The 144,179-nt window shown below is 27.5% G+C and overlaps 2 protein-coding genes and 2 long non-coding RNA genes across 4 annotated transcripts; 2 read left to right on the top strand and 2 right to left on the bottom strand.

The window, feature by feature from the left end:
- Positions 1-6,567: 6,567 nt before the first annotated feature.
- LOC135922455 (uncharacterized) lies at positions 6,568-7,735 on the top strand. Its single transcript, XR_010570911.1, has 3 exons — positions 6,568-6,820; positions 7,129-7,276; positions 7,633-7,735. It is a non-coding gene; the product is annotated as an uncharacterized LOC135922455 (long non-coding RNA).
- Positions 7,736-8,435: 700 nt separating this feature from the next.
- Positions 8,436-9,328, bottom strand: LOC135922423 (uncharacterized). The gene is made up of 3 exons (XR_010570894.1): positions 9,166-9,328; positions 8,680-8,882; positions 8,436-8,591 (listed from the first exon to the last, which is right to left on the bottom strand). It is a non-coding gene; the product is annotated as an uncharacterized LOC135922423 (long non-coding RNA).
- A 41,567-nt stretch (positions 9,329-50,895) lies between these two features.
- LOC135926329 (uncharacterized) lies at positions 50,896-52,231 on the bottom strand. The gene is made up of 4 exons (XM_065462168.1): positions 52,133-52,231; positions 51,925-52,088; positions 51,394-51,621; positions 50,896-51,227 (listed from the first exon to the last, which is right to left on the bottom strand). The coding sequence occupies exons 1-4, from the start codon at positions 52,150-52,152 to the stop codon at positions 50,896-50,898; spliced, it is 744 nt and encodes a 247-aa protein (XP_065318240.1). The 5' UTR covers positions 52,153-52,231.
- Positions 52,232-52,536: 305 nt separating this feature from the next.
- Positions 52,537-138,062, top strand: LOC135931455 (kelch-like protein diablo). Its single transcript, XM_065468581.1, has 12 exons — positions 52,537-52,689; positions 52,729-52,959; positions 53,003-53,258; positions 53,303-53,424; positions 72,251-72,422; positions 72,606-72,752; positions 105,285-105,413; positions 106,900-107,076; positions 124,490-124,636; positions 125,107-125,278; positions 129,993-130,095; positions 137,854-138,062. Exons 1-12 carry the CDS (start codon positions 52,594-52,596, stop codon positions 137,899-137,901), a joined length of 1,800 nt encoding a protein of 599 aa, XP_065324653.1. The 5' UTR covers positions 52,537-52,593; the 3' UTR covers positions 137,902-138,062.
- The last annotated feature ends 6,117 nt before the right edge of the window (positions 138,063-144,179 follow it).

The raw sequence follows: 144,179 nt of genomic DNA, 5'->3' as shown, positions 1-144,179 counted from the left end.
ACCAAGCACAGCTTTTCACTCATTACACGTTTCACACTTATGCACTAACCCTACAATCTCCGCATTAATATTGGGCCACCATATATACTCTCTCACATCTTTCTTCATCTTACTCACCCCCTGATGCCCCATATGCAACATTTCCAATACAAACTCTCTCAAAGACATCGGTATGACCATCCGATACCCTCTTACTACATTCCCATCCACCAAACTTAACTCTTCCTTCAACAACTCATACCTCCTATCTCTTATATCCCATTCACGCTCCCCCTTTAAACTGCCACCACTCTACTTAATTCCATGTCCTGTTTCGTTGCCTCCACAAACTCACCCCACTTCACACAATCTTTCTCTCTTTTAACCCCTATTACATTTATCTTCTCCTCTCTACCGTCCCCATCTTCTACCATTGGCTCTCCCACACATAGTCTGGACATAACATCAGGCATAAAATTCTCCTTCCATTTCCTATACCGCAATTCCATGTTAAATGACCCAATTATAACAACCATTGCTGCAAACGTTCTGATAACAACAATTCCTTGTTGTCCTTCTTAATTAACCCTACCAATGGCTTATGATCAGTGTATGCTACAAAACTTCTGCCTATTAAATATTCTCTATATTTTACTAACCCTACCTTTAACGCTAATGCCTCTTTCTCTATGACGGAATAATTCCTTTCTGCTTTATTTAAAGCTCTTGAAAAATACAATATTGGCCGTTCCCTCCTTTCTATTATATGCAACAATCCCCCTCCAACCCCCTCGTTAGAAGCATCCGCAGATTCAAACTTACTATTCTTCTTAATTAACTCATACAATGGGATCGCCACCCTTGCAAAATCTTCAATAAAACGATGATGATAATTAATCATCCCCAGAAATGACTGCAACTATAATTTATTTTTCGGCATTCGCATCTTCAATATACTATCAACATTCTTATTCATGTGTCTAATTTCATATCCTCTTATATCATGTCCTAAATATTCTATCTCTTGTTCCAAAGATACTTTTCCTTACATTAGCTCTTAACCCTTTCTCTAAAATCCTTGCTAAAGCTATTCTCAATCTATTTTTATGTTCTTCCTTTGTCTTGCCCACTATCAACACATCATCTAAATAATAAAATATCCCTTAGATTCCAGCAAACAATTCCGACATGGCCTTCTGAAATACCTGGGCCGATAAACTTAATCCAAAAGGTAATCGCAAAAAATTAAATAACCCCTTCGGTGTATTAATCGTTAACTTATCACTCATTTCCTTATTCACCTTTAATTGTAAATAGGCATTACTAAAATCCACCTTTGAAAACCATCTAGCCTCTCCCAAACTAGCTAGGATTTCCTCCACCCTTGGCAAAAGATATCTCACCTCAACTAAACCCGGATTCAAAGTTATCCTAAAATCAGCACACAAACATAACTTACCATCTGCCTTACCAACAGGTACTAATGGAGTAGCCCACTCACTATGTATCACAGATATTATTATCCCTTCCTCTTTCCACCTATCAAACTCGTTATTAATCTCCTCGCGCCATTGGAAAGGAATTCTCCTTGAAGGTAAAAATCTAGGCTTGTAATCCTTCTTTATATTCATACTCACTTCAAAATCTTTCAAAGTCCCTAACCATTTCTCAAATATTATCTTATAATTCTCCAAAATCTCCTTTATTTCCCTCTCAAACATTGCATCCCCTTCTCTACTCTCCGGCCTTATATCATCCATCATCAATCCATTTCCCCCTTTATTCTGCATTACTTGAACCTCCTCTACCACCTCCTTCTTACTCATCTCTTTCTCAATCCTTTTAAATTCTCCCCACCAATTATGCAAGGGCCCTACCCACCATAAATCCCACCCCAAAATAATCTCCTCCAATTTATCTACTATACAAAATCGAATAACACTATTAACCCCTGGTATTTGCACTGTCAACTCTCCCCTACTGTCAACTGTCTTCCCATTCAATAGATACACCTTATCTGATTTCTCTAATTTCTTCTCCGGCCAATACTTCAACACCTCCCCTACCATTAAACTCACTGTCGCTCCAGTATCAATTAAAAATTCTATCTGTATCCCTTCCATGTTTAAAACCCCATGTGGGCATCTACTAACCTTCTCCCCAACCCCGGATTTTACATTTGACCCCTCCCCAAACACCCTTTCTGTCTCACCCACTCGACCCCTCTGTTTGGACTCCCCTTGTGGACTCAAAAATAGCCCTTGCAACTTACTCCCCCCAGTCAAACTACTAATGGACTTTAGACGCCGGACTATGCCCCTAGGACTCAATACTTTCTCCAAGACTTAGGACTCCTCAACAAGACTTAACTTCTCCCAACCCTTCCCCATTTTAACCCTCCTTCCTCCCTTACTTTCCGTGTCTCTATGGATTCTCATGATACCCCAAACATCCCCATCTACACAATAATCACCAATATCCCTTAAATACCCCCATATATATATATAACTAGAGACAAAATAATACCTATCTAACAATACATGTAAAATATTCCAATGAAAATTATACATATTATAAAAATTAATAAAATATAAAAATTTAATCAAAATCATCCTAAAAACACTACTCACATTATAATAAATTTATAAATATTAATATATATATATATATTTTCCAAATAATACTAATAATTTTATTATTAAATATCTATCTATATAAATTTAAACTATAAACCATTTAATCTACTCCTTTCCTTCAGTCATGTCCCTACCCTCTCATGAATTCCCGGGCAATCCTTAATCAAATGATCCTCCTTACCACACTTAAAACATCTTCTATACCCCTCCATATTTCTCACATCATCTACTAAATTGCATTCCCTCCTGATATGACCCTCTCTGCCACATCTAAAACAAAGTATTCCCTTTACTACCTTCCTTCCCAGAACCTCCATCTCTGCCCTTCTTTCCACCCGGGATCCTACATTATAATTCCCCTCACACTCTCCTTACACTTATTCTTCCCATCCAAAACCCCACTTAATACACTATTAAAATTATTACTAACACAATTATTGCTAATACATGTAACTGACTAACAGTATACTAGATAAATTTTGCCATTTCCAACCATATTACTATAAAGAAACTGAAAACTAAATTAAATATATATTAAAGTACTGATTTGATAATAACAAAATCCCTGTTAAAACTATCAATGTATAAATAATATAACACATTAATCTTAACAAATTAACCTAATTTAACCTGAATTCTTCTAAATATGCGCAAGGTCCCGGGTTTCGGCACCACTGTAAAGATTATATCAAATATAATTACGAATAAGAATATCTTGTATTTAATCTAATATTGTATCATTGTATCGTATCATACACTGGGGAGACATCCCACAATTAATTGGGCACTCCACCACCCTATAGAGGGCGTCTCCAGTGCAGTGAATTTGCATTCACTGTTGGCAGAAAATTTACCCTACTGTCTGGGCCCGTTTAATTTGAGTGGGATGACGGATACCACTCATGGATAAGCCAGGATCCACAAAGTTGACAGTAATTTACCCTACTGTCAGGGTCCCGTTTAATTTGAGTGGGAAGACAGGTACCACTCGTGGATAAGCCAGGATCCACAAAGTTGACAGTAATTTACCCTACTGTCAGGGTCCCGTTTAATTTGAGTGGGATGCGGGTACCACTCGTGGATAAGCCAGGATCCACAATGTAAATAATGTTTATTTATTATAAAAGATAAGATAGGAATATGTATTAGAAAAAAGGGGAGGGGGGGGGTGATTAAGGAGTAAAGAGGAAGAAGAATTAGTTTTTGTAATTTGTAATTTATTTATTTTTTTGTTTTGTTTTCTCTTTTTTTTAATTTATATTATTGGTAATAAGAGATTCTTGTGTTAAAATAATGTTAATATCATATTGATCAAGGAGCTTCCTAAGTATAGTTATTTTTGAAAGTAGGCCAGGAATGTTGTAGGAGTAGATTGTTAGATTTTTGGAAATTGACATAATATAAATTTTAAAGTAAATTGTAAGATAAATTTGAATTTTGAAATAGAAAAAAATGGGGAAAAAATAAGCTAACGATACTTGGAAAATTGAAAAAGCAAAAAGCAGACAAGAGAAATGATGAATAAGAAAATATCCATGAAATTAAGTTTTAAGAGAGGATTAAAGTTAAATTGTTTAAGAAAGAAGTTGTAATTATATTAAATGTTGATTTATATTATTTTGTTTAAATTAAGTTAATAAGATTAATATATAGAAAAAAATAAATTGTTAAAGGAAATAAATAATTGAAATAAAAGATAAATAAATGATTTATAATGGTACTTGATAAACTTTATAGTAGCTTAGGTAAAGAATTGAAGAAGATAAGAAAGAATTAAGTTATGATGAATTGATTGAGATAAATTAGTAAATAAAGAAGATAATTTATTTCTTTGAATCTAGAAAAAATAAAAAATTTAATGAATAAAAGTAATAACTTGACAGAGATATATTATGGGTTATGTATAATCATCAGCAATTAAAAAAAGAGTCTAATTACTCTCCCAAAACATCTACTATGCATTTGAAAGAATCTACTAGAGTTTTGATTCAGAAGAGTAGAAGTCATGCTTTTCATGTCATAAAAAATGTATGTAGTCGCAAAGTAAATATTTAAGGAATATAGTGTGCTTGAAAATGAAATTGTGAGTGATAGAAATATTTGTAGAATTGATAGATATCTATAAAATATAAAAGATTAAATAAAAAATAAATAGGCCTGGGAGTTCAAATAAAGATATGGTATCCATTATTTCTCGGAGGTGGCGATTTAACATCAGCCATATTCCCACAGACGAAAAATATAAAAAAATTCATTTTTAATATCTATAATCAAAATTTTATCATAAAATTTTATAATTCGTAGAAATTAGAACAAATTTTGATTATATTGAAGAAACTAAGTAAATGTCAATATACTGAACTTATCATTCATTTCACATAATGAATATCTTTCATGATAATTTTAAAAATCGAAAAGGTTTATCTTATAGAATATAATTTAATTATGTCCAATTTATAGTATCATCATATCATATTATACACTACCCCTTACATCCCACAATTAAGTGGGCACTCCACCACCCCATAGAGGGCATCTCCAGTGCAGTGAATTTGCATTCACTGTTTGGCAGAAAATTTACCCTACTGTCTGGGCCCTGTTTAATTTGAGTGGGATGACAGGTACCACTCGTGGATAAGCCAGGATCCACAAAGTTGACAGTAATTTACCCTACTGTCAGGGTCCCGTTTAATTTGAGTGGGATGACAGGTACCACTCGTGGATAAGCCAGGATCCACATTGTAAATAATGTTTATTTATCATAAAAGATAAGATAGGAATATGTATTAGAAAAAAGGGGAGGGGGAGGTGATTAAGGAGTAAAGAGGAAGAAGAATTAGTTTTTGTGATTTGTGATTTGTAATTTTTTTTTTTTTTTTTGTTTTCTCTTTTTTTTTTTTATATTATTGGTAATAAGAGATTCTTGTGTTAAAATAATGTTAATATCATATTGATCAAGGAGTTTCCTAAGTATAGTTGTTTTAGAAAGTAGGCCAGGAATGTTGTAGGAGTAGATTGTTAGATTTTTGAAAATTGACATAATATAAATTTTAAAGTAAATTGTAAGATAAATTTGAATTTTGAAATAGAAAAAAAATGGGGAAAAAATAAGCAGACGATACTTGGAAAATTGAAAAAGCAAAAAGCAGACAAGAGAAATGATGAATAATAAAATATCCATGAAATTGAGTTTTATGAGAGGATTAAAGTTAAATTTTGTTTAAGAAAGAAGTTGTAATTATATTAAATGTTGATTTATATTATTTTGTTTAAATTAAGTTAATTAGATTAATATATAGAAAAAATAAATTGTTAAAGGAAATAAATAATTGAAATAAAAGATAAATAAATGATTTATAATGGTACTTGCTAAACTTTATAGTAGCTTAGGTAAAGAATTGGAGAAGATAAGAAAGAATTAAGTTATGATGAATTGATTGAGATAAATTAGTAAATAAAGAAGAGAATTTATTTCTTTGAGTCTAGAAAAAATAAAAAAATTAATGAATAAAAGTAATAACTTGACAGAGATATATTATGTATAATCCTCAGCAATTAAAAAAGAGTCTCATTACTCTCCCAAACATCTTCCACGCATTTGAAAGAATTTACTAGAGTTTTGATTCAGAAGAGTAGAAGTCAGGCTTTTCATGTCATAAAAAATGTATATAGTCGCAAAGTAAATATTTAAGGAATATAGTGTGCTTGAAAATGAAATTGTGAGTGATAGAAGTATTTGTAGAATTGATAGATATCATTATTTCTTGGAGGTGGCGATTTAACATCAGCCATTTTCCCGCAGACGAAAAAAGTCCTTTTCAAAAAAAATATTTTTATTTAAAGCAAACATATTATGCCGATATAACTAAACTGAGAATTGACAGGTAAAAACTGAGAATCTGTATCATATCATATCATATTATACACTGGGGAGACATCCCACAATTAAGGCTGCTTTCATAGTGGAGACGGATCCGATTTTTACATCCGTTCCGTCAAAAGTCAATCTCATTAAAAATGATATATACGTTCATAGTGCGTCCGTTCCGATACCTTCCGTCTTGAAAACGGATCCGGCAAATTTTGAAGTCAAAACATTTTGACTTTTTGATCCGGAAAATTTTATAAAGCGTTATAACGTTACTTATAATTTTTTTATAGTTATAAATTATGGATAAATCTAGGTTTACAATTTGGTGAATCAGGTATTAAAACTTTATAAATATAACATAGAATTTTTTAAATAGTTAGGTGATGAGTTAAATTTTACTCTTCCATTTGTATTCTCTATTTATAACATACCTTGTTAAAAAACTAAGCTTATTTATCATAACTAAATAGAATTTTATTTTAATTCTAATATTCAAACATCATAATACATATATACATTAAACTAATAGAATTTTTTGAATTAATTATAATAGCAATTTATCATAACTATTCCATTTATCTTCTCTTTTACTCTACCTTGTTAAAAATAACTAAATATAATTTTTTATTTCTAATAATTTAGCTTGTTCATGTTAAAAATGAAAATTAATGTAGATTTAATTGAAGCTGTAAGAGGATCTAAATTTATATATGATAAATTTGATGAAAGTTACAAGGATTCACACAAAAAATCAGAATTTTGGATAAATTTAGACCTACAATTTGGTCAGGTATTAAAACTTTATAAATATAACATAAATTTTTTTGAATATATTTTATTAATTAAATTGAACACTTTCAATAATTATATATATATTTAGAATTGATCAAACAATATGATCATTCATTACCTCTGTTTTATATTTTTTAGGTGATGAGTTAAATTTATTGTATTAATATATCTCATCTAAGTATTAAGATAAAAAGATTAAGCTTACTATTTAATTCTTAAATTTGGTATTACAATGTTAATCAATATCTTTGAAAAATTATTTAGGAGCAAACTTAATTTTTTAAATTAAATTAAATACTATCAATAATTGAGCAAACAATATGATCATTCATTACCTCTGTTTTATATTTTTAGGTGATTTTGCTAAATTTATAGATGAAGAATTGTCATCTTTACCACAGGATCACAAAGATAAAGTGAAAATGAACATTATTCAAATGATTTTTTTATATAAAAGTCAGTTAAAAAAATAAATTATATATTTTTTAATATTTATATTTTTAAATAAATATATTATAATTTTTTTATTACAAAATAATAAATATTTGCTTTGTGCTTTTTAAACTTAGCCTGACCTATAATTATATCATTTTAAGTACCATATCAGGAAAGGTCTGATAAAAATAAATTTGATTAGTCAAGGCTCACTAAGTAGGCAAGATATTTACACTCAGGATCCTTTTCTTATATAAGCTTCTTTAAAAAAATGTCACATTCAAAAATCAGTAGTAATACAGACCTCAGTATCAATTTCTAATAAATCTTATTACCCATTCACCAAGTATTTAAATTTAATAAAATAGCTGATAATATTTATTTACATGTATAAATTTTTTTTAAGAATATATTAAACAAAAACATGGGAAATTGGTACAAAATAATTATTTTATGAACAAGTTCTTGTATTTTTATAAAAAGAAAATATATACCAAAAAAATATAAAGAAATTTAATACATATAAAATCAAAATATTGAAAAAATAAATATTAATTTAATATATTAGTTTGCCAGGGCAAATGCCTATTATTAAAATAATTGCTAAATAAGTTTCTTATATTTTTATTTTTATCAGAACTATTTTTAATACTCTGTTGGTTCCATAAAGGATAATTTGAACCAACAAGATCAAAATTTATTATATTTAAATTTTCTTTCATTTTGGCTTCCATAAGTGCCAACATCTATAACCATAAATTTGCCATTATGATCCACCAATGCTTGAAGGATTATTGAAAATCCATGCTTGTAATTATAAAATTGGGTTCCAGAATATGAAGACTTTTTTGTTTTACAATGTTTCCCATCAATGGCACCTTATAAAATATTAAAATAATAATATAGTATGAAATAATAAAATAAAAAATATAATTATCTTTTGTTTGATATAAATAAAATTTAAACCTATACAGTTTGGGAAGTTCCACCTTTCATCAAAGCCCTTAGCAACTTCCTCAAACATCTCCAATGTTGGGACCTTCATATGGATGGGTTGAATAATATCCCATATAGCTTTTGTATTTTCTCCTATTATTAGTTTTATAGTTGATACCCCAAGTTTATGAGAATATGACAAGGTGACATATGAATTCCCAGTTGCTAGGTATCTAGATCAAATGAAGTATCAAGAAATTAGCATAAAAATGATTTTTAAATGCCTAATTATTATAATTAACTCATTATTAAATGTTATATTAATTATTGTAAATATTCATTCTTATTATATGTAATATTAGGGTTATATCTCAATATTAATTATAAAATTAATTTAATATATATATATATAATAAACTAATTTTAATAAATTTATATAGTTTTCTTTTTTGTAATTTTATTTTTAATAAGATCTATTTTTTAAAGTGAAAATACTATATATAAAAATATACTCACTTTTTTCATACGCATGTAATTATAAAACTTGAGGTCATCTATAAGTAATTTTGGCAGCAAAGTAAAATATGCTCCCTCCTTCCTCCTTTTCGAATTAACTATATTTTTTTCTTTCTTGAATAAGAGATCATATATCATATATAATTTAAATAAAGAATATTGGTTCATTTTAAAAAATAAAATAATGTCTAATCTGTTTTAAGTTGAAACGTTAAAAAAAAATCACTATGAAAGCCTTGTCGGACGCCGTCAAATCAGATGTTTTGACGTGAAATCGGATCCGTCTCCACCAACGACATATAATAATACCTAGACTGACGATTCATTCATTAAAAGTGTACATCAATTCAAATCAGCTAGAGACGCCATCTTGGTTACTGTTATAAATATTAAAATTTTAAACGAGAGCCTAATTTTATATTATATCTGATGCAAACTTTATTAAAGAATTGCCTGATCATCGAGATAATAAGAAAGTAAGTTATCAATTTAATATTAGTTTTTAACATGAAAATAATTATTATAAAGGTTACCAAAATGGCGGGTCCAGCTGATTTGCTTTTAACGACGCTTAAAAATGCATTTTAATGAATGAATCGTCAGTCTAGGTATTATTATATGTCATTGGTCTCCACTATGAAAGCAGCCTAAGTGGGCATATAAACAAGATTCACATATATGTATTTCTATATAAAACTATATATCAATAATAATTGACAGTCCATCACTTCTTCAACGTCATCACGATACTTTACACGTTTATGGGCAAGCCGCACGTACTTGTATGCACAATAGTCCGAGGATTATCGTTAAAACGTATGTGGGCTGATTAAGAGGGAAAGGGCCAAATAAGACAGCCCACACCCATACCTACTGTCCTATTTGTATCTGATTATAAATGGATAGGGGAAGGCTAGTTTAAGTTAATGTTTATTTAAGAAAATATAATTATTAAATAAGAGAAAAAAAACCTGTACTCTTGAGATAGTCGAGGGGGGAGGGCTGTACTCTTGAGGTAGTTGAGGGGGAGGAAGGGTTAAGTGACGCATAGGGGATTTCATCTTAGGTACCTAGATTTTACCTTAAAGAAGCTTTTTAATAGATTTTTTATTGTTATTCAGTCCAGTGAACTGTTTCCAGTTTATGTTCAGGTCAGCAACATCTTTCAATACTCGGTGAAACCATAACGTCTTGTATCTACTGTAAGACTTACCTTTGCAGGCAAAGAGCCAAGTTAAAACATCGTGAACCAAATTACAGTTGGGATGTCTCAGAATGTGAGCTAAGAAATGAATTCGTTTTTTCTGTAGTGATTTGAAAAGGAGTATGTTTTGATTGTCTCCATAATCTTTCATTTGTTATTAGTCTGGGGTAGAAAACGCCGTTAATTATCCTTTAACACTTGTTGACAAACGTCTGACATTTATTATTTTACAATCGAATGGAATTCCAATGATGTTGTTCCTTTTATAGATCTCCTCCAAACCAATCCTGATATTTAGATCCCCCATCAAAATTATGTTATATCTTCTAGGTAAAGCATTAATTATATTCTTCAGATCGTCAAAAAAGAGTAATCTATCTCTCCTATTTGGAGGTGCGTAAATATTTACCAGTATTGTTGGCCTAAAATTTGTGTTATGTATAATAGCCCACATCTCTCTGAGATAGGAAATTTATTTATGTGGCTGTATATTTTCTTGTTTATCAAAAACCCAACGCCTGACCAACTATTTGAAGTAGTGCCAGAGCAGTATTAAATAAAGTGATTAAAAGTTGCAATGACGTCCCAGGGTCTGGGTCTCCTGTTGAGCAATTATATCAATTTTCTCGTCTGTCATTAGTCTAAGTTAAATGGCGAGTTTATTCCATAGGCCATTGATATTTAGGGAAGAAATAAATAGTTGTCCCTTGAGTTTGTGCATGAGCTTCACTTAATTGTGCTAGCTAGAAATTAAGGAGATTCTATGAAAATACAGGTGATGTTAAAATAGATTTTATTTAGTTTAATGTAAAAATTTGGAAATTTATAGAGAAATGAATTACATTAAAAGGAAAGCAAAAGTAATAATATATTAACCTCTATTCCGATGTGTTTTCTAGGATCAGGGTGAATATTTTATAGGGAATATAATTATCTAGAAGCATAGGATAGCTATACTTCAAGCTTAGAGAACATTGGGTCACATAGAAAAGCACCAATAAATAAAAGTAAAAATAAAAGGGAGTCGTCATATAGAACTAATAACAATTGAAAAACCAATAGATTCTGAGAAGACTGAGACTTTTAGAAAAAAATCAAGAGGACCAAACAGGGGAGAAAATACGAGGAATTACATTAAAAGGAAAGCAATAGTAATAATATATTAACCTCTACATAAAAAATATATTAACATTGACTTAATATTTTTCATTAGCTTTAAAATGTTGTTTGCCTTAATACCTTTATTTAATTTATTGGTTTTGATCTACAGAAAACAAGTATTCTACATATAACAAGTATATTTTGTTAATTTTAATACTTTTTATTAGTTTTTTAAAGTGTTTTAAATTTCTTATAATATGAATATTTTGTTATTATACATTATTACATAAATTACGTAGTAGTCCTTTTCCTAATATATTCATTAGTCTTCTACATATAACAAGTATATCTATATTATAATTTTCCAATGTCCTCACTACGTCATCGTGATGTCATGTCATCGCTACGTCATGTCATCGGTACGTATTTATTTTAATTTTTTTATTTGTTTATTTAAATTATTCAAACAGATGACTGGAATTGATGGTGTACAAATACTTAACATGGATGAAAAACAATATTCCCTCAAATTTGTAAATATGAATGTTTTTATTTCACTTATTCCTTTCTTTATTTTTTAGATTACCTTATCAATTTTCATCTCATATTATCAATTATACATTAATGAAATCTTTTTATACTCATATTTTTCTTTCATAACCAATAATTAAGAAGATAACCAAGTATATTCAAATATTAATATTCTTATCCTAACCTATTTATACTTAATAACATTACATTCATCATATTATTAACTTTTAGAATATCATAATAGGCTTGATAAGTCCCCCAAAAATTTTTTCCTGATAATAGCCAAACCTTATCAATTCCTTTAATTTAATTTTTATTATTTTTATAATATAATAATTTATACCTTCTTTTTTCGCCCCTTTTTTATCTAATTTTTTAATTATCTTACAATTAATTAACCTTAATCCCAAAAAAATTTTATGATGATAGCCCTCCAACTAATAGAAATATGCTAATTTTGACCCATCTACCGGTTTTACATTATTTTAATGTTTGTTTAATTTCAACAATAGTTTATTTATATTTTTGCCTGATTTCTAATAGGCTTGATAATTCCCCCAAAAATTTTTCCTGATGATAGCCTAACCTTATCAATTCCTTTAATTTAATTTTTATTATTTTAATAATATAATAATTTATACCTTCTTTTTTCTCCCCTATTTTAATCTTATTTTTTAATTACCTTACAATTAATTAACCTTATTCTTAATAACACTGAATTCATCATGTTATTTTTTAACTTTTAGAATATCATAATAGGCTTGATAAGTCCCCCCAAAATTTTTTTTGGTGATAGACCTCCAACTATTAGAAATATGCATCTAATTTTGACCCATCTACCGGTTTTACATTATTTTAATGTTTGTTTAATTTCAACAATAGTTTATTTATATCACATGGACAGCTATATGTGGCTATGTCTCGAGTTTGTTCTCCTCATAAATTAACCTGTTTATACGAATAAGAATGAACATTACTTAGTATGATATTATTTTATAATTTAAACAATTTAATATTATTTAAGCATCTTTTGTCGGGCCGCTCAATATGCCCTTTTATCTCTGATGAATATTTTGTCTAATTGAAAATTATACAAAGTACATTTTTAAAATTTAACTAAATTAATATAACAATTTTTAAGGATCCTACTTTTTTAAAAGCTTACCATTTTGTCTGATCCACCATTGCTCTATTATCCCTGTGAACCCTGTTTTTTCACATGGACAGCTATATGTGGCTATATCTCGAGTTTGTTCTCCTCATAAATTAAGATTATAACCAATGATAAAACAAGAACTACAACCAATGTGGTATATCATGAGGTTATATCCGATTAATCCCGGTTTATACGAATAAGAATGAACATTACTTAGTATGATATTATTTTATAATTTAAACAATTTTATATTATTTAAGCATCCTTTTGTCGGGCCGCTCAATATGCCCTTTTATCTCTGATAAATATTTTTTTTAAATTATACAAAGTACATTTTTAAAATTTAACTAAATTAATATAACAATTTTTAAGGATCCTACTTTTTTAAAAGCTTACCATTTTGTCTGATCCATCATTGCTCTATTATCCCTGTGAACCCTGTTTTTTCACATGGACAGCTATATGTGGCTATGTCTCGAGTTTGTTCTCCTCATAAATTAAAGATTATAACCAATGATAAAACAAAAACTACAACCAATATGGTATATCATGAGGTTATATCCGATTAATCCCGGTTTATACGAATAAGATTGAACATTATTTAGTATGATATTATTTTATAATTTAAACAATTTTATATTATTTAAGCATCTTTTATCGGGCCGCTCAATATGCCCTTTTATCTCTGATGAATATTTTGTCTAATTGAAAATTATACAAAGTACATTTTTAAAATTTAACTAAATTAATATAACAATTTTTAAGGATCCTACTTTTTTAAAAGCTTACCATTTTGTCTGATCCACCATTGCTCTATTATCCCTGTGAACCCTGTTTTTTCACATGGACAGCTATATGTGGCTATATCTCGAGTTTGTTCTCCTCATAAATTAAGATTATAACCAATGATAAAACAAGAACTACAACCAATGTGGTATATCATGAGGTTATATCCGATTAATCCCGGTTTATACGAATAAGAATGAAAATTATTTAGTATGATATTATTTTATAATTTAAACAATTTTATATTATTTAAGCATCCTTTTGTCAGGCTGCACAATATGCCCTTTTATCTCTGATGAATATTTTGCCTAATTGAAAATTATACAAAGTACATTTTTAAAATTTAACTAAATTAATATAACAATTTTTAAGGATCCTACTTTTTTAAAAGCTTACCATTTTGTCGGATCCACCATTGCTCTATTATCCCTGTTGATTATCTTGTATAACGCACAAAAAATATACATAGCACATTATTTTTATTTTAAATAATATCATATATGATTTTATATCTATTCCAAAAAATCTTCATTTTATTTCAATAATAATGTTTATTTATATTTTTGCCTGATTTCTTTATTTGTCTAGACTAATCCAACCTTAATCCCTCACATTGCCACAAAACTTAATGAATCTATTAAAGATAAGCTAAGAAAATAATGAGGAATAAACAAACGCCTTGCCAGTTCTAGAGTTACTGGTAGCCAAAATAATAAAAAACTACGTATGAAATTAACTCATTTATTTTTTTTATCTTATATTTTATATATATATAATTTGAATATAAGTTTATTAGTGTTTAATGGCACTTTTATTTAAATAGATAACATTTTTTTTTATTTAAAATAAAATATAGACAAATAATTTGAGAAATGCAAGACTTACATTAAATTTATCCGAAAAGCTATAATAACCCTATATAATAAACAAAAATTTATTTTTTATATATAATTATAATTGATCATATTACCACAAAGTATAAGAGTCGGTTATTTTAATTTTATTTGTCATGATTCTCTAATAAGTAATTTGCCCAGGCCTTCCTCTTAAACTTATTGGTAAATCATATAATTCTCCTTCATGTGATGATAAATCAATTAAAAATTTAACTATCTTCTAGGTGGGAAAAAATTTTCATAATTATATTGGATACGACTGGGTTTGGAACCTCAAAATTTATATTAGCTTGCACCTGACATGGGAATATCTTTAACAAATTAGGGTTGAGCTGGGCTGGATAAACATTTATAATTATATGCTTCCTAATATTGTGAGGGATCTGCCATGACATCTATCGTAAAAAATGAATAAAAATCTCATTCCCCGTCATTTTTGACGGGCTTTCTAATAGTTTTGTTAATCTTAATACTTTTATTAGTTTTTAACTTCATATAACAAGAATAAATCTTAATACTTTTTATTAGTTTTAAAGTGTTTTAAACTTCATTTTATGGTATGTGTTGACGCCTTCAGCAAATTTCCTATTATTAGGAGAATGAGAAACACAACTACGGAATCAACGATTAAAGAATTGATGAAAATAATAAGTTTATTTGGTATACCTAATAGAATAGTCAGTGATAATGGAACTAACTTTACCAGTAAATTATTCAAGAAATTTTGTGAAGATCACGAAATCGAACACTTGCTCACCGCACCTCACCACCAACAGTCCAATGGCCAATGTGAGCGTATGATTAGATCAATGAAAATGAATATGAAAAGGAATATGGAAAATAATAATAAAATAGACGTAGACATAGCTCTAGAAAAGTTTCTTTTTAATTATCGTAATACACCCAACGCAACGACCAACAAAATACCAAGCGAAGTAATGTTCTCCAGAATGATTAGGACAAAATGGGAGTTGATAAAACCTAGGGATGAAAGAGATCATATACTAAATCGCAAGATATCAATAGATAGGGATATAGAAATAGGAGACAGCATATGGTATAAAACTTTTAAAGATAATAATTGGGAAAAAGGTACAATAATGCGCAAAAACGGAAATTTGTTGTATGATATAGATACTGGGAACAAAATTATAAAAAGACACTTGGACCAAATAAAAAGAAGATCAACTAATGTAGAACTTTCTTCTAATGGTGCAACAGTTTTTAAAGCGAATGTTAATAATAATGCATCACCTTATACATTGAATTTTAGAAGGGGAGGTGATGAACCAAGAAACCAAAACGTACAAGTAAATGATCAGAATCGCAACGTTCAAAGACCAGTTAGAAATAGTGTGTTGCCTAGAAAATTTGAAAATTTTATAATGAATTAAATTTGATAATAAAATTTTTTTTTCTTTTCCTTATATTAAAACAAAATTAGTTTTTTGTGTGTGGAACTAAATAGATAAAACGTACAAAAGATCAACGAAGGGGTTAACGAGCAAGAATGACATACAACTAAATTATAGACAGAGGGCAAATAAAAAATAAAAAAAAAAGTGTGAAATGTTAAATAATATTAACTTTAAAAAATTATTTTTTTTTATCCTTAAGTCATTTATGGCGTAACTTAAATATTTCAAATGTAATAAAAATTGTTTCTTTCTTTTTGTTATAAACAACTTTTTTTATTTTAAATCAATTTGTTTATAAACTAATATTAAATTTTATATTTTATAAATCAATTTACTTAACAAACTAATGTTCAATTTTTTATTTTTAACTTTTTAAAAAAAGATCAATTTATGATAAATTACATTGTCAATATATATAGCAAACTATTTTTGAATATGTGATCATTATATTTTTTTTTAATTTAAATATCAATAAATTTTCTGCTTTTGATTTCTGCAACCTTTTCAAAGTCTTTAGTTTAAAAGAGAATGTAAAATATAAATAGTTTAAATAAACGATTTTTTATATACGCTGCCACCATAAAGTATCTTTGAAGATTAGTTTATATAAAAAATCGTTTATTTAAACTATTTATATTTTACATTCTCTTTTAAACTAAAGACTTTGAAAAGGTTGCAGAAATCAAAAGCAGAAAATTTATTGATATTTAAATTTAAAAAAAATATAATGATCACATATTCAAAAATAGTTTGCTATATATATTGACAATGTAATTTATCATAAATTGATCTTTTTTTAAAAAGTTAAAAATAAAAAATTGAACATTAGTTTGTTAAGTAAATTGATTTATAAAATATAAAATTTAATATTAGTTTATAAACAAATTGATTTAAAATAAAAAAAGTTGTTTATAACAAAAAGAAAGAAACAATTTTTATTACATTTGTAAGTTACGCCATAAATGACTTAAGGATAAAAAAAAATAATTTTTTAAAGTTAATATTATTTAACAAGTTTTAAAGTGTTTTAAACTTCATATAACAAGAAAATTTTGTCAATATACATTATTTCATTAATTACGTTGTAGTTCCTTGCCTTAATATATTCATTAGTTCTTTCTTTCAGCTTCACACAATAAGTTCATCTCGTTAGCATATATTATAACATAAATTATATTTTGACTTTTCTAGTCAAGTATATATTTATTACATCACATATATATATTAGTTAAAATTAGATATTTTTTTAGCTTATAAATGTATTTAGTTTCACATTGGTTAAATTTAGTCGAATTTAGATATTTTATTAGCTTTTAAATATTTTTAGCCTCACATAACAAATATATTAACGTTAGCATATTGTAACATTATACCACATTATTTATATATTCTACATGGCATATATGAATTTTGGTTTCTGACATCATATGTACATTATATTATATATATATTAGTTTATTTATATATTACATTATATATATTATTAGTTTGACTTTAAACATCATACTAGTAAAAGCCCGTCAAAAATAACGGGGAATGAGATTTTTATTCATTTTTTACGATAGATGTCATGCCAGGTTCAAGCTCACAATATTAGGAAGCATATAATTATTATAAAGTTTATCAAGCCCAGCTCAACTCTTAATAATTTGTAAAAGATATTCCCAAGTCAGGTGCAAGCTAATATTAATTTTGAGGTTCCAAGCCCAGTCCTACCCATTATAATTTTGAAAATTTTTTCCCGCCTCGGAGATAGTTAAATTTTTAATATCATCATATGAACGGGAAATATCTGATTTACCAATTAGTCTAATATGGATAAAAAACATGTAAATTCCGTATTAAGGGAAACTGGAAAGGCCTAAGCAACCACTTATTAGAGAATCATGACAAATAAAATAAAAATAACCGACTCTTATACTTTTTTGTAATATGTTCAATTAAAATTATATCTAAAAAATATGTTGTTTATTATATAGGGTTATTGTTTTTTTTTCAGATAAATTTAATGTATGTCTTGCATTTCTGAAATTATTTGTCAAAGAATTCGATAAGGGATATATATTTTTTTATGTTAAGTAAAAAAAAAATGCTGTCTATTTAAACTACAAAAATGCCATTAAACTCTAATGAAACTTATATGCAAATTATTTATTTATTTTTTAAGATATAATTTTTATTGACATATAAATTTAGGATAATTTTTTTAAAAAATAATGAGGATTATTAATTATGTATTTGATAAAATTAAGAGCAAATCCTTGTTGACATTTTAATTTTTGATGGAAAAAGCGACAAATAAATCTGGTCATCTGTAAAGTAAATAATTAATATATAATTTTATATCATTTAGGGTTGTAGATTAAAGTGATGATGGATTAACAGAGCAGTGTACAAAACACACTACGTTTGATAAAGATGATATGCCTATGCCTTGGGATACTGGTAAAAGAAGAACGCAAAACGATATTTCTGTCAAAGTCAGCATTGGTATCCCCCTCTAAAATAGAATCATGAACGACAATGTTAACTCAACCATAAAACGGTAAAAGTATTGTTATAAAGGCCACGACAGAACTACTGCATATATTTCCATTAATAAAGTTGATGAAATTGGCCGTACTGTACATCAAGTTTGAACACGCAAAACGATATTTCTGTCAATGTCAGAATTGGTATCCCCTTCTAAAATAGAATCATGAACGACAATGTTAACTTAACCATAAAATGGTCGTAAGTATTGTTTTAAAGGCCAGGACAGAACTACTGCATATTTTTCCATTAATAAAGTTGATGAAATTGGCCGTACTGTACATTCAAGTTTGAACATTATATTCATGAAAGTTTATCAGAGAATCGGATAAAGTAATATTTATATTAACTCCTAGTGAAGTGAATGATAATACAGAATTAAATGTTTATATTTGTTAAAAAATAGGCGGAGGCATAGGGATTGTGGTAGTGATGATAGTATAATTTGGAGAACTGGGTGAAAATAAAATAAACATAGATATAAAACATAAGATAAAAAAAAACTCCAGATGAGTTCATTTCAAGCGTAGTTCTTTATTATTTTGTCTACCAGTAACTCTAATGGGTAAGGCGTTTCTTTAATCGTCATTATTTTCTTTGCTTATCTTTAATAATAGATTCATCATGTTTTGTATGTAGCAATGTGAGGGATTAGGGTTAGCCTAGACAAATAAAGAAATCAGGCAATAATATAAATAAACTATTGTTGAAATTAAACAAACATTAAAATAATGTAAAACCAGTGGATGGGTCAATATTAGATGCATATTTATAGTAGTTGGAGGGCTATCATCAAAAAAAATTTTTGGGGGACTTATCAAGCCTATTATGATATTCTAAAAGTTAAAAAATAACATGATGCAAAAAGGGGGGGGGAAGAAGGTATAAATTATTATATTATAAAAATTAAATTAGAATTGATAAGGTTTTGAGAAATAGTGGTTAATAGATAATAAAGATAGAAAGAAAAGAATGAGATAATAAAATTTAGTGATAAATAAATTCATTAAGGGAGGGGAAAAAATAAAGAAAGAGTTATTTATAAGGATTGGAGATTATAAATAGGTTAGGATATAAATATTTAAATATTTGAATATACTTGGTTATCTTCTTAATTATTGGTTATGAAAGAAAAATATGAGTATAAATATTGTAATGTAAGTGCTGACAAAATTGTAACTATGTTCAAAATAAATATACAAGTTGAGTATCTTGTAGAGATTTCAATAATGTGTAATTGATAATATGAGATGAAAATTGATAAGGTAATCTAAAAAATAAAGAAAGGATTGTGAAATAAAAAATTTCATTCATATTTACAAAGTTGAGGGAATATTGTTTTTATCAATTCAAAGAAGATTTTTCAAATCTCTCAATCCATGTTAGGTATGTGTACACCATCAATTCTCGAAATTCCATTCATCTGTTTGTAAAAATAAATAAATAAAATCAACAAATAAAAATAAATAAGTACCGATGACATGACGTAGCGATGACATGACGTAGCGATGACATACGTCACGATGACCTAGTGAGGACATTGGAAAATTATAATATAGATGTATATTATATTATAGATATTAGGTTAATTTTTTTGAAAAATTGTAACTTTAATTATGTTTGGGTTTACTTTTAATTTCAGTTCTCCTAGATATTATATTACATTATATGTATATATTTAGTGTAATTTTAACTTTAGTTCTTCTAGATAAGTTTTTGAATATACCAACTCTAATAGGAACTCTTTCTCAAAAATTATTATTATATATAAATAATTACCAGTGTAGTGTATAACATATTTTCCCTTTTATTACTTTTGAGGTATTTATTTTATTTTAGAAGTAGTTTACCTATAGCTTAACTTTACATTAATAGTCATTTTGTTACTCTCCACTTTTTATTTTATGTTTTAATGCTTTTGGTTTAGATAATATTATTCTTTTTTTTAGCTGTATAGACAGTAGGAATATTATTTTAATAACTTATTATATAGTAAGCAATTTAGTATATAGGATTCTTCTAATTGTTAGTATCACCTTCTGACTTTATATCACCTTCTGACTTTATATCACCTTCTGACTTTATATCACCTTCTGACTTTATATCACCTTCTGACTTTATATCACCTTCTGACTTTATATCATCTTCTGACTTTATAGGCTATTGTTACTTGCAACTATTGTTGCATTTAAAAAATTATAAAAAAAGTAAAATTTTCATTTTTTAAAGAACGCATGTTGTTTTTTTTTACCATTAACAATATTTATTTATTTCAAAATAATTTTTTTTTTATTTATAAATAAATATATATTTTTTCATAAATAAAAATTATTTTATTAAAAATTAGCTCTCCATTTTTTTTATAATTAATTAAAGTCAATATTTTTTTATTAAATTTTCTTTTTTAAGCTATAATTTCGAATAATAGATAACAGCAGAAGAATTCCATGAAAATGACCAAAAAAACAACTCAAAACTTATCTTAATTCTTTTTATACTATAGGCATTACAATAAACTGGATAAATTGAGACTCTTCATAAGCAAATATTTTTATTAAGCTATAAATATGTTTTTTTCCTAATTAATTAAAATTTTCATGTTTAATCTAATTTTCACAATATATATTTAGTCTACACTAAAAATAGATAATAGCAGAAGAATTCCATGAAAATGACCAAATAAACAACTCAAAACTTAGATAAATAGATTATATCTTAATTCTTTTTATACTATAGGCATTACAATAAACTGGATAAATTGAGACTCTTCATAAGAATATTTTTATTAAACTATAAATTATAAATATGTTTTTTTTCTAATTAATTAAATTTTTCATGTTTAATCTAATTTTCACAATATATATATTTAGTCTACACTAAAAATAGATAACAGCAGAATAATTCCATGATAATGACCAAAAAAACAAAATAGATTATATCTTAATTCTTTTTATACTATAGGCATTACAATAAACTGGATAAATTGAGACTCTTCATAAGCAAATATTTTTATTAAGCTATAAATTATAAATATGTTTTTTTCCTAATTAATTAAATTTTTCATGTTTAATCTAATTTTCACAATATATATTTAGTCTACACTAAAAATAGATAATAGCAGAAGAATTCCATGAAAATGACCAAAAAAACAACTCAAAACTTAGATAAATAGATTATATCTTAATTCTTTTTATACTATAAGCATTACAATAAACTGGATAAATTGAGACTCTTTTTAAGCAAATATTTATTTCTTTTTCATAACATTTGTATTTTAAATATGATTACACTATTTAAATATATTATTATAATAAAAATAGATACAATTATAATAATTTTGAATGCAATTTGTGAAATGACAAGGTTTTAGGTAATTGTAATTGATCCTGTACTGTATGGGTAGTTCTATATTCTCTTTGGATAATTGTAGATTTTCTTTGGGTAGTTCTAGATTCTCTTTGGATAATTGTAGATTTTCTTGATTCGTGATATCCTGCATTATAGAAAGATCGATTTCATTATCTATTTCTTTATTTAAAGCTTTTTTTTTGTTAAAAATAGTGTACTGCATTTTTTTCTTTTTTTCTATTTATTTTTTCAGGCATTTTAAATTTTTAACTAATTCTAAGGAATTAGAAGATGATGGTAAACTATTAATATTCTCTTTGTTTTCCAATGAAGGGTTAATAAAAATTAAAACCTTTTGATTTGGATGGTCTGACTTTGCCCTCATAGCATTGGTAATAAAGTCGTTCGTACATTATTGTAGACTTAAGTATTGGGTCCTTCGAATTTTTAGAACGGTATATTGAATAATTTGTCGCATTAGAAATTTCGTATTTATTTAGCCATTCTTTTAAAATGAAGAATGACAAATATCTAACATTTACTACAAAAGGTATGTAATAATAATAAATAATATTTTTTACCTGCAAGAGTTGTATCTATCTCATAATTTCCAGTAGGGCTTGATTCGATCATAGGAGGGACTAATATAATAAAAAAAATATTTGGCTTAAAAAAATATATTTTTTACCTGCAATAGTATCTATTTCACAATTTCCAGTAGGGTTTAATTCGATCATATTTGACTTTAATTAATTATAAAAAAAAATGGAGAGCTAATTTTTAATAAAATAATTTTTATTTATGAAAAAAAATATATAAATAAATAAATATTGTTAATGGTAAAAAAAAAACAACATGCGTTCTTTAAAAAATGAAAATTTTACTTTTTTTATAATTTTTTAAATGCAACAATAGTTGCAAGTAACAATAGCCGACTTTATATCACCTTCTGACTTTATATCACCTTCTGACTTTATATCACCTTCTGACTTTATATCACCTTCTGACTTTATATCACCTTCTGACTTTATATCACCTTCTGACTTTATATCACCTTCTGACTTTATATCACCTTCTGACTTTATATCACCTTCTGACTTTATATCACCTTCTGACTTTATATCACCTTCTGACTTTATATCACCTTCTGACTTTATACCACCTTCTGATTTTATATTATTTGTCAATTCGAAATATAGTCAATAAATCGGTAATTAAATATCAATAAATAGGTAATTAATAAAATATAATTATATAAATATATAGATCTTTTTATTTTTTTATTATTTTGCCGCATGTTTTTCTTTCAAAATTTTTATTACTAAACATTTTTTAGGCGCCGTTTATTTATATTTGATTTATGTTTTCTGTTCATGAAATATACATTTTCTCTTCTTGTTTTATTCATGAATAATATATAATTTTCTTTTCTCTTTTTCTTCTTGTCTCATTATGTTCCTTCTCTTTTTTTGTTTCGCGAAATATTAATACTTTTTTTTTCTTGTCTCATTATGTTCCTTTTCTTGTTTCCGATTTTATTTTATCGAGAAATCTTTCATACTAGTTTCATAATCTAATTATAGATTTGTAGATTTTTAAATCATTTCTTTCCTTATAGAATTTATTTTTTGATTGATTAATAACAATTGTAGAAAATGTTTATTTTTTGATTAATAACAATTGTAGAAAGTTTTTGTCTTTATTTAATAGCAATTTATAATAATTATATAGTTTAGCTTCTCGCAGTCTAATTTTCTTTTAGGAAATCCCATCTAGAGTTTTTTTTCTCGTTATTACTTTTCCTTTCCTCACGTTTTTGTCTTTAATAAATAGTTATTTTGTTATTTTTATTTCATTTTTATACTTTAGCTCTGTTTCCATTAATTTTTTTAACTTAAATTAACCTAAAATGATATCATTTAAACTTAATACTTTTTCTCATATTTTCTGCTAAAATTTTAATTCGTGAATTTTTGTAATTATTATTTTTATCGCTACTTACCTAATATCTTGGATCCTAGCGAATACATAAGAACAGAGGTTAATATATTACTACTTTGCTTTCCTTTTAAAGTAATTCATTACGTATTTTTCTTCCCCTGCTTGGTCCTCTTAAATTTTTCTAAAAGGTCTATCTTCTCAGAATCTATTGATTTTTTTAATTGCTATTAGTTCTTATATGACGATTCACTTTGACTTTATTTTCTTTATTGGTGCTTATCTATGTGATCCAATTTCTCTAAGCTTGAAGTATAGCTATCCTATTCTAACCTCAAAGTATAGCTATCCTATTTGCTCCTTGACAATTTTATCCCCTATGAAATATTTACTCTGATCCTAGTGTATGCATCAGAATAGAGGTCAATATATTATTACTTTTGCTTTCCTTTTAATGTAATTCCTAGTATTTTTCTTCCCCTGTTTGGTCCCCTTAAATTTTCCTAAAAAATCTCTGTCTTCTCAGAATCTATTTTGTTATAAGTTCTATATGATGACTCTCTTTTGTCTTTATTTTTCTTTCTATGTGATCCAATGTTTCTCTAAGCTTGAAGTATAGCTATCCTATTTGCTCCTAGACAATTTTAACCCCTATAAAATATTTACTTTGATCCCAGCGAATACATCGGAATAGAGGTAAATATATTATTACTTTTGCTTTCCTTTTAATGTAATTCCTTTCGTATATTTCTTCCCCTGTTTGGTCCTCTTAAATTTTCCTAAAAAGTCTTTTTCTTCTCAGAATCTATTGGTTTTAATTGTTATTAGTTCTATATGATGACTCCCTTTTGTCTTTATTTTTCTTTACTGGTGCCTCTCTATGTGATACAATGTTCTCTAAGCTTGAAGTTTAGCTATTAGAGATCCGGGCCTAATTTTATTTAAAATAATCGGGTTCGAGCTGGGTCTAATATTTTTTAAAAAAATTTAAGCCGGGTCGGGTCGAACCTGGGAAATTTTTTTAAATATATCAAAATTTATTAATTTTATATTGAATTTTTTATGTAAAATAAAAATATTTTATTTTATTTATTGAAACTAAACGACTTATAACTAGGGTTGCCAGGTCAAAATTTTCAAATTGCGGGAGAAATTTGGTATTTTGCGGGGGAAATAAAAAATTTGCTAAAAAAGGCCCGCAATCCAGGCCGGGCCGGGATTTTGAATTGACTCAATTATCCGCCTATTATTTTTTATAATTAGTTTATATTAATACAAATTCGGTTACTATTTTTCAAAATAAAATAATATCTTGATTTATTAAAATATATTAATTTATAAAAAATAACCAACGATCCCTTTTAAATATAAAAGAATGTTAACAAGATAAAATTTTATAAAAAAACAAACGATTTTAATTTTACAATGTAAAAAATATATTTTATGCGAATGTCCCGCAAAACATCCGCAATTGGAAATCTACCTTGCGTATGTATAACATTATAGGGATAGGCGCTTAATTATCACGTATCACGTTTAAATACATAATAAGGTAATATTGTACTCATTTCAATGATAATTATTTTATTTATTATTGTTCAATCACATTATTATAATCAGTGCAGGAAAGTGTATCTACATCCATTGTAAAACAAAAATGTTCTCCAAAAATAAGAAATAATACAGATGCAACTACGGGCAGCAATTGTAATCACTTATTTTGTAGTACAACATTCACAGAGCTACTTATCATTACAATGTAGGTAGAATCTTTCCCCATAATATTTAAGGACTTAGAGATAAATGAAAACTTTACTTGTAGAACAAAAATGAGCAAGGATATCATCAATGTTTTAGAACCTCTATTTAGGAGGTCAATTCTTGACGATTTGAAAGATGGGCATACATATGCAATATTCTAGCAGATGCATGTAATAAGGGAAATATTAAAATATTTCTTTTGATCCTTTGCTATTTCAACAAAATAACAAAATTAAGGACGTTTCAAGAAAACTATTAAATTTTTTCCCCTCAAATAGTGAAAAATCCAAAGACATAGCTAACCATATAATGGTAAATATAGCAGATTCGGGATTACCAATAAATTACATGTCAACTTTCTGATCTGATAATGCCTCAGTGAATTTGGATAAAGCCAGAGTGTATTTACAGAATTGAGTCAGCACAATGTTGGTTGCGATATGTTCCTAATACCAGCCATCTATAGAATTTTAAAATTTTATAAATTTTTAAATATTTTTTAAATAAAGATCATAAAAGCTGTATTAACATTTTGAAAATTTTTTACAGTAATGAATGGCAGAGGTATATTTAGGTTCACATGTAGGAAATCTACTACATACTGTTAATGTGCAGTTGCAATCAGAAGAATCTTAACAAAGATTCACAAAATTAGCTGCAGATGTGTTAATCTTTACAGTTAAAAATTGACAATAAATTTTATGGCGCCATTGCTAAAACTATATTAAAATGTTCAAATATTTTAAAAATACCGATAGACTTTGATGTCTTGTTTGTGGATATTGTAATGTTCTCTATTTTTGATTTACAATGTAAAAAATATATTTATTTTATGCGAATGTATAAATAAAAAAATATGGAAAATTAATTATAATGTTAATTATATTTTATTTGAGATTTAAATAATGGAACTAAACGTTTACCGTCGTTATTGAGATATTTATAAAATTCCTGGCATGACATATTATAAATTTGTTTAACCATTAGCTCGGCCTCTAATATTGTTAAAGCAATCCGTTTTCCAGGCAGTCCTCATCAGGCTAAAAATGTGCTCGGATGAGGTATTAGAATGAGGTAAGGAGAAGACATACTCGCAATCTTTTTCCAAGCATGGGGATTTATTGTTATTAGAAAAAATTCTACCCGTTTTTCCTCTGCTTTAGACAATCTAACTTTAAGTATTCTGGCGAATCATAAAAAATAGAGAGAATTACAATCTCCTCAAACAAGACATCAATGTCTTTTAGTATTTTAAATATATTTATTAAATTACGAAAACCATCAATTGACGGTTTCTATTCCAAAGTCATAATATTTATACATTTGTAAATAGAATTATTAAAATCAAATTTTGATTGTAAATATTATAAAATTGTCTTTATAAAAATATCTACTTCATTTAAAAATGTATTAATTAGAGTATTATTTGAACATTTAATATTTTTAGCAATAGCGCCATAAAATTTATTATCAATTTTATTAATAAAGAATATTCTGATTGCAACTGAATATTAACTGCATGAAGTAGATTTCCTACATGTGAAACTAATCCCAAATATGATTCTGCCATTTCATAATTGAAAAAATTTTTCAAAATTTTAGGACAGCTTTTAAAATCTTTATTTAAAAAGTATTTTTTTAAGGGTTTGTAAAATTTTAAAGTTCTATCGATGGCAGGTATTAATGATAACCACCTGATAATGTCATATCGCAACAACTCACACCATTCCAAGTCAGACCACTACACCAACTCTTTTAATTCATTAACTCTTTTAGTTGATGAATTAAATTCGTTAAAACATCTCATCATAATTATTTCGACATCCACAGATAGTACATTCATTGCCTTCTTGCAAAAATCATGTAGTATATGGCATATAAAGTCAATTGGTATTAATTCATTACTGTGCTGCCTCAATTCGGTAAATACACTTTGGTTTTTGCCAAAATTTACAGAGGCATTATCAGCGCAGAAAGCTGACATGCAATTCATTGATAACCCTGAATCAGCTATATTTACATTATGTGGTTAGCTACATCGTTGGATTTTTTACTATCCGAGGAAATAAATTTAACAGTTTTATTGAAATGTTCTTATTCTTATTGAAGTAGCGAAGGATCGAGGGAGATGTTTTAATATTTCCCTTATTAGTTGCATCTGTTAGAATCGCATATGGATGCCCATCTTTCAAATCGTCTAGAATTGACCTCTAGGATTCAGGTACTAAAACACTTGTGATAGCCTTGCTCATTTTTGTTCTACCACAAGTAAGGTTTGCTCTTATATTGGAGTCGTTAAATATCATGGGAAAAAGATTCTACACAGATTGTGATGATATAGCTCTGTGAAAATTGAACTACATGATCGGTGTATACGATTTCCGAAACTGTAGTTGCATCTGTATTATTTATTATTTTTGGAGAATATTTTTGTATTGCAATCGATGTTGATATACTCCCCTGTACTGACTTATATGAATGAAATGATGTTGATTTATTATTGGATAAAAATAAAACAGGATAGAAAGAAATTTACAAACTAGACATGTTTTTCTATAAAAATAATCAATTACTGTCTCTCAAAATTATTATTTATATATTAAAATCGTTAAAATACTTTTAAAAAAAGTTGCGTTAAAAAATTGCGGTAGATTTTTGCGGGAGATTTCCAATTGCGGTAGTTTTGCGGGAGAGAGATGTCTGCGTGTAAACTAAAAAATTACGGGAGTCTCCCGATGATGGGGGGAGACATGGCAACCCTGCATATAACATATGTCTTTTATTGAGAAATTATAAAAATTAATTTCTATATTTAAATAATTTCGGGCCGGGCCAGGTCGGTAAATATTTTTTAAAAAAAATTTCGGGTTCGGGCTGGGCAGGCAAAACTTTTTAAAAAAATTTCGGGCCAGGCCGGGCTTGAAAAATTAGGCCCGATGCAGATCACTAATAGCTTTCCTATTTGCTCCTCGACAATTTTATCCTCTATAAAATATTTACTTGGATCCTAGCTACATCGGAAAGGTCAATATATTATTACTTTTGCTTTCCTTTTAATGTAATTCCTCGTATTTTTCTTCCTCTGTTTGGTCCTCTTAAATTTTTCTAAAAAGTCTCTGTCTTCTCAGAATCTATTGGTTTTTAATTGTTATCTCCCTTTTGTCTTTATTTTTCTTTATTGGTGCTTCTCTATGTGATCCCATGTTCTCTAAGCTTGAAGTATAGCTATCCTATTTGCTCCTCGACAATTTTTATCCCCTATAAAATCTTTACTCTGATCCTAGCGTATACATCGGAATAAAGGTCAATATATTATCAATTTTGCTTTCCTTTTAATGTAATTCCTCGTATTTTTCTTCCCCTGTTTGGTACTCTGATCCTAGTGCATACATCGGAATAGAGGTCAATATATTATCACTGTTTCTTTCCTTTTAATTTAATTCCTCGATTTTTCTTCACCTGTTTGGTCTAAATTTTCCTAAAAAGTCTCTGCCTTCTCAGAATCCATTGGTTTTTAATTGTTATTAGTTCTATATGGTGATTCCCTTTTGACTCTATTTTCCTTATTGGTGCTTCTATACGTGATCCAATGCTCTCTAAGCTTGAAATATAGCTATCCTATTTCATCTAGACAATTTTATCCCCTATAAAATATTTACTCGTATCCTAGCATATACATCGGAAAAGTGGTCAATATATTATTACTTTTGCTTTCCTTTATATGTAATTCCTCTTGTATTTATTTTCCCCAGTCTTGCCCTCTTAAATTATTTTCTAAAAGGTCTCTATTTTCTCAGAATCTATTGGTTTTCAATTGTTATTAGTAGTGACTCCCTTTTGACTTTATTTTCTTCATTGGTGCCTCTCTATGCGATCCAATATTCTCTAAGCTTGAAGTATAGCTATCTTATTTTCTCCTCTACAATTTTATCCCCTATAAAATATTTACTCGAATCCTAGCGTACACATCGGAATAGGAGTCAATATATTATTACTTTTGATTTACTCTATATGTAATTCCTCTCGTGTTTTTCTTCCCCAGTCTGGTCCTCTTAAATTTTTTTCTAAAAGGTCTCTATTTTCTCAGAATCTATTGGTTTTCAATTGTTATTAGTAGTGACTCCCTTTTGACTTTATTTTCTTCATTGGTGCCTCTCTATGCGATCCAATATTCTCTAAGCTTGAAGTATAGCTATCTTAATTGCTCCTCGACAATTTTATCCCCTATAAAATATTTACTAGGATCCTAGTGAATACATGATAACCTGTACTCATGAAATGTTCAATTAAAGGAATTTTTTAATTGGATGAAATATATATAAAATTAAAAAATATATGAACTGAAGTAAAGAATAGTAGGATTAAATTTAGAGAACTATGGGTAAGTCAAAAGATTGAGAGATACGGGTTAGAGTTCAGTTAAGGTTATAAAGATATTTGATTCTTTAATTAATACCCTGTCAAACATGACAGAAGGTGATTATTAAGTGTTAAAAGAATTAATTTATTATTAATATATAATATATATATAATGTTGTATAAAACTAAATAGCATTAGATGAAGGTATATAAAAAAAACTGTTTACCTGTAATGGAACAAAGGTCAATCTAATAATATATAATTGTAAGGTCTGCTTAAAGAATATGAATTCCCTAGATTCATTGCTTTTAATAATTTTATGGGTATCACGTCAATTCAGAGCATAAAATTCGGCGCGACCTCAATTCGGCGCAGCGTCAATTCAGCGCGACGACAATTCGGCGCGTATCTAATACAGCTGTAATTTATTATAAATTTATTAGTATAAAAAAAAGGATGATTAAATAGAAGTCTTGAATGTTAGTCCTATTAATTATTTCTTTATATTTTTTTTACAAAAATCTCAATTTTATTCACTAAATGTGTAATATCAATAAAAAATTTAATAATATCAAAAAAAATTAACAGGACCAATTTACCACAGTCTAAAATCTTAATCCACATTTTTTAAAATTAGACCCAAATCGGCCGTTTAGCGGCATTAATGTTTATCCAAAAAATTCAAATTAAGACTGACTCATTTTTTAAATTTATTAAAAACTCTTGAAATAATTCTATTAATCATTTTTAAAAAAATATCTTAGGTTTAGGTTAATCCTATTATAAAATAATCAAAAGCGAATTAACGCACAATCTTTTAATTTATTTATAAAATTACTATGAAAAAATATAAATATACTATATAAAACATGCAAAAATATGTTCATAAGACATTTTAAAAAATTTGATAACATTAATATTTTTGTAAATTAAAATTAGAAGCGATACCCCTTAAATAATCATTAATCGGGTGATTTACGTAGTCAGATACATTAATATAATTTTTTAGCTGTATTCCGATACTCCTTTTTTGATCACGGGGGTTGCGTACCAGAAATAGATTGTTCAATTTTTGCTTCGGCTAACGAATGTTCTAAGCGTAGAGCATCTAAAAATTTCCAAATAGAGGAATGGTGATATGATAGCAGAAATGTGAATGCTCTGTGCCAACATTTAAAAAATAATTGCAAAGTTGTGTAATAATGATCAAAAGATAACAAATTTTTAAAAAAATTACCTTTAACTGCATTATTTGTTCTTGGGATTCCATCCAATGTAGCAGCATAATAATTCCAAATGGGAATTTGAAACGGTTCTTGTCTATCTCAATTACGAAGAATTTTACCAATTTAATTCGCTTCATAGTATGTAATAAGATTATCTAAGACTCTTTCATTATCTTAATAAAAGGGTGTTTGTAAAAGTCCATAGAAGGCATCAAATACGTCATCCACGGGAACAAATGCAAGAGAGAGCATTTGTATAATTTTTATTGACCATTTATTTCTTGTATCTCCATCTAAATGATACGCTAGCAACTCGCTATCACTTTGTATGTGCCTCCAAATCGCTTGGGTCATATGAAATAAAACACCCTCTTATCGTTATTGATGGAAATAAATGAGTAAAGGCATTTATTTCCACCTGCTCAAAATCTATCATTACCGATATAGGATTTATATTATTTTATAATCTTTTTAGCCATCTGCATACCAGTTTCTGCTTTTCGCTATCAATGTATGGTTTTTGGCGGTGGCGAATATCAAAATTCTTTGCAATTCCGGTTGCAAATGCTTGCTATCATATTGAAGGAATGGCAACCCGAACATGTTACTTTATAGATATCGGGTAAATCTAGATCATAACTGTTCGTCGGGCTAGGTAAAGGAGTAGCCGGCTGAAGGGTTCGTTTTATTGACGCGATTGATGGGAGGTCAGCATGAATGGATGGGGAATCCCCTGCTATTGAAATGCTTATAATTTTTTGAGGTGTTATTGGGGGGGGGGTATTTTTTTTTAACTTTTATAATTTTATTTATTTTCCTTATTGTCTAAAATTAGAAGGAAAAGGGGGATTTAGGATTTAACATAATTTTGTTATTCTTATGATATTTATCAGGTGGGTATTTTTTTTTTTAACTTTTATAATTTTATTTTCAATTAGTATATTTATAATTTTAAATACCAATATAAATAAATAAAAAAATTCGTATTAATTCATCGAGCCAATTTGGGCATATTTTTAAAAATGGGCCAAAATAATATGTAAGATTTGAAATAGAGGTCCAAACCTTTCTTTTTCTTTATTTCTTTTATGAACAAAATCTCTAAGGTTACATAATATTGGCTACTAATCAACCTACCTTATAATATGGTAAATTGGTTAACCAAAGAAATCGGTATAAATATTGGTTGTTTTTTTTAAAATTTTTTATTAATATTACACATTTAGTAAATAAATTTGAGATTTCTGTAAAAAAAATATAAATAAATAATTAATTGGACTAATATTCAAAATGACTTCTATTTAATCATCCTTTTTTTATAATAATAATTTTATAATAAATTGCAGCTGTATTAGATACGCGCCGAATTGTCGCCGAGCTGAATTGACGTGGAACTAATTTTATCAGATAATATTTTTAAAAAACCGAAGGTAATAGTAGCAAACTGTCCGTTGGTAGAAGTTACATTTGTCGAGAATATAAAATATCTGAGGTATTTATATTTGTTGATTTTTTTAGTCTCATAATAAGCAGGTTGCAAGTTATCTTAGTAGGGAAGGATGAGACGGATGCATAATTCCAAATAAGGATTTTCTCATTGCCCAGTGAATAATAGTAATCAGTATTCAAGTGTTATTATTGGTTGAAAGATTGCAAGGTTCTAGAATATTATATATGCCGGCCTTTTTTAAAAGGAGGCTGAATAATTTATTTATCCAAGTGTAACGTAGATATCTGTATTCATAGAGATAGACGGAGATTGGGGAAGGGAAATGGAAAGGAAAAATTTCATGAGAGGGATTGGAGCGAATAAGTCTAAGGGGGAAATAGGGGCATATAATTCCAAGGGGAATAATCCTAAGGGGGAAATAGGGGCGAGTAATAGTGAAGAGGAGATAAGGGCGAAAGATTGTAAAAAAGAAAGGGAAGAGGTTAATAATAGGGAGCAAGTGTAGTTGCGAGAGAGAATTAGCGATTGAGAGTTATGAGTATGCGAGTAAGGAAAAAGAAAGGAAATGGAAGGCCGAGATACAGGAGACAACCAATGATGAAACAAAGAACGCGGATGTTGAGTTGCAGGTGAATTATGGAAATATAATGGTAAGGGAAATGACAAAGGAGAATCAGCGCCAAGAAACGGAATTGTGGAACAAGGGAGGAGAATTAGAAATAATCAGGATGCAGGAGGGAGTAAGGAAATTGGTGGATGGTTATCAAGAAATTTTTGACGAAGAGTTGGGCTGTCTGAAAAACGAAGTGAATATCAAATTAAAGGAGGGATGTGTACCAAAATTTTGTGCTTTGAGGAGATTACCGTTTGAATGGAGGAAGGAAGTGGAAATGAAATTAGATAAATGGGTAAGAAAGGCATCGTATGTACTGTGGAATATAGTAAATGGGCGACGCCGCTAGTGCCGGTGAAGAAAGCTAATGGTCAACTACACCTATGTGCTGATTTTAGAGTAACGCTAAACCCCTGGGTAGTGGAAGTTAAATATCCGTAACCAAGAATTGAAGAAATATTGGCAAATTTAAAGGGAAGTATAAATTTTTCAAAGGTTAATTTTTCCAATGCATACCTGCAATTGTGTGAGAAGCCAGAAGTAAGAAAATTGTTAACCATCACTACTCCCAAGGAGTTGTTTGCGTTTTGTAGATTACCTTTTGGATTAAGCGTATCCGCTCCTATATTTCAGAGAACTATGGCTGCGGTTTTTCGAGAAATGGAAGGCGTATTCTATTATATGGATGACGTATTGGTAATGGGTAGAACTCCGGAACAACACGGACAAAGATTTGAGGAGGTTTTCTGAAGAATTAAAGAAAAGGGTTTGCGAGCAAGTGCCGAAAAAAGTGTGTTAGGAGTGACGAAGGTTGTATATTTGGAACATAAAATAACAGAAAAAGAGGTGAGACCATTGGATAAAAATATGACGGGAATTACGAATATGTTGAGGCCGGATAATAAAATAGAGGTTCAAGCTTTCTATGAATGGTGAATTACTATCACCGATTTGTAGAGGGATTCACTCAAATAGCCGCGCCATTGTATACTCTGCTAAAAAAAGGGGGGAAAATTAGATTGGAAGGAAGAACAGGAGAATGCGTTTGAAGAGTTAAAAGCTAGAATTGGAAGGGAGCCCATTCTTATGTGCTTTAACAACGAGTTGGAGGTAGTTTTGGCGGAAGATGCATCGATTAAAGAAGTAGATGGAGCGTTATTGCATTATATAGATGGAATAGAAAGACCGGTTTTTTTTTCTCGAGAATATTCAGAGCAGCGGAAACGAGAACTGTTATATTTGGACTGACGAAATGTCGTGAGTATTTGATTGGCGTAGATTTGTGATATATACGGACCACAAGCCACTGGTACATCTGTTTAAGAAGGATAATAAGGAGCTGATGTTATCACCAAGATTGCAAAGATGGCTGTTACTGGTGGGGAGTTTTGATGTGCAGTTGAAATATCGACGGGGAAGGGAGAATTGTTTATCAGATATTCTTTCTTGATGTGGAGCTGAAGAAGAAGGGTATGAGATGGCTCAAGAGGATATGGAGGAGGGCAAAGAGCAAGGACTAATTAGAGCGATGGTCAAAATAGCCAAAGGAGGACCGAAAACGTTAGGGGAACTTGAAAGGGCAACTCTTAAGAATCGTGAATTGACTCGAATTAAGGCGTGTATAAAGGGGCGAAAACCTTGGAGCGACGGAGATAAAGTTTTTAGATACATAGAAAAGAAATTAGCTATAGTGGATGACTGTGTGGTACGGGGAAGTCGGGGTATATTACCGTTCAAATTGATGGATTTGGTGTTGGCAATGATTTATGCAGGGCATCAGGGGTTGAGAAAATGAAGCAATAGGGCCGGGAATATGTATGGTTGCCAGAAATGAATAAAAAGATTGAGGATATAAGCCGAAGATGTGAAATGTGTGACCTGGAGGCCAGTGCCTCACAGAGACAAGAAAAGTGTATGGCCCAAGGCTACCCAGCCGTGGGAACGGATCCACATCGACTTCTTCTACTTAGAAGGGCAGTATGTACTCGTGGTGGATGCATACTCGAAACGGGTAGAGTACGAGGCAGTAAGGGGGTTAACTACGCAAACATTAAAAAAGACATTAAAGAATTGGGCTCAGTTTGGGGTAGCGCGGACGATCGTGTCGAACGGTGGTCCCGCTTTTGTGAGTAGACAATTTGAAAAATTTTGCACGGAAACCGGTGTAAGGCATGTCTTAGCACCTCTTTATCATCCAAGCTCAAACTAACAAGCGGAAAGAATGGTGGCACTTGTTAAGAGTTGGTTAAGAAAATCGACGAAAAATCTGGATAGCTGTGGCATATTATAATAATAATCGAAAAGGGGAAGAATTGTCACCGGCGGAAAAGTTTTTGGGCCGTAGAACTCGCATTCAATTAGATTTATTAAAACAAGAGATACCTCGAGAGATGGATTCGAGTGATAATTCGTGTGAATTTGTGGTTGGACAGACGGTCTGGGCTAGAATTTTTGGAATTACCCGAAAATGGGAATCAGGAGGGATAGTAGAGAACGTTGGACACAAATTAAATAAAGTGAAATTCAACGACGGAAGAGAGGGAATACGGCATTGTGATCAATTAAAAAGGGGAATGGACTTTGGAAGACTTAGGTCAAGTCAGGGAGAAGAAATGGGAGTCAAAACATGTAAAGATTCCTAAAAGGAAGTAAGAGAACCGTTTGTGGGAAAAAAGTTGGATGGGTAATAGTATAGAGGAAGAATAATAGAGAGAATAAAAAAGCATGTATAATTGGGTTTGGAAGGGGGAAAGAGTAATTGAATTGAGGGAAGGGAACAAATGTAAATTTTTTTTTGATAGTCAAAATGATATTGAAAGAATTGGAGCAATGTGTTGTTTTGGATCACAATTATTGGCAGGGGAAATTGGTTGTTGTTGGAGACGGGAAAAGGGAGTTGTCCTAAATTATTTGATGAGAAGATAATTAATTACCAGGGCGTGTAACCAATAAATAACATAGGCTTAGGAAGCAAGTATTAGCCAAAAACAGAAAGAAAAAGAGGGAAAAGAAAATTTAGTTATTAAATTATTTTAAGAAAAAGAAATGTGTGTGTTTAAATTCTAAATTGTTGATTTTGAGTCTGAGAAGAGGAATTCGTGACAAAAGTATATATATTTTAAGTAAGAATAATATAGTAAAAGATTTATTTAGATTGTCAAGTCCAATGAATCAGGATACCGCCGTGGAATTACATCGATGTTAGATTTGGGGGAATTTGGAGGTACAATTGACGGTCCGATCACGTAGGACCAAGGGCAGAGGTCGGAGAAGCAGGCTTAGGGCTGTGGGAAGAGCGCCGGAAGAATGGATATGGTGCTATCGTTGTCAAGAACGGGGGCATATCCAGTATAAATACCCGTGGAATCCGGAGCGGAAAGGTCGTATTCGGACGGAATTGGAACGAAATCGAGGAAGAGTGGAGGAGTTACCAGCGTGACAAGTAGCGGAGATCCTGGGGATAAGGGCGGAGCCGATCAGGACCATCGGAAGGGCCATAGAGTCTCGGTCGAGGCCGATGGCCGAGATTCAAGGAACAAGGAGGACAGTGGAGGAGGAACAAGAACAACGGCAAAGGGGAATCCTCGGGAATCAAGGAAGATGACCCGTGATAGATCTGACGATGGGAAATAAGGCCCTGGTGATGGAAAATAATTCGACGTTGGGGGAGGCGATTTTTGAAGGCCCGGCAGCTGAAGGTCTGAGGTACAATATGGGATTGACAGAGACGGTAGAGCTAAGGGACATCGCGGCAGCGCTAGACGAAGTGGAAGGAGTAGATGGAGAACTAAGAGATTGGTGGGAAGTCCTGATAATGATTCGGAATTAGGCAGCCTCTGGAGGATGCGGAGGGTCGAATTTTCTGAAGGGGACATGTCAAGGGAGGAAGACTTGAATGGGATGTGGAGAATATTGAATATATTAGAAATGACTAATGATAATGAATAAAATCGATAATATTTCATAAAAAGTAAATAAATAAATAAAAGAAAAGAAGATTGACGTGTGATATAGACCATAAATAAATAATAATAATAATGATTGTAAATAAAATATAAAAGCCTGAAAAACAATGTATTTTTAGTAATTTATTTTTCTTGTTATAATTTTATTTATATAAATATTATTTTACCTGTCGGTTTTCGCAATAAAACGAAAAAAAATATTATTTCTCTATAGGGAAAAATAAGCAAATAAAATAAGAAAAGAGTGAAGGGAAAAAATAAACTAACGAAAAGTAAGAAAAGTTACAGTTACGATTGCTAAAAATAAATTTTTTGTAGATAAACAACTCGTACGATATGATAATAACTACGCTAGGAGGTGGGTTTCGTGATATGGCTGTGAAAACCAAAGATTTAAAAGTAAATAAATTAATTATATACCCCGTCACCAAAATTAGAATAGATATAATAATCAAGACAGGGTTGAAACTCTTATCGTAGACCTTACGATTACAATCATCAAAGATCAAATACAAGTTATAATAATGATTTCTATCAAAACAGACCCAATGGTAATTTCAACAATAATTACAGACAAATTAACGCAAAACAATTTTACGACAGGTTTAACTCTAAATATAACAACAATGTGCAACAGATCAGAAATAATAGAGATATATAGAAATCAAAACAACATGCAATATAGACAAAAACACAAATCAACTTTAGGATAATATATTTAATTTAATTATGAGAACATTTGTTATTAATATAATAGCTAGGAATCAAATACAAAGTGGCAGTAAAATGAATACAAATAATTATGAAATATTATAAGATGACAAAAGTGATGATAAAAAAAGATTTCGATTTGTTAAATATAAGTATAAATAATTTGGAAGAAGATCTCGATGATAAAGAGAGTAACATATATAAGGTGACTTAAAATAAATAATGTAGTGACGAATATACAGGTAAACACGGGTACAATATTTATAATCATAGCGCATTTTGTAGCAGATAAAGCAGGCGTTAATAATATGAAGAAATGATATGTGAGATTAATAAGTTACAATGAGAACATGATAAAGGTTCTAGGAACGCACATATTGAGGTAAATTATGAAGATATAACAAAAAATTTAGAAGCCCATATTGTGGAGAGCACTAAAACCATATTGCTTGGTAGGGCGTGGCTCAATGCATTTAAAGATATTTTAAAGAAATCTGTAGGGAACATTGATGGTAATTATAATGATAAATTAATTGAACTTATAAAAAAATTATAATCAAAAATATTTGTTAAAAAACCAAGTTAAAATTACGATTAAAACATGACACACAACCTAAAATGATACCACTGAGGAGAGTTGCAAACTCGAGAATATGATAATTAAAGAATTCAAAAATTGAGTCAAATACAAAATCATTAAGCCTGTTCAAGACGTTCGATGGGCGAGTCCTTTAACTCCTATCTTTAAGGAAGTCGGGTGTGTGCCGAATCCAAAAATACGATTAACCCGGTGTTAAAAGACTTCAAATATCCTATACCGAGGATGAACGAACTTATTGGAAAATTATCAAATTAGAAGGTTTAGAAAAATAAACTTCAAGCAAACGTTTCTTCATATAGATGAAAAATCAAGAGACATATTAACAATGGAGACACTTAGACTACTTTTGTTTCACACGATTACCTTTAGAATTAAAAATTGCTTCGGCAATATTAGACTATGGTTCAAATATTTGGAGACATGAAGAATGAAATTCTGATATAGATTTGAATGTTAAAAATTGTGAACAATGCAACACATGGGCGTATAATCCGAACACCATACAACATTTATGAGCTTCTACATCAAAATCCTTCGAAAGGATACATATGGACTGTGCTGGCCCATTCTATCAAAAATATTGGTTAATAATAGTTAATACTTCACCATATCATTATTACAGTGAAATCCATAGCACTGCGAAAATATTAAAGGATCTTATGAAAACATAAATTTATTTAGGACACATCAGCAAATTATTTGAGAAATTTGTTGTGACCACAGCATAAAACATATATAAACATCAGCCTACCACCAGTAATCTAATGAGCAGGTGGAACAGAAGTTTAGAATATTGAAATTAAATATGAAACGAAATATGGAAAAAATGTATACACAAGTGGATATAGTTTTAGACAAGTTTTTTTAATTACAGAAACACCCAATGCCACCATAGGAAGTCATGCAAAATCACTCCATATTAGCCGATTTTTAAAACAACTAACTCAATATTTTAGCCAGAATAATATTGCTTAAGCCTAAGGATTTTGCCAATAGTTGAGCAAACCTTTGTGACATCTATGAGCAAAATCTTCAAGCTTGTGTTTTTTCTGGAAAAGTATTAATTTGACCATTTTAAATATCTACTCAAATGGAGCGATTTTGCATCACTAACCACAAGTATTTCACCTAGAAAATTAATGCTTACTTAAACAACAAACCTTTATATGTTAATAATGATAATAAAGTCACAACTACAATTTGGCGAAACACAACTATTAACAGTGGCCCCTACATTTTCTGAGGGATGGAAACAGAATACCCCTCTGAAAAGTATTCCCCCTCCCCTCAAAAAAATGGTTAATTATTTTTTGATACCCATAAATTTTAGAAATAATTTTTATTGCATCAATCTTTAATATATAATATAAAAATGTAAAAAATATTATTTTAAATTAATAATTTAGATAAATTAGGGGAAGAGAAAGCGAAAGAATTTATAATTTCATCAATATGTAATTGTTTAAATAAAAAATTTTCCATTGATAAAATTAGATTTCTCTCTTTCATAAAATCTTGTGCCTTTGACAAACATCCAAAAATACAATGTTATTATCTATTATAATTAAAAAATAATTAAAGACAATAATTTAAATTATACTTCTCAAATTAATCAGTCAATCTTTTGCCAATTGAATTTGATTTATGTGAAATTTTGTACAAGCCTTATCTACAATATTTTATCCAAAACATAAAGTGATAAAATAATATCAAAATTTTCTATTCTAAAAACTATAGGAGCCAAATTGGAAGTGGCAGGATCTTCAGAATCCTTTAAATTTGTTAAAGCTGCTCTCAAGGCATCATAAAGTAGAAAAAATTTACAATAGCTTTTTATGACGATAACCAGCTTCTATCTAAACAAATAAGATAATATTACCGAGTGGTATTCTTGATGCCAAAATTGTTGCGATTTTGTCAGTGCATTACTCTGACATGCTTTGAGCACCTCATATCTTTTAACACCATTAAATAATATATAAATCTGTCTAATATTCAAAAACATTTCGCAATTCTTTTATTTATTGATATAATTGAACAATGATTAAATATCGATGAGAATAGCACCAAATAAACTGCCTTTGGCGCCTCCGCTCTAACAAAGCCTGCACTCCATTGATTCTTCCACTCATGTTTGAGGTGCCTTCATAACTTTGCCCAACTAGGAATTCAAGGGGTAAATTTATCGAGCCAAGTTTGGATATTATATTATGCTTAATATCGAGATCTGTGGTATTTCCCGTACAATATATGTCAATCAGTCTTTCAATGGGCTTAAACGTCTCACTATTTTTAACATGTCTTACTATCAAAGTATTTCTGATTTTGAAACATCATATGTGCCATCAACTATGATCAAAAAGCACTTGTTAAATTTAATCTCATTTTGAATTTTTTTATAACCATATTTTTCATGGTTTCAATGAGAATATTTATGTTATTTTTATGATAATAGATTTGAATATAATTTCGTTTTTCATCCCTTATTTTTTTTTCTCCCAGTACAGGTTCAGAATCTGCAATGAGTTTAATAAGGCCCATCTGCCTTCTTGTTGCCTGTTCCCCCAGTAGGCTTGGCTACGAGATATTAAATAACCTAGACATCTTATTATTATTCTTATGATAGAACAGTTATTATCCACACATTCTTTCTGGGGTATTATAAATTGTAATATGGAATTTTTGTTGTGTGAAAGCCTTTCATAATCGGCCATCAATGTGCCTGTAAAGATTCATGCACAATAATATCACGATTAAATTTCATGATCATTATCAGAGTCACATACTATATTTTCTTCTAACACATTTTCGTTATTATTAGTACACTTTTAAAAAATAATTATTAGCGAAAAATATACCCTGTTTAGAGATACATTATGTGAAGGGGCGGACTGACAATGCTGCTGCCTCGTGGCAAATGTTTTCTAGCGGTCTCATATTTATTGGGGCTTCATCCCAATACCCCATTTGCGGGCCTTATCCCGCTTATATCCGGCCATCGGCCGGGGCCCAATTAATGGCTTAATACATATTTTTATTATTTCTTATATTTTTGAACAAGAATGTATAAAAAGATAGGTTAACACAATATAATCACATTTTTATTAAAAAAGACTAATATGAAATGATAATCCCCTATGAATTGCACATATAAAATCATACTAATTGAACATATAAAAACATATTTATCAATATATATATTACAGATATAAAACAATATTAATTGCACATATAAAAGTATTACCTTTTGTACTATAAAATCTAAATGCGTCGCTTACAAATCAGATGGCTTTGGGTTTTTTTATTAATCCAACTTGATGGTTCCGTCCCTGGGGGGGGGGTATATAGGAGGCCGGATTCGACCACGTGATTCTTTTATAAAATAATAAGGGTCTTATTACATTTTAATAAATTTTTGTCGGTATTTAGCAAATTAGGTTGGTATTATAGTGTTATTAATCGACTAAGTCTAGTCGACTTAGCAGAAACTGGAGTCAAGTTTTGGGTCGAAAAAATCGACCAAACTGACTCGAGTTGTGAACTCAAATTAACTTGAGTCGACTAGAGGACGAATAGTTCCATGAACTTAGTCGACTAGAGGACGAATAGTTTTATGAACTTCGTCGACTAGAGGATGAATAGTTCTATGAACTTGAGTCGACTAAAGGACAACGATTTTAAATTAGTTACTATTAATAAAACATTTGTTTTTTTATTTTTAACTTTAGACTTCCAATTTGAGTCGTTATACGAAATATAATATAATGAATCGACTAGAGGACAAATACTTGAGTTGACTAGAGGACGAATAGTTCTATGGACTTGAGTCGTCGACCAGAGGACGAAGATTTGAAATTAGTTATTATTAATTAATAAAACATTTGTTCTGTTTTTTTTATTTTTTACTTTAGACTTCCAACTTGAGTCGTGGTGAATACGAGTTATATACTTAAGTCGAGAACGAATAAATTATTAGGAATGGGGAAGATCGTGATTTAAATTTAGTTTAGAATTTTTAATATATTTTTTAGAATATTTAAAGCTTTTATCAGAATTGTGAACAAACATTATAACAATTTAATAAAATATAGAGATACATTTTATACCAATAAGATGTTTATTATAAAAATCGCGAAGGGGGAGGGTATATATAGATAATGATTTCTTATTGTAACATCCCAATTATTTAAGCACATATAATGTTTAAATGTTGTCGGTGACATCCTGTTTCGCTTCTTGGTCAAACTTGGAGCCCTGGGCGTTTGTTGAGCAAGGTAATCCTTAGCTATCAGCGACAAGGTTGGGTAAAAATCGATGCTTTTCGTCCACCAATCAAGTATATTGGTTGAAGCTGGTGCAACCGGTTCTTTGATATATTCTATAATTTCATTTCTTGTGTGATCTGGAAATTCACAAGCTTCCCTAAAATTTTAAATTAATTTAGCCAAATATTTATAATTACTTTCTCAATTCGTGATGCATACAGACCGAATAAGGCTGTGTTTCCAAATCATCTTGAGAGAATTCATATACATTTGCTTTGTGCAATGACCACCCATAGTTTTTATATAATGATTTAAATATTTCATTATAATCCTTCTTTGCTACAAAATGAGGCATATATTTCATCTTAGTTTTTGGATCTAACATGGTAGATATAAAATTGCTGAATGTGCTCAGGTAGTTTTTATATGTTCCACATTTTATCAGCATTTTACTTACCGAATTTTTAATATCATCATCTGGATGATTTTTGGAAGCCTCTCCTAAAATTTTGTCCATCTTTGCTATAAATAAAACTGCGGTTCCAATTGTAATGGTATCTGACGATATTTCGAATGTTATTTTATAAAAAGGCTTTAAAAATTTTTTAACTTCTTTTAAAGATTTTGCCTCCTTATCGCTTATATCGAAAGGCTCTGTCAAACATTTTTTTCCTAGCTCTTTAATTGCTTCTAAACTCTATATAAATTAAATATATTATTAGACAATGCAATGTTATATCTCAAAAAGGTTATCAAAAAAAGAATATAAAAGACATTATGAAAAATATTTTATAACTTACTTTGTTTACTGTTGATATCATTAAATATTTAGAGTTCCGTCTAGTTACTACATCTAAAGGAATCCTCGTTCTTCCTGAGAGCTCCAAGTACTTTTGTAAAAGTTTTGATGAAGAATGTAACTTCTTTAATATTAGTTATTTTATTTAGTTTTTTATCTAAGGCTTAAATCCCCTCTCTAACTACCAAATTTATAATATGGGCTAAACATCGGTGACTGTATAAGCTTGTTTTATATTTTTCATGATAAAGTTTAATCATTTTTTCAGCAGAGTTTACTATGTATGGTGCGTTATCATGCGTGATGAAGATAATCTTATCCTGGATCTCAAATTCATCGAGAGATTCTAACAAATATTGTGATATATCCTCACCACTATGAGGATATGGTAGCTGAATTAAATCTAGAAGACAACTTTCCATATTCCACTTTTTATCGATATAGTGGCATATAATTACACAAAAAGTCGATGAGTTAATGGATGTCCACATAAGTTGTGATAGCCAATTTACTTTTAATATTCTTTAAATTTTTATGAGTTGTAATTTTATAATTTAATACCTTTTTTTAATGTATTTACAAGCTATCTGTCTAGTCCAGATTTTCTCTTGCTTGAATATGAAGGAAAATATATTTCGGAACTCCTTACTATCCATAGCTTTGAAAGGAATATTGTTTTTTATAATAAATTTAAAAATTTATTTGTTAAGGCACTCGTTTTCCTTAAGTAATAATCTACGAATGCCAACTAGGTTTTTGGGTATATCTTCGCTCTCTCCATTCCCAATTAAATCTGAATGATTTCTTCTAACGTGATTTTTTAAATTGGCTATAAAAATAAATATTGCTCATAATTTATAAGTATTTAAAGATTTTATTATATTTTTCTAAAAAATAAATTAACTAACTAAAAAATTATTATAAAAAATAAGGCGGTATAAATACTGCTTGCTAAAAGCAATTAATCATAATCAATCATATTTGATGATATAATATGATTTTAAAAAAAATTTTAGCAAGCATTTTTTTATTTTACATAAATCAATTTTTAATTAAGTAAAAAATTGATATTAAATATCAAATAATTTAAAATTCTATTTTTACTTAATATTATTGGAAAAAAAATATATTTACTAGCTTATTACAACTTAAATTATATTTTTCAATTACAAAAATTAACAAATATATATCCATAAGAGGGCGTTAAATACATAAATATGAAAATATATTCTTAGGAAACCAGAATAAATATTGGATAGCGCTTTTTTTTGTATTTGGGTGTAAATACATGTGAAAAATCTAAAAAAAAATTAAAAAATAGAGGTTGCTTTGACATTTAATAAATGAGTAGGAGAATCGAAAAATAGTAGAAAGTTTGTAAAGAACATATTGCTGGCGTTATTGATCAAAATCTCTTCATTTTTTGTTTATACTTGTATATTTAGGTGTTAAACATTATCCTAAAAAATATTTTGAAAATATTATGATTTGACCGAATGCCGAGCTCAAAACCGACCAATTACTAAATATTCGATCGACCAAATTTGGTGTTAATATTATTTGGAAAATAATCATTTTTGCTTAATTTATCTATATATACGTGTAAATCATTATCCCAAAAAATATTTTAAAAATATCGTGATTTGACAGATAACCGATTTGAAACCGAAATACTGCGTTGCTGGCGTTATCCATGGAAAATTCTTCATTTTTGGGTTATAAGTGAGCAATAAGGTGCTAAGCATTATAAATAATATTTTAAAAATATTATGATATAACCGAATGCCGAGCTCAAAACCGACCACTTACTAAATATTCGATCGACCAAATTTTGTGTTAATATTATTTGGAAAATGTTCATTTTTGGTTTATTTATCTATATATACGTGTAAATCATCATCCCAAAAAATATTTTAAAAATATCGTGATTTGACCGATAACCGATTTAAAACCGAAATACTGCGTTGCTGGCGCTCTCCAAGGAAAAATCTTCATTTTTGGTTTATAAGTGAACAATAATATGTTAAGCATTATCCTAAATAATTTTTTGAAAGTATTAAAATTTGACCGAATGGCGAGCTCAAAACCGACCACTTACTAAATATTCGATCGACCAAATTTGTTAGTAATATTATTTGGAAAATGTTCATTTTTGGTTAATTTATCTATAAATACGTGCAAATCATTATCCCAAAAAACATTTTAAAAATATCGTTATTTGACCGATAACCGATTTGAAACCGAAATACTTCATTGCTGGCCCTCTCCATGGAAAATTCTTCATTTTTGGTTTATAAGTGAACAATAAGGTGTTAAGCATTATCCTAAATAATTTTTTGAAAGTATTAAAATTTGACCGAATGGCGAGCTCAAAACCGACCACTTACTAAATATTCGATCGACCAAATTTGTTAGTAATATTATTTGGAAAATGTTCATTTTTGGTTAATTTATCTATAAATACGTGCAAATCATTATCCCAAAAAACATTTTAAAAATATCGTTATTTGACCGATAACCGATTTGAAACCGAAATACTTCATTGCTGGCGTTATCCATGGAAAATTTTTCATTTTTGGTTTATACGTGTACAATAACGTGGTTTATGATTTGACCGAATGCCGAGCTCAAAGCTGACCATTTTGTCTTACTTCTTTAGATTTTCTTTTATCTTATTTCATCTCGATTCTTTCTTCATACATTTTTCTTCTCTCTTCCTTTTTGCTACTTTTTATATCTTCTCTCATCTTTTTTCTTTCTAATCATACCAGTTTATCAATGATTTATAGATGAAGATTCCAGCAATTTATTACACTCGAAATAGAAAACAATAAAATAAAATATTAGATATTTGCGAATAGATATATATATAAAATAGCATTTTCTATTACAATAACATTATGTGCGAACTTTGAAAGCTTTAAAACCTAGAGACTGCATATGAATATGATAGTGGTAGGCATGGCCAGAACTTCTAAGCCCATCACTATGAACTTCTCGAGAGGGTATAGATTCTAGCCAATATGCCTTCTTAGTATCGAGTTACTTATGATCAAAATAAATGTAAATTAGAATCCCGATACTTGAATATTCAATTTCTTCGCTCGTTTTTATTTTAATTAATCCCTAGTGAAAAGGTCGATCTTCAAATAATTTGATTATCCATGTAAGAACTCAATCATATATTTTTCGAAGATATGTTCTACGTAATTATGGATTCAGAGCATTGCAAAGCGTCCTTCCTTTTATTATGAGATCCATTTAACTTTAGCCACAAACTTTATAAAATTTAATGACAATAATTAAATAGTGATTTATATAAATCTTTATTATTTTTATAAAAATTGTAGAAAGCATCTTTGTATATTTTATGATTTTAATATTTTATTAAATAATTAAACACGATGTTACGTTTATAAAAAATATATTTGATTGAAAGGAATAACATAGCTATATCCAAATATAAGAGAAGCCAAAAAATAAAAAATACAAAATGTATTTATTAAAGAGAGACTAAATATAATTTATACATATAATATTGTTTGTATTTGTTATATAGTCCTTTATTTTCAAACAGATACTATTTAAATTCCTCTTAAGCGTGAGTTTATTGCAAACATAAGGCTTTTAAAAAAATTTAGTTGAAAAGGTTATCTTTATGGATGAAAACAAGATTTTTATACCAATTTTAATATTTTATAAATCGATCACACCCTCTCACTCATTGTTAGATAGACTTGATGATATATATTATATTTTTTAAATTTTCTCAAATTATTACAAAATACCCATGTCCTGAGTCAAATGCCCTGGTCCTAAGATCTTATTAAATTAAACATTGATTTTGCCAATTTAAAAGAATGGATTTAATAAATATCAATTCAATAACTGGAAAATCATATAATAGAGGGTTTAAAATTTTTTTCGGATCATATTTTCAAAATTTATAAAAATACAAAGAAAATTTTTCCAAATTTACAGGCCGAGGTCATATTATGTTATTATCGGTCAAATCATGATATTTTTAAAATATTTTTTGGGATAATGTTTTACACGTATTTATAGATATATATAAAAAAAATAAACATTTTTCAATAATATTACTACCAAATTTGGTCGATCAAAAATTTTATAAGTAGTAGGTTTTGAGCTAGCCATTCGGTCAAATCTTAATATTTTCAAAAAATTAATTAGAATAATGCTTAACACCTTATTCTTCACTTATAAACCAAAAATGAAGAATTTTCCATGGATAACGCCAGCAATGCAGTATTTAGGTTTCAAATCGGTTATCGGTCAAATAACGATATTTTTAAAATATTTTTTGGGATAATGATTTGCACGTATATATAGACAATAAACCAAAAATGAACATTTTTCAAATAATATTACTACCAAATTTGGTAGATCGAATATTTAGTAAGTGGTCGGTTTTGAGCTCGCCATTTGGACAAATCTTAATATTTTCAAAAATTATTTAGGATAATGCTTAACACCTTATTGTTCACTATTAAACCAAAAATGAAGAATTTTCCATGGAGAGCGCCAGCAACGCAGTATTTCGGTTTCAAATCGGTTATCGGTCAAATCATGATATTTTAAAATATTTTTTGGGATAATGATTTGCACGTATTTATAGATAAATTAACCAAAAATGCACATTTTCCAAAAAATATTACTACCAAATTTAGTCGATCGAATATTTAGTAAGTGGTCGGTTTTGAGCTCGCCATTAGGTCAAATCTTAATATTTTCAAAATATTATTTAGGATAAGCCTTTACACCTTATTGTTCACTTATAAACCAAAAATGAAGAATTTTCCACGGAAAGCGTTAGCAACGCAAAATTTCGGTTTCAAATCGGTTATCGGTTAAATCACGATATTTATAAAATATTTTTTGGGATATGCACGTATTTATAGATAAATAAACCAAAAATGAACATTTTCCAAATAATATTACTACCAAATTTGGTAGATCGAATATTTAGTAAGTGGTCGGTTTTGAGCTCGCTATTCTGTCAAATCATAATATTTTCAAAAAATTATATTAAGAGAATGCTTAACACGTTATTGTTCACGTATAAAGCAAAAATGAAGAATTTTACATGGATAACGCCAGCAATGCAGTATTTCGGTTTCAAATCAGTTATCGGTCAAATCACGATATTTTTAAAATATTTTTTGGGATAATGAATTGCACGTATTTATAGATAAATTAACCAAAAATGCACATTTTCCAAATAATATTACTACCAAATTTAGTCGATCGAATATTTAGTAAGTGGTCGGTTTTGAGCTCGCCATTAGGTCAAATCTTAATATTTTCAAAATATTATTTAGGATAAGGCTTTACACCTTATTGTTCACTTATAAACCAAAAATGAAGAATTTTCCACGGAAAGCGTTAGCAACGCAGAATTTCGGTTTTAAATCGGTTATCGGTTAAATCACGATATTTATAAAATATTTTTTGAGTTATGCACGTATTTATAAATAAATAAACCAAAAATGAACATTTTCCAAATAATATTACTACCAAATTTTGTAGATCGAATATTTAGTAAGTGGTCGGTTTTGAGCTTGCCATTCGGTTATATCATAATATTTTTAAAATATTATTTATAATGCTTTACACCTTATTGTTCACTTATAAACCAAAAATGAAGAATTTTCCACGGAAAGCGTTAGCAACGCAGAATTTCGGTTTCAAATCGGTTATCGGTTAAATCACGATATTTATAAAATATTTTTTGGGATATGCACGTATTTATAGATAAATAAACCAAAAATGAACATTTTCCAAATAATATTACTACCAAATTTGGTAGATCGAATATTTAGTAAGTGGTTGGTTTTGAGCTCGCCCTTCGGTTATATCATAATATTTTTAAAATATTATTTATAATGCTTAACACCTTATTGCTCACTTATAAACCAAAAATGAAGAATTTTCCATGGATAACGCCAGCAACGCAGTATTTCGGTTTCAAATCGGTTATCGGTCAAATCACTATATTTTTTAAATATTTTTTGGGATAATGATTTACACGTATATATAGATAAATAAACCAAAAATGAACATTTTCCAAATAATATTACTACCAAATTTGGTAGATCGAATATTTAGTAAGTGGTCGGTTTTGAGCTCGCCATTCGGTTATATCATAATATTCTTAAAATATTATTTAATGCTTAACACCTTATTGTTCACTTATAAACCAAAAATGAAGAATTTTCCATGGATAACGCTAGCAACGCAGTATTTCGGTTTCAAATCGGTTATCGGTCAAATCATGATATTTTTAAAATATTTTTTGGGATAATGATTTGCACGTATTTATAGATAAAAAAACCAAAAATCAACATTTTCCAAATAATATTACTACCAAATTTGGTATATCGAATATTTAGTAAGTGGTCGGTTTTGAGCTCGCTATTCGGTCAGATCATAATATTATAGGGACATAATTAAATTAGAAAAAGAAAAATTATTAATAACACTGGAATTGCTTAAAAATAAACCTACTGAATATGTATATGATGGAATATGTTTAATGTTACAACAAAAATTAAATATTTCTACCATACAGGAAAAAAAAGATATATCAAAGAAAATATTTGATATTATAAACGATTAAAATTATTTTGTAAATATTTTTGTATTAGAAATATATATTTTGTTAATATTTATATTATTTGAAATAAAAATTTTGTGAAATACATTGAATTGAATGATATAATTATTCCCAAAAGTCCTGCTATAATTAAACTTTGTATTGAGTTTGGTAATTAATAATGAAATATATAATATTTATAATGAATGATCTTTATCTTAGAGAAAGTTTAAGGACATTGGTAATTTTTGTTTATTTGATTTATAAAAATATTTTAAATAGATGAATTTAGAACATCTATATAACTTTTTTAGTGACATATTCCTACAAATATATATAATGAGTTTAGACTATAATAATAATAACTTTATTTTTATTATAATATATATAAAATACAAAACAAGATATTTATATAAAATATAAAACTAAATATTTATATAAAATACAAAATATCTATAATATGGGATTTTTATATAAATATAAACATAATAAATTTCTATTAAACTTTGCAATACTTGTTGCTGATTTTATGGATTGTGGTTTAAATAATTTTTTAGGGGGTGATTTTATTTTAGAATTAAAAGAAATAAATCTTTCCTTATCAATAATTATATTATGTAGTAATGTGCATGTTTTTATGATATATTCAGTTAGTGATAGTTTTGTGTCCAAAGGACAATCAAAAATCATCCATTTAGCTCTCAAGATGCCAAATGCACATTCGACTTGTATCCTAGCACGAGATATCCTATAATTAAAGGCCTCTTGTTGAGGGGTAAGGATACCTTAAAATAATAAGGGAAACAAATTTTAACATATAAATAATAAAAATACTAATAAAATTTTAAATTCCTAATAATTAAAATAATGGCCATTAATAATTCCCAAAAAATTGCTTTAATATATTACATAAATATGATATAATTAAGTTAATATATTCTTTTACTATACCTTTATAAGGCTTTAAAATATAGGACTTCAAAGGATAGGCATCATCAGCCACAAAAAAATGTGGGAAAAGGAGACTTGAATTCGACAATTTTTTATAAGGAGGTAATTGTATGTCTCCCTTTTCTATCATTTTATATATTTTTGAATTGGCAAAAACACCTCCATCAGATTCACTCCCATAACTTCCAACATCGACAGTTATGAATTTTCCATTAGCATCCACAATTCCTTGTTTTTACAATATATAAATAATATATTTTTTCAAAAATTATATTTTTGTAATTATCAAGTTTTCATTACAATGTTTAATTAATATGGAAATATTTAATTAGCATAAATAAAAAACAAATTCACAAACCTTGTAAAACCACAGAGAAAAAGTGTTTATAATTGTAGAACCCACTGCCAGAATGAGGTGGCTTTCTAATTCTGCAGTGTTTTCCATCAATACATCCCACACAATTTGGTAAATTTCATTTCACCTCAAACTCATTTTAAATGATAATATATATAATATACACTATATTATACCTTTGCTATCCTCAAAGTCAGTTAAAGTAGGTGGTGGCATATGTTTACCTACCAAAGTTTGCCATATAGCTTGGCAGGTTGTGCTAATTATTTTCTGGACTGTAGATATGCCTATTTTGAAAGAATAGGCCAAAGTAGGGTATCTACAGCTTGTTGCTAAATATCTAAATAAAAAACATATTTAAATAATAAATTGCTTTATTTTTACCTTAAACAAATCATAAGCATTTCTTCTACACTTATAGAATGTTTAATGAAATTTGTACGTTTAGTATATAATAATGGTTTTATATATTTTAGAATATAATAAAATGTTTCCTAAATTAAAATAAATTATAGATAAAATAGAATAAAATTACTTTTGTCATTCTCATATAGTTAAAAAATTTTGGGTCATTTTTTAATAGTTTTGGAAAAGGGATGTAAAATTCACCTTCCTTTCTTTTATTAATATTAAGATTATTTAATCTTCTACTCTTCAACATCATTCTGTAAAAAAATAATAATTTGAGGATGGCTACCATTTTGAATTAATATAAAGTCGTATCCGCAGTAAACAGTGCCTGTTTTAACAATCGCTTTGCAAAATGAATGAAAATCTGATCGGCGATATCGCGTCTAAATCGCGATCGCTCTTCACTATGAATTCAGTGTAAATCGTTACATCTAATGGGTGACGTTAAACAAAAATTGTCTACCGCCGTTAACAAATTGATTACTGAAAATGAGGAAATATTATACTATGATAAAACCTATCCTAAGCAGGTTTAATTATAAAATGTACCTATTGTTAAATATATATAGCTGTTACAAGGTTTGAGACAACTTAAAAATGTTCGTGAATTCTGTGACATAATATTAATTGTAAATCAACACGAGTTTTTTTGTCACAAGGTTATACTTGCAGCATCAAGCAGTTATTTTAATATTATGTTTACTTGTAACTTATCTGAAAGCTCTAAAAATACTATTGAAATTAAGGGTATAGATGTTAACATATTCACTGCCCTGATTGATTATGCCTATAGCTCAGAGGTTATATATCAAATTATAAAAAAAAATTATTAAAAAATTTAAGATTATTATAAACAAAAGCAATGTTCAAAATTTATTGTCAGCTTCCAACCTTCTTCAATTTCTATCAATAAGAGATGCTTGTTGCAATTTTTTGAAAAAACATATTGATGAAACAAATTGCATTGGAATTCATTGTTTTGCAGAATCACATAATTGTATTGATTTACAAAATAATGCCAAATTAGAAATTCTATCACACTTTTTGAAGGTTATTAAACATGATGAATATTTAGCATTAGAATCAAAAAAATTAGTGGGTATTATATGATTATTCAATTAAATTCACTTAAAATTTTAAAAGAAATAATTGCTGATGATGATATAAATATTTCAAGAGAGGAAGAATTATTTGATGCCTTATTAATATGGCTTGAACATGACTATTTTTCAAGAAAATCAGAGTTTCATATTTTATTATCCCAAGTAATATTTATATTATGATTTTTATTAAAAAAATGCACAATATTTAATTATAAGTTTAATATTAGAGTTGTCAGAGAAAAATTAATTCCCCACCCAGTCCACCCATAATTTTTAAAAAAAATATACCCACCCACCCACATTAGTCTAAAATTTCTTACCCACCACCCACCCATTATTCTAAAATTTTTTACCTGCCCACCCATTATTTATAAAATTTTTTTAACTCAAGCCCATTATTATAAAATTAAATTTTGGCCATTCTTTCAATTTTATAAACATCTTATAAAAAAAATTTTTGCATTATACCTCTACAAAAAGTTATATAATTTAGTATTCAATTTAAATTATGGATAATTTATTTGATCAAATTATGAAAAAAATGTAAATATAAAATTGATATTATATGTAATTATAATGCAAAAATAAATGAATTGCCATTTTCTGAATTTAAACACATTCTTTGTTAAAAACCTTCCAGCATTTCTAAATCCTCATTCAAAATCGCAGGAATTTCCAATAATATTCTTGCTAATCTTGATAGCTTTGGCAAATCTCTTTCTTATCATTTCCACCAAAGTATTTTTAAATACAAAATGGTTTATTTATTTTAAGAAAAGTGTTTTTATGATACCAAAAAAGGACATTTTAATTTTTAATATCTAAAAAAGTTCATAAGAACAATTGACAAAGTTGGATACTTTTCTCATTAGTTCTCCAATAGTTAAGTGGATCTACAGGGGATATAATATCAATATCAAAGTTATTAGAGTTATTTAAATAAAGAAATATAAAATTAGCATTTTCAAAATAGAGTATATGGTATATACAGCCAGTTGGCATTAAGTCAAAATTCTGTAAATACATTCCTGATTTTGAATTCACTGAGGCATTATCAGCGCAGAGAATTGACCTCCTGAATTCTGGTCCTAAAACATTCGTGATAGCCTTGCTCATTTGCACTGATTATAATAATGTGATTGAACTATAATAAATAAAATAATTATCATTGAATTAAGTACAATATTACCTTATTATATATTTAAATGTGATACGTGATAATTAAGCGCCTAGCCTTATAATGTTATACACACACTCACATGAAAATGATAAAATATGAATAAACGATGTTAATTTATTATTGGATAAAAATAAAACATATAATTGGGGTAAGAATAGAAAGAAATACAAACTAGACATGTTTTTTGAATAAATATTTAAAATTTATTTTTAAAAATATAAAAATTATCAATTACTGTTTCTCAAAATTATTATTTATATATTAAAAACGTTGAAATGCTAAAAAAAATATTGTGCGAGATAAATTTAAAAATTGCTGTAGATTTCTAATTGCGGTAGTTTTGTGGGAGTGAGATGTCTGCGAGTAAACTAAAAAATTATTGGAGTCACCCGCTGATGGGGGGAGACCTGGCAACCCTGTGGGAAACATTTTTCTCATTGTCATTACCTAAGGTATCAATAAAATCTAAATTTATTTAAAAAAATATAAAATGGCGAATCTTTATTGGGGTTGGAAGTTGTACATTATTATCACCTATAATTAGTGTTAAACGACTCAGCAGAGTCGACTTAACTACGACTCAAGTCGAGTTTTGAGTCGATAAGTCGACTTGTTTTTACGACTCGAGTTATGAACTTGAGTCGTGAACTTATGAACTTGAGTTATGAACTTATGAACTTGAGTTATGAACTTTAGTTGTGAACTCAAGTCGCGACTTAAATTATGAACTTAAGTCGTGAATTAAAGTCCACTCAAGTTGTGAACTCATATCTATATACTTGAGTCGACTAGAGGACGAATAGTTTTATGAACTTGAGTCGACTAGAGGACGAATAGTTTTATAAACTTGAGTCGACTAGAGAACGAATAGTTTTATGAACTTGAGTAGACGACTAGAGGACGAATATTTCAAATTAATTATTAAACAAGATATAATTTTTTTATTTTAGACTTCCTACTTGAGTCGTAAATAGATTTACTTGAGTCAATTAGAGGACGAATAGTTATATAAATTTGATCGACTAGACTCTAATATATTTCAAATTAGTTATTTTTAATTACGATATTTTTGTTTTCTAAATTTAAAATTAGATAGTCGAGTAATCATGACTCCGTGTCGAAGTATCAATAACTCGAATCATTTTTACTACTTGAGTTCTGAACTTGAGTCGTGAACTCAATAAATAGGATAGGTTAATTTAAATTTTCTTATCATATAACTGTTATTTATTGGTTGGTTTTGTAGGGGCTTGGATCTTAAAATCGACTTAACTAGCTATGAGCACGAACCCCTAGCACAGATCAATATATCTTAAGTTGATTTTTCTTGACCTTATTAATATATATAAATATATGGTTATTAGAGGTATCAATCGCTAGCTAATTAGATCTATTGAATAAGTAGCAAACCATGTCTAGATGAGTGAAGCTATTTCTACGTAGGTCAGGAATTATTTTATCAGCACCAAATATTGATATGATAATGGATGGGTATCAAATAAGTATAGTTCAACCTTTATATGGTGTATATAATTTTGACCTGGTCTCAAATTTGTTCGTGAAAAAAATTGACATGTCTATATCTTAACATTTAATTATTAAAAGATAAAAATATCTGCTAGATTACCAAAAATTAGGGTTTAATTTAGGTTCAGGATTTTTAAATTCTATATAACGGAAATTTTGATAACATGAACTTAATCGAAAAAATCAATTCCTATAAAATTATTGGAAATAAAAAAAGGTTGCTCGTAACATCAAAAACCGTTTGAAAAAACGTTATGTATGTAAATTGTCGTATTATTACCTCTGATTGAAATTGAAATGTAAAAGATAATCTTCAAGGATGAGGTAATAAGAGGCAAATTTTGAGGATTAAGATGTTTAATTGATATATATTTTTTTTAAAAACTCATAGAATTTATGAACCCCAAACTATCTTCTTTTTTTCCTGAAATAATGACCTGAATTTTAGTAATTTATTGATTTCTTCAAAACAGTAAGGGTTTGTTTATTAAAAAAAATTATAACTCAAATTTAGTCGATTGAAATATTTTATTTATTTAAATCTTTATAAATCATGGTAAATAAAATTATACAATTACAATAAAAAAATCGAATAAAATATATTAAAAAATCAAATAAAATATATAAAAATATCGTCTTGTTCATCTTCATTTGCCAAATCTTTTTCTTCCGGAAAGCTTCAAAATAAATATAAAGATATATTGGAAGAATTAAATAATCATTAAATTTTACTAATTTTTTTGGGAGAGGGGAGGGAAGGTAAAATTCTTGTTTAAAGTTTAAAAAAATATTATTCGGACTAAATATATGTTAAAATGGTCTAAAAACACAATCACAACAAAGTATACATTAATATTTACATTTATCCCAAAAGATCTACATCCCAATAACTCAGGCACAGGCATTGTTTTAGGGTTTGTGAAGCCATCCTATTTCTATACAATCACGTATTAGCTTCTGAAAAAGAGCTTTGAGTTTGACTCAAGTAATTGTCCTCTTGATCCTAATAAAAATTATGTTTTTAGTAATAAATAAAATATCATTTTCAATTTTTTTAAATATATGGGACCGGGCCTATAAAATTTTTTAATAGATCCGGGCCAGGCCGGGCCTAACAAATTTATTACTTTTAAAAGCTAATAAAAGATTATAAATATTTTGATAGATCATTTAATTTAAATAAAACTTTTTGATAAAAAAATATGGTTTTGTTATTACTTGTTTTATATCTGTTTCTGTTTCCATTATCATCATATTGAAGGGAAAATAAAAATTTTAATCAAAAAAAACTATAAGTACGACGATGTTAAAAAACTTTATTTTTATATATTTAACTTAATTCTTAGTATATAATAAATATATTTTTTAAAAGTAAAAAGAAAAAAGTTTTTTTTATAATCATAAAAAATTATTATATACTAAATAATTCTCTGAAATAATAAATTTAAATTCATTAACGCCTTGCTGGCACCTAATCATTTAGGGGGGGGAATAATTTTATTTTTTTGGATCAAATTTAATGTTTATCAGAGACCTGCAGAGGTACCATTTGCACGGCCCGGCCCGGTTTTAAATTTTTTAGGCCCGGCCCGGATATTTAAAAAAAAAATTTTTTACGGCCCGGCCCGGATTTAAAAATTTAAGGCCCGGCCCGGATATTTTTTTAAAAAATTTTTTACGGCCCGGCCCGGATTTAAAAATTTAAGGCCCGGCCCGGATATTCTTAAAAAAAAAATTTTCAGGCCCGGCTCGGAATTTTTTAAAATTATATTCGACCTGGTATATACAAAAATTAACCTTGAGGTATTTTACCATATTTTTCAACGAGTATTATCGCTTATTATTTAAAAAATACATGTAAAAAGCTAATATTTTGAGAATATTATATTAAATTTATAAAAATTATAAAACTGTTATTTATAAAAATGGATATTTTGAGCATATACTATATTTTATATTGCATTTATAAAAATAAAACTAATATTCATAAAAATGGTAATAATATTTGTCTTATACTATATTTTATATTACATTTAAAAAAAATAAAACTAATATTTAATTTATAAAAATGGAAAATATTTTGAGAATATAATATATTGTATTTAATTTACTATTTAATTTATAAAATAAAAATAAATCGCTATTTAAAAAAATGCATGTATAATAAATAGTATTTTGAAAATATAATCTAATTGCACAATATTAATATAATTTATTTTATAATATAAATTTTTAACAAAAGAAGATAATTGTATTATATAATATATTGTAAAAAAAAATAATGAAAAATGTTGGATTAAAAACTTTCATGACTCAAGGTAAATAAATGCAATAAATATTTGACAGTTTGCAAAGTAAAAAACCAGCATGATTGACGAAACCCTATACTCAAGAAAGATATTAAAAATTCACAAATTATCATGAAGAAAGAGAAGCATATCTACCTTTTCAGGTTGAAGATTACTTCTTCTTTCTTCAAGAATTCTCCCAGTAGTGGAAAAATTCCGCTCACAGCTTGCACTGAAGCAGGAATTGCCAATTTTGCTAAAATTGGAAATTCGCTTTGATGAGCCGCCCATTACTCTAACAAATTATCCACCTTAAATGTTTCATCTATTTTTTTATTTATGTAATTATAATATTCATCATCGGGTATTGACATATTACCAGAATTACCATCGCCCCATTTGCCATAAAACGATTCAGTTTGTTTAACAACAGTCGTAATTTGACTGGTCGATGGTATTTCATTTACTTCCTGAGCCTCTTGTAATTTAATATAATCTTAGTTTTCCGTCATCTTGCGATCTGTCCCTGACAACATACGTAATTGCTTGAATTTGGGACAGAGAAAAAGAGAAATAAAATGATACTTGTGTAAAACAAATTTTTCAATTAAAAAATGCTTTATATTAAGTAAAATCAATTTTATTTCTCCTTTTTCGCTTTGAAAGGTATTACAAATTTCAAGAAGTGATATTCCTTTATTTGATTGTTTTGGTAAAATATATTCTAAAAATTTAGATTTGAATTATAAAAAAATATATTAATTGGGGCTTATTAAGATATTCCTTTATTTGATTGTTTTGGTAAAATATGTTGTAAAAATTTAGATATGAATTATAAAAAAATATATTAATACTTTGAATAAATTTGCAGGAAATTAATAATTAGATCGATCTGTGGGTGTTAGGTAGTGTTAACCATCACCCAATATTATATTAATCATAACTATAATATAATATAATCTTATAACCATTAACTCATAATGTAAAAATTTTTATAAAAAATATTAAGGCCCGGCCCGGATATATTAAAAAAAATTTTTTTTAGGCCCGGCCCGGATATGTTTAAAAAAATTTTTTTTAGGCCCGGCCCGGTCCGGGTATATTTAAAAAATTTAAAATACGGCCGGGCTTAGGGCCGGGCCTGCAGGTCTCTGATGTTTATTATTAAAATTATTTTTTATATGCCCAGCCCCAGATGTTTTTTGTTAAATATAAATTTATTTTAGTTAACAAAGGGGGAAGGGGAGGGAGGCGGTGTATTTTTATTTTACTTCGTTCCAACATAATGATGAAGGAAAGGAAAAGTTATTAATTTTTTGAATATACCAGACACCTAAGGAAAGAAAAGACATTAATTTTTATTTTTAGAATATATATAATACAATAACAATACCCATATTTTTATTTAAAATTTTGTAAAAATGTAAAATTTATAATAAAAAAAATCAAGACAATAATTTTCCATATTATCAGGAAATAATTTCAATACATATCGTTTTTTTCAAACGGTTTTTGGGTAACGTATAGATAGTTGCAAATTACTCGAGAAAATTGGTTCAGGGGAAAAAAGTAAAAATGAGAGGAAATAAAGGAAAATCAAAAAATAACCACAAAAATACACTTTAAACCTTTCAATAATATTTTTATTGAATAAATTAAATTCGGGGAACTAAGGGAAAATAATTTAACAAAAATACACTCTAAATATTTCATTTTTTTAAAAATAACTTATAAAATGTATTTATAAATTACATTTAAAATTCATGGCATGTTATTGATAAGCATCAACATCAACATTCTCATGGGATGTAATTGTAGTATTATCACTTGATATTGAATTTTTAAGGAAGACTTATATCCTTTCAATATTTGCCTTTTTTTTAAAGTTACCAATAAAATATCATTAAATTTTATAATTTAATTATATGTTTGGCTTTTTTGATGATCTTCTTTCAATAAAACGTATTTGGCATAAATTTTTAATAAATAGATTCTAGCCATGTGCTGCACATCCAAAGGATTCAATAAATTCCTAACTTTGTAAATCGTCATAAATTAATTAACCCTTCACAACAAAGGTGGGGTAAATACGACCCCACAACTTTTATAATAATTGTAATACAAAACCTAGAAGATATTCCGACCTGGTTTTTTCAGTAGTTTAATATTTTGTAACAAGGAATACAACTTCCAAATTTCATGATTATTGATTTGATAGTTTTTGAGATATATGCTATTTGTTGAGCTTGGGGTAAAATATACCCCACCTATGTAATGACGTAATTTTTTTTTTGTTACTAATTATATTTATGTATGTCAGGTTAATAAATATAATTGAAAAAAATATAATTATATCTATTTTTTGATTGATATATATGACTTTAAATTTGAAAATTTTATATTATTTATTTTTTCAGTGGAGTAAAAAATCATAAATTTAACATATGATTTTTAATTTGAATTATTCTTGTGACATTTTATACTTTGAAAATAGAATTATATGCTGGCAATCAGCCTGAAGGACCATATAAATTGAGAAATCCTTTTGATGTGGTTGAAAGGTTAATTCAGCCCATTTCTAAGAGTAATAGGAATGTCACCACAGATAACTGGTTTACCAGTTATGAACTTGCTATACATTTATTAAATTTCCATTCATTAACAATAGTAGGCAACATCATTTAATTTTAAAAAGAAAGATATTTGTTCAAGTTTATTTGCCTGCTAAGATAATATGACATTAGTATCATATGTACCAAAAAAGTATAAGCATGATGATTTCTACCCTTCACTATGATAACAATATTGATACATCAACTGGGGATTTGAAAAAACCAGAAATTATCACATTTTACAATCTCACCAAGGCTCGTGTTGATGTTGTGGATCAGCTATGTTCAAATTATTCAATATCCAGAATAACAAATAGATGGCCTATGGTAATTTTTTATAATTTGTTGAATATATCTTGCATAAATTCTTTAATAATTTATAAGTCCAATAATTTAAAGGAGATTAATAGATCAAAGTTTATAATATTAATACAAAATCCCACATGTTAATAAACTGCTAAGGGATAATATTGGGAATTTGCTTAATATAGAAGAATTAAAACCTATATCAACCAAACAAAAAGGAAGGTGCTCCTCTTATCCAAGGGTTAGAGACAAGAAATCCTCATTTATTTGTTCAAATTGTTCAAAATTTATATGCAAAGATCATATGTATGTAACATGTCGTGAATGTTTTAAAAAAAGATGCATGAACTTTAATATCAAATATTTTTTTAATATCTGATGTTTTATTATAAAATTTATTTAATTATTACTATAAAATATATAAACAAATTTGCTTCCTTTCATTTATTTTTGGTCATATCATATGATTAAGGAAAGTTCCAAAAAAAGATTTTTTTTTTGAGCAGCTTTAGTAAAAATACCATAACTTTATTTAAAAGTAAATGGAAATCTAGAAATTTTGTATTTATTATCTCTAATATTTTAATGTAAAATTTTAGGTCCTAAATTTTATAATTTTCTGAGATATAGCTATTTAAAATTTTGGGTAAAATAGACCCCACCTATGTAACCGCGGGAGTTTTTTCCACCTATGTAGTGAAGGGTTAAAAACCTAGGTTTTGAAGATGATTTTTGAATATTTTTTAGTCTATCAATTAACCGGTCAAAATCAGTCAATTGACCGGAGGAGTATTTGACATGGTAACATACTCTAAAAAAATTTGAAGAAATAAAAATAAAATATGTTTAAAGAGGGAAAAACGATATAAATATAGTACTTTCTTTCCTTTTCTATTAAATATAAACCCTCTCCTTCGGTTCCCGTTCTAAATCGCTAAAACAAAAATCGCTAAAAATTGGGAACATGGCTTATATCTCCTAGAAAATTTTTAAAGTAAATTTGTAATTAATATTAATAAATACTAGGGGATTAAATACTTGTATTTAAATTGAAAATTTAAAAAAAATCGCTAAAATGGAAGAAATATCATCCAAATTCCCAAATTGATTCCCAAAACTAGGATTTTGGATGATATTTCTTCCATTTTAGCGATTTTTTTTAAATTTTCAATTTAAATACAAGTATTTAATCCCCTACTATTTATTAATATTAATTTCAAATTTACTTTAAAAATTTTCTAGGAGATATAAGCCATGTTCCCAATTTTTAGCGATTTAGAACCTATCCCTCTCCTTCCCGCCCTCTTTACTTTAGTAATAATTTTTTTTCTTCCTTTCTTATATTATTTATAGCTGGCGCCAAAGTTTTTTTATAAATAAAAAAAGTATTTAAAATGAGAACATTTTCTAAAAAAAGTATTTAAAAATGAAAAAAAATATAAAAAAAATATAAATAACAAAAAATAAATTTTGATAGAATTTCTAAAAAACAATTATTAATAAATTAAATTTTTTAGAAATTTTTTGAGGGATAGAATTAAACAATAAATAAATTGTTGCCAATTCAATAGGTCTTTTAATTATCGATTGATACCTATAATAACCATATATTTATATCTATAATAAGTTCAATAAAAAATTACTTAAAATATATGGGTTTGAACCATAGATCTGTGCTCGGGGTTCGTGCTCATAGCAGATTTAGTCGATTTTTAAAGCCAAGCGCGAGGTCTGGATAAAACATTATCAACCAATTAACAACACTAGTAATTTAGTTTCATAAAATTTAAGTTAACCTGTTAATTTCATAAAATGAAGAAATTTCAAAGCGTACTCGACTAAATTTGAGTTATAATTTTTTTTAATAGACAAGCCTTTACTGTTTTGAAGAAATCAATAAATTACTAAAATTCAGGTCATTATTTCAGGAAAAAAAGAAGATAGTTTGGGGTTCATAAATTCTATGAGTTTTTAAAAAAAATATATATCAATTAAACATCTTAATCCTCAAAATTTGCCTCTTATTACCTCATCCTTGAAGATTATAATCTTTTATATTTCAATTTCAATCAGAGGTAATAATAAATACGACAATTTACATACATAACGTTTTTTCAAACGATTTTTGATGTTACGAGCAACCATTTTTTATTTCCAATAATTTTATAGGAATTGATTTTTTCGATTAAGTTCATGTTATCAAAATTTCCGTTATATAGAATTTAAAAATCCTGAACCTAAATTAAGCCCTAATTTTTGGTAATCTAGCAGATATTTTTATCTTTTAATAATTAAATGTTAAGATATAGACATGTCAATTTTTTTCACGAACAAATTTGAGTCCATATTTTTTACCCCCGCTCCCAGGTCAAAATTATATACACCATATAAAGGTAGAACTATACTTATTTGATACCCACCCATTATCATATCAATGTTTGGTGCTGATAAAATAATTCATGACCTACGTAGAAATAGCTTCACTCATCTAGACATGGTTTGCTACCTATTCAATAGATCTAATTAGCTAACGATTGAAAACTCTAATAACCATATATTAATAAGGTCAAGAAAAATCAACTTAAGATATATTAATCTGTTCTAGGGGTTCGTGCTCATAGCTAGTTAAGTCGATTTTAAGATCCAAACCCCTACAAAACCAACCAATAAATAAAACTTATATAATAAGTAATAGAGTTTCATAAAATTTAAATTAACCTATTTATTGAGTTCACGACTCAAGTTCAGAACTAGAGTCGTAAAAATGACTAGAGTTATTGCTACTTCGACACGGAGTCAGGATTACTCGACTATCTAATTTTAAATTTAATAATAATAAACAAAAATAAATTAAAAATAACTAATTAATTTGAAATGTACTAGAGTCTAGTCTCTAGTCGATCAAATTTATAGAACTATTTGTCCTCTAATTGTCTCAAGTATATAATTCCTATTTACGACTCAAGTTGGAAGTCTAAAATAAAAAAATGTAATAAACAACATATATCTTAATTAAAATTAATAATTAATTTGAAATATTCGTCCTCTAGTCGTCGACTCAAGTTCATAAAATCATTCGTTATCTAGTCGACTCAAGTATATAGACATGAGTTCATAACTCGAGTCGACTCAAGTTCATAACTCGAGTCGCGACTTGAGTTCACGACTCAAGTTTAAAACTTGAGTTGTAAAAATGAGTCGATTATTGCGAAGGGTCACATGCAGTGAGCTTTTCAATATATGAAATGTGTTTTGGTAAAAAGAAATCCTTATAACGAGGATCAAGTAATTTTACGATAAGATTATTGTCATCATTATATAAAAAAACCGAGTTCTTAATTGATTATTAACACATTCCTCTATGTCCCCATTAATCGTTAAATCAATTTTCAGAATTTCAACAAAGGGTCATAGCTAATTGAATATGATTCCGCACTTATTTCTTTTGTTACACTCTGAATTGGTTCCAGAACATCAATTAATTTTTCTCCTAATTCCCACTCATAATGAGAGATTTTCCAAATTAGGATTATCGATAATGAATAACTGTACCGCCATTTTTTGTTCTATCAATCGTTTGAGCATGTAATAAGTAGAATCCCAATGGGTCGGCACCTGTATTAATTTATGCTTAGTTAGCAATCAAATTTAGATTTCTTTTAGACTATTTTATGAAATAAAAAATGTTTAAAGTGGACTACTATTTTTCTTACTCGAGTAAGCATATCAATGGTAGATATAGTGAAAAAATTGCTGCCCAATCAATTGCAAACTATGAGCAAAGCAGGAAACGCTTTAAACCGTTTTTATGGCCAAAGCTATATTGGGTGCATTATCTCTAATGATTAAATGTATTTTATTTTTATTTATCTCCCAATAATTAATCATTTCATCTAAAATTTGAGCAATGTTTATTGCTGTATGCAATTTATTAAATGTTTTAACATTTAAAGCTCTATTAGTTTGTTTAAAGTTTTGGTTTATATAATGGCATGTTAATGAGATATGAGAAGCGCCACCTGAATTTTTAGTTGATATATCGGGGGTAAAGGAAAAATAAGAATCTTCAACCAAAATTTCTTTACGAATTTTTTCGGAGAGTTTTTCATATATATATCAGGAATAACAGCTTGTGAAAAATACTTCCTATTGGAAATTTTACAATTTGGACATAAATGATGTAAAAGCCTTTTAAAGCCATCATCCTCCAAGATAGGAATAGGCTGGTGGTCACAAGCTATCATTTCCTTTCTAAATGTTAAAATAATTATGGATTTAGGATGAGAAATTTTCTAAATACTAGTTTTATTAAAAATGGCTAATATTGTTGGCTGACTTTCTGGGCTTTTCTTTTTAAGTTTGATTTTTTTCTTCTAATATTTTTCGTTCTTTTTGTATTAGCTCTTTAAATGCCGTTTATGGAATCGCTTTAAATGTTTATAGATATTGGTAGTATTAATATTCATCCCCGTGAAATTAGAATTCTGCAAACGCATTTTGCAAAATTATCTTTGTCATTTGTAAAACATTTCCATAATCCAGATGCCATGTTTAAAAAAAATCCTTTATTTAAGGTATAAATAATAAAATAGCCGTTATTATTTAAAAGATTTAAAATAAATAAAACTTTGGGTGTTCTTTTTATTTTATAAAAAATTTTTTAATATACTTTAAATCTATAAATAAAATTTAAAGAGTGTTGTGCAGGAAAGCGAACCCAACAATATTTTTGCCCGCGTTCGGTTTAAGGTAATAAAAATAGGTGAATTCCATTCTGGATATTTTTGAACCCGGGTTTGGTTTCGGGTTCAGTTCGGGTTTAAGAATTTTTGAATTGATAAAAAAAATTCTATATTTAAATCATAATTAAAAAACTAAAATTTGGTATAAAAAATATTTTTTATTTTATTTATATGCAAAAAATAATTAAAAATACAAAGCAATCATGTATCAATTTAAATTTTATTTAGACGTATTAGCATAATATCTTCCATGAATTGTTCACTCATCCTCGATCTATGTGGGGAAAGAACGAATTTCTTATGTGAAAAAGATCTTTCAACGCTAACCTATATTGTGAAAATATGATAAATTAATTTTGGTTGCAAGGAACAGCAAATAAGATTTTGGATAAAATATATGAATCAGGGTGCTCCAATTTAGCAGACTCCCAAAAATGCAAAATATTTTGCTTCCTATCTAATCTTTTAAAATAATGCGATTATTATAGTTACAATACTTTTCTCGGCAATCGTTGTCCCTCTTTTATAATTTGTATCATTTTCTCTGTTCAATAACTTCATCGGAACTAATATTATCAGATAAAGTCGGCGTTGTTATCTTTTAATCCGTCTCCATAAATTGACAAGATGCCTTTTTGCACAAATCTCATCATCACTAAGTAATACCTGTAAATGTAATATTTAAGGATTTATACTGTTTATATTTAAGTAAACTGTAATTCCAAAAATAACAATTTTAATATAAATTCAAAATAATTAATTTACTAAGCTTTTAATTAATCTTGTTCAGGTATATGGCAGCTAAGAGAATTTCATTCTTTATAAACCTTTCTTCTCTGTTCTTAAGACAAAAGTATAGTAATTGAGAATAATGGTTTCATTTTTTTTATAGTTCAATGCAGCATCTTAATCATTCTGCATAAAAATCTGTTAGTCTTTACTGTTCAAATTGGAATTGTTTGGTTACGATTTTATTGGTTTTAAAATTTCAACAATTGTTATCTCTTTCCAATCTTCAATCAATAAATAATCAGATTGCTCTGAAAAGAAATTTTAGATATTGGGTTTGAGTAAAATCAGCCTTTCTAACATATGGGTTGAATGCCCATAGGTGGTTCTAACAAAGGCTTAGGAAGTTTCATATTTTTCAATAATTTTTGATAAGTGGGATGTCTTTATTTTAAATTTAATATCCTAGCTTTTGCAAGAGAATCCACAATGGGTGATAATTTTATTGCATCCTGAATTGCAAGCTGAAGTGTATGAGCTGCACAACGTACACTATAAATTGGATAGGATAAAATAGTTGATAAAAAAAGTATTCTGTATATCATCGATATATTTATATACATTCACACATATTTCATCATCTGCTGAGTCACTCCTTTATCATAATCAATTTTGAGCTTTATAGCTTTGATAAAATTTTCACCATTGTGTATATTTGTTCAATATTAATTAAAAATTTTTGTAAAGTTTTTAGTATAATCTCCTACATATTCTCCTGTACTTGTTTCTTTCAATTCTGCAATTCCAAGAGCTCTCAAAATTATAATGGACTTTGATATAAATGGAATATGCACTAAGAATTGACCTGTCTAGTTGTTTAACTGCATCAACTTTTAAGCTTATTAGTTTTCCCTCTACCCATCTTGATATTTTGTCTCTAATGGATTGGGCTTTCTATTAATAGTTAGTTCGGGATAAACTTTCTTTGTCAATAACTTGAGCCCAGATAAATTGGTTTTATGATTATTTGAAATCGAATCTTCAATAATTGATAGAGGCCGATCATTTACACAAGTTCCATGAGATGTTAAATTTATATATACATATTTTTTGGAAAAACGGTTTTCTATATTAATTTTAGGTTCTTTTGCAAATAACACTTCATAATATTTTGTTTTTTCATTCAAATAATTTAGATATTCATTGTTGTGATTTCTTTCCAGATGGGTCATTCCACATCTAATCGACCAAAAAAATGAGATTTCCAGACGACCATTTTTAAAATAAACGAATCTTGGCATGATAGTTATCTATTTTGTATATTTTAGTAAATTAATTTTAGAGTGCTAGCTCAACCAGATCCAAAGATATACGCCTTCAAAGTCGAAAATCGCGCAATGCGTGATTTCATTAAATCTTGTTTTTTAAAAAATGAGTTACAAATTATATATCATTTTATAGTCCTTAAAATTTTACATTGGAAAATATCGAAAAAAAATTTAAAAATCTAACTATTTACTTATTTCCGGTAAAAATAAAAAATTAACATTGTTAGGAAGGGATTTTTTTTGGGTGTTGATATTCTCTAAAAATGTTTATGATCTTTACATTTAACTACTTAATAAAAAATCTCGATGGCCATTTTTATTTTTTTTATTTTATTTGAATTTTTATTATTTATATAAATAAAAAAGATAATATAGATGGCGTTATATTTAAAAATTATTATAATATTATATTTTTAATGAAAATATGAATTGTATTGGGATTAAAATTGAAAAATCAATTGAGTATAACCAATATGATGTCCTGAGCCTTATGCACAGATATGATTATTATTAGGACGCTACGCTATATTGTAAAAACTATTATAAAAAAATCTTTTATTTTTATCGTATCCCATTTTGCGCTTATTAATAGAAATTCCTGAGGCCATAATTTGTAGACATATCCTTTTACTATTGTGGATTTACAATAGTTATTTTTTTGACCAATCAATTCAGTAAAAAGCCAATACTGCTCTGACGGATCAGTTGCGCAATATAAAAACAGAATTTTTTTTATAAATTTGTGTTATCATGAATCAGATTTTGGTGTAGCAGCTGAATGACATTTTTCATCTACATCCCATGGAAAAGGTCGATGTGACGGCCTTGGCGGAACATTAAAAAGATTAGCAGCACGCTCAAGCCTTCAGCGCCACAGTTCTGGATACATTTTAACACAAGTTGATTTATATCAGTTTGCAAAACAAATGCCATCAGTAAATTTTACTTGTATAACCAACGAACAATACAATTTAGAAGAGATTAAACTACGAGAATGATTCAATTTAGCTCGTTTCATTTTAGGAACTCGGGAAATACATGCTGTATTTCCTTTGAGTTTAAGTAAACTTAAATCACAAATACATTCCAAATTAACAATATCTCAAATGCCGATAATTTGTCTTTTGCCGATATAAAGGATTAGTAACATGTGTTTATGACGATTTTGCCACAATAGTTTTCAATCTTTATTAAATCTCTGATTTTAATTAAATAAAATCCTAGGTATAATAATTATAACGAATTATTAAGGTAATCATATTAACATGGATTTATAATAATGTAATATAATCGATTGCTAAACTGAAGCATTTATTGAAAATTTGTTCAAAATTAGGCCTGATGTAGATCAGCAAATTTTTATTGAATAATTCTATATTCATATTCGAACAAAGCGAGTAATTTACTATTTTATCGTTTATTAAAATATTTAGCTCAGGAGTTGGTAAGCAAGTTTTAAAAAGTTATTTTTCAGCTGATGTTTATTTTGTTTAAAATATTAATTTTTTTAAATAAAAAAGGGTCTATTATTAAAAAACGAATTTAAAACAAAGGTTAAAAAAACAATTAACGTTTTTATAAAAGTATAATGTATGATGAATTCCATATCAAATCAACCAAAAATAATCGATTTTTAACCCGACCTTTTTCAAATTTTGATATTGGTAATATATATTATAACTAAGAAAATTTTTTTTTACTTCCTTACATCACTTAATTAAGATATGGGGGCTTAAAGAGCAGAAAAATGGTACATTTTAGACAAAATGCTTATCGTTAACTTTCAAATCTCTTAAGAATAAATTAAGTTAGAACAATAATTTAAATTTTATTATATAGCTTAATAATGGATCTTTAATATGAAATATAAATAAATGTGATAGAAATCCGATTAATACCTAAAATCGGTAGTACAAAACCAAAAGTGGTCATAGAAAAAAAGGTATTTTTCAATTTTTTTTTATAAATTTATGCCAGACTTTATATTTGTACAAAATCCTAGACTGGTTTGAACGTGGTCTAGGAGTTATGAGCTGTATATGGCTACAATTGTTCAAATTTAACATAAATATCATTCTTTATTTAAAAATTATGTCTAAGTGAAAGACCCTTACTTTAAAAAATATATTTAAGAGATGGGGGGGGGGGATATGGTTTATTTAACACTGGTTAAATTTTCTTTTGAAATAACTTGGCAAAATAATATTGAATATTTTATTTGAGCATAAATCAAAAATAAAAGAAAGACTTAAGGTAGTCCAAAGGCAAAGAATTTTTTTTAAAAAATAAATGTTTCTCGCAAAATTTGATTTTTGTAAATTTCAATAATAAATAAATAAAAAAATTAAAATTAAAATTTTGACTTTGGATGCATTTTTAATTTATAATTTGATGCGAATTCAATAGATTATTTACCATCTTGAAACGCTGACAAAATTTGCAAACTAATGTAGATTATTTAGAAAAATTAAATAATTTGATTCTTCATTCATATAGCTTCACAACAATCCTTATTTCAAAACTCATTAAAATCCAATTTATATGTTGGCGAATTCTTAGTTATTGCTAACCCTTAAGAAAATTATGCATTTGTAGTGCATGACCACAAGGATTGCATTGGACCAATAATCAGGCCACTATTCACCTTTTCATGATTTATTACAAGAGTTTTTAGTTAAAGTAGTTATATTGTTGTTTCTCTGTAATCATGAAAATTGGGATAAAGGCAGTGGCATTCTTTCCAAACCTGGTAATATAGCCCTTGCAATAGTTTCGAGGCGTTACTAAATGGTTAGCAACTCGAGTAAGCATGCAGCGTTCATATGATCATATATTGACAACAATGGTTTTATAAACTATACAAGTAATAATATCGCACAAAATATACATTTGTGAGCAAAGATGAATATCTAAGTATGAAAAATCATTTTGAAAATAGTTTTTTGAAAGCAAAACAAATTTCTTTTACACAGTGTTTTGAAGAAAATAAAATGAAAGTAAAAATTTATCTGAGGGGGTCTGGTTGAAACCTCAATTGATTTGATATGGAATTCAATTCACTATATATATATAAATTTAAAACACACAAACAGCTGATAAAAACTAAATTAAAAAAAACAATTAAGAGATTGCTATATTGAACCATGAATAGCAATGCAAATATTTGATGAATAACTAACGTAATGGCTTATTTGAATTAGAAGGTTTCATTACACTTATTTGGCTTATTTCTTCCTAAATTTAAGGAATTCCTCACTCAAAACATCAAGAGTATTGGGTGTTAAAAACGACATTAGTAATATATTTGTTTATTTTCAAGATTTCCGCCGAATTAATAGCTCAGGCATTTCTGTTGGATCGCACAGAAAAATCAATGATTAGTTTCTAGGGTATTTGAGATTCTGGCCCTTTTAAGAGCTTTTGAGATCAAATTATTTATGTTTGTATGCCATGGGAGGCGGCCTTTGGAATATTTGCAATGTAAAGGATGATGTGCTTTAGAATCAAATGGTAAAGAACAATTAATACATTTTGAAGGAAGCGATATATTTCAGCACGAAGTTCTTCATTAGAACGAGATTTTTGCTTGGGATGATCTACAGTCATTCGTAGCACGATTTAGAATTCAAAATAACTTGGCTGGGACATTGTTCTAATGAATCACTCGATAAGGGATAATCAACGGAGTGAGATACCAGGGGAATATCACATGCTTTCTGAAGGGTGGAATTGCTCATCCAAGTGTGAATAGCCCTCTCTAGGTCAAGATCATGACCAATGGGGATTACTTGAAATGCTAAATCATTTTTTGAGAATAAATTGTAAATTATTGTAATTGGACATGTCCCCTAGTGATATGCATCGGGCCTAATTTTTCAAGCCCGGCCCTGCCCGAAATTATTTTATAAAGTTTTGTCCAGCCCGGCCCAAACCCGAAATTTTTTCTAAAAAATTTTGCCGGCTCGGCCCGAATTTATTTAAATATAGAAATTAATTTTTATAATTACTCAAAATAAACGATATATATGTTATATGGCATCTACTTTCTATAAATAAAATCACATATTTTTATTTTACATAAAAAATTCAACAAAATTGATAAATTTAGATATATTTTAAAAATTTCTAAAACCCGACCCGGCCCGAATTTTCTTAAAAAATCGGGCAATGTCCCCATTATTTTAAATATTTTATAAGATGAAATTTCACAATTGCAAAATTATATTTTTTACTATCGTAAACTGTATAAAATTTAATTATAACATTCATAATCAAGGTTCGTTTGGTATTTATGGACGCTTATTTTATACACGACAAACTTGAGAGCTCGCCAGTTATAACAGAAGACCTGAAATGTCAACAAATAGTTAATCAGGCAAAGACTTACCAACTTTTGGAACATCACCGATATTTCCCTATTTTGAACACAAAGCCCAGAAAAGCTTTTGGTTACCTTATTTCATATTCTTCCATATTACTCATATTTCATTACTTTTTGTTATAATTATATTGTTTTGCACTCACATGATTATTATCATTTGTACTAATCGCTTTGATCTTTTTCATTTTCACATTTACTCACCATACATATATATTCGGTTTCTTTTAAACATAATTTTATACTTTTTTAGGATTGTCTGAAATAGTTATTACGACAGGCGGAGAAGATGACAAGGTAGTATTGAGAGGAATGGAAAGTTACGATCCAATTATTAACGAGTGGAAAACTTTTTCCTGCTTGCCTTTTGCTATCAGCAAACATGGATTGGTTACGTCAGGTAATAATTTTTCTATAAAAAATTGCTAAAAGGCAAATGTGTAATTTTATTGAATACGGCATCATTCATACTCAAAAATGAATATATAATAAGCAATTTTTGAAAACAAGCAATAGGTTGGAAATATTATAAGCAAACATTTTTCCTGGTTTATTCAGGCAACACCTATATTGCTTAAAATCAGAGACTTGCAGGCCCGGCCCTACGCCTTATTTTAATTTTTTAAAATATACCGAATCGGGGAGCCAAATATTTAATCGCTATTATTATCTGTAAAAATTAAAAATAAATAAAATCTATTTTAAATACTGGCCGGAAAATATATAACTCTAACCGGGCCGTATTTTCTTTCAAAAAATCCAGGCCGGGCTGTGCAAATGGTATCTGCAGTCTTTGCTTGAAATATTAAGGCAGTATGCCATATTCTCCACCTTATTTTCCCCCCAATTTTCTCCAACATTGCTTGAAATGGTTTTAAAAGTAAACTAGCAACGAAACTTTTGAGTAATCATAACTTATATTATGCGATTTACAACGTCTTTTATATTTAATTATTTTTTGTTTAGAGCTTAAAAATATATAGAGAATTTTTTAAATTAACTAAATATTAGAATTTAGTCTTTGTTCTTTCTATTATATAATATGGATTTACTAAAATTTTATTAAATTAAAGCTTATTTTTGTTGATGATAACTAAACAATCACAATTAAAGGGAAATTTTCGTAATTATATGCCTTAACCCTGTGGCTATATGTCTTAAACGCATTGTTATTTTCACTTTGCCTTTTTCTTTATAACTTTGCATCTGAAGCTACAGGACACTTGATTTTTTTTGAATATAAAATAGTTACTCCAAATTGAGTGTCTGGTTTTATGCCTGATTTATATTGTGGGCCCCCTCATTCTTGGTTTTAATATAATTTAATTTTTTAAAAAAATTATTTAAAAAATTTTTCGAAACCTTTATTATATATAAATGATATTAATCAATTTAAAAAATATATTTATTACTTATGTTTATCAATTTATAAAATGAATATTTGAGAATGTTAATATTGTCACATTTTGTAAATCTCTATCCACATGAAATATTAGGTTTGTCGATATTAAAATGGCCTCCTGTAGGGGAGACCGGGGTAAAGCATAACTTTTCTGGTATTTTTTGCCCAAAACCCGTTTTTTACCCAAAAATTATGAAAATAACCCTCAATTAATTTTGCGTATACATGTTCCAGCCATAACTATATTTATCGGAAGTTTTCGCTTAATGAGAAGTCAGATAATAACGATTAACGCAATATATATCACCTTGGTGTAAAGTTATTATGGGTAAAACGTTAAAATGTTTGATTTAAGTAAAAAGGGATTTTTAGATATTAACGTTAACATTATATAAAAGCATATTTTTGAGCAAGAAGGAAAATTGATAAATACTTTCTTTGTTATATGGAATAAAATTTTAAGAATAGTCACAAAGGGAAAGAATAATTGAATTGATTGTTTTGATTAGTATATATTTAAAAGATTTGGAGTCACTTTATCACGCGTCACTTTATCATGCGACACTTTTTCACGACGACACTTTTTCACGACGACACTTTTTCACGACGACACTTTTTCACGACGACAATATCACGGCGACATATCACGACGACACTTTATCACCCGTCATTTTATCTTGAGACACTTTATCACACGACCACTTAAAAATTAAAAAATATATTTTTTATTCTCAATTTATATATTTATAGGGCAACGAAATAATTTTGCAGCACCTCTATAATGTAAAATTATGACAAACACAATTCAACGTTAGAAGGTGTCGCCCGAACAACAAATTGTGTTGAAGGGTGGCATTATGGAATTTAATTCCTATACCAATGTTCACCCAACGCTTTGGAAATTTTTAGATGGGATTCAAAAAGATATGCAAAAACATAAGGCCCTATATCTTCAAGCCATAATGGGAACAACATGTACCTACCTCTCAAATAAATATGAAGATAAAAAAAAACGATTTCATATATGTGTTTCGAATTATGGACTATCTGATTCTTTAACATTTTTAAAAGCTATTGCCCATATTTTATTCAATTAAATATTTTATAAATAATTTATATTTTTTACTCGTATAGTTACATATTATTAAAAAGTATAAATTGAAATCAATCTTATTGCCCATGTCTCATGTTTCTTTATTTTTAAAGGACATAAAATTTTAATTTAAAAAATTATTTGGCTAAAAATTTTGGAATGAAAATAACAGAAATTGGATTTTAAATATAAAATAAATGGAATGGTGCTTTTCTATATAAAATTTAAAATAAATCTTCGTAAAATAATAGATTATAAAAGGTTTTTCATTTTTGTCCAAATAAATTCGTTGAATTTCAAAAATTCAAACTTTTATGAAAAAAATATGATGGAACTTAGAGTTAAAAAAAATTATTATAATGAAAATTAAAATATGAGTTTTTCTCAATAAAAAAATGCAAAAAAATTAATTAAAATTTTTTAAATATCAGAATTTAAACGGAAAAGTCAAAAAATGAGATATTATCAAAATTTAACTTTTAAATATATTAAAAGTTTTCAGTATATTGATAAAGTGTCGCATGATAAAGTGACGCGTGTTCAAATGTCCCATGATAAAGTGTCGCGTTATCAAATGACTGAGTGATAAAGTGTTGTCGTGATAAAGTGTCGTCGTGATAAGTGTCGTCGTGATAAAGTGTCGTCATGATAAAGTATCGTCGTGATAAAGTGTCGCATGTGATAAAGTGTCGCATGTGATAAAATGTCGCTAGGCGATTTAATGAATAAATATCAAAATTGCAATATTTTGTTAAATTAAACAATATGTTCAATTTTATTTTAACCACGTTACTCCGATGCTTAGCCACTTTACCCTGGGTATGGGGTAAAATGGCGAAAATGATTTACTTCACATAATTAATCACAGTTTCTAAAGTATTAAAGGTGAACTAAACTTTTTTTATTTTGTAGATGAGGTATTTGACTACATATAAATTTATAATTTGCTCTGTTTGTTTATGTTTAAAAATTTATTGTATCAGCTTCAATTAATTATTCAACTTAATTCATATAACCTTAAAGAAAATCTTCTTCCATTATTAGTAACAGTCTTTTACCAATATTATTAAAAAACCCGATTTAAGTCGATTTTTAATAACTACCCTATTAATATTTTAGCCAAAATAATATTATGTAAGCCTCGTCATTTGGTAAATAGATGTCCTTTCTGCCATCTATGAGCTAAATCTCCAGACTTACACAATATTATTTTGGTTATTGAAATATATTTTTAGAAGTAATTCTTGAAGTATATTTTTGAAACATAACCTTTTATTTTATTTCTTATAAAATCGCATTTTTTGTGTATATTCAACACAAAAAATCCAAAGTAATAAAATGAACCTCTTACAAAAAAATAACAAACTTAATATTAACATTAGTACCACTAATTGATTTCTTTCGTATTCTTTTCGGATGTCGATCTTGATTTGTAGTTTCTAACTTGTGTATAATACTTCCTTCGACTTCTTGACTTGTATCATTTTCCTCCCTCTCCTTTAGGTTCATTTCATCGTTATTGTTTACTACGTCCTCTTTGTTTACTATCTCTTCGGTTCTCTACTTCGTACTTTACAGTTAATATATTTTCGGTTCTTTCCTTAATTGATCTGTATGACGTATAATCGTTTTACCCTCTATACTTACTCCATATCGTAGTGATCCGATATGCTTTTAGTGTTGTTAAACGACTCGTTTTGAGCCGATTTTTTAATTATAACTCAATGCCAGAAAATATTGCCTAAGCCTTGAGATTTCGATAATATATGTCTAGACTTTTGTTCCTTCTGTAAGCACAATCTTCAGGCTTACGTAATATATTTCTGGGTGAAATATTGAGTTAGCCGCTTTTAAAGATCGGCTCAAAACGAGCCGTTTAACAACACTACTTTTAATAATGGCTGTAAATGCTCGACCACATTTTTTCATTTATCTCGAAGTGTAGTATTCTAACTTCTCCTTTTTGTTCCCCCGTTGAATATTTGGCCTAACAATCCTCTAGGTTTAAGACGGGACTTTGTTCATTTTCCCTCCCTAGTGTATTTCGATAATTGTAGAAAAAATAGTCAAACTGGTTTCTAAATTCCCCTCGTTTACTTTATTCATGCTCTATTTAAAGATTCGAACTAAACGTTCGGGCATGCAGTTAGTTTGAGGATGGTATGGACTTCCGTGCACTAATTTTATTCCGTTTTTTTCGCAAAAATCATTGAATTCTTTACTGCTGAATTATGGCCCATTATCAGAAACGATTATCTTAGGAAATCCGAATCTGGCAAAGATATTTCTTTTATAATTTTATAGTGCTTTCGGTTGTAGTACTAGTCATGGGAAATATTTCTACCTAGCTACTGTTAGCATCAACAACCAATAATGTTTTTGAAATGGTCCAACATCCAACATAATCAATATGTACTCGGTGCCATGCTTTTGGTGGTTTTGCCATTTTGTCAACCCATGTTTCTATATCTTGGTTTATATTAGGCCCCCACGAGTATTGTTTTGCTCTCACCTTCATTTTTACCATTCCAATATGTCCTTGATGTATCATCTCTACGTTGTTTCGGTATTGTAGTATTATCACATAGTTCCCCAAAGTAAACAATCTCTCTCTGTTGTGATTTCCACTCTCCTTTGGCTATACTCCTTTAAACATGCATCATAGTTTATTGACCATCCGTCTATTGTATACCTGTATACTTTAGAGAGTACATCATCTTGCACTGTTTCTCATTCAATTTCGCTTGCATTTTAAGGTGTTTGTTGTTCTCCCACCCATATTTGATCTAGTGTTTCTTCTTTTGGTATTAGGGTTCCCTTTATAGGTAATCGAGATAGCATGTCAACATTGGCTAGTTGTCGGCTACTTTTGAATTCTATTTCATATTGGTTAACCTGCTAATAATAAAACCCATCTTCTTTGTATTCTGGCAGTAGATGTTGTTGGTATATCTTTTCTTGGACGAAATAAACTCATTAATAGCTTGTGGTCTGTTAGTAATGTGAACTTTTTTTCATATATAAATTCTTTGAATTTTGTAACCTCAAATATGATGGCAAGAGCTTCTCTTTCTATTTGGCTATAATTTTTCTCGGCTGCATTTAGCTTTCTTGAGGCGAATGCAATTGGTCTCTCCTTACCCTCTTTTATTTGTGATATTACTGCCACAATTTTGATGGCTGACTCATCTGTAGCTAATATAATGGGTAATTTTGGATCATAATGTTGTAATATTGGATTACTACTTATTTCTTGCTTTATTTTTTTATACGCATCTTTTCATATATTTGTCCATCTCCTAACTACTGCTTTTTTTAATAATTTATATAATAGTTTGGATTTATTTGCAAAATTGAAATAAATTTTGAATACTGTCCCTAGAAATGACTGTAATTGTTTCAAATTTGTTAGTTCTGGTGTTTTTTTTACTGCCTCAGTATTTTTTTCGATAGTTTTAATCCCGTTTTTTGAAATATTGTGTCCTAAGTACTCGACATTTTGCTTGAAAAATTTATATTTTTCTATCTTTAGCTTGATTCCATTTTTGTCTAGACATTTTAGTATCTTTTTTAAATTTGTTTCGTGCTTCTCTATTTTTCCCGGTTATAATGATATCTAAAAACAAGCTACTCCTTCAAAACTTTTTAATAAATTTTCGATGGCTCGTTGAAATATTGCTGAAGACGATATACCAAAAGGTAGTCTTGTATATTTAAATAATCCTTAATGCGTATTGATTACAAGATATTTTGGAGACTCTTCCCCCACTTTAATTTGAAAATAGGCATATGAGAGATCCAATATTGAAAATTCCTCTCCTTTTCCCAAACTGGCTAATAAATCTTGGATTCTTGGTATTGGATATGAAAATTAATAGCAAATTCTTAATGTTTTATCTTTCTAGAACAATTACTATGGGTGATGCATAAAGTGAATGATTAATTTTTTCTATAACTACTATTTTTAGCAATCTGTCTAAATCTTCTTCAACCTTTTCTTTTAATACGTATGATACGAGACATGATTTACAGAAAATTGGTTTCTCGTTTTCATATATTATATTTATGCCTTAAAATCTTTCAAACAGACCAATTCTTTGGTAAATAATTGAGGTAATTCATTTTGTATATTAATGTTATTTATTTGTATGGCCCTTTCAGGTATTTCATTCATTTTTAAAAATTTAGTTTTAGTTTCTTCCACTTAGATTTTTTATATATCTTTTTGTAATTATGAGAGGTAGTTCGTCCTTTATTATGTACTTTTACTACATTCTGATCTAATAGTGGTCTATTGGCTCCTGTATAGCTTCTAAGTTTTAGCATGCAATTTGTTAATCCAGGACAATTAAGTTTGTTTTTCCAATTCATTTCGTTTATAATGCTTACTCCAGCACCAGTGTCTAATTCTATTCTGATATCGCTGTTGTTTATTATGATATCCGCCCAAAATTCTGAATGGCGTTCATTTGTTGTATTATTAATAAAATTTACTATTTCTTTATTACAGACTCGAGCAATGTGCCCAATTTTGTTTCATTTATAACAAGTGGCATTCTTGAAAAGACAATTTTCCCTTCTACCCGCTGCAGAAGTGGCAGGGATTTGGTTTTTGTAGCTCATATTATAATTATTATATGATTTTGATTGTTAAACATATCATTATTAACTTTTTAAATTATATTTATTTATATTATCATTATGTTCCTCTTCTAACTGATCGATTTTAGTTTATATTTTTTATAGCTGTTTCTACTCTAGTAGCTATTTGAATCCCCTTATTTAATTAATGTCTATATTATCCTCGGATAATAATCTTTGTAAAATTTTAGGATTCTTTATCGAATATAAATTTATCTCATAATGCAGTATTTAAATTCCCCAAATTCACAAGTCGCTGCTAATTTTCAAAGATTTTTTATATAGTCTATTAATTTTTTTGATTATATTGATAAAAATTATCTCTCTACAATTATATTAGGTTTGGGATGAAAAAATTTGATTAAAATATTATGTATTTCTAATACCTCTTTGTTTACCGTACTATCAGGTGCACATAAATTTACCAGTATTTTGTGAGATCACATCCTATTGTTGTTAATAACTGATTTTTCATTTGATGATTTTAGACTTTAAATAAGTCGTACAAATCTTTGTATATTTTACAACATATTTAAATCAGGTATCGCCAAAAAGACCAATATCTAGTGATGTTAAAAAGCCAGATTCGGGTCGATTTTAAAAAACGGCTGGATCAAAATTATAACTATATGCATTAAATTGTATATTTTGTTATTTCATTTTGGATTGTTCTCTGAATTTGAATATACACAAAAAATGCTATTTTATAAGAAATAAAATAAAAAGTTATACTTCAAATATATGCTTTAAGACTTATAAAATATACTTCAAGAATGGCGCAGTCGATAAAAAGTCTAACGGATTCAAACCACCTGAAAATCTAACCTATCCATTTTTTATTTGCAAGCTTAGGCTCATTTTCCTTATTCTGAATATTGGCTTCTTGATCACTTTCATTTTTCCACAAAATTAACTACATTAACCTTTTCTCCTTCCTCATTACAATACGAAGTATGTTGGCGTTATTAGATATTACATGAATAAATAGTTTTTTTAAACCGATAGTTGTTTGAATTTGAACTACAGTTATTTCTCTCCCATTACATTCATTGAAAGGGCAGTGCTCTCCCCCTTCACAAATATGCCTAGAATCGGGTCTGACCTTTTAAATTTTCATTTTATCTTCTCTTTTATTAAATTAAAAAGGTGGATATGAATTTAAAAAATTAATAATTTTGAATAAATCTATTATATTACGCTTGTTATATATATTATTATATGCTAGAATCTTATAATGGGCAGTATTTGTATTAGCAAAAAATAATGTTCTGGCAGTAAATTTATTAAAATAAGCAGTATATGTATTATCAAAAAACAAATTTTTTGACCAGTATTTATAAAATATTGAGCAAAATAAAAAATGTTTGTGGTCTAAAAAAAATTCTCAAATAATGGGCTAAAACTCTAGGCAAAATTTGATCAAAAACTCAGCCAGAGACTTTCATGGGCTTAATATTATATTTTCTAGCGGGCCGGGCTGGGCCTGAGTTTTTAATTTTTTAATGGGCCAGGCTTGGGCCTAAAATTATTTATTTTAATTAGCTTTCTAATAAATTTCATTATTTTAAACAAAATTATTGCCTAAATACACTTAAATATTGTTAATTTTTATTAAATACAATAAATGAAATTTTTGGATATGGGTTTAGGCTGGGCTTGGGAAATTTTTTTGAAACTTATTATGGGCTTAGGTAGTGCTTAGGAATTTTTATAAATATTCGATATGAGCCAAGCCTTATATTTTTTTTACTGTGGGCCTGGGCTTAGTCAAAAAATTAAGGCCCACGAAGAGTGTGACCTGAGCATTCTTAAAAATAATCTTCATATTTTTTGATTTTCAGAGATCAGAAATCTTTGAAGCAGGTTGGTTATTAATTAAAAATTGTCCATCTAATTAAAAAAATATATATTGGTCCAGAATTGGAGTGTTACTACATTTTTAAGTTACGAGTGGATTTTAAATAATCCCAGCTGGCTCAAATTGAAGTTTGAATACGTTTGGTTAACAATAATCTTTTAATAGTTTAGCACAATGAATAAATTAATTACATTTTTCTTAAAACAATCTTAATATTACATGACAACAACTTAAACATTTCACAAGGCTATTCTTATATGATATTAATTCAAATATTATGGCAATGATGAAAAATAATATAGGATCAATTAAATGAAATGACTCGTAATAGACTATGTCCATATTGCCTTAAACTTTGCTGTATAAATATAGATAATAATAGTCTCAATGGCCCACTTTGTTTAAATGTCCACCAAACTACAGACTCCACCTCTTAGTAGTATACCGCCATCCACATTACACATACCCACTAATATTGAACAGAAAGATCAAAATAAATTTAACATCATCATCTAATGACTTTCATAATAATTTTACCAATATTTCTGATAATATAAATATCCAATATGATTCTGCAATAGCAAATAATTGAAAATTTAAATTTTTTAATGATCCAGATCATACATTCTCGGTTAAAGGTCTCCCCTAACACGAGTGCCAGATTAGCAGTGTAAACTTTCCTGATCAAATCAAGATTGTAATAATTTATTATTATGGGAAAGGTTATTCTATTATATTTTTCATATCCTTTCCAGAATACAAAGAAACCCACATTCAAAGATAATAAAATATATTTCAAGAAATACAAAATTCATTATATTAAGTAAAATCTTTGGTCAAACTTATATAAAAAATTTTATATAAATAGCAAAGGAGCTTTAAGTGTATTTTTTATCAATGAACAAATTTCTCCTGTTGCAGACTAAATTTTCAATGAACTGCTTTCCAAATATCCAGCTTATGTTAATAACAACCCTTCGCTAATTTTTAGTAATTCTTCTTTAAAATATTATCGCTCTTCTTATGTCATCACTGCAGATATGCTATTAGCTTTTCTCATACTTCTATATTCAAGGTATCCCATTTTCTACCTTCGACATCTTCAGCAAAATAAAATAGGATCAATTGATAAATTTATTTAAAGTCTTGAACCTTAGCAACCCCTTTATTGTATCCTCGATCGTCAATTATAAAAATTTTATGGAAAGTTTGGACATCTTTTAGCGAAATTTCGAGGCTTAGGCAATATTTTTCTGGCTATAATATTAAGTTAGAAGTTTTTAAAAATCGGATCAAATAGAGCCGTTTAGCACCACTACTTGTTATCTTACATCCTTTTATTTAAATTTTATTTTAAAGATCGCTGCGTAGTAGTTTGAGGAGGAGTATATTACGTCGCCCTGATTGTCCTGATGTTTTTTATTTTACCACTCAACCTAGTAGCACAGGGATCTTCAATTGATTTCCTTGAACTTCTATGTGATAAAATAAACAAACAAATATGATACTTATTAAAATTAGAAAATATTTGAAATAAGCGATTATTGCGAAAATGCCGAGATAAATGATTGATTTAGAATTTTGAGCTAAATAGTCAAAACTATTCACTTTTTTAATATTTAATATCTCTATCAAAATTATTACACTTTCCCACGTAAATGCTAAAAATTATTAAATAAAATATATTTAAAAAAAAAATTTACCATCTGGTGTCGGGAATGATAGATATCTAGCTAAAAATAACATTTTGGCTTATATCCAATACTCCATTTTATTGAAATTTTAAATTTTTAGACTTATTAGTAATAATGGTATACCTAATTCAACATTATTTATTTAAAAAAAATTCAATTATTAGATATGATGCAGTTCAAAAATTAGGGTAAATTTTTTAAAATTAATATACAAAATATAATTATATAGAGAATTTTTTCTGTAGAGAGCACAGATCTGGGGTTAGGCTAAAAGAAATTGAACGCATCCGAGCAACGCACTTTTTTTATGTTGGGTCGCAACGCATCTGCAAATTTTTTTAATTTCTCCAAATTTTTTGAAAATTTATGTCATTTTTCTCCATCTCTAAGGACTGGACCGGTTCTCACTATTTTTTCAAAAATCATCTTAATGAGGGAAATTCTAGCTGGGCTGTGTTAATCTATAATAGAGATTCGATTATTAAACTATATTATCAAGTAGTTTATTTTTACAAAATGTAACAATTTTTTTACTAATGGGATATGTGATTTAAATAATTACTCGTTTAGGATACAATATTTAGAGTTTTGTGTGAGCTAATCAAATATGATACTTATTAAAATTAGAATATATATGAAAAAAGCGATTATTACGAAAATGACAATATAAATAATTGATTTAGTATTTCGAGTTAAATAGGCAAAACTGTTTAATCTTTTAATATTAATCTTTAAAAAAATTTTTTTTCCAAATTATTAGACTTTCCCACATATGGTACTATGGCAAATATTTGAAATAAATGCCAAAAATTATAAAATAACATAGGCCAATATTCAAAAAAAAATTGTTACCATCTGATGTCAGAAATAGTAGATATCTAGCTAAAAAAAATTGACCTCTTAATATTACTCCATTTTATTGAAATTTTCATATTAACAGAAAATTTCAATTCTTAGGCTCATTAGTAATAAAGGTATGAGAGATGTGCTATAAATGGCCATGTTTTTTGCTTTTTTCTAAAAAATACACTAAGATTTGGGTTTAACCAAGCAAATTTTATATCAATGTATAGCCCAATTCTCTATCTATGAAATAAAATTTGTATCTATCTTTAATAGTTTATGAGTGAAGAGATTATTTGAAAGTTCTTTTACTGGCAAGTTAAAACAAGATTTGTATTCTGGGCCATATATAATATGTTAACTGGCCATAATATATTATTTAAGAAATTTATTCATAAATATTAAATATTACGATATGAAATTTATAAAAGACCTATATTAATATTTCTTCATTTTTTAGGTTTTATAAAAATTAATTATTACACTAATTTAATTAGTATTATCATTTCAATTTATCATCATCTATTTATTTGTGCGAGCTTTTCATTTTATATGAATGCGTGAATTTTGTTCAGTCTATACTTGGCCAGACAATACACTCATTTTATTATTATTCAGCGTCTTAGATACTCTGAATATATTTCTAATTACTAGAAACATCTATTAAATTAACCCTAGATTAAGTTTGAAGCTAATTTTTAATAGACTCCACAATAGGATTGGATCAAACCAGTCTATATACGAGATCTTATAAATATAGGCAATTCTTGCTCTCTGATCCTATTGCATCTAGTGTTGTTAAACGGCTCGTTTTGAGCCGATTTTTAAAAACGGCTAATTCAATAAGCCTGAAGATCTTGCTCATAGAAGGAACAAAGGTCTATACATATATTATCGAAATCTCAAAGGCTTAGGCAATATTTTTCTGGCTAAAATATAGAGTTACCCGTTTTTAAAAATCTCAAAACGAGCCATTTAACAACACTAATTGCAACCATTGACAGATTTTATAACTAATAGTTAATAGTGGTCTACCTAATCTTAATTCCTCTATTTTTTGAAGCCAGATAGTTTATCTTACAGAAGCCAGATCAAAGAATTAAAAATTATATGCAAGCATATAAAATTTTTTTTTTATTGAATTGCTGTCGTTAAACAAATTAGGGTTGGGCATTAAAGTTGGGTATGAATCAGCGAGCAAGGAATACACTGGATATCCTTGCTTCAGAACATACATTCGTCAAACTTGACTTAAAAAATACCTTCATTACTTTAATTCATAATTAAATCCGAAGCTTTTTAGAAGTTTATCCAGATTATTTCAACTATATCCCAAGCTACACTACCCCAATCATGATACGATATGACAAATAAACTATTATCTAAGCACAATGAATACAGCAAGAGCATCCACTCGGTCTGCCTTTAATCTGGCCATATAATCTAAATTATGATAATCTCGATGTATGGTATTTGGTAATGCCATTTTATCAGGTCTCATCAATGAAATAATTAAAGCTGTAGATATAATTTAAAACTTTCACCTACTAAATTTATTCTTAAATTGTAAGAAATGTGAGATATACTCAACTACAAATTTTTTTCCACATTTATTGATCATTCTACCCTTGTGATTAAAGATAAAATCTTTGTTCTCGGGTCACCTCAGATTTCCAAACATTTTTAGAATACAATCTGATTAATCTAAATAATTGAATATATTAACCCACCTAATAATTGAATAGCATATAGCTTAATTAATATTGTAAAAGCATAATTAATTATTATATTAAGAATTCGAAAAATTTAAAAAAGACATAATGAATATATGGAAAAAAGCCATAACTTTGAATTCCAGTTATGAAAGTAGTCAAAAATATGGCATTAGATTTACTATTGTTATCTTTTCATTCAATTTGGAAATATTCAAAAGAAAATATTTTCAAAGCTTTGTCATGGTCAGACAAGTTATATATATATATATATATAACATATGTCATATAACAATTTAAATTGATTGTATTAATAAATCATAGTATATAAAAATTACATAATTGTATCTAATAAATGTGAATTATATTAATAAATTTTGAAATTATATCGTATTTCGATTTTTTCTAATAATATAATTTTATCTTATTTTTAAACCCTAATGGTCAACGTTACAGATATGTAAGGTTCAGATTTCCTATTTAGGATGCTTTGTTCGTGCCAATTTTTTTAATTTATTAGTTAACCCTTCAATAATCCGGTGAAAAAATGACGATAGTACTCGGGTGGGGTTTAATAGACCCCAATTCCAAATGTGTATATCTCCAGTTATATTCATTTTATTTAATATTTGGATAAAAGATAGAATTAACCTTAAAATAAAATATTTATTTATTTTTATTTCTTAAGCTTAGATTAAAGATGATGAAGATAATTATAATTTGTGCCAAAATTTTCTAAAAAAAGCTTACTTTTTTTTAATTTCAAATATTAAATTAAAAAAATAACTTATCTATCATATAATCATGATAATTCATAATATGGATCTTTATTCTTCAATATAAAAAAAAAATTACACTAATCCATTCAAACATAAAAATAATATAGAACATTGAAATATTTTAAATTTGACATGTAAAGCATTTATTACATAAAACATTAATGTGTTCTAAACATAAATTTATTTGAAATATTTGAAAAAAAAAATTTTGTTTTTTTTATTTTGATGGTTAGATTTAAAAATTCCAGCTAAATTAAGATTTCCCAATAACGCCTTGAATTTTGTTACATCAACTTCTTTAGCATAACTTTCATATTGGTCAGTATAGTTTTTACATATAATTTTAATCTTTTCATTGGTATGATAAATCTCTTCAATCATTTTTGGTGTTATGAACAAGTCAAAACATTTTTCTGGAGTGTCAGCTTCTTTTCCATATTCTTTTACTCCTGGCAGATGAATAACTAAATTTTGTTGACGAGTTCTTATTCTTTGATTAGGAAGATCCTTTTTCTATTTAGTAAACTTATATTTTTAGCTAATTTTGGAATATACTATGATAAATGATTTCATATTTACCTAAATAAAATTAAGTTTATTGTCTTCAACTAACATTTCTTCTTCATCTAATTCAGATTGTGTATCAGATTACTATCGTATATAAAATATTCATCCTCATTTATATTGTCACAGGCGCGTACGCAGGAATTTGGTCTGGGGGGGGGGATAATAAATTTTTTTAAGAAATAATATTTTTAATTAAAAATACTAAGCATAAATTTATTAGGATTAATAACTTTTCTAATACACAATTTTAAACTAATGTGAATTAAAAAAATTATATATATAAACCGGCATTTAAATGTTAATCATAAAATATAAAGTGAATATAACCCACGATATGAATCACCTAAATGACCCAAAATTGAAATTTGAATTTTTTGAGCTTTTAAAATATATAAAGTATAAAAAATTTAAATGTTGTAAATATAAATTAATACACAAAAAGTTTCTTAGGAATAATTGTATTTTGTATGTTTTGAGCTAATTTTTCAATTATCAATCCTTGCTTGGCGTTAAATGTCTATGAATATTCAAAAGATCCAATCATTCAATCTACTTTCAGATGTTGTATTTCATAGGTATGTTTTTCACAGACTAACAGGCCCGGCCCCTGAGCCGGACCGTATTTTAATTTTTTTAAATATACCCGGGCCGGGCTCGTAATTTTTTTTTAAAAACACCCGGGCTGGGCCTGAAAATTTTTTAAGAAAAAATATCCGAGCCGAGTTTATTTTAAAACCAAATATTTGAAATCGCCATTATTAGCTATAAATATCAAAAATAAATATAATTTATTTTAAAAAATTCGGGCTAAGCCAGCCGCCGGGCCTGAAAATTTTTTTAAAAAAAACCCGGGCCGGAAAAAATTTTAAAATAAAATCTGGGCCTGGTCCTGCAAATGGTACCTCTGCAAGGCTCTGTTATTCTTCTTAAAAAAGTGAATGTTCTCTCATTAGTTTACTAAAGAGCTGCTAATATATATATAACCATTTTAATAATTGGGAGTATAATCTAAAATGTGTTTGAAATAAAAAGCATCCATAGCATTTTTTGGGACTGTATCAACCATAGTTAATCTTTTAATCATAGTTATTCAGCTAATAAGGCATCATAAGATATTTTAACATCTTCATGATAAAAATATAACAAATATTTATATTTTTTTTCTATCACCATATGAAAAAGGTTGGGAGAGGGGACATTTGTTTTATAATACTCTTCTACTGATCCTATATTAATATTTTGATGATGAGCTTGCTTGCTGCAAGTCGAGGGGGACAAATATTTAACACGTATAGCTCTGCTTTTGACTCAACAATAACATATAAAATATGAAATTCTTCAACAACACTAGCTCTATTTCCTTGAGTTCTAATAAAATGCTCTCCGCTATTCTCATCTTCTTAATCAAGTCAATGTTATGTTTTTAAAAGTATTACATAAAATAGTTGTATAATTAAATAATACATTCTAATGAGAAAAAAAATTTGGAATAAGTATTGAATCCAATAATTTTCTTGCTTCTGAGGAAATATTTCTTTCAAGCCATTGTGATATTTCAGTAATAGCATTAATAATCAGCTCTTAACTCCAAAATAGCTGTTACTGTGGCGGAGACTCGATCTCGTTGGACAAGCTTGCAATTTTTTTCTCCCTGTTGGACAAGGAGTTTCAGAGATAATTATTATTTTATTAGAAATTTAGATAAATATTACGCCACTAAAATTTGAAAATAATAGGTAAATTACGCCAAGGAAAACTTGAAATCGAAATTGATTGATAAAATAACTTAGTAGATGAATGTGATAAAATATATATATATATATATATGTATATATGAGATAAGAATAAATAGTAACAAATATAAATTAATATTAACAATAATATTTTTGAAAAATATAATCCGGCATCTGCATTTTTTGGCTTTGGGGGGAATTGTCCCCCTGTCCCCCCCCCCCCGCTGCGTACGCGCCTGTATTGTCATAAACACCTCAAATAAAATGATATTACATCTTAAATAATTATATATTTAGTTACAGAATCTGCAAAAATCATTATAAATGATAAAAATAATTTGAGAAATGAGTCAGCTGGTGAATAATAAAAATAAAATAACTCCACCAGAGAAAATCTTTATGTTTTCTTTTCCATATATCTCATTCAAAATATAAGATATTTAAATTTTGTTTTAATAATTTTTACTCTGGTGGGGTCTCACAAACCCCAATCAGTCACAAAATGCTTATGTCTTAAAAACTACCCAATCATATTTAAGAATTTAGAAAAAAAGAGTATATTTAAGAATTTAGAAAAAAAGAGTATATTTAAGAATTTAGAAAAAAAAGTATATTTAAGAATTTAATAAAAATAGGTATACTAAATAATTAATCAATTTATTTGAATAAACATAACATATATACAATGATAATATAGATATATATATTTTTAAGGAAAAACAAAAATAGTTCTATGTTATCCATAAAGAGGTAAAATGTTAAATTTAAAAAACTTTGATATTGTATCAAAAAATTTCCTTCAAAATCCACACGATATTTATTTATCAAAAAAAAATTCTAAAAATACGCCAATTGAAAGAAAAAGTTAACATTCAAAAATTTCTACCAAAATCCAGACAATCTAAAAAAAATAAATAAAAAATTAAAAAAAAAAAAATAAAAAAAAAATAATATATGAAAATTTCCCCATGATTTAATCTGTTACCATAATATTTAACCGTTTTTATATAATATCCTTTTTAGCATGCCTGGGGTTTCATAAACACCACCGGAGTATTTAAGGGTTAAACTAAAAATAAAATTTGAAAAAATCAAGAATTTTTATCAGCTGGAAAAAGTGTGACCATTAATGGGTTAAAATGGATTTTAAATTTTATTTCTATTATGTCATTTTATACATAGTTTGCATGTTATTTTTAATTACTTTATAAATATTGGCATTCTTTTTTATTCTATTTAATTATTTCAAATATAGAATTTATATGACTAAATTTACATAATCAATCGCACAATTAAAAAATAAATATTTGAAAAAAACACACAACATTTATTAATGTTAAAAATAATCATCTTGTGGCTAAGGTAATTAGATTTGTGAATAGCTTCGTCCGTAAGTTTACGAATATGAGAGCCAAGTTCCTTGAAAAAGATAAAGCGTGATTCCCAAACGTTGTTAAGGTGGTTGAAAATATAGAAATGAATATGTGTTCTTGTGAAGCTTCTGAATATTTTGCTATTTTTGGTTTCCTTTTCTTCAGGATGTTAAGTGTTTGATTGGAAGGAACCAATTGATCAATGCACGAGTAATCCCACACTAGGAATTGACCTACGAATTTTAAAAATCCCATCTTGACTTTTTCCACCTGTTCTGAAAAGACCTGGAGATTCAAGACCAGATAAGAATTGAGTTGATCTCAAAGCTCTAATCGAATTACATAAATTATGTCTAACAATTCGACCTTTACAAGTACGACAATGAAGGTTATGTCTTCCATTACCAAAGACGGTAGAACTGCAACCAGATAAGATAGTTTTTCTATAGGCATTTTAATTAAGCAGTTTAAACGAATAACAATGGCGTGAGTGAGCTCATTTTGTTAGTTGCAATTGTAAATTGACTGAGGGAATAGCTTCAAGGAACTCATGGCCAGATCCATTAAACAACGAGGATTATAATGGGCGGTCACTAATTGCTTTTTGAAAAGGAGTGATTCAACGCATCTTACAATTATGGGCCTATCCTAGTTCCTGCTTATTCGTTTCTGGAAGTGGGTTATCAGTAATAATTCGTGATTTCTAATTGATTAGCAACATCATAGGAAGGTCATGTTTTATAAAATAGGAATTTACAAAATTTTTCATTAATAAGCAGCCGGAAATGAAGACAGTTAAGGCAAGATCGGAAGGAGATCTTACACATAACCCTATTCTTGGTGGGTAAAGAAACTTGAGTACAAGCTATTTCATTGCTCGAATTATTTTGCACTTATTTAATAAATTCTAATAAATAAAATTGAAATGGAGCGTTTTGAACAGAAAAATAATTCATAAAGTATTTAATTTTATTCACTTGCACTTCCTGCAAGGTGGTATTTATAATAGAATAATTTAAAAATGTTAGACCTTCGAGATTACTGACCAAAAACAATAGAAATTGATTACAATAAGCTAAATCGAGTATACTAAACAACTATCAAATAAACCAATTTTTAAAACTCAGCCCGATTTATTACATTTTTGGTTTAACCCAAGCCCTACTTGATTCCACCTGGGCTCTTGCTGAGCTCTACCGAGGTGACAAATTCTTTACCCTCCTCCTATTAAATCTTATTTACGCCCTGGGTATACATGCACAATTAAAAATATAATATTATTGACCTTAAATATTGCCCATAATAGTTTTATTTTTAGGTATATACAGATTTATTTTTCGAGACTTTTATTCCTACAGTTTTTTCCGTATTTTTTTTCTGCAAATTTATTATATTATTTTTTTAATTATATATTAACCCTTCCGACGACCCTTTTAACTATACTCCAACTTCGCCCAAGAGGTTGGTTTCAGAAAATAATATATATTACAATAATATTATATCGGTTGTGAATATTAATTCCACTTCGAATAAACCCTCTTAAATGAATGGCACAACATTTTAAACATTCTTGGTTGGTTTCCGATTCCTATAAATTTAAATGTGGGGTTCTGGTTTTCTAGATTTGATGGTTCCTAGTAATGTTGCGTAATCGGCTAAAAACTATGCCTAAGCCTAAAAATCGTCTAACTAAGCCTATATAAATCGGCTAAAATTAAATTAGTCAAAATTCTGCATCGATGCTTAGCATTAATTATTATTTATTTATTTTAGTAAAATAATTTATTTTATTTATATTTAATGTAAATATTTTATTATTATCAACAAATAAACATGATATGATTTAATATTTTTTATTTATATTATATTTTGAAATGAAAATAAATTTATTTATTTGATGTTTATTTAATAAAAAAAATAATATGCTGCTATATTGTAAAAATATAATATTCTTTTTAATATTATTTATTAGTGATTTTTACAATCTTCTTTGTAAATACATCTTTTATTGAGGAATTATATTGTAAATTTTATTAGATAAATAAACAATCTTTTAGGTGAAATCTTTTATCAATTTTTTATTAAATGAGGTGGATTTTATGAAACTTTTTTGATGATTTTATATGATCTTTTTAAGGATAATATTTTAATGTGACAATTGTCATAATCGTTATTTTATAAGTTTTTTGAATTTTTTTGACGAAAATATGTTAAAATAAGTATTAATAACATGTGTAAATATAAATTTAGTGAAGATGTACCAATGAAAAGTGACAATTGTCATAATCGACATTTTTAAAGTTTTTTGAATTTTTTCGACGACAATATGTTAAAATAAATATTAATAACATGTGTAAATATAAATTTAGTGAAGATGTACCAATGAAAAATGTCAATTGTCATAATCGTTATTTTTATAGATTTTTGAATTTTTTTGAAGAAAATATGTTAAAATCTAAGTTAGAAATTATTATTTTTTTGCCAATTTTCATCAGACAATCTTGTTTAAAATTTGGGTAAACTTTTTTTTCTATTTTAAAATCAATATCGATGCAAATTAACTATTTTTGTCAACAAAGATCAAAAAACTTTAAAAATAACGATTATGACAATTGTCGTTTATCTAGATCTTCACTAAATTTTTATTTAAACATGTTATCAATACTTATTTTAAAATATTTTTGTCAATAAAATTCAAAAAACTTTAAAAATAACGATTATGACAATTGTCACTTTTCTACTGTACATCTTCACTAAATTTTTTATTAATATTTATTTTAACATATTGTCGTCAAAAAAATTCAAAAAACTTATAAAATAACGATTATGACAATGTCACCTTTCTATGGTACATCTTCACTAAATTTATATTTACACATGTTATTAATACTTTTTCTAACATATTTTCGTCAAAAAACTTTAAAAATAATGATTATGACAATTGTCACTTTTCATAGGTACATCTTCACTAAATTTATATTTACACATGTTATTAATACTTATTTTAACATATTTTCTTCAAAAAACTTATAAAATAACGATTATGACAATTGTCACATTAAAATATTAACCTTAAAAAGATCATATAAAATCATCAAAAAAGTTTCATAAAATCCACCTCATTTAAAAAAAAATAGATAATTTTAAAAAAATGATAAAAAAAATGATAAAAGGTTTCGCCTAAAAGATTGTTTATTTATCAGCTCCGTGAAGTTGGCCGAACATTTGGAAGCAATAACGATGAATCATATATCATTTTTTAGTGCTTATTAGTGCTTTAATCCGTATAGTAGCCGAATTTAAGGAAAAAAAGTTATAAGCAAAAATAAAAATTTATGCCAACTTCACGCTTAAAAGTCGACTGAACGCACTAACGATGAAACTTATATCATTCTTTAGTGCTTAATTAGTAGAGGTTAGTGCTTCAATCACTTTTGTAGCCGAATTTAAGAATAAAAAGTTATTGGCGAAAAAAACAAATATTTGCGATGTGTCAAAACAAAAACTAGAGTAGTACTAAACATTTGGTTTTCGCCATTATTTATTGCTTAATTAATGTATTTAAATTCCGTTATTAATTTGGTTAACCGCCATATGGAAAAAAAGTTATAAGCTAAATAAAAATTATGACGTCACGATTTAAGCGTGAAGTTGGCCGAACTTTTGGAAGCACTAACGATGAAACTTATATCATTCTTTAGTGCTTCGTTAGTAGAGGTTAGTGCTTCAATCACTTTTGTAGCCAAATTTAAGATTAAAAAGTTATTAACGAAAAAAACAAAAATAAACAAATATTGGTAACGTGAAAACAATAACTAGAGTAGTACTAAACATTCGGTTTTCGCCATTATTTAGAGCTCAATTAGTAACTTTGAATTCCGTAATTAATTTGGATAACCGTCGTATGAAAAAATCGTAATACGCTAAAGAAATATTTTTAGGTCAAATTTTGGCCAGAAAATTATAAAAGCACTAACGATGATATTTATATCCTTCTTTAGGGCTTCCTTAGTAGAGATTAGTGCTTGAATTACTTTTGTAGCCGATTAAGAATAAAAAGTTATTTGCAAAAACAAATAATGGCGACGTGCCAAAACAAAAACTATAGTAGTACTAAACATGCGGTTTTCGCCATTATTTAGTGCTTAATTAGCAAATTTGAATTCCGTAATTAATTTGGTTAACCGTCTTTTTAAAAAATTGTAATACGCTAAAGAAATGTTTAGAGGTCAAATTTTGGCCAGAAAATTATGAAAGCACTAACGATGAAATTTATATTCTTCTTTAGGGCTTCCTTGGTAGAGGTTAGTTCTTCAATTACTTTTGTAGCCGAATTTAACTATAAAAAGTTATTTATGAAAAAAACAAAAATAAACAACTAATGGCGACGTGCCAAAACAAAAACCATAGTAGTACTAAACATCCGGTTTTCGCCATTATTTAGTGCTCAATTAGTAAATTTGAATTTCGTAATTAATTTGGTTAACCGTCTTTATAAAAATCGTAATACGCTAAAGAAATGTTTAAAGGTCAAATTATGGCTAGAAAATGATTAAAGCAATAACAATGAAATTTATATCCTTCTTTAGGGCTTCCTTAGTAGATGTTAATTCTTCAATCACCTTTATAGCCGAATTTAAGAATAATAAGTTATTTGCGAAAAAAACAAAAAAACAAATAATGGCGACGTGCCAAAACAAAAATTATAGTAATACCAAACATCCGTTTCGCCATTATTTAGTGCACAATTAGTAAATTTGAATTCCGTAATTAATTTGGTTAACCGTCTTTATAAAAAATTGTAATACACTAAGGATTATGTAAATATATAAAATTATAAAATATGTAATTAAACCTAATTAAAAAAATTATAATTTATAATTATATAATTAAAAATGAAATTCTATAATTGAGTCCCCAAAAAGGAACCATAATTGTGTCTAAAAATTTCTATTTGAATTTTTTGTCGAATAAAAAGAACTTCTCTGGGTTAATTTGTGAAAAGTCGTATTTTATTACCCAGATTTTTTAAAAAACATAAATGTTTTAGGCGAAAAATGCCCGTTAGTAGAAGTCACTACTGTAGTGAATATGAAGTTTTTAAAATTTTTGTATTTGTTTGTCTTTTTAATTTCTGCCTGTGTTATTAAATTGAAATTTATGTTTGAAGGGAATAATGAGACACACGTGTAGTCCCAATGTGATTTGTTGAGGGCCCAAGGTATGGTTGTCATACCATCAGGTCTTAAACCATCTACTTGAGAAATTTGATGGTTCAAGATTGTTTGGAATGTGTGCAGCTGTTAGGCTTCTATTTATTATATGGTTTACAGCTGAGTGTTGATTTATTAATCACATGTGGGAAATTCTGTGGTTAATTTTTTATATTACTCAAAAATTTTTTTGATTACTTGTAAATTTTTATAATATGTAACACATTTCCATAATGTGAAACATTCTTATATAGTTAAATAACTTTCCATAATTATTGTAAAAAACATTTTGATTTTGATATAATTTTTTAATAATAAAACTTTAATAAAGACGAACGTCAAATTTATGAATCGAATATAATTTTATAATGTTTTGGTCTAAAATTTTCTTAGGCGTCGAGAAAGGTGTTAGAAAATTTGAAGGATTAATATGGCAGTAATTTATCGAATCAGGGTACCTCTCAGAATTCCTGCAAAAGTATTAGTGATCTGCATCGGGCATAATTTTTTAAGCCAGGCCCGGTCCTAAATTTTTTTAAAAAAGTTTTGCCGCCTGGCCCGAACCAGAAATTTTTTTAAAAATTTACCGACCCGGCCCGGTCATGCCCGAATTTATTTAAATATAGAAAATAATTTTTAAAATTACTCAAAATAAAAGACATATGTTATATATATGTTGTCTAGTTTCTATAAATAAAATCAAATATTTTTATTTTACATAAAAAATTCAATATATAATTGATAAATTTAGATATATTTAAAAAAATTTCTAGGCCCAACCCTACCCGGCCCTTTTTTTAAAAATATTAGGCCCGAACCCGATTTATTTAAAAAAAATTAGGCCCGAGCACTGTTCGACGGGTACTTCATTATATTGTGATCTTAATATAACTAAAATTTATGATAGGAATAAATATATGAGTAATTTTTTCGAATAAAATAAAACTATGTAAAAAGAACAATTTGAATTAAGAATAAAAAATTTCTGAGAATGTTTTTAACCATATCATTCAATGACACCTCAGAATAATAGATGCTGGATAAAAATGTAGTTGTTCCAATAAAATAATAAAAATTATATAATTATTACACAAGAATGGGGTTCAATGGACCCATTTAGGCAGTAGTGGAAATAATATTTTGTGACTTGGTTATAGCTATTCATGTATTTTGAACCTTAATATATATAAGCTTTTGAAACATTATATTACTCAAATATGGCAGATGATCTACGGAAACAATTGATAGGTTCAGTGCAAAAAGACAATATGCATTTTTTAATTACTTGGGGTTTTTAATCAAACTAATTAGGGTTTAAATTTTACAAAATAAGTACTAAATAATGGTGAAAATAAAATGTTTGTCGCTGATAGATTTTTTGTTTATTTTGTTAATAACTTTTTTATTTTAAATTAGGCTATTAAACTGATTGAAGCACTAACCTCTACTAAGGAAGCTCTAAAGAATTATATAAATTTCATTGTTAGTGCTTTCATAATTTTCTGGCCAAAATTTGACCTCTAAACATTTCTTTAACGTATTACAATTTTTTATAAAGACGGTTAACCAAATTAATTATGGAATTCAAATTTACTAATTGAGCACTAAATAATGTCAAAACCGGATGTTTAGTACTACTATAGTTTTTGTTTTGGCACGTCGCCATCATTTGTATATTTTTGTTTTTTTCGCAAATAACTTTTTATTCTTAAATTCGGCTACAAAAATGATTGAAGCACTAATCTCTAGAAGGATATAAATTTCATCGTTAGTGTTTTCATAATTTTCTGGCCAAAATTTGACCTCTAAACATTTCTTTAACGTATTACAATTTTTTATAAAGATGGTTAACCAATTAATTATGGAATTCAAATTTACTAATTGAGCACTAAATAATGGCAAAACCGGATGTTTATTACTACTATAGATTTTGTTTTGGCACGTCGCCATTTTTTGTTTATTTTTGTTTTTTTCGCAAATAACTTTTTATTCTTAAATTCGGTACAAAAGTGATTGAAGCACTAACCTCTACTAAGGAAGCCCTAAAGAAGGATATAAATTTCATCGTTAGTGCTTTCATAATTTTCTGGCCATAATTTGACCTCTAAACATTTCTTTAGCATATTACAATTTTTTATAAAGACGGTTAACCAAATTAATTATGGAATTCAAATTTACTAATTGAGCATTAAATAATGGCAAAACCGCATGTTAATTACTACTACAGTGAAAGGGGGGATATTTTTTACCAGAATAAAATGACACTATTATATTTTTATTTTAATCATACTTAAACATTAATCTATGTTAAAAAAATATTAAACAACTTTTTTAAATGTCACACTTAAAAAAAATTTTTTATAAAAAAATATAAAAAGTTTTGTCATCACATATTTTCTTTTACTTAGTTAACTATATTTTATGTAGAATAATTTTAAATATAATGATAAATTATTCATTTAAGTTGTAAGATCTTAGTCAGAATCTTTTATTTCTGAAAATAGTTTTTTTTCTCACTTTATTTTATCATATTTGAGACATAACTTTAATTTAAAATTTTATTCAATTCGTATAAATACATATAATTATATATAATAAGAAATATATTCGTAATTACACTAATACATGAATATTAATTAATAAAATATGAAATATTTAATGATAGTTCATAGTCATAAATTGCTTGCTTAAGTAGTACCTATAAATATTAAAAAATGTTAATCGTAATTTATTATATAATTAGATTACTTTAGTCAAGAGGTAGTCCACGATAGCCCAGCTCCAAATAATGTTGCATATGATTATAGAAATTTGTAAAATCATATGGAATAAATTGATTCATTATTTGATTAATATTATTTATTATATGTTCCCTTGTACTTGGTCTGGGAATTAATGACCTGTACTTGTTTTTGAAAACCCCGAAAAAATTTTCAATTGGGTTTAATTGTGGTGAGTATGGGGGAAGATATTCAATTCTCTCTTTATAGTCATCAATTAGATGACTTTTATGTATTGACGCATTGTCCATAACTAATATGGCATCTGGTGGTAATATACTAATAATATCCATTAATGAATTTCGGAATAACATACCATTATATGATCCTTCGATGATTTTATAATGTATAACTCCACAAATTCCTATAGTGCAAAGTACACTTACATTTTTCCCTTTTGAGGGTGGCACCTTTATTGATGGTCTAACGTTGAGTGGTGCCCAAACATAGACAGGTACAACATGAAAATTGATGCCTGTTTCGTCGAGAAAATAGAGTCTTTCTCTGGAGATGTTCAGCAATTTGCGGCAATACACCTGTCGAATATTGATAGCTCCTGGTGTATTCCTGCGATCTGGTTCTTTCCCAGCTCTTTTTGGACCATCGGATGTTTTTAATATATTTCCTTATAGTTCCAATATTTTTTGGAGAACCAGAGGGCAAATTCTCAATTATATCCTTCACCGTGAAGGTATTATTGTCGATTAGTAAATCCATAATTTGCCTTTCAATATTTGCTGTGTCTTTAATTTTTCTCCCTCTTTGTTTAAGGGAGAATTCCTTTAAGGGCTCACCAATAATTTCTGGGAATGTATCCCGTTTTATTTTATGTATTGATGCCTTCGACATATTAACAAATTTAGCAATGTCCTTAACCTCCATCTGTTCTTCCTCTGGCATTGCTAATATTTTCATTACCATTTCAATTTTATCTTTGTTCCAACAATTGTATGTTCTTTTGGGTTTAGGAATGGATGATATTTGAGAATGATTTATATTTTCATTAATAGTTGCTAAAGAATTATTATTTGCAGAAATATTAGAATGTGATTGATAATTTTCCATATCATTCCTATCTGAGATTGGCAAAGAATAATTTACAGAAGTACTTGAGAGTAAAGGAGATGTATTAAAGTTATAAAAAATTGTAGTCTATATTAAACATTATAAGATTAAAAAATTAATTAATATTAAATTAAATATACAAAAATATTAAATTATGTAAATGATATATGAAAAAATATGTTTTTTTTAAAAAGTTTTTTTTTAAAAAAAGTTGTTTAAATTTTTTTTAACATAGATTAATGTTTAAGTATGATTAAAATAAAAATATAAAAGTATCATTTTATTTTGTTTTAACATCTGGTAAAAAATATCCCCCCTTTCACTGTATAGTTTTTGTTTTGGCACGTCGCCATTATTTGTATATTTTTGTTTTTTTCGCAAATAATTTTTATTCTTAAATTCGGCTACAAAAATGATTGAAGCACTAACCTCTAGAAGGATATAAATTTCATCGTTAGTGCCTTCATAATTTTCTGGTTAAAATTTGACCTCTAAACATTTCTTTAACGTATTACAATTTTTTATAAAGATGGTTAACCAAATTTATTATGGAATTCAAATTTACTAATTGAGCACTAAATAATGGCAAAACCGGATGTTTATTACTCTATAGTTTTTGTTTTGGCACGTCGCCATTTTTTGTTTATTTTTGTTTTTTTCGCAAATAACATTTTATTTTTAAATTCGGCTACAAAAGTGATTGAAGCACTAACCTCTACTAAGGAAGCCCTAAAGAAGAATATAAATTTCATCGTTAGTGCTTTCATAATTTTCTGGCCATAATTTGACCTCTAAACATTTCTTTAGCATATTACAATTTTTTATAAAGATGGTTAACCAAATTAATTATGGAATTCAAATTTACTAATTGAGCACTAAATAAAGGCAAAACCGGATGTTTATTACTACTATAGTTTTTTGGCACGTCGCCATTATTTGTATATTTTTTTTTTCGTAAATAACTTTTTATTCTTAAATTCGGCTACAAAAATGATTGAAGCACTAACCTCTAGAAGGTCATAAATTTCATCGTTAGTGCTTTCATAATTTTCTGGCCAAAATTTGACCTCTAAACATTTCTTTAACGTATTACAATTTTTTATAAAGATGTTAATTAAATTAATTATGGAATTCAAATTTACTAATTGAGCACTAAATAATGGCAAAACCGGATGTTTATTACTACTATAGTTTTTGTTTTGGCACGTCACCATTTTTTGTTTATTTTTGTTTTTTTCGCAAATAACTTTTTATTCTTAAATTCGGCTACAAAAGTGATTGAAGCACTAACCTCTACTAAGGAAGCCCTAAAGAAGGATATAAATTTCATCGTTAGTGCTTTCATAATTTTCTGGCCAAAATTTGACCTCTAAACACTTCTTTAACGTATTACAATTTTTTATAAAGATGGTTAACCAAATTAATTATGGAATTCAAATGTACTAATTGAGCACTAAATAATGGCAAAACCGGATGTTTATTACTACTATAGTTTTTGTTTTGGCACGTCGCCATTTTTTGTTTTTTTCGCAAATAACTTTTTATTCTTAAATTCGGCTCTAAAAGTGATTGAAGCACTAACCTCTACTAAGGAAGTCCTAAAGAAAAATATAAATTTCATCGTTAGTGCTGGGTAATTCCATACCAAATCGATAACTTTTCGGCTCAACCTTTTTAATTTCGATAAAATTTTGTATACTGAGAGAATATCATTAGAAAGCATCGAATCCAAAATTTTAGCCTCCTAGTACTCATAGTTCCTGAGATATGAATGGCCAAAAGTGCCAAAAATGACGTTTTTTCGAAAAATGCGATTTTTTAAAATTGAGATAAGTTAAAAAATAATGATTTTAAAAATATAAGTTATATGTCAATTTATAACTCTATTAAGGGCCTTTTATTGAATATTAAAAATTTTTTCAAAATAATATTGTTGCGGTTTTTATTTAAGTTATAAATTTTAAACATGAAAACTCCAAGTGTTTCGCTTTAAATTTTTTTGAATTTAATATTTTCTTATTCTCTAACCTTATATCTATTCATAAAAAAATTTAAACTTGGGACAGCCATGGGTTTTTTAGTTATTGCGATTTAAAAAATCAAAAAATAAATAATATTTTCAAAAATAGATGGCGCTCCTTTATAAAATAACGCGTTTTGTTAAAATTATTATTTTTTTTAAACTTTTTTCCATTTTAAACATAAATAATAAGGTTTTCCAGCATTAATAATTTTAAATTTCGTAAAATTATTTATTTAATTTGTAAATACAATAGATAAATAAAAATTCATGAAAGATATTACTTAATTAATAAATTCGTCTGAAGATTGAGAAATAGTCTCCAGAGTTGTTCTATCTACCGAAACCCATTGTTTAAACGTAATAAGAGCTATATCATAATTTTTCAATGCGTTCTTTTAAGAGTGTCGAGCCAGGACACTCGCTACAGTCACCAAAATAACAGGTTGGTAATGGGGGTTGCAAATCATTCTGCCTATAACATCTCTATAAGTTGTTAATATATCCTCACCATTTTTAGTCAATGTTGCTCATTCACAGCCTAAAATCATTAGTTAATATTCTGGTGTATGCTACAAACGCATACACTATGTGTTCCGCTAGCCCCTGCCAATATGCAATTTTTTGGTCTTAAGCTTGCGAATTTCGAAAATCCAATTGTTATGCTTGAATTACTCTCCTTAAAATGATTATATAATTCTTTTAAATTATTAAGAACTAGCCTTTTTTGAGCGTTCACTCGTTCCCCCTTTTCAATGATAGATAAGCAATCTTTTTTTCCTGGTAATACCCTACTAACTTTATCACTGCAAAAAAAACTTTTAACAATATCAACTGTTTTGATTGAGATATTTTGCAGGCTTTCGATTTGGAGTTGAAAGAATCCCCTTTTCTTTTAAAATGATTTTGGAATTATATGCCATATGATATGTAGCGTTGAATTCCGTTTTTATTTTATTTGCACTCCAATTAGGAGGCAGAATGGTCAGCAATTGATATTTTTTATTTTTAGATAAATTAGGATAATGTAATTTCATATTGTATAGTATATCATTATTGTCTTTTGTGTCCGATTCTGGATTGTTAATTATTATATCTGAAAGAGCTTTTGATATTTTTGCTATCTTTTTTTTGGATAATTTTTTTCAGCTAGTTTTTTTTTCTTAATAGGAGATATTCCAATTTCGTTTAAGGTTTATGATTGTATCTATTGATGCGGATGCTGTGGGGATATTATTTACATATTCGCTATCAGAATTTATATTTTCAATATTTTTTTGTGATAAACGCTTACGACATTTATCACAAATATAGTGTTCCGCCTCAATGTTTGGAAATTGTGTCATCCACGTCGTAACTTTACGCAGGTTCTTTTTACAATAAAAGTGTTTAGATTCTTTAAAAGGATTTGCACATTTATATTTATACATAAATAATTTTAAGAAAAAATTAATATTGAAATATTTGTAAAATAAAAATTAATTAATATCAAGGCAGGTGCATGAAAACTTGTTATAATCTTTCAGAAATTAATTATATTTTCTTATATAGGAATTGTAACTATCTTTTTAGGAAATTAATCATTTATTATAAAAACTAATAATTTTTACAAGTTATCAATAAAGTAATAATAATAATAAGTAAGTCTATCAATTGATCTAAATAATATATTTTCATAATATTAATGCTGGAAAATCTTATTATTTATGTTTAAAATGGAAAAAAGTTTAAAAAAAATAATAATTTTAATAAAACGCGTTATTTTATAAATGAGCGCCATCTATTTTTGAAAATATTATTTATTTTTTGATTTTTTAAATCGCAATAACTAAAAAACCCATGGCTGTCCCAAGTTTAAATTTTTTTTATGAATAGATATAAGGTTAGAGAATAAGAAAATATTAAATTCAAAAAAATTTGGAAAGCGAAACACTTGGAGTTTTCATGTTTAAAATTTATAACTTAAATAAAAACCGCAACAATATTATTTTGAAAAAAATTTTAATATTCAATAAAAGACCCTTAATAGAGTTATACTTATATTTTTAAAATCATTATTTTTTAACTTATCTCAATTTTAAAAAATCGCATTTTTCGAAAAAACGTCATTTTTGGCACTTTTGACCATTGATATCTCAGGAACTATGAGTACTAGGAGGCTAAAATTTTGGATTCGATGCTTTCTAATGATATTCTCTTAGTATACAAAATTTTATCTAAATTAAAAAGGTCGAGCCGAAAAGTTATCGATTTGGTATGGAATTACCCTGCTTTCATAATTTTCTGGCCATAATTTGACCTCTAAACATTTCTTTAGCATATTACAATTTTTTATAAAGATGGTTAACCAACTTAATTACGGAATTCAAATTTGCTAATTTAGCACTAAATAATGTCGAAAATCGGATGTCTAGTACTACTATAGTTTTTGTTTTGGCAAGTCGCCATTATTTGTTTTTTTCGCAAATAACTTTTTATTCTTAAATTCGGCTACAAAAGTAATTGAAGCACTAACCTCTACTAAGGAAGCCCTAAAGAAGGATATAAATTTCATCGTTAGTGCTTTCATAATTTCCAAAATTTGACCTCTAAATATTTATTTAGCGTATTACGATTTTTTCATATGGCGGTTAACCAAATTAATAACGTAATTTAAATAAATTAATTAAGCACTAAATAATGGCGAAAACCGGATGTTTTGTACTACTCTAGTTTTTGTTTTGGCACGTCGCCAATATTTGTTCATTTTTTTTTAATAACTTTTTATTCTTAAATTCTGCTACAAAAGTGATTGAAGCACTAACCTCTACTAACGAAGCCCTAAAGAATGATATAAGTTTCATCGTTTCACGCTTAAATCGTGAGGTCATAATTTTTATTTAGCTTATAACTTTTTTTCCATATGGCGGTTAACCAAATTAATAACGGAATTTAAATACATTAATTAAGCACTAAATAATGGCGAAAACCGGGTACTACTATAGTTTATGTTTTGGCACATCGCCAATATTTTTGTATTTTTCGCCAATAACTTTTTATTCTTAATTCGGCTACAAAAATGATTGAAGCACTAACCTCTACTAACTAAGCACTAAAGAATGATATAAGTTTCATCGTTAGTGCTTTCAGTCAACTTTTAAGCGTGAAGTTGGCGCAAATTTTTATTTTTGCTTATAACTTTTTTCCCTTAAATTCGGCTACTATACGGATTAGAGCACTAATAAGCACTAAAAAATGACATATGATTCATCGTTAGTTCTTCCAAATGTTCGGCCAACTTCACGGAGCTTTATTTATCTAATAAAATTTACAATATAATTCCTCAATAAAAGATGTATTTACAAAGAAGATTGTGAAAATCACTAATAAATTATATTAAAAAGAATATTACATTTTTACAATATAGCAGCATATTATTTTTTTTATTAAAAAAAAACATCAAATAAATAAATTTATTTTCATTTCAAAATAAAACAATATAAATAAAAAATATTAAATCATATCATGTTTATTTGTTGATTGTTGTTAAACGGCTCGTTTTGAGCTGATTTTTAAAATCGGCTAACTCAGTGTTTTATCCAGAAAAATATTATGCAAGCCTGAAAATTTTGATCATAGAAGGAGCAAAGGTCTAGACATATAGTATCGAAATTTTGAGGCTTAGTCAATATTTTTCTCAAAACTAGCCGTTTAACAACATCAGTTGATAATAATAAAATATTTACATTAAATATAAATAAAATAAATTATTTTACTAAAATAAATAAATAATAATTAATGCTATGCATCGATGCAGAATTTTTGACTAATTTATTTTAGCCCATTTTTAGGCTTAGCCAATTTTTAGGCTTAGCTCATTTTTAGGCTTAGCCCATTTTTAGGCTTTACCTAATTAGGCTTAGTTTTCACCTAAAATCTCGGCTAAGCCGTTTTATAGCCGGCTAAAATTAGCCGATTACGCAACACTAGTTCCGAGGGTTCAAGTTCCAAAAAATTTAAAATTTTATAAATTTCTTTAATAATGAGATTTAGGTATCTTTAAAAATAGAAGGATGGGAATATGAGTAACTTAGGTTTGGAGGATGATGCCAATAATTATAAAAGGTATAATTTAGTTTCCAATTGGCATTTCAAATATATAATTTTTTTTATAATATAGGCCGTTACCTTTACATGGCTGGTGGCGAATTCCCGGATGGAATAACGAACTCTGGGTTATGGAGATACGAATTTTTCATTGACGTTTGGCAAGAGTTGCCTGCCATGAATATGGCTCGCACAGAGCTAGGTAATTATGTGATTTATATTTAAATAGGGTTTAAAATAATTTATATTTAATACTTCCTTTTTTAAACTCCATATTTGACTTTATCCTCCTTTATTTTTCTATTTTGTTAATGGAATTCCCCGAATTACTTTATCTTTAGCTAGGTCTTGTAAAATGACCCGTGGATTTTTAAGTTTGGCAGCTCCCACTTATATCGAAAAATATTGATCAATTTATAAACAAGAAGGCCTTAATTTTTTTTTATCAATTATTAATATAATTACATAATAAAAAATATCATTTATTATTTAACAGAAAAATAATATAAAATAAATTGTATAGATACGATTCGGGAATAATTTTTATCAACTTAAAATCAGGGTTTCGACCTGTTAATGTTTCATTTAGTTCTTGTTTTAATTATAGCGGTTTTGCTCTATTCGGGTAGTTCAAAATTATATCATTTTCCAAAATTCATTAAAGTTCCGCTTGATATAAAAAAAATGATCATAATAAAATATATGGATCTTAACATTTTCTAATCTTGTATTTAGTGCATATAAATTTAATAAACTAAATAAATTCACTGAGGCATAAAAATTAGTATTATATTTATTTATATATTTGCAGACTTTAAAAATAGAGCTATAAAAAGTAATATTACACATTGCAGGTTAGATTTTAAAATAATTATTTAGGGTTGACTAAATTAATTGTATATTTTTCAAAAATTGATATATAAACTTATAATTAAAAATGAATATAAAAAACTATTAAGACGGGTTTAATAAGAGACTGGGCAAAATAACTTTGGCCTAGTCTAACCAGAATACAAAAATAACTCAGCATTATTTACTGCAATTATATGATGAAGCAATATGATAGAATAAGTTATCGACAAAATACGTAGACTTTCTATATGAATATTTAATGTAGAATAAAATGATGTTAATAGTAGTTGGTTGACGCTAACTGGATAATAGTTTTCCAATGATCGTTTTTAGGGCTGTGCCGATCCATATATTTTTAACCTATCCTATCAGATATTTTCCGATATACCGGTCCGATATTTATCCTGATTTTTCACCACCCCCCTTTGAACCAAATGTAATTAAGAAATCAATATTTTTTATGCAAAAAATCGAATTATGCATTTAATTTAATTTATTTCTACAATTAAGACTAATTTAAAAAAAAAACAATAAATAGATAAAAAAAATATTATAATGTAAAATAAATATACATAACATAAAATAACAAAAAAAAGAAAAGTAAAAAGATCGGATCGGGTTTTGCGGGTATCGGCCCTATCCGATATTTTTGAGAAACGCTAAATATCGGTGCCGATCCGATCCGATATTTAATATTGGCACAGCCCTAATTTAAAATTTGCTAAGATGGATAATTTTAAAGAAATTGATCGCATAAGTATATTTGAAAAATCTTAAATTGCAGATTACTATCTTAATCTAATAAATATATAATGTCACTGGTATTTTATTAAAAGGCCTAGCTTACTTAGACGGATACGTTTACGCCATCGGTGGTTGGGACTCGACTAATAGGCTCTCTTCCCTTGAACGCTACGACCCTCATAACGCCTTATGGCAGCAAATGTTACCCATGCCTGAACCATTATCCAGCCCAGCCGTCGTCACACACAGGGGACTTCTATACGTTCTAGGTTTTTTTTCACCTAAATTTTTACCGTATCTAGCAGGGACTTTTACATCCCTTAAGTCAATGATGATTTCCCCCCTATTAAATCAAAATTAGCAAAAAAGGAAATTTAAATTAAAACTACCCCCTAGACCCTGTTATCAAGTTAACATCTTGATAAAGTGATATAATTAACCGCTATTGAGGGTTCTGATGTTTTTTCAAATAAGCTGAAATCGATGCTTTATTTTACCGCCGAGTTAAACCACTTTTTCTAATCAACACCAAAAATAGAGGTTTATAGATCACTCTTGCCAATCCGATATTACTGGTATTAAATATATCATATCTGATTTTGTATTCTGTAAACATATTAGTTAGGGCTGTGTCGATCCACATATTTTTTACCGATCCGATATTTTCCGATAATTTAATTTGTTTTATCATTTTATTAAATATAAGAGTATTATATAAACAAAATAAAATTAAGTATGAATAATATAATAATTAATACAAATATTTAATTTAAATAAATGCGAATGTCTTTGTTTGTAGAACTTCCTTGGAAGGAATTAGAAGAGGGACTTAATGGAGGCGGTAGATCTATTCCATTCTTTAACCAAGAGCCCATACATATCAAAGCTTGTATTGTTTTGTTTAAAAGCCTATTCCATTTTTTAGTGACAAGATCTCCTGCTTTCGAAAATATTTGTTCACAGGGGACAGATGTTGCTTGAATTGCTAAAAAATTTCTAACTGCTAATGAGAGGACTGGAAATCTATATAATAAACTATATTGACTATTTAAAAAATATAAAAGACCTTTCACTATTGGCTTTCCACCATACTAATATGTCATCCTTTAATGAAACAAGAGGTTCATTCAAATAGGTGTGAAGTTCTGTTATATTTTCTTCAATGATTTCTGCCGATATATAATCCCCTTCTGAATTTCTTTTTTGGGATAAAATTCTTTCTAAAAAACTAAATTCATTGACTTCTTCCTGGCACAAATGTCTGAAAATTAGGATTTAATAAATAAATATTAAAAATATACCTGAAAATCCGTTATTCCTGTATTTTTTTTATTTTCTATTTTCCTTAAATATTTTAAAAATTTGGTCATATACTCAATTCTATTAAGAGTATTAGGCATGTAAACTTGTTTTAATCTCGGATCCAATAATGTTGTGACATATGATTCATAGCAAAATAATTCTTTGAGATATTTCTGCATTTTAACCAGCATGTTATTAAGAATTTCTTTTCTTATATTGTTATTATCCTTTTTTATATTATTTAAAATTTCATTAATTATATTCTCCATATATAACATGGAAATCCCAACTGTAGGATATTTGGATCCTGATAAATCAAGTGTGGTTTTATAGAAGGGCATTAGAAAATCTACCTCTTTAAGGTCTTCTTTTTCACACTCAGTAAAGAAAACCCCTTTAAATTGTTTGTAATTCAAAAAAAGTACTTCTTCTATAGCATCCATGTTCTAAAAATTAAATATTTTTTAAAAATAATTGGATAAAAATGTAAATACCTCATAAATTGTATTCATCATTAAATAGGAGCTATTCCATCTAATAGAGATATCAGAAGGGATTTTAAATTTTGTAATACCCTTATTTTCACATATTTGTACATATGCTTGATTTATTTTCGGTGATTTATTTATAGAAAAGGCTATGTCTCTACACTTTTCTAGGATAGTTGTAATATATGATAAACCTTCCTGAGATATTAGGTTTAGAATATGGGCACAGCATCTAAAGCCTTTAAATTTTTGTTCCTTATAAATATTCTGCAAAATATCCATGCTTTTTAGGATGTTATTGGCATTATCTGTGATATACCTCAATTACTTCTTTTATAGCTAAGGATATTTCTTCAGAAATATGAGGAAATGGGATATGATTTATATCAAGTAAAATATTTTTTAATGTAAAAGAAGAATCAATATAGTGTGCAGTAATGGCTATAAATGAAATTTTATTTATATTGCTCCACATATCTGTGGTAAAGCTTATTAAAGAATTATTTTTATTTAAAATATCTTTTAGAGAATTTCTTAGTTTCTCAAAATTAGCTGTATAAAAATTTTTAACTTTGTTTTTTGACCAAATTGTAGCAGTTGAGTTTAAATATTTGATTAAATTATGAAGACCTGAACTTTCAAAAGTCTTCATTGGCAGAGAGTCCATTATTACCTATTTTATAATGAGTTGGTTCATATGATCTGTTTGGAATTTATCCAATGGTATTGAAGAAAGTGATTTTGTACTTGTGAAGGGCATATTTAAATTAAGAGTAGATTGTGTTTTTGAGATATTTTCATTATTAGAAGTATAAATTTTATGTTTTATCATGTCTGCTTAAGGTACCTAATTATTTTATTAAGAATGGTTAAATTATTTTGACAATGAATTATTCAGACAGTTTCTTAAGAAAAAATAGATATATAAATAATAACCAAAATATTTTAATATTAATACTGCTTATTTTGATTAATTTATTGCTTAAAAAATTATAAACAATTATTTTGTTACTTGTTGCTGACGATATGTTAAATTTGGTATTACAGTGAACACATATTCTATGTTTTTTATTAGGACTATAAGTAAAATGTTTCTTGGACAAACTTATGGTTTTCATATTGTAAAAAAAATTAACAAAATCTAAAATAACTCCTCTAGAAAAATATCATAAAATAAAATATACAAAAAAATTATATTAATTGAATAGTAAAGTAAACTTAAATATTAATAAAAGACCGGTCCGGACCGTAAAAAATAAAAAGACCAGTCTGGACCACGGTCCTCAACAAAAAGATCGGTCCGACAATCGGCCCGGTCCAGGTCTAAGACCGATAGGACCGGACCGTTGACCTTCACTAATTCAGATACAGTATAAATTCTTTATTCTTTTATTTAAAGTATAAATTCTTTATTCTTTTATTTAAAGTATAAATTCTTTATTCTTTTATTTAAAGTATAAATTCTTTATTTGAACGTTGGCCATAGACCTGCTCAAGGGTGAGCTTACGTGAATTATATGAAGGCCCATCCTTCATATAATTATGCCGATTTTTTTCCTCAAGGATACCAACAAACCTTGTAACCCAGATATGAGGTTATATGAGGGTGAAATTACACCCGAGCCATATATATATATATGTTTAGTAATAAGTATAGCAAAGAAAGAAGTAGAATATAAGAATAAAAAAGAAAAGTCCTTCTTCCAAAAAAAATATAAATTTTAATTTATGAATTTAGTTAGAAATTTGTAAATATTAAATTATAAATTATTTAAAAAGATTTAAAATAAATAAAACTTTGAGTGTTCCTCTCTCTCTGATTGATACATGGATCATGGTATAATCTCTGGTATTAATGAGGTCAATAAAAATCCTAGAGATCAGTTCTTTTTTAGGGTTAATTCTCGATCAAAGCAAATCGATCCTTGGTATTGGTGCATCTTGGTAATATTAAATAAAATAATTTATTGGCATAATTTACCTTCTGTTTCTCAAAATGACAAGCCTTAACCCTAAATGAGATTCAAACTGTAAGGTATTAATGGATTGGCTATAAAATATTTTAAAAATGATTGCAAGTAATTATATTTAATTACTTTGAAGTGACATATTAGTCTCAAGCCTTGATATCGCTGCATCTTGGAAATTTAAAAACATTGGCATAATTTAACCTTTGTTCTCAACAATACAGGCCTTAACCCTATCTGTGGTTCAAATTGTAAAGTTCTATAATTTATATTTCCAAGCTGCATTAATACCAAGGATCACACCTAATATGCCACTTCAATGTAATTAAATATAATAATTTGCAATCATTTTAAAAATATTTTATAACCAATCCCATTAGAACCTTACAGTTTGAACCTCCGATAGGGTTTAAGCCTGTCTTGTTGAGAACAAAGAGTAAATTATGCCCTAAAATTATTTTATTATTTATTATAAAGATGCTTCAATAACAAACTTACAATTGGATTCTTCTTCACATCAGGCACGTACGCAGGAATTTGGTCTGGGGGGGGATAATAAAATTTTTTAAGAAATATTATTTTTTTTAAAATATCAAGCATAAATTTATTAGGACAAATAACTATTTCTAATACACAATTTTTAATTTATGTGAATTATAAAAAAATCACATGTAAAGAATCACTTAAATGACCCAAAATAGAAATTTGATTTTTTTGAGCCTTTACACAAAAAGTTTCTTAGGAATAATTCCATTTTATATGTTATATATTTACAATGTAAAATCCAATCTTCGTTGTGATTGAGCTAATTTTTCAATTATCTCATCCTTGCTTGTCATCAAATGCCTATGAATATTCAAAAGATCCAAACCTTTCAATCTACTTTCAGATGTTGTACTTTTTGGTATGTTTTTCACAGACCTGCAGGCCCGGCCCCCGGGCTGGACAGTATTTTAATTTTTTAAATATACCCGGGCCAGGCCTGAATTATTTTTTAAAAAACACCCAAGTCGGGCCTGAAAATTTTATTTTAAAAAAAGCCGGGCCGGGCCTGAAAATTTTTAAAAAAACCCAGGCCGGGCCGTAAAAAATCTTTAAAAAAAATCCGGGCCGTGCCCTGCAAATGGTACTTCTGCAGGCCTCTGTTATTCTTCTTAAAAAAGAGAATGTTCTCTCATTAGTTTACTAACAAGAGTTTATAAACCCTTTTAATACATTGGGAATTTAATCTAAAATGTGTTTGAAATAATGCAGAGCATCCATAGCATTTTTTGTGACTATATCAACCATTGTTAATCTTATAAACATAGTTATTCAGCTAGTAAAGCATCATAAGATACTTTAACATCCTCATAATAAAAATCTAACAAATATTTTTTTTTCTATCACCATCTGAAAAAGGTTGGAAGTAATATTTGCAGATTAGTAAGTGCTGCATGATGAATTAAAAATTCATTTATTTGGGTTATAAATGTATCTGTATTTAAGATATACTCTTCTACTGATTCTATATTAATTTTTTAACGATGAGATTGCCTTGCTACAAGTCTAGGGAGACTAAACACGTATAGCTCTGCTTTTGACTCAACAATAAAGTATGAAATTCTTCATCAACATTAGCCCTAATTTCCTTGAGTTCTGATAAAATGCTCTCCGCCATTCTCATCTTCTTAATCGTCAATGTCATGTTTTTGAAAAGTAATACTTAAAATAGTTGTATAATTAAATAATACATTCTAATGAGAAATAAAATTTGGAATAAGCATTGAATCCAATAATTTTCTTGCTTCTGAGGAAATATTTCTTTTAGGCCATTGTGATATTTCAGTAATAGCAAATAATTGGCTCTTCTAACTCCTTAAAAACTGTTACTGCTTGATGGCAGAGACTCTATCTCGTTGGAAAGGTTGCAATTTCTTTTTCCCTGTTGGACAAGAAGTTTCAGAAATAATAATTATTTGACTAGAAATTTGAAAATGGTAGATAAATATTACGCCACTAAAAATTTGAAAATAATATGTAAATATTACGTCGGAAAACTTGAAATCGAAATTAATTGATAAAATAACTTAGTAGATAAATTTGATAATAAATGTAATTAAATATATATTTAATATAAGATACGAATAAATATTAACAAATATAAATTAATATAAACAATAATATTTTTGAAAAATATATCCAGCATTTGCATTTTTTGGCTGTCCCGCTGCGTATGCCAATACTTCACATCATTAAATCTATTTTATAATGTAGATGGTAATTTAATATTTTTATTGAATAAAATTAATATAACTAGATGATTTAGAAATAATGGATGCTGCATATGCTATGCTTGACATAAATCAAAACATTTATGGTAAAAACATATAATATATATATATTATAAAAGGTCAATGGTCAAAGGGGAAAGTCTTTCCTTATCTATCAAAATTATCTATACAGATTTCACTATGAAAGGATGGTATTACCTTTGCTGGAAATCAGGTTGTACTGCTAAATTTAAGTATGATCATATATCATCAAGGGTACATGAACGACAGCATGATGTTAGGTATTTTGAGATCCTAAAAAGAAAGAGGTTTTTGAAAAAACTATTGCCAAAACCCTATTGAAACGAGGATGAATATATAAAAAAACTGATATAATATGTACTCCCTATCCAGAAAGCCATATTTATAAGCTTTTGAGAAAATATAGGCCTTCTATGCCTCATTCAATTGAGGATATAATATTAATCCGTTGTATACGAAACTATCAGATTATGAAGATTTCTTATACCTACTGAAATAGTAGGATATTGGTTTTTGGGACTACCGATATGTTTAAATTGATGTAATCTACTCCGACAATATATATGGACGGAACTTTCTACATAGTTCCTAGATCATATGGTCAATTTATACATTGCATATCATGTAGGAAAATGTTATGATCCCGGTTATATAGACTCTTCTTCCAATTAAATCGAGAAAGACATATATTGAACTATTTTGAATTATCATAAAGTTTAGCACCTCACAAAATATAAATTTCAATCCTGCAATAAATCAAATGAAATTTGAAGGGGAAGCCATATTTGCCCTTAGATATGTATTTCTATATGGTTATCAAAGGTTAATTTATAATTTATGTATAGTTTAATTTAAAATATTTAGTATGTTTATTTCATTATTCCCAAGATTTATGGAGCAAATTTTACGCCTTGGTTGACTACCTAAACGATTCCAATGTTTATATAGTTATTAGGTGGATGTCATTTATAGGAGTAATAAGTAAAAATCGCCATAAAAAATTTATTCAGGAAGTTCCTAGTATAAATGACTAACGTATCCTAATCACTAGAAATCGTAAAAACGAATAAAATAAATCAAATATTTATAAGAGTAATAAGTAAAAAATTTATTCAGGAAGTTCTTAGTAGGATATAATATATCTTTTTAATCATTAGAAACATTAAAAGCTAATAAAATATTAGGAAATCAGATATTTATATGAGTATAAATATAAATAAGTAAAAATAATTATGATAAAAAATTTATTCATGAGTTCCTAGTAACACGAGTGAATAATATCAGAGATCTGCAAATCACGGCCTATTTTTTTAAAATAATTTCGTTCATGCTGGTCAGGCTTAGATTTTTAAATAATATGTCATTAACTTTTGTACAAATTGATATATTTTAATATTCTTGCTAGAAACAGGGCCCTATTATTTTTTTTACAATTAAAAAAAATTAAATTTTTCTATATTTATATAAATTCTGCCCGGGCTAGGCGGACAAATAATCTTTATTTTTATTTCAGGTCAGGCTTTTCGGGACAAATAAAAAAAATTTTTCTCGAGATCAACAAACTAAAATTTGGAACGAGCTTAAAAAATTAAGCCTGATGCAGTTCACTAACTAACATATCCTTATTAATCGTTAACATTAGAAATTATAAAAAAAATTACAGAATATTAGGTAATCTGATATTTATAGGATTAATAAGCATTCAGTAACACCATTTAACCATGTTGGCCGGCCATGTTAAATTAATAGACAATAAAGGCTACCATCCACTATGCAAATATTCTTTAGGACGCTCGTTTAAACAAAGTTTTAATTAAATTAATTTTATTATATTATATTAGTAATATATTTTATATAATGTTATTTTATATTACATTAAGTATATTTTATTTTATTACATTATAAAATTATATTAGTATTATATTTTATTATATTACATTATATTATTATTATATTATTGTATTGTATTTTAATTTTATTTTACTTGTGGAACTTCTGCCGAAGTATTTGAAAATATATATAGCTATTTGATCTTGATGATTTAATTTCTGAGTCATATTTGGCTGCTCATCATTATCAGAATATAATCTAAATATATTAAAAAAATCATATTTTATAATGTACCTATAGAATCAATATTTTTTGAACTTGAAGCAAAAATTTCCTAATCTGATGAATCACTAAGATTAGAATCAGAAGTATTCTCAGGAATGCAAAACATTTTTAATATAAAATTTCTAATTTTAGACATATAGCAAATAAAAAACATAATATGAACAAAAAATACCAAATTCTTAAACACCATTAAAGGGTATACAATATATTTATATAAAAAATTTCTTCTACCTTTAATCAATAAGATTATTAATATTAATCTCTCTTAAAAATTTGTACAGGAAAAATTGTAAACTACGTATTTTAGAATTTTAATATTTATAGCAGTAGTCTTTCATTTTCGCAAAATTAACTATAAAAATAAATAAAATCTATATTTTTATTTATATATGTTAGCGGCAGTGTGTTATTTTTTCAACTTTAAATTATTTTTTGTGCACGTTTTTTTTAAATTTAAAAATCTGATTTTACCGGAAATGTATTCCATCATGTTTGGAATACCTAACCTACAAATTTCAGACGATTTTATCATGAACTTTTAAACTTAATTAATTTATATGCGTTTTTCCATTAATTTTTTATATAAATTATAAATAACTCAAAGATTAAAGGCAAAATTGTCAACAATTTATAAGAAAGATATTTTAAACATGCTGGAATACATTTCCGAAAAAGAAACAGATATCTAATTTAATAAAACGCGCTTAAAAAATGACCTTAATTTGAAAATATAACACATTGCCTGAAAAAACATATTGCCGATATATTTACATCGCATTAAGCATATTAAATTGTAAAATTTTTTTTATTAATAGTTATACAATTTTTTATAGTAAGTGTATTCAAATATGATGTGCGCAATAGATGGTTAATTCTAGGGGTGTACCGATAACACTTTTTGGAGGTCGATCCGATCCGATATTCCAGATATTAAATTGATATCAGCCGATTACCGATCCAATATCATTCATATCTAATTTTGTATTCTGTAAAGATACCAATGGTTTTAATTTTTAATATAATATACTTTTTATTAGTATAACATCTATAATTTTACTATACCATAAATATGTCATTTAAATATATTATAATGATCAGTTATAGTTTATATTCAATCAATTGCAATTCTAAAAGTATATAAAATATTTTTATTGATAAATTACGTATACATAATAAGAAATAAACAAATATATTATGAAATTTGAAATTAATATTTAAAATCAATATATCGAAGATTTCTTTTTAGAAATACCAAAATTTCCAATTTATCAGAGATTAGTCTGCTGTGATGGGGACTGTCAATATCACTAGATTATTGCACACTTTTTTAAACAGAATGCGAAAAAAAATAACTATATGGCAGAATGTTTATTAACTAATTATTACTATTAAAAAAATTAAACATAAAAATGGATTTCGATTTTATTTATAAAAAATAAATGGTTTTTTAGATATAACTTTTTTTTAAATTTTATAATATTTTATTTTTGTTAAATGCGCCATTTTTTATCGGATCGGATCGGAAAATGCCGATAACCGATATTTTAAACTGAGTGAAATATTTGCCCGATCCTATCCGATATAAAATATCGGTACATCCCTAGTTAAATCTATTGGTCGTGTTTTAAAAAAATATTTTCTATACAGGATTTTATATTTTTCACTTAAATGCTTTATTAGTCGATTAAATTCAATATCTTCTACAATGAATGGTTGATATATAGCGATATGGCTTTAGATCTACGGTCTACAAAGTCCCATATTTTTGATTATTTATCATGTCTGGTTATGTTTTTTAGATTAAGAAGTTTTTTCTTAACCTGATCTCTTTTCCATTTTTTTTTCTTTTTCTCTAGTTATTAAATGTAAAAATGGGTAGATATGGGATCAGGGTTGCCAGGTCAAAATTTTCAAATTGCGGGAGATATTTGGTATTTTGCGGGTGAAATATGAAAATTGCGGAAATATAAAAATTGCTAAAAATAAATTTGCGGGCCGAAGGCCCGCATAGTGTCGCCTTTCGTCCGGGATTGTAAATTAGTTTAGTTACCCACATATTATTTCTTATAATTTCTTTATATAAATATTAACAAAGTCGGTAACGTTTTATAATTTCAGAATAGGTAGTATTTTTCAAATTAACTTCTTTGTCGTGGAGTTACTTTATTTATATTGTATATAAAAGAAAATAATTTGAATCTTCTCAAACAAGACATCAATGTCTATCGGTATTTTTAATATATTTATTAAATTACAAAAACCATCAATTCATGATATCTGTTCCAATGTAGATATACTTTTGTAAATCGAGTTATTGAAATCAAATTTTTATTGTAAATATTCTAAAATTGTCTTAAAAATATTTGCTTTATTTAAAAATACATTAATAAGAGTAATATTTGAACATTTTAATATGATATTTTCAGCAATAGCCCCATAAAATTATTGTCAATTTATAACTGTAAAGATGAACACAGCTGCAGCATAATTTTGTGAATCTTTATTAAAAAAGATTCTTCTGATTGCAACTGCATATTAACAACATGTAGTAGATTTACTACATGTGAAATCATTCCTAAATATGCCTCATCATTCCTAAATATGCCTCTTCTCGAAAAAATTTTTCAAAATATTAGGACAGATTTACCACCTGCTAGGGACATGTCGCAACAACTCACAACATTCCAAGTCAAACCACTTCACCAACTTTTAATTTGTTAACTCTTTTAGTTGATTAAATTCATTAAAACATTTCATTACAATTATTTCGACATCCTAAGATAATACATTCATTGCCTTGCAAGAATTATGTAGTATATGGTATATACAGTTGGCATTAAGTCAATATTGGGCTGCCTCAATTCTGTAAATACACTCTGGGTTTTGAATTCACTGAGGCATTATCAGCGCAGAAAGTTGACATGCAACTCATTGATAATCTCAAATCTGCTATATTCGAATCGTCAAGAATTGACCACCTGAATTCAGGTCCTAAAACATTGGTGATAACCTTACTCATTTGCACTGATTATAATAATGTGATTGAACTATAATAAATAAAATAATTATCATTGAATTAAGTACAATATTACTTTATTATATATTTAAATGTGATACGTGATAATTAAGCGCCTAGCCTTATAATGTTACACACACACATAAAAATGATAAAATATGAATAAATGATGTTAATTTATTATTGGATAAAAATAAGACATATAATTGGGGTAAGCATAGAAAGAAATACAAACTAGACATGTTTTTTGAATAAATATTTAAAATTTATTTTTAAAAATATAAAAATGATTAATTACTGTTTCTCAATTATTATTTATATATTAAAAACGTTGAAATGCTAAATAAAATATTGTGCGAGATAAATTTAAAAATTGCGGTAGATTTCTAATTGCGGTAGTTTTGCGGGAGTGAGATGTCTGCGAGTAAACTAAAAAATTAAGGGAGTCACCCGCTGATGGGGGGAGACCTGGCAACTTTGTGGGAAACATTTTTCTCATTGTCATTACCTAAGGTATCAATAAAATCTAAATTTATTTAAAAAAATATAAAACCTGGCGAATCTTTATTGGGGTTGGAAGTTGTACATTATTATCACCTATAATAAAAGGGTCACATGCAGTCCTGAGCTTTTCAATATATGCAATGTTATAACGAGGATCAAGTAATTTTGCGATAAGATTATTGTCATCATTATATAAAATAACCGAGTTCTTAATTGATTATTAACACTTTCCTCTATGTCCCCATTAATCGTTAAATCAATTTTCAGAATTTCAACAAAGGGTCATAGCTAATTGAATATGATTCCGCACTTATTTCTTTTGTTACACTCTGAATTGGTTCCAGAACATCAATTACCTTTTCTGCTAATTCCCACTCATAATGAGAAATTTTCCAAATTAGGATTATCGATAATGAATAACTGTACCGCCATTTTATGTTCTATCAATCGTTTGAGCATGTAATGAGTAGAATCCCAATGGGTCGGCACCTGGATTAATTTATGTTTAGTTAGCAATCGTTTAGATTTCTTCTAGAATTTTGTGAAATAAAAAATGTTTAAAGTGGAATACTATTTTTCTTACCCGAGTAAGCATATCAATGGTAGATCTAGTGATAAAATTGCTGCCCAATCAATTGCAAACTATGAGCAAAGCAGGAAACGCTTTAAACCGTTTTTTATGGCCAAAGCTATATTGGGTGCATTATCTCTAATGATTAAATGTATTTTATTTATATTTATCTCCCAATAATTAATCGTTTCATCTAAAATTTGAGAAATGTTTATTGCTGTATGCAATTCATTAAATGTTTTAACATTTAAACCTCTATTAGTTTGTTTAAAGTTTTGGATATAATGGCATGGTAATGAGATATGAGAAGCGCCACCTGAATTTTTAGTTGATATATCTGGGGTAAAGGAAAAATAAGAATCTTCAACCAAAATTTCTTTACTAATTTTTCGGAAAGTTTTTCATATATATATCAGAATTTTATAATTTGGACATTGATGTAAGCCGTCATCCTCCAAGTTAGAAATCGGCTGGTGGTCACAAGCTATCATTTCCTCTATAAATGTAGAAATAATTATGGATTTAGGATTAGAATTTTTCTAAATACTAGTTTTATTAAGAATGGCTAATATTGTTGGCTGACTTTCTGGGCTTTTCTTTTTAAGTTTGATTTTTTTCTTCTAATATTTTTCGTTCTTTTTGTATTATTCCTTTAAATGCCGTTTATGGAATCGCTTTATAGATATTAATAGTATTAATATTCATCCCCGTGAAATTAGAATTCCGCAAACGCATTTTGCAAAATTATCTTTGTCATTTGTAAAACATTTCCATAATTCAGATGCCATGTTTAAAAAAAATCCTTTATTTAAAGTATAAATAATAAAATAGGCGTTATTATTTAAAAGATTTAAAATAAATAAAACTTTGGGTGTTCTTTTTATTTTATAAAAATCTTTTAATATACTTTAAATCTATAAATAAAATTAGAGTGTTGAGCAGGAAAGCGAACCCAACAATATTTTTGCCCGGGTTCGGTTTAAGGTAAAAAAATAGGTGAATTCGGTTCTGGATATTTTTGAACCCGGGTTTGGTTTCGGGTTCAGTTCGGGTTTAAGAATTTTTGAATTGATAAAAAAAATTCTATATTTAAATCATAATTAAAAAACTAAAATTTAGTATAAAATATATTTTTTATTTTATGCAAAAATAATTAAAAATACAAAGCAGTCATGTATCAATTTTAAAAATTTTATTTAGACGTATTAGCATAATATCTTCCAAGAATTGTTCACTCATCCTCGATCTATGTGGTGAAAGAACGAATTTCAAATGTGAAAAAGATTTTTCAGCGCTAACATATATTAATATATTCATGTGAAATGGGATGTTTCCTCAAATTAGTTTTATATCTTTTGAAATTCTTCATCTATAAATTTTATTGATACATAAGTTTACATTGTGCAAAATTAGAGCTTAGCGAATCCAATTTACAAAAACCAATATTTTGTTAATTTAATACTACGAAAATCTATGTAGGGGAGACCGGGGTTATATTGTCCATAAAAAATTGAGAGGCTGTGAAAACGAGGAGAAATAATTTGTCAAAATAATTTTGATGTTATTTTATTCTTTATATAATTATCTACGGTAGAAATTAATATCTAATAAAAAAATATTATATAAATTTAAAAAAATGAAAATTTTAGAGTCACGAAAAAGAGACGGGAGACGTATTATCCTTTTGTGGGGCATGTTTTAGACTATCATTTTCTAAGCATTTTATTCATTTTTTTCATACAAAAATCATAACAAACATATAATATTAACATATACAACACATTTATTACATATAAAAAATGGATTAAAATCACAACATGATCCATGTGCCTATAAATGCAATTACGGCATTGGAACCAATCTTCATTATGATGGTGAGTTTGATAGTTTTTGTGGCACACTAAACAAAATTCTTTTTTGCCAGCATTCATATTTAAACTTTTTTATTATTGGTTTGATTTTTTTTTCCAGATTATTAGCCCTAGATCTGGCTATTCTATTTTTTTTTGTAAGGTGAAGAGGTTAAAATGGCTGAAGTCATTTGATTACGTGTTGTTTTTTTAAATATTGTTGGATGGGGACTAATAATTTCTGGAGCAAAATCTTTTCCCACATGAGAAGATGATGGAACAGGACTATCACTGACAGATGGTTGCGAAATAATTTCAGATATATTTAAATTCTCATAAGGATCGTTATTATTATTATAATATAAAGGATTAGAATTTTCGTCATTAAAAATTAAAGGATTTAGGGGCCATATACCTGAGGATTCAAAACCCTTTTGGATATTTGAAGCTGAGGTGTCTTTTGGAAGGACATCCTTTACTACTCCAGGGATATCATATATAGTAAAACTTTTCCCTGGATGCATTCTCATCCAAGGCACTGTTGTAATATTTTTTTAGAGGTCCAAAAACAGTTCTATCCAAGGGTTGGAGTTTTTGAGTGCAATGGGGAGGGAGAGTCAATAGAACTCCACTGTCAGAGCACAGCTCAATGACTTCAATAGATTGGTGAGATTTATGATTATCTATAGCAAAACTTTTTTATCTTGACTGGACTTAGTGTATTTTATAAAATGATTTAAAAAATATATAAAATCTTCAGCCAGCATCCATCCAGAACCATTGGACACGCCAATGCATCCTACAGGGCCATCTCTTAAATAATGATCATAAAATTTTTTCCTGGGATATATAAACATAGGTGGAATAGAATTTCCTAGAGCATTGACAGCAATTGCCAAGGTCATAAGTGTACCACGTTCTGATGTAATAATTGCCCCAACCTGTTTTTCGCCTTTCCTTGCAATAACTTTATTAGGCCGTTGAACTGTTGTTAATCCTATGAAAAATATTAAAGATTTGCTATCATATTTTAATTTACCAGCTAGTCAAATAATTATTAAAAAATAAATCAACCATTTTCATATTGAAATTGGTAGCCCTGGCTATACTTGTAGCCTCTGGTTCTCAAAGAAATAGTTGGATTTCTTTTAATAAATGCTCCAAACCAGTCTTCACCAGCTGATTGAGTTATTTCCCAAGATTTTGTTACTTGTAAACTATACCTCTTGGCCATTTGATAAGCTAAAACTCTAACCTAAATTTAAACATAAGACATTAAATTATTTATATATTAAGGCAATCTAATTAAAATCCTAATTCTTAAATTTTATTTTGAATTTATTTTATAATTAATATAATAAAATATATCACACATAATTAAACCTCTAATGTATAGGTAAGAACCAAAATATGTTTTAATGCATGATATAATTTAATGCTAAATCAATGAATAAATCATTTTAAAATTAATATACATGGCAGCATCATTTTATTTTAAATATATATCATACACACATAATTAAATCTTTAATATATAGGTAAGATATGATTTAATGCATGATATAATATATATAATGATACAATGAATAAATCATTTTAAAATTAATATTAATACATGGCAGCATCATTTTAAAATTAATATATATACATGGCAGTATCATTTTAAAATTAATATATATACATGGCAGTATCATTTTAAAATTAATATATATACATGGCAGCATCATTTTATACATAAATGGCAGCATCATTTTATTTACATATATATCACACACACTTAAATAAATATCATTCTAATGTATAAGTTAAATTCTTACTTTAAAGTATTTTAAAATTAATAAAGATGTTTCATTAACATATAATGTAAATAATTTAAAAAAATTTTCTCAAGTTTATTATTATTTAACTAAAGAAATACCATGGCATAAATTTAAAGATTATAAAAAAATTCATTTTACAGAGATATATGATATAACAAAGGATTAAAATACTTGTTTAGGGCATAATCCTGAAAATAATCTTGATCCTTTAATTAAATAATCTGTTAATTTAGCTTCTTGAATAGGAGAAAGATCTGTGAAGATATCGCTCTTGAAAATCTTCATTCCTTTTTAACAATTTATTATACCTCTTAATGCTTAGTTTCTTAAATATATACTAATTTAAATATATAAATATACCTCCCATAACTTAAATTCGTATTCATGGTTATAACTGTCAAAGGTATCTTATCTTTCAGCATTTGAAGAATACTTGCCTTTTGATTATCATTATTTTCTTTGTTAGTTTTTCTAATATATGTTCGAACCATTTTACAAAATCAGAACCAATATTTTAATGAATGTATGTAAAAGGAAAAGACGCACCCCGCTAATACCTTCCCCAGGTCCACAGTATCATTTAAAAATTAAATTTAGAATATTAAATTAACATAGTGATTGTCAATATTTATATATATGATAAAATGGAGATTTTTTTATCATTTAGAATTTATATTAAGTGAAAATGTAAAATTTAAAAAAGTTACTTTGGGACCCCGGAAACAAACCAAAAGAAAAGATTATTTAAAAATAAATTATCGCACACTTTTAGAATAATTATGGCAGAATGTTTATAAATTATTATTCATTATTTTTTTAAATAAACATAGAAATGGTTTTCGATTTTATATATAAAAATAAATGGTTTGTTTAGATATAACTTTTTTTTAAATTTTATAAACATTTTATTTTTCAAATATACAATTATCTACATATTTTTAAAAGGACGAAATATCGGCCCTAACCAATCCGATAAAAAATCTCGGTACATCCCTACCAAAAAAATAAATAAATTTGTTTGATCGGAGGTAGAATCAATAAGATATAGGACCAACTCACCTCGTAACCCGAAAAATTTTAACGTTTATTTCCTATAGCTCCCTTTTTTTACCTGATTGAATATCACAATTATAAAATGAATAAATAAGAAAAGTTTAATATTTACATTCACTTTCTTATATTTTAAATAAATAGAACAAAATAGATAAACATCATTAAATTATCAAAGTTATTCTGAATATCTAGTTAATGCATAACATTTTGAGCTTGAGATTTTTTCCTATTTTTTAAAAATTCGAGCATGGGTCAGGTCTAAATCTATTTTTTTTTTGCTACAGGGCCATGGGAAGGCTTTAGCCGATAATTTTGATTTTGCAGGTCACTATAGGGAATTATTTAATTATGATAAAAATAGATTGCATTTTTTATTCACCGACACAGTTCCATAAATAATTACTATTTAGTTTTGCAGAAAATTTATTAACTATTTTTTTTCGTGCAATTATTTCTTTGTGATTTAATATGCAGCGTTATATATATTAAAAGATAAATAATTTTCAATGTCGTTGATTGTAAAATTATGATTAAGGAGAAATCAAAAGTAATTAAAGTTGAAAAAAATAAAGGAAAGGAGCAAAAATAATGTTGGGGAGTAGGTATTGTTAAGGAGGAATGGTAGATTATTTGATGAAGCGATAAAACTAAAATAATACCACAAAATTTTTTACTATAGATACATATTATGACTGTAAATAGGTGGTGCTAAATCGAAAGGTAACTCTTGCAGCAGTTATTTTTATATGTACGATCCGAAGGTTAACAAATGGACGAATCTGCCTGATATGCCTGTTCCCAAATTTGCATCTTCCGCCTCCATCCTAAACGATAAAATCTACTTGATCGGTAACAAACCACATATTACTATAGTTTTAATTGTATATTGAATGCTACTCAAATTAAATGCTAGATTTAAGAATAAACAAATAACAGCCTGATAGACTTCTTTATTTTATTATATGTGATGTTATATTCAAAATTTAATTTGTTTTCAGTAATAATTTTAACCAATGATATCCAACTTATCAGTGGCATAGCAGGATATTTTCATATGGGTTGTAATATTTATTTTTCTACAGGTTTTTGCTATTTTTTTGAAATGTGGATATCTAATTATTCAATAGAGGTTATCAAGACAACTAGGATTTATAAGAATTAAAATGAAATTAATTAGTTATAAATCAAAACCGGCAATATAAAATAAATGATAAACATTCAATGATTAGAAATAATATGTATAGGCATAAAGAATATCTTATTTTAAGAATATGAAATATAAAGGAATTAATGAATATGAAATATAAACGGATTATAAGGTGGTTACACATCTTTAAACAATATCTCAAACACGGTTGAGTGTTTCGATATTCTCAAAAACGAATGGGTTACCTCAATAGTCTCGGACATGAAGGAAAAAAGGGCTAGAGCAGGGGTTGCTTCCGCTTGTGGAAAAATTTACATGTTTGGTGGGGAAGAAAATTGGGAAAAGTATTTACTATATATAAAATTATATTTTCGTGACTCTTTAATATGTTCTTAATTTTCTGGAATCTTACCATTTTGGGAAGTCCGATATTTTTTTTATCGGATTCGATCTTTCCCCTTTTTTAAAATATCGATCGGCAGATATTTTTAAATTTTCCCATCAGATCCTATAAAATATCTTTTAAATTTTTTAATATCTAAGAAAATATCTTTTAAAATTTATTAATATCTAAGAAAATATCTTTATAATTTAAGAACATTTTAACATAATTGAAGTGACAATTTTTTTTAAAAAAATAACAAAAAAATTTGAAAATATTATAAAAAATAATAAAAATACATAATTTATTTTTGATTTTAAAACTTTTTCTTCTAAAAAATTTAATAATTTTTATTGATTATGAATAATAACTTTCTACATGATAGTAACATTTCAGCAATAAATATTACAATTTTACTATATAAAAATAAATAATATTAAATACTTTTACATTGATTGATCAATATAATTGAATAAATAAGCTTAAAATGATAAGTTAATCAGAATTTGTTAATAGAATATTTTGAATGACTTATGTTATGGCACAATCATAATAATTAAAGAATATTAAATAGCATAACGAACAACTCAGATAGGTAATATCGGATCGGTAATCGACCATATCAATTTATTATCGGAGCGGCCTCCAAAATGTAGTGTCGGTACTAGATATCTGCAAAAGTAGGTCCGGCCCGAACTAAAAATTTAAAAGAAAATTCGGGCCGGGTTGGGTCTTAGAAATTTTTAAAATATATCTAAATTTATCAATTTTCTGTTGAATTTTTTATGTAAAATAAAAATATGTGATTTTATTTATAGAAAGTAGACGCCAAATAACATATATCGTTTATTTTGAGTAATTATAAAAATTAATTTCTATATTTAAATAAATTCGGGCCGGGCCAGGCAAAACTTTATAAAAAAAATTTCGGGCCGGGCCGGGTTTGAAAAATTAGGCCCGATGCAGATAACTAATCGATACACTCCTATTTGTTGTAGGTTTATGTATATTAAGTGAAGACTAATTATTACTATAAGTAGCGTTGCTCTGGTCTTTCAGTTAGCCGAGACCAAAGCATGCTTAAAGAAAGTATTTTTAAATAGTAGAGCCGGATTTTTTAAAACTTTTATTCAGTGGTATGACTGGCTCTGATCATTTAGAGAAGCTACTTTTTTAATTTAGGGTTACTCATTTTTTTTAAAAAATAATGTAGGTATTGAATTAAAAAAAATTCAAGTTTTTAATTTTGGGTTGCTCAAATTTAATTTAGGATCATTGAACATCCCTTTGGCCATCCCTTCTGAGATCAATGCTTTTATATTAACTTATTAATTTTTAAAATAATATCTTAATTCACTAAAATACCGGTATCAAATAAGATTTAATAAATTATTTTAATTTTTTATATTCTAATTTATTAATTTTAAAAAATTATTATGTGCAGGTCAAAACTAAGAAATGTTTAAAAATAACAAATATGTTTTTTTAAAACGAACAATAAAATATAGTAAAAATATTTATATTAAAATTATCCAATTCCTAAAAGGGAACTATAATTAAAATTAAAAATTTCGATCTGGGTTAGCGTTGGTTATAAAAATTACTTGGGATCTTTTGTGAGATCCAGAGGTATATCATACAAACACATGTAAATACAGATACATTTTATACAAATGTATATGCATATATATACTATTTTTTTACAAATATATCTATTATATTAAGAGTAATTAATCAATAATTATTAATAATATTTAAAATTTAGTAAAGAGTATACAGATTAAAATGAATGCCATTTTAATATCGTAAATTTTGAGCGCCTTACATAAATTTACGAATTTTTGAGATAAGTTATAATTCGCTCTATTCTATTTTCATGTTTTATATTTACATAATCGATTGTTTTGCGTTTTAAATAATTTTTAAAGTTACATTTTGATTAAATAATGCTATGCGCAATTCCTTTAAATCAAAAAAACCCAAATCTAAAAATATTTTATTGGTTAGTCATGAAACTATTCGTGATATCATATATAGATCCATAAATAATCAGGCTAACAGTCCTCCGCAAAAAAGAAGCAGGAAAAGTTTTACAACTCAACGTGATTTGAGATGTTTAAAAATGTATTGAAGGAAAATAAAAAGTGCTATAAACATTTCTAAAAAAATCGAACGCGTTCAACGTTCATTGACAATAATCGAACACGTTCACTTTATTAAAAAAAAGGAACGCGTTCACATTCGTTCAAAATTTTATGATAAATTTTTTTAAAAATTTAATTTAATATAAATTAATATCTTATATTTTTTAACACTATATATTAGACATGTTAAAAAATAATATAGTTTTATTTTGATAAAATAATTATAAATACAAAATAATATAGCGAATATTTATTTATAAAAAAATTTTCTTATTAATTTTTATTAACAATTGTTTTAAAAAATTTCATCTGGTAGACAGAAACGCTTGGCAGTTAATACGGCATTAGCTATGTTAAAAAACGCGCTCTACAGGGGCAGATGAGGGAATTGCGGTATTATACTTAATAAACAACTCTTTCAACGTGGGGGAATTTATTAAAAACATTTATTGTTTTGTCCTTTGCCTCAAAAAATTGAGATAAGTTATCTTCCTCCAATCCATTCATTACTTACTCGTCAAAAAAAGGACTCGAAATTAACAGTTCTTGCATTATCATTAGGGTTTTCAATGCATTTGTTCAATAAAGCTATAAGTTTATTTTTTATAGGTTCGTTCTGTGGAAGTTTAATCCATGGCCAGAAGCTTGAATACTGGATGTATAATTGCAAAAAGAACTTATTGATCATCATATATAGGTTCAAATCATTAAAAAAAATAAAATATATGTATAATTGATTTGATAGCCTTAGGTTTAATAATTTTTATTAATCCCATTTAATATTTAGTCTATAAATGGCTGACCATATTTTAGGCCACTAATTTTTTAAATTTTAAAATAACTATCGTTATCGTTGATGTCAAGTAGCCCAAATGCATTTTTTCTTCAAATTTAATGACTTTGCTTAGTTATATAAATATAATATTATATAAAATAATTAATATTAGAATCAAATGTTGTTTTAAATTGGAACATGAAGATTTTGAAACTGATAAATTTTTTTGGGCACATTTTACTATGATAAGTATTGAATTAGTTCCTTCAATATAGCATGTTACTGTAAAATATTTATCATATTTGGGCCATTATGTAAGATGATGATGATGATGAAATAACATCCATGCTAATCTATTAAATTAAAATATAAACAATATTATCCAAATTAATAAACTATAATGGCGTGTTAAAAAAAATTGAAATGTGAAAAAGGAAAAACAGTTGATTATAAAACATAAGAAATTCGTATTAATATTAAATATTTCAAATAAATAAAAATAAAGTGTTTTTAAAATTGAACGAACGTTAAACAAAGTTCGTCAAAAATAAAAGGAACGCCGTTCATCATCTTTTTCAAAAAATCAAACTTCGTTCACGAACGCGTTCACTAAAAATAAACAATCATGTACCTGTCAATTACACCTGAGTGGAATTTATTGCATGTTGTCGAATTCTCTCATTTTTAAGGTTAAGAAAAGGCATTTGTTGATACAGCAAAACCAAAAAAGCATCAATCCTAGGATGAATCAAAATATATGCATATAATTTTCAGGATGAAGACAGATTTGAGCTTGAGTATTCATATTTAAAGAATTTTATAATAGTAAAGCTAGATGAAACCTTCAAAAGGCTGTCATAAAAGGGCCATAATTTTCAACAATTTTTATAACAAACATATATTTTGTCGACGGAAGTATAAATTTATCAAATTATTAAGATTTTTTTATCGAAAGTGCTCATTTATATTAGTTTATGGTTAGGGGATTTATTTTCAACAAGAAAATGAACTATGCCATACATCAAAATCGATCAATAAATTTTTATCAGGCAACTGTTTAGCTTTATCGAGAAAATGTCTGGGCATTAATATATACAAAGAAGATAAAGACTGCATAGACCTATAAATAGGATTTGATGAACAGGGTTAATTGAGAATTTTTTTAAAAGAAAAACGTTTAATTATTCGAACTCTGCCTAAGAAGAATTAAGTCAGTCATTAGCTTGTTAAAGGACTTAATCTAGTATTAAAGCTGAAATGGCGATCATCTTGGTTTCTAGAACGTTAATGGCATTCATTTTGATATAAATAATCTCATAATTATTGATCAATATTAATACATTTAACATCCGGCGTTTTAATATGATTTAGAATTGTATATAAATTTTTAATGCGAATAAAATATACATTTGAAATTAATCTATCCATAAATCAATTTATATATACAACACAAATAAAGTTTCTAGCATGAACAAACTATGGGCATATTATAAGTATTTTTAGAATATAATTATTAGCTAGCAATAGAATAAATTTGTTCACCTATATTATAGTATATTTAGATAAATAGATTGTGCTAAAATACTAATTATGTATTACCGGTCAATTTTTAATAATATTTTACTTTAATTGCTAGGAATGCATTTTTTTTAATCCGGGGGAAGGAGGTCCTTGAGGTTTATTGGAGAGACTGGGCCCCCGAATCTCTCCCGTAGTAATGTATTTCTTTTGTTATAAATACGAAAATATTATTTTAGATATCACGATTCTATCGAGGAATATGACGAGGCTATGAATGATTGGAAAATTATAGGAAATATACCTAGTCCCCGTGGTGGACTTACATGCGTTACATTGCAGGTAATTTAAATTTCAAGTGTTTAACATTTAATCTAATTTTAAAAATATTTTCTTACCACCTTCAACATCATTAACATATACTGGTCACAATAATATTAGAACGCGACCTTATGATAATGAGTACAAAAGCATAAATAATCTAAAAATCTCATTCTTTGACAAATCATCCTATAATTAAAAATTAGTCGCAATGGTCTCAATTGAAAACTGCAAATATTTGGGCTCCACTAAACAAACAAACGACACAATAGAGAAAGAAATAAAGAGTAAAATTAATCAAGGGTGGTTAAAGTGGAGATATTTATCTGGAGTGCTCTTTGACAAAAGAATCCCACACAAATTGAAGGGTTACAGTTCCATAGTACAACCAACTATTCTATATAGTTCGGAAATGGCCAACCAAAGAATCAGACGAGAGAAGTCTATAAACTATGGAGATGAGAAGGCTGAGGATGATTGCTGGGGTAACAAGAAAGGATGAAGTGCGCAGGAATACTAGGAAGTTTAAAGGTAGTGCCCATTAAGACTAAGATAATGGTAAACAGACTTAGGTGGTATGGGCACACAATGAGAAGAAGGCCTATGAATTACATAGGAAATAAGGTTGAGAGTTTGGAAGAGATGGGCAAACGTAAAAGTGGAAGGCCAAAACTTCAATGGGGCCATAAAGTTAGAGCCAATATGAAGAAGTATAAATTAGATAAAAGAGATTGTATGAATAATAAAGTGGGGATAGATATTGAAGGAGTTTACCACCAGAAAAGGTGAAAAAGAGGAGAAAAAAAATGCTCATAAACTAAAAATGAATGAATGATAAAACATAAAAATAATATAATAACCCTATTGGGATTGAACCCATATTAAATAGTTGAGAATTTAGCTATAAAATCTGGCAAAAACATTGCAAACTGTAACAATTATAAAAATAATAACGCCGTTATCACTACAAGATCTCTTAAATGACATTTTTCATAAAAAAATTTTTTGCAAAAAGTATAACCGAAAAAATCGAATCTTACTAAATATTAGATGTCTTTTATCACTTAGGAGTACGTAGGGCCCATAGCAATAATCGCTTAAATTTTGGCGGAGGGGGGGGAGCTACGGTTTTTGATATATATCAAATCGATTTTTTTATATTACGAATATGAATAAATTTTTTATTTATATTATATTTTAAAAATAAGGTAACAAAATACCACCGATATCTATAGAAATTAAAAAAATATATAAATATGAATTTTAAAAAAATCCATATATCTTTCATTTCCGCGTTTTCTTTAAGCTGTAATTTTCTTTGAAAAGATTTCATTCCCCACAATGATTTATTTTCCATATTTTGATACATGGATCTGGACGAAGATCCATTAATATTTATGAAAATTAAATTTGACAAATTATTTACTCTTTAAACTCGCTCGATTATCTACCATCATCAAAATCATAAGATGAAAAACTTTCATATTCTGCAGTACTACAGGATAAATTATCAACAGAATTAAGGAATTTTTTAAATTTATCATTAGGAATATCTTCAACTATATATTGTCGAAGCCCATCATTTTCATATTCATTTATTTTGAATCTTTGGCAGATTCTTTATTGCTTCTCGCCAAATCTCGCATTTTTTCTTAGGCCAATTTTCTTTTTGAATAAATATCTGAAAGAATTTCTAAAAAAATAATAATATAATTGAAATTTATTCAAAACATTTTACCCTCTTTTTCAAAGTTATCCATTAAGGACTGCGTGTATTTTTTAGAGTAATTATAAATTGGTCTATATTCTTACAAGTTTTGGATTTTATTTTAATGGTATATTTAAAATAAAAGTGTAATTTCTGAATCGAGCGACATCCGTAAATATTACATACAACGTCTACACTAAAGGAAGGAGCCATTTACCTCTAATTTTTTTGAAGGAGGGTAGGGGCAAGGTATTCAAGGAAGGGGGGCTAAGTAAATACTCACTATTTGTCGTTTAAAGATAAAAAAATTAAAATTTATTAATAGATATTTATTTCTAATTCATTAACATATAACATCGTAGTATAGGTTGATATAAACGCTTGTGGCTAATATTTATAATACCTTTAGAAACAACGAATTGATTATTACAAACTAAAGTTTACTTGTTATTCCTGGTCTAAATAATCATGAGGCCTGAAAGAGTTTTAGAATTGTGTGAAAGTTATTACTGATGGCTCATTATAAGATTTATTAAATTAGTATTGGTGGGAGTTATTTTTGGGTAGGGGGGCAGGGGTAGATTTTGGAAGGGAGTTGCTTTTAATAAATTTTCAGTCATATAGACGCTTTTAATATTTTAATGTCAACATTTTCCTAATGATATTATTTTTTTAAATATCAGTCAATCATTAAAAAATGGTTCATTGTAAAAAGGACCCCAAAGAACTTTATAAAAAAATCCCAATTTATTATATGTATATGCTTCAAAGATTGATTAATCCTAACTATTAACAATCTACCTATTAGAGAATTTTGAAATTCCCATTTAAACACTTAAAGGATTTTGTTAAATTTCGACTAACTCATGCCTTTAGGATTTCTAAATCGGTTCAATCCTAACAGTCGAAAGAATTTGTTAACACTGAGGTAAGACTATATTATTTTCAAGATTTAGCTATCCTTATATAAACCACGAGTGATGCTTGATAGTTTTCGCTTAAAAATTCCAATTCCCTTTTAGAGTTGGCTCAAAACCTGTGAAAAATGGAATTCACATCTTCCATACTTTAAATAAAGCAGAAACAGCAACGACATAAAATTTTTATAAAAATGAAAATATTTATGAAAAAGATTTTGACTATATAAAAATTTTAATTATTGAAAGAGAAATTTAACTGGAAAAATTTTAATGATTTTTTAAGGGGGGGGGGGCTTAGCTTCTCCTCAAAATTTTGAGAGAGACTTAAAATCAAAAAAAATAACGGGGAGGCGTAGCCCCCCTCGCCATGCATCCTTGATAAAACTTATGAATAATTATTTGAAACATTTTTTGTTAATTATTTATTAAAAATATTTTTTGTCCCTCCACAACTGCCATATGCGAGTGATATTAAGCTTCATATCTCATAATATTAAATGGTTTATAACTTTTTATTAAAATTATATAATAATTATATATTAATAATTCTCGAAATAACTTCGATATTTATATATTATATAATTTGAATAATGATAAATAAAAAGATATTTTATAATACGAGGTTAACTTACTATAATAGTCAAATTATATGGTTCCATGTCAATTCAGCGAAACTTTTATCGCGAATGTCGTTTATCGCGAATGAATTTTATAGCAAAATTTTTATCGCGAATCCACATTAACGAATATTTTTCCGCGAAACAAATATCGCGAATTTTTTATAGCGAAACTCTTATCGCGAATTTTTTATAGCGAAACTCTTATCGCGAAACCTTTAAAGCGAATACATTAGAGAGAAATTTTTATCGCGAAAATTTTATAGCGAAGTCAATATCGCGAAACGTAAATCGCGTAGACAATATAGCGAAAACTATTTTATAACGCGGCCTATTATTATTTTTTTATTTTTATTAAAATAATTTATTTTATTTTTATTTATTGTTAATATTTTATTTATCAACAAATAAACATATTATATGATATATATTTTTTATTTATATTATTATATTATGAAATGAAAAATGGATTTCTTTTATTTGATATTTTTTTAATAAAAAAAATGATATGCTACTATTGTAATATTATTTTTTGTTACAATTTATTAGTGAATTTTACACGCCCAAAATTTTAAGTAAAAATTTTTTTTAGAAGTTCAAAAAGATTTTTAAACATATTTTGATAAAAATTTTAAATCGTTTTTGAGGAATTCTTTTGTGAATTTTATTATAAATAAACAATCTTTTAGGTGAAATCTTTTATAGTTTTTTTATCATTTTTGTAAAATTATCTATTTTTTAAGTTTATTAAAAGAGGTTGGTTTTCTAAATAATATTTTTTAAAAGTATTTTTATTTAACTTATTTATCTATATGATCTTTTTAAGGATAATAATTTAATCTGACAATTTTTATATTCGTTATTGAAGATGTTCCTTGGAAAAATGACAATTATCATAATCGGTATTTTTAAACATATTAGATTTTTTTACGGTATAATATGTACACTACCGGCCATAAATGATTGCCCACCCTGCATTTTCTTAACATTTTTCTTAAAATAAGACAAATAACACACAATATGAGGTTTATCAAATTTATTTATAAGTTTACATATTATTGCATAAAATTACAAAAAATAAAAGACATAGCAATTATTTGAGATCAAATTTTGGTCTCATCAATATGACAACCTTTATTCTTAATAATTGCTTCAAAAAATTTTGGTAATCTTTCGATGAGATTTTTAAATATTTGGAAGTGATATTGTTCCATTCTCTCTGCAATACTTCCCAAAGGTGCGAATGAGAGGTTAGTGGGCTTTTTCGCGCTTGTCGATCAAGGTGATCCCATAAAAGTTCGATTGGATTGAGATCGGGTGGGATGGCCAAGTCATCAACTTGAGAATATCGTGTTGTAGATTTTGTAAATAATGTTTGCAATAGCCTGGATGTTGCTTTGGGTCATTATCTTGTGAAATAAAAAGTTATTCTCGATCAAACACTTTCCTGATGAAATCACATGGTCCTCAAGGATTTGCTGGTATCCCTCCTTGTTAAGGACTCCTTTAATTTTGACAATGTCGGCGGTTGCCCCGGCACCAAAGCACCCCCCCCCCCCCACCATAACAGACCCTCCCCCGAGTTTGACTGTAGGAATTATGCAGTCTCTAGCTGAGCGGCGGATAATTGCCTTCTTTTAGAACCGAAGATTTCAAATTTTGACTCATCACTCCATAAGACGTGGTACCAGTTGGCAGATGTCCAAAATTGATGTTTTCGTGTCCAGTCTAATCGCTTGAGTTTATTTTTTTTGTTCAAGTGGTTTTTTAACCGCTACCCTACCATAAAGTTCAAAGCTCCGACACTTATCGGGTTTTCCCTAGTCAGATTAATCTCCGCAGCTATCTCTGAGTCGACAAGGCGTCGATTGCGTTTACTTATCCTTGCTATATACCTATCATAGCTTAAAGTCGTTTTGCGGGGTCTTTCAGGCCTCTTTGGATTCGATATTGTATTATTGTTGTGTAATCTTTTAAGTATACAATCGACTTTTCGTCGAGCTAGGGTTAACTCTCTGGCAATTCGGCGATTACTTTTACCACTTATGTGGAAATTAATTATTTTGTATTTAGTTGGAATATAAATTTCTTTTCTTTTAATCATTTTGGTCGAATGTTCGTTAAAATATTTATAAAGACTGAAAGTTTCTTAATACAATGATTTAAAGCAAAAAAAATCTAGGAATTTTTTTTAAAATAATTAAAAATAGGTATTAATAAGCAGATTAGAATGTGATTAATAACTTTCTTCCAAAAAACAATGGGCAACTTAAAATTGTTGCTGAAAAAAACTAATGAACCCTATTTTACCAAATTGGTCATTTTTGACATGTTATTTTCAAAGGCTAAAATTTCCTAAAAAGATTTATAGAAATTTCTAGTTTTTTATTTCTAAACATGTCTAGACATCTTAAATTAAGTAATCAATTCGCTTTTACCCAAATAAGCGAAAAAGTTTTAAGTTATTAATTTTTTATGTAAAAATGCAGGGTGGGCAGTCATTTATGGCCGGTAGTGTATATTTAACATGTTAAATTAAAATTTTAATTAAGATACACCATATAAAAGTTAAAATTATCATAATCGTTATTTTTAAATTTTTTTGACGTAAATCGGTTGTTTAAATAAGTATTGTTAAATAATCTATATTTTAACCCAATTACATCAAAGAACTTTAAAAATAACGATTATAAAAATTGTCACTTTTCAATGGTATATCTTCATGAAATTTTAATATAGCATGTTTACAATCTATATTTTCATTTCCAACAAAAATATTCAAAATAAACTTACTAACAACGATTATGACAATTGTAACTTATCTATGGTACATCTTCACTGAAATTTTATTTTAACATGTAAGCAATTTATATTTTTGCCCATTTGCGTCTAAAAAATTCAAATAATTTTAAAATTAACGATTATGACAATTGTCACCTTTCTATGGTGCATCCTCGTGAAATTTTTATTTAACATTACAATCTATATTTTTACTCATTTGCTTCAAAAAAGTTTATAACGATTATGACAATTGTCACTTATCTAGGGTACATCTTCACTGAAATATTATTTAAACATGTTTGCAATACTTATTTTAGCCCAATTACGTCAAAAAAATTCAAAAAGTTATAAAATAACGATTATAACAATTGTCACATTAAATTATTTTCCTTAAAAGGATAATATAAAATAACATAAATAAGTTGAATATAAATATTTAAAAAAAAATTATTTAGAAAACCCACCTCTTTTAATATATTTAAGAAATAGATAATTTTACAAAAATGATAAAAAAAACTAAAAGATTTCACTTAAAAATTGTATATTTATAATAAATTTCACAAAAGAATTCCTCAAAAAAAATATATTTACAAAGAATATTAAAAATTTTTATCAAAATATGTTCAAAAATCTTTTTGAACTTCAAGAAATATTTTTTATTTAAAATCTTAGGCGTGAAAATCACTAATAAATTGTAACAAAAATAATATTTGTAGCATATCATTTTTTATTAAAAAACATCAAATAATAAATAATATGTTGTTTTCTTTTAAATAAATGCATTTGCAATATATTTATTGTTTCGCGGTAATGCGTTAGCGATAATGACTTAGCGCAAACATATTCGCCATAAAAAATTCGCTGTAAAGTGTTCGCGTAAAATGTTTCGCTAAAATGTATTCGCTCTAATAAATTCACGGTTAAGGTTTCGCGAAATTGTCTTCGCTATAAATGTTTCGCGGAGATAAATTCGCAGAATTGGTTTCGCGATTTTACCTTCGCTATAAAAACTTTTCGCGATAAACGACATTCGCGATAAAAGTTTCGCTTTGACCTGATACGAAATTATATATAAGTAAAACAAAAGGGTTATACATTTAATCAAAAATGTTATAAGTTATTTGAATGATAATACGATCCCATAACAGCGAGTTAATATTTTTGGCTATTCGATCTATCCATCTTATGGGATATGTATCTTTTAAAAGTTATGTTGGATAATAGTGTAAATATTCACTATAATTGACAAACATTTAGAATAGTATAAAATATAAATACCAAGTATCTCAATTTGAACTTCGTGATAATTTTAAAAAAAATGTTTTTAAATCCTTAGCATTTTAGAGAAATAAATTTATGTTTATTAAATTTTATAATTAAAGGTAACCACCTAATTTATGCCAATTTCAACTTTAAATAAATAAAAAATACCATTTTATTAATTCATATTTCTAATTAAAAATGCATATGTAGGAAAGCTCAGGATTTATATTATCCACAAAAATTTATAAAGCTATTTATGACTTATGTTAATGAGTTTTTCTAGAATATTTATTAATCCCTTTACGGATCCATATCTCAACCCCTCTATGGAGTTGAAGGGTAATTTTTATCTTCCCATGTTATAATTTATACTAACACGAGAAAAAGTGAAAATGAATTTTAGTACGATTTTTCTTGTAATGTAACATTAAAGATACATTTTAATATTTATTAATAATCATATCTTCAATTTTTTTAAACATTTTTATAGATTAAAAGAGATCATTACGAAAAATTCAAAAGCATACATATCGAATAACGTCAATGTTTAGTTATGCATACATTTGAGAAGAATCTCAAAAATCTGTTATGACCAAATTCCTCTTATAAAATTGTTTTGTTGAAGAATATATATCATTGTTATTTATTAATAATTATACATAACTTTTTGACCTTATGAAATAGTATTATTAACACCACTTTTAGGAATTCTATATTAAAATGAATTATACAAAATAAAGTTAATATAATATAAAAGAGCTTGCCTTATAGCATTAAGAAAATTAATATCTGGTTTCTTTTTCAATTCAGTAATTTAGAATAGAGATCTTGACAAACTGTCATTTTAAAATATTAATTTCATATTGGTCACAAAAGCCATCTTTATATTCATTCGTTTGCATTTTTTTATTTATATACTATAAATATTAGAGAATATAATATTTTATTAATTTCTATGAGAAATATTTGAAATAAATTGATTAATTATTAACTGTTGCTTAAATTTCGTCAATTTTATTTTTAAAAAAAGGTAAAATCTATTTTAGTAATTTGGTCATCATTTACAATTTAACCCTTCAATATTCCGGTGGGGTATATGAGACCCAAGGCTTGCTAGAATTGATATTATATAAAAACGGTTAATTATTATGATCTGGAATCATCAGTAGCTTCATCAAATATATCTTAGAATATAAATTCAAAATTTCATATATTTTGGCTCAATAATTTGTAAGATAAAAACATTTTGTGACTGATTGGGGTTTGTGAGACCCCACCAGAGTAAATACTTAATTTTTTTGAAATTTTTTTTATAATTATCTATGTTTCAAATTATTTTTATCATTATTACGATTTTCACATATTCTGAAAGTAAATATAATAAAATTATTTAAAATGTAATATCATTTTTCATATATTTGAGTTGGATATGAAAAAATAACATTATCATATCCAAAGAAAGAAAAGGATGTCATAATGCTATTAACCACCATAATAAAAATGTTGATACAAATGATACAAGCAAGCCTGAAATTATAACATTTTATAATATGACTAAAGGTAGGATAGATATGGTGTATTGAATGACAAAAAATGATACAATTTTAAGCAGGTCTTACACACTTCTAAACATAATATCAATTAATTCACATCATATAGCAAACACAATCCATACAAGAAGTAATTTTATATACAAAATATCAATTGAACTTATTAAGCCATATATATATTTAGAAGTACAATAAAAATTATCAGATTGTCCTGACTTTTGAAGGAATCTATTTGCAATATATTAGGAAAATCAAAATATAAATCTTATCCACTCAAGAGGAAGGTGCAGTATGTGTCCTAGTGGTAAAGATGAGAAAACAAAATATTTTTATCAAATATGGGAAAAAAAATTATGTTTGGAGCATATTAATACTTTATGTGATAAGTCAAAATTAACATATTTCAATGTCCTATATTTTTTTATGTTTGCATGTATTAATGTAAATCTTGTTTTATATTGAAGAATAAATATCAAAATAATGAATTATAATGATGATATGATAGATAAATTATTTTTTCAATTTAAAATTTAATAAAGGTAAACTTTTTTAGAAAATTTTGGCACAAATTATTATCCTCATTATTTTTAATCTAAGCATAATAAATTAAAATATATATAATTTTATCAAGTTTAAGGTTTGTTCTATCTTATATCCAAATATTAAATACAAAAGGATATATATATATTTGAAATTGGGTTCTATTAAACCCCTCCAGAGTACTAACGTCATTTTTTCCGGAGTATTGAAGGGTTAATAATCTAGTCATCATTTGCACTTTAGTAATTTACAACATTTACATATTATTCATTTTTATAATTCACATTTTATTTATCAATCGTAATTAGTATTGTTAAACGGCTCATTTTGAGCCGATTTTTTAAAATTTTAGCCAGAAAAATATTGCCTAAGTCTCGAGATTTCGATAATATATGCCTAGACCTTTGTTCTTTCTATGAGCAAAATCTTGAGGCTTGCGTAATATTTTTCTGGACAAAATATTGATTTAGCCGTTTTTAAAAATCGGCTCAAAACGAGCCATTTAACTACACTAATCGTAATACAAGGAAGTCGTGAAAGGATAAGTGATGCCATTAATCTATTAGGAAGTTAACCAACACCTATTATATAAATCGTAAATAAATATATATAATCATATCTAAATGACGAATATAACATATAATATGTAAATAGAATATTACAATAAATTACTCTTTTACTACATTTCCCCCTATGTTAATTGAGAGTCGCCTATCTCCTCAATCATTCGTTTTAGCGGCGTATTTATCCACCCTCGTCTTGGTGTCTCCCACTCTCTCTAATCTCCCGCAATCACCCGTTCCATCGTATCTGATACCACACAGTCCTTTAAATGGTCAGCTAGTTTTTGTACCACAAGATCCGTCTCGATTACATAAGAATATAATCCCTTCCTATAAATTACCCCGTTTCTCCAACCCTTAGTGGTTTCGCTCCTTATCCATACATGTTGACCAACGTCATTCCTTAACACTGGAATGTGTGTCATGTTCTCGACTTTGTTTATTGGATTTATTAATCTCATTTCCCACCTATGGTCTAGCCCAATCTAGACTAGTTCTTATCTGACGACCGAACATAATCTTCGCTGGTGACTTACCGAACTCTGTTCTCCCAGCCTATACGCTGCTACCGTTTGAGTCATCGCCTCTTTAGTTGATTCTCGACTGGCATAATACCTTTCTTCCAAGGTTCGAATTGTACGTTCCGCCTGCCCATATGTCTTCGGGTAGTACGGTGTTGAGCGAATGTAGCAAATGTTTCTTTACACAATCGCTTAAATTGTGTATAAATAAATTGACGTAATTGATGAACATTCTTTGGGTTAAATACGGCCTTAATTGCTTTAACTTTTTCCTCGCTTGGATGTACCCCATTTTGGTCGATCAACGATACTTAGAAACGAAACAAAATTCGTAAAAATTGAACTTTTTCAAAGTTGACTTTGAGGCCTGCTTCCTGCAGCTTATTGAGTACTATTTTTAAATTAGACAGATGTTCGGCATCATTTTTGCTGGAGATAATCACATAATCCAGATACACTCCAGTCACTGGGTAATCTTTCAAAACATTGTCCATATAACGCTTGAAAATAGTTGGCGCACACGAAAGCCCAACCGGCATTCTTCGGTATCGAAATTATCGTTTATATGTTGAGATGACCAAATATTCTTGGGACTCTGGCTCAACGGCCATTTGTAAATACGCGTTTTTTAGATCTATAACTGTAAAAAGGTTTCCCGCCTGAATCTTTACCAGTAAGTCATCCAACGTGGAATAACGTGATGATCATAATAGATTGGGATTTAAACTCACCTTGAAATCTGCGCAAATACGAATCTCGCCATTATGCCATTCCATGTCAAATCGATCAAAAAAGGCATATTTTCGGCCGACCCCTTTTAAAATTGTTAAAAATTTCTGGAATAATTTAGATAGGTATATAAATGAGAAAGCCGCTTATATTAGCTCACTAGTACTCCTGGTTCCCGAGATGTAGGGGTTCAAAAGTGCAAAAAAGAGCCATTTTGGAATCTGTAAAAAATGTTAAAATACTTATATCTCAAAAACTGTTTATAGTAAGAAAATATATAATATATCATATTGTAGTAAAAAAAAATCTCTAAAGGGCTATCCGAAAAATAATAAAAATTAGCGTCAATTTGAGTCTTTAACTTCGGGTTTACCTATATTGTTTTACCTGTATTTTTAAGCAAAAAAGGGAGTTTGTTTTCAAAATTTTATTTTTGCTTTTTATTTAGCCCCTTTTATAAATATATATACGATGTCAAAACCTTGGCAACGCTATCGACATTTCCATAATATACATTTTTACCAAAAATTGAAGAAAAAGGTAGATGGCGCTAATGGTTGAAAAATATTATTCTTAAGGAAAATGAAAATATTGATACGTTTATAAGAATTGTGATAAAATTTTCCAGTTCTGACCCCCCCCCCCCCCCCCCCCCACTATCCTTAAAATGTTTTACATTTTTTAGATCTACACTTTACTACTATAGCGAGCGAATGACTTATTAGCTCGATAATAACAGCTGCAGTAAAAACGAATATTTTATTAGGCATATATTCGATTATATATTACAAAATAAATTGTTTAAAACGATCTCATATTCTGCGAAATAATTTTAACCTGTCCGTTCAGATTAATTTTATCGTCTGTCTACCAATAACAATATGGATTTGGGGAGTGCAAAAACATGTATTCTAGGTGTAGACAATTAAAAATTTATTCTATATCACAGATGGACATACCAAATATTAAAATGTTGCAACCCATTTAATCTACAGAGACATGCTTATTATCGCGAGATTCTGAGAAAGATTCTACGCTGGATAACCCAAAAAAATTTACCATTCAATTTAGATATGTTAATATGCTCTTCATGGAGACAAAAATTAGCAAACATTCCTTATACTTCAAATGACAATGTAGATATTGATTTTCTCCTTCATATAATTAATCAAGAGGCTATTGATAACATTAATATATCCCTACAATCAAATGGGGAATCTCTCATTAAAAGAAAACGCTTATGTGAAAAGAAATATTCGAAGAAAAAAATATCTAGAGTAAAAAAAAGTTTTAACGACTAAAATTATACCATTATCTTCATCAAATGATGAAAAATTTGATGAAATTCTAGATACCTTAAAAATTAAAAAAATTATATGAAAGGTATTTATTATTGGAAATTTATTACATTATTAAGTGTCTAATGGGTATATGGTCACTCTGCTCCTTATTATATTTAATAGAAAATCAAAATTTTTTAGTATAAAAAGTGAAAGTATTTCATTATTGATAAGTTATCAGCAAAATTTTAACCATGATCCGTAATTTCATAAAGCACCATCTATTTTTTATCAATTTTTGGATTCGATAGCGTCGCCAAGGTTTTGACATATATATTTATAAAAGGTGTCTAAATAAAATGCAAAAAAATAAATTAGAAAACAAACTCACTATTTTGCTTAAAAATACAGGTAAAGCAATTTAGGTAAACCGGATGTTTAGAGCCTATAATGGCGCCAATATTTATTATTCTTTGTTAGTCCATTAGAGAATTTCATTACCTATAAAATGATACATTATAATATTTTTTACTATAAATAGTTTTTGAGATATAAGCATTTTAAAATTTTTACAGATTCCAAAGTGGCACTTTTTTGTACCTTTGAGCCCCTATATCTCGAGAACCAGGTGTGCTAGCGAGCTAAAATAAACGGCTTTCTCTACCTATCTAAATTATTCCAGAAATTTTTAACAATTTTAAAAGGGGTCGGCCGAATCGTGATCGATTTTACTTGGAATGGCCCTATAGCGAATGACTTATTAGCTCGATAATGTATAACAGCTGCAGTAAAAACGAATATATTATTAGGCATATTATCGATTATATCTTACAAAATAAACTGTTTAAAACGATCTCTCTGACGCAAATAAAGAATAATTGCGCTAAAAAGAATCGGTAGTAGAATAAGAATATGTAAGTCTGGTTGCGCTAAAACGAATAAGTAATAGGATAAGAATGTAAGTCTGGTTTCGTTTGCTTTAGAATAAATAATAACGATATCTCCAAATAATAATAAAAATGCGATTAAATTTATTCTTTTATTAGTGTTTGAATAAAACGCAAATATATATATATCAAGTCGTTAAAAAAGTAATTTTTATTAACAAGTAAAATTATTGCGTGCATAGAAAGTCAAAAACATTAAATATATATATATATATCTAGTAAATCAATTGATGGTTTGAGGCTTCGTATGTAGAAATAAAATAATATATTATTTAGTGAATGTTTTTGTATATGTAAATAGTCATAGTTTAAAGCTTCAATTAACTTTGTATATTATGATATTAAATTATATTATGCAACATGCACCTCCTCAAAAAAAAAATATAAACTAAAATTTATAATATAGGGAATATGAGCTCGCTTGGCATGCGGGAGGTAATTTAGATTTACTTATAAGAAGAAAATAATAATAATGCAAGAGGGGCTATAACAAACTTTGACCTTAAAATACAAATTGGTTAATCAAGTGGGAAAACATAGGGTAATAATGAGGGGACGGATTATGTATTATATTGATTTGAAAATATATGTATAATGGGGAAATGGCACCATAATTATACATAATAATTTTTTATGTAATTACCCTTAACAAAAGGTATAGATTACACTATCTATAGGTACAATTA

The sequence above is a fragment of the Gordionus sp. m RMFG-2023 genome, chromosome 1, assembly GCF_954871325.1.
Source record: "Gordionus sp. m RMFG-2023 chromosome 1, tfGorSpeb1-WG-v2, whole genome shotgun sequence".
Classification (NCBI taxonomy): domain Eukaryota; kingdom Metazoa; phylum Nematomorpha; class Gordioida; order Chordodea; family Parachordodidae; genus Gordionus; species Gordionus sp. m RMFG-2023.
Note: the sequence above shows the minus strand (reverse complement) of the source record. Positions and strands in the feature narration are given on the sequence as shown.

Coding starts and splice junctions, on each gene's coding strand:
- LOC135926329 (XM_065462168.1), bottom strand. CDS start 52,152: ATGCTTATGATTTGTTTAAG. Junction 52,089..52,132: donor ATGCTTATGATTTGTTTAAG/GTAAAAATAAAG, acceptor TTTTTTATTTAG/ATATTTAGCAACAAGCTGTA. Junction 51,622..51,924: donor TGACTTTGAGGATAGCAAAG/GTATAATATAGT, acceptor TGTAAAAACAAG/GAATTGTGGATGCTAATGGA.
- LOC135931455 (XM_065468581.1), top strand. CDS start 52,594: ATGGGTGACGTTAAACAAAAATTGTCTACCGCCGTTAACAAATTGATT. Junction 52,690..52,728: donor ATAAAACCTATCCTAAGCAG/GTTTAATTATAA, acceptor AAATATATATAG/CTGTTACAAGGTTTGAGACA. Junction 53,425..72,250: donor TTCATATTTTATTATCCCAA/GTAATATTTATA, acceptor TTCATAATCAAG/GTTCGTTTGGTATTTATGGA.